Below are 144,179 nucleotides of genomic sequence, written 5' to 3' on the forward strand. Positions count from 1 at the left end.
GTCTTTGTTTCAACAGTTTATTACAACATATGTTACGCTTCCATTGCTACTCCACTTCTGACACCAACCCCTTTTTTCCCTTGTTTTTTCCCTGTTATGGGCTTGTTTACAGTAGCAATCCTAAACTGATTTGCCTTGATTTCTTGGTCCTATCCTACCCTAAATGCAAAAAAAAAATCACAACTCAAGTACAAGTACTGAAATGAATTAACCTACTTGCCTACTCATTAAAAACTCAAAATACTTACTTGCTTCAAAGATTAAACTCTCCAAATCTCTTACCTACATCAAACACCGGTTCAGGGATGAAACCCTACTTCGATGCTCAATTTGAAGCACGCAAGTGCTAAAGCTTGAATCTATTGGTCCTGGCAACGAAATCAAAATGAAGTGGGAGCTCATGCTCGACCACCAAGACCCACAGACCACTTATTACTTCAAGTATTTCAGGCGAGCAACTAATGGCTATCTCTCACCTAGCTATGTGCACTTTTGATCCTACAAGTGTAGTGAGCTTACCTTGATGCCCGATTGAGTAGCATCCTCCCTCTTGCACTCCGATAGCTCCACGATTTGAGATGTGAGCTCAAGCAAACTCAATCCTTTACCTTCAAGCTCCATCCTCCATATAGCCGTGCAGCCCAAGAGAAGAGAAGAGAAGAGAAGAAGAAAGGAGATGTAGAGCTTCTCCACCATAATCTTACACCCTCACACTCTCACACTCCCTCTCTCAAACACAAGCAAGGAGAAGATAAGAAGAGAAGAAGAGAGTCACTTTAGCCACACACACTTTAGCCAAACACCAAAAATGAGCTTCTCTATTCACTTATTGACTTTTATACATGCCCTCATCCCTTTGGGCACCCATTCTCTTTTTTACATGACCAGCTATTTTAGCCAAGTTTTTCTTTCCTCATGTCTTTCCTCTTTTCACGGTTCTATTTTCCGTGCCCTTCTACGTTTACAATTTGCACTGGAGGGAGCCTAGCACTCTTTTACAAAATGAATTACATAGCGCCCTATGCTTCCTTTGCTAGAATATTCGGTGCACTCATCATAGTGCACTTCTCGCTCGGGGCCATCTTCCATTTCCGATTTGGACTTCCTTGGTCTTCCTTTCCTTCCTTTTTGGGCTATATGGGTTGTAACACATAGACATGACTTATCCAAGAGTAGTAACATGAGATAACTTTTCCATACAAATTTCCTAGGGGTGTGTCACACGCACACGTGTGTGTGTGTGTGTGTGTGTGTGTGTGTGTGTGTGTGTGTGTGTGTGTCTCCCACTTCATTTCTCATGGACATCTCTCTCTCTCTCTCTCTCTCTCTCTCTCTCTCTCTCTCTCTCTCTCTCTCTCTCTCTCTCTCTCTCTCTCTCTCTCTCTCTCTCTCTCTATACATACATACATACATACATACATACATACATACATATATATATATATATATATATATATATATATATATATATATATATATATATGTATGTATGTATGTATGTATATATATATAAGTATGCTTAATGTCACTTTTGTCACTCATCCAATTATCTTACCATACTATAGATTGAGGTAGAGAGAGAGAGAGAGATTGGATCAATGCAAACCATATGAGCTATGACAATTTCATTTCTTACAAAATAAAATATTTGTTTTAATAAGTAGCACAAATCTTTTTTCTTGTTGAGTGTTTCTTCTTTTTCACATTGTGGGGGTGATGCTAAAAAGTTTTTCTACTTCCAAATATGAGGTCTAGGTTTTCTTCGGTGAGCATAGGTTGGTATATCAATATGTTTGCATAACAACCATATGCACAAACAATCCCATTATTTGTTATCAATACATACATTATAAAAGAATTGGGCCACAAATTAGACTTATAGCTTTGAATTTAAATTATAACTCTAAAAGTGGGATGTTGGATGCAAGGAGCTAGTTGACAAGGGAAAGACTTAGGTGACACTACTTATGCATAGAAAAGGATGAGCATATTGTTTTTCGAGCCTCATAGTATATTAAAGGTTTAATGCCTTATAGACTTGTTTCATACAATGTAATGGTTGTGACATTTTACTCTCATATGTAACGACATTTGCCATATTTTACTATTATATATTTACTATGGATCAATGCAATAGGATCATTGTCTCATTTACTTCTATAGATTAAAAAGCGTGTTTGAGCAAGCTCACAAAAAAAATACACCCCTCCATCTAGGCACGTCAAAGACCCATAGTTCAAGGCCTTTCTAGATATTCCGATTATATAATCCTCATATATGCACACTTCAAGCATTTTATAGAATAATTGAAAAGATAGTTCATCTTTATATAGGGTTTGTTTGGAAGCTTAAACCTTGTCATCTAGAAAGGATGTTAGAATAAAAATTGGGCAGCTTACATGGAGGAATTGTTGTTATTAAACCAAACACTCAGAAATCAAAGGATGGAAACCATGTCCCTCACAAACTATCTATTAGTGGTGTAAAGGCTAGAAGATTTTTAGGCTTCCATGGAAAACTTGGTAATATAAAATTTAAAGAAGGTGGCTTGACTATTAAGTACAATCAATGGAAATCCCTATTGAATACAATTAATGGGGAACATCAGACAAAATGCTTTTTTTATTGTGATACAACTATATGATATGATAGTGATCACGATGACTTCAAAGACTAATTAGGTATTTTTAAAAAGCCAATGATAGAAGGTTGGAGTAGTCAATACTTCCCTTGCCATATGGTAAGAAACTTGCATTGTTATGTATCTTTATTGGCTAGCTCATGCAAGATTTTTAATTAAGCTTTGTTGGTTTACTATGTATTATATTTTATACAACCATGCCCCATATTTCATCAAGTAATATGGAAGTTTCTCCATGTGACAACTCAAGGTTTCTTCATAGAAGAACAAAGTATTTGAGACATAGAAGATATGGAGGTGGATGAGACAAAGCAAGAAGCTTGTTGAAAGTCCTTCAATGGTGTTATAGACAAATGTGCCTTAAAATCAAGCTTAAAAGACAACCATACTATACAATACAATCTCTTTACTTCAAACTATATAAATAGCAACCCACAAAAGAAAGGAGAGATATGCAAACTTCTGTGCATGATAAAGATTTTTACAATGGCTCTTCCCAAGAAATAAGGTCTTCAATTTCAATCTATTTAGTGACTGAAATAGTCTCGTTTATCAATGGTTGAATTTCTTAAAATCTCTTACATATTAATCCTAAAAAAAATATCTTAGATCTCTTATATATTAAGCCTTTAAAAAATCTTAAAGTTGTTTACCTACCTTAGGGTTTTCATCTTCTTCAAGCAAATTGTCATCATAAACATCGATGGAATTCTTTAGGTTTTCTTCTAGCAAAGGCTTAACATTGTCTCCATATCCCATGTCTTCAATGTCAATTCCTTTTTGAATCTTTAAGACTCTTCTTCTATGGGTAAACCATTATTTTCATACTCCACAATTTGATCACAATATAGCAATAGAAATATGAAACTGTGTTGAAAATTTTATCCATGCATCAAAAGTTGCAAGTGAGCATGAGTCATAAGCAATGAAATCCTAGTCATTCTAACCCCACCATACAAGGATAGCCAAACAGTATTATTCTCTGACGGTGAATATCATTGACCAAGACATAGCTTTTTTTGTTCATAAGCTAATTTGGAATATTGGGACACATAAAAACAATGTATTTTCCAAGACTAACTTAAAGTTAGTGGTGGAAAAAGCAAGGTCTTGATGCTAGTGGGAGTAAAATAGTGAAAATGAGTAGATGATTGAAATCTCGAAGGGGATAGCATGAATATTGGTAGAAAGAAAGAAGACATGAAGTCAAGAAACTTATAATGAACAAGCAATGGAATCCATAAGGTGAAGCATGAGATGTGCAATACAATACCAATAGAGCCTTGGCACGATGACCACTAGCAATAGTGTCTTCAATCTCCCTCTCTCCAAGGATATAAGATGACGTGATACAACAACTCACATGATAAGTGAAGGAACTCTCAAAGTTGTGGGGTGGGATAGGAGACAATTGAAGAAACCTTAAAAATGGGTACTCCACCCGCCTCTATTTGGTGTCCAATTGAGGGTTAAAGGTTGTGTCTAAAGCCCACGACATGTATTGAACTAACATCCTTTCTTGGATTGTGGTAACCAATATAAAGAAAATGCAATGAGTGGAAACACAAACCCCTAGGGACTTCCACCATGTCCCATACCACAATAGTGATATGCTTGAAGCTATAACATAATGATAAGATGCTGTAACATAATAATATATATAAATGTAAACATTAACAAATAAGCTTTGAACCATGTATATCCAAGCAGTAGGTGAACAAAGTCACTACCAAGGTGGCTAGGAAATACGTTAGTGTTGAAGTTAGATTATACTTAATTCCTTTATCATAAAAAGTGGTAATAATCAAATCTTGATGCTTGTCATCTCTAATATCTTGTAGAAATATACGATTCATTATAACAAGATTAACAAGATATTGATGAGGTTGTCAATCCCCATCATTATCCTCTCATCATCCCTTTTTGGCTTGGCAAGTTGTGAGGAATGACAACATCCCTAGGGTTAAATAATGCATTTTTTAGTCACTAGACTCTTAGTTATGTGATTGGAATTTGGGTTGGAGTTAGAGGTTGATGAAGAGCATGAGTTGCCCTTTCTCTACTTCCCCTTCTTTTGAAAATGTGCTAGCTTCTTGCAATCTTTTTGAACATATCCCTTCTTGCCACAAAAGAAGCTTCTTTTTCTTGCTATCCATTTTTTAAGCTAATAAAAGCTTCAATGTCTAGAGCATTGGTTAGAGATAGCAATCTCCCTTGTAGCTTGAAGATAAACTCATGCTCCAACAACAGAATTGGAGTATGAAGCAATTAAAAAAGCCTTTCTTGACTAATTTTGAAAAAGTGGAACTTTATAAGGTCTTTGAAAAAAATTTGAGTTATGCCATAGAAAGAAAATCCAATATGTGTTGTTTACCCTTAACTTTGAAATTCTTCAAAATGGTTGCAAGACAAGGAACTCACTTATCACTTGAGTTTGAAGACCATTTAATTGGACAAATTAAAAAAATGAGATTTACAACATTTAGATATAGACTTTGGGGTAAGAAGGTGGATGACCTATTAGTCAAGGAGTGCAAGGAGAACTAACTAGGGGAAATGCTAGAGGTTTTTCTAGAAGACTTTCAAGTTTCTTTAACTATGGAGACGTTGGTTATATCAATTCTACTATCCACATTCTCGAAGGACATGAAAAGACATATATCCACTTTTAAATATTTCAACAAACAAGCAAAAACCAAAATGTCTATGGATTGAAATCCACGAGCCATTGACTTCTTGAGGTTTCTCTATGGAAGTGAAAGTGTAGAGTGTATAAAATTGCATATTAACTACCACCACAAAGGGGTTGATATAGCATCTACTACAAAGAAAAGGAAATGGAAAGGTATGAGCCCAAAACTAGTAAAGCTAGAGAGAGATGGAGGGAAAAGGCCAAAACTAGTAAGATGAGAGAGAGATGGAGAAAAAAGTCAAAGAAAGATGTTAAGGAACAAAAAGGAAAGATGGAGGAGGATGGAAAGCATGGTGAGACTAGGACGAGGGCTTTTAGAAGGAATGACCATGTAACTAATATACCTTTAAGACAAGGAGGGGAGGACTATCACATGCAAAAGGACTTGTCAGGAAGAAAGATTGATATCTCCTTTGCCTAGCTCACATAACCTTTTTTTTAGTAAGGAGAGAGTGGAAGAGGACGGTGAACCCAAAGGTTAAGGAAAACAAGGGAGGAGCATTGAGAATTTTGAGTGTGGAAGAATAACTTGTGAATGATGAATATAAGGATAAGGATATAGGGGATGCCTATATAGGTAGAGGAGCACAAGTTTTATCTTCAAATTGGTTTACATGGAGCGAAAGTTGTAATTAGACCAAACTCTTAGAAATCTAAGGATGGAAACTATGTCCCTAAAAGACCCCATATATTGGTGGTGTAAAGCCTAGAAGATTCTTAGGCTTTCATGGAAAACTTCGTAAGACAACCTCTAAAGAAGGTGGCCTAACTATTAAGTATAATGAATGAAAATCCCTACAGAAAATAAGTAAATAAACTTCTTGAAGTTTTCAATTGACACAACACATGAAACACAAAGTTGAGAAAAAAATTGTATTGTGCAAGTAATAAATCACGTTTCATACAACACACTATGAAAAATTTCAAAAAGAGGAATCTCTCATAGCAAATTTCATGTTGTGAATGATTTTACATCAAATTTTGAGGAAGCAACATTTATCAAGGATGCATTCAATACATCAAGAATGTTAAAGGAAAGAATGACAACTAACTTCATGAAAATTTGAATCTATCCACGTTTTCTGGCCTAGTAGTTTTCTCATGTGTAGTTGGTGGGTTTTTGCTATAGACATGAATGTGAGTTGGTGAATGATGATGTCTAGAAGATTTGATGAGAAGTGCATTTGAATTAGAATGAATCCTTTTATTAAAGCTCTCAAAGAGGTAATTTCAATAGCTCTTTTAAATTGAACGACTCTTTATGTTGCAATTTTCAAAGAGGGCACTCATAGCTCCCTTTTTTGTTGTTTTTTAAGGCATCTTTTATAAATCCCACTTTTCTTAATGATTTTCACCAAGCATCAAAGCACACAACCTACTACAAGATCTCAAGCACTTTGATATTTTGACAAGATCTACTTCTTAGCTCCTCCCAAATGTGCTAGTTTTCTCTTTTCAAATGTCATAAAGCGTAGGTTGTTGTTTTGCTACATAGTAACAGTATTGGATTGCATGTTGGTGTGCAAGGGAGTGTAATTTATTTCATGTTGGCTTATAATCCATGAAAATGGATTAGGATATCTTATCTCCAATATTTTTATAAGATACTTTACATTTGACAAATTTTTGATTGTTTATGGTACACATTTATTATGTGAGAGGAAAATCTTGCATAATATTATTTTGTGCCTCTTGCTACACAAGATCTACATTTGATACTTCTTTTTTTTTGCACTTGTCATATGGAACACAAGTTTAGTACTTCAAATTTGCTACATTAATCTATATGTCTTGCTTCATAAGGACATATAATTGAATACACCCATCATCTAGTACATGCTTAAGCCAACACACTCTCAAGTTTAATATCATTAAAAGATCACTCGGGGGTCAAAACCCCCAAATCCTATCTCAAATCAACTCGTTTCAATGCATCTACCTCCTGTAATTTCGCATCATCTCATATCCGCATACAATGCTCATATCAAAACTGGTCAAGGAGCTCAAAAGGGGACAGTGTAGAGGGTCATCTTGGATGCACAAGTGAACCAAGAAAACATACTCAATTGACTCAACTACTAACAAACTGTGAGCCAATTGTTTGTCGTATGAGGAGATAAGGGTATGGAAATAAATCTAATAATACAATCACTATCCATATATGACTTGATCATTTACAAGAGAATTGGAGGCATACATAAGGAAGGAATAATGAAAACTTTAACATTGGATGATTTTTAATCTTGAATAGTACAATACAATCACTTTTGTTATATGACTTGAGCACTTAGGAGAGAATCGAATGCATACATGAGGTAGAATGAAAACTTTAAAGGCATTGGTTGGCATTTAAATGCATATGGAAGATTAATGTGGCCTAGATATCATCAAATGTAAGTTGCTTTTGGAAGTGAATGAAAATGTTTAGTTGATATAATATTCTCAAAGGTAAAACTGATTAGAGGGGTAAAACTGTTTATTTGGTATAAAAGCATAGATACCACATGGGCCAACTGAAGAAGGTACATGAAAAAATCAGCAAGGACCAAGTGCTTTTTTAGTTTCCATACTGCCCACAGTGGCCAATAGTGCATTCATGCAAAAAGCCATCGCAGAGACCAAAACTGTTTCCGAAAATGCTGTTGTGGAACACAAGCTCATATCAGGACAAACTACATAGACAGAAAAACATGTGCCAAGATAGTTCACAGCAGGTAAGACATTTCTTGCAGAAATAGTGGAATTTGGACAAACTGGCTAGCACCATTTTCATTTTGCCATCTCTTTTGAATGAATGTACACATGCCCAACGTACAATTTATTGAGACTATTTTCAGACTCTCTAACGCTTGTAGGGTATGGCTTTTCACCAGCATGCTTGCGATTCGCACTTTGTGGAAAAAATGCTGCCGAATGTAAACCACACTGATTGCGGAAGGTTAAAACCCTACAGCCATTAAAAAACATGTGAGAGAACTGAGCAAATCCAATAAGAATGTGCCCAGATTCAGGGGGTTCAGAAATACTTACAGAAACGCATCATGTGCTCAAAAACGCTCAGAAAAACGTGAAAGAATCAACCACCTGTAGATAAGAATGGCTTGTCATGTCAACCCACAAGACTGGGAAGCGGACTAGGCCAAGCACTCACCAATCGAGACTAACCTTTTGTACAATTGGACCATACTTATCTTTATCATCTTCCCAATACTGTCAGCATAAAATTTACCTACGTGAGATGGCATTACAGCATGACAATCACAATAGCAGCTTATGTACAACCATACTAACCTGTCCTGTTACTGTATACAGACGATTATACCACCCATTAAAACGCATGCCAACTACAGAGAGCAGGCATCGTTTCTTCTCACCCGGCTGCTGTACTGTATATTCGAGATAATAGAAACCTGCATGTCATGAACACTTTGATAAAATTGCTGACGATGACTGATTATCAAATACTATTTTTTTAATGCCTTGCGTGCTTGTCTGGAAGTGCATTAGCACAACGTTATATATGGATATACGAACAATCGATTGAAGGACCAAGGAGCAAGTTCTCGTGTCAGTCTTCACCATTTTTGGAGCGAGAATTGACTAATGCTGCTGCTTGTCCTGGCGGTTTTTTCCAACTCCTGTCAAGACTATTTACCTGTAAATAAGAGTGAATTTGTTGAGACAGATACAGCAGGCGGTTGCAGAGAATCACGCAAATAGCAATCCTGCCACTCACCAGGTTCTCAGCAAAGGCATCTACGGTTCCAAATGAACCTAGACTAGTATAATCTGGACCCAGGCCTGTAATTATAACATTCACTGCCACAAACGAAGTCTGACACAATTTAGCTCATCTGCCATCGGAATTGCACTGACATAGCATAGTGTTAGATTACTACCATTCGCAGATGTGTCTTCTGCAGGAAAAAATGCTTTCACATTTCTCTGGCCTGTCGCCTTGCCTTGAGCCTGGACCCAATCTGAAATTAATGGAGCATGAATAAAAGGATCAATTAGAAAGTAAATGTGCATGGCACAATTTACAACAAGAGAATCCTCTCAAACAGTAGAGTGACCTCCCAAAATTTGCATCCATAACTTTAGACAATAACAGCTGCACAAAATTATCCAGAAGTCTGAAAAGGTACACAAAACTTGATACTGGTTCAATAGGAGAATTCAGGCACAGATGACTTTTGTGCTTGCACCGCTCTTCCCCAATCCACACAGTGGGATTCACTGTCTCTGCACTTCCATTTGGGTGGCTGCTGTTCATGCATATCGATCCTCCTCTTTGTTGTTGCAGGCACATCACACAACCATTCGTTCCCTTGTAGCCCACACCCATATCACACTTCACCGGTTTTCCCAACTTTAGACAGTATTGATCATTAAGGAGCTTACTACCCAGCCTGCAGCATCACTTCATGCCTCTGCCACAACTACTCTTCCAAACCTCTGCCACTAGTAGACCCTTTAGTGGCGCCTCATACGGGACCATGCCTCAAAACTGTTGGTATGATGACTGCCACAAAACAAAGGCACATCTGCAAAGAAAAGTAATCCTGGAGTTTACTAATCAGAGAGACACCTCCTTCCATCTCATCCACCACAAGAAGAGAGCTTTCTTTTACCAGATATTTACAGGGCAGGAGTCTTCAGAGTAATAAAGACCTGTTTGAGAGCACCGCCAGCCCACATCCAGTACTTCACCAGCCATACGAGCTAAGTGTGCCAAAAACTGACTCTGTTTGGTTTGTACATAGAGAAGGTCCCAAAGGCCTTATTAACAAGGGAGGTGGGAAAGGGGCCTCTTCATAGGTATCTAGAAACTACTGCTCATCTATATAGCAGACTCTCTTGATGGAATGCATAAGCAAAGACGCATAACAAGGCAAATGGTATGCTCCATGGTAGTGTGAACAGGCCTACCCGCTCTGACTCTGTTTGGCTTGCATAGAGGAGGTCTCAACAACCTTATTAACAAGGGATGTGGGAGAGGGCTCCCTTTGTAGGTACCTAGACACTCCTGCTCATCTATATTGCAGACTCTCTTGATTAAACAAGAAAAGACACATAACCAAGCATTGATCCTATTAGCAGGATTGTCAATTCATGTGTGAGTCTTTGCATGCTTGTTAGGGCTGGGCACACTTGCATCTATTTAAGGCATTTTATTTGTGAGTATTTTATGCTAGATTGGCATTTATGATGTGCCCGACCAGTATTTATGATAGGCACATTTATTGCCTATTTTTGGGGGCTCCTCCTCCCAGGTCATATACCTGCGCAACCAATGACTCACTATCATACGCAATTGTCTCATGTTTGGTACATGGATTCCATTTCCCGAGCATTCTTTTGAGATCTCTTCTTTGCAATGTTCTCTCTTTCATCCTCTTCTTTCTTAAGTTCAGCAGTTTATTTCAACACTTGTTTATGCTTCCGTTCCTGCATCCACTTCTAATAGGTCCTACACATGATCATACAAGTAAAGATCAATATTGCACCTCTAGTAACAAAGTGTCATTTCCATTAGCCTGTTTTATTTCATGTTGTTATCTCCTAGTTGTGAGCTCCACGGGAATATGACGGCAACGAAGGAGCTCGGACTGTTTCCAGCCTTGTATTTGAGGGCATATCAGTTTTGGACACAATTTTCATGCTCACCTCACTTGTATTTGCACTATGAACTACCTGTAATAAGTTTTGGCTTGGTGGCTACAGCCCATGTGCAGTCTCTTTTTGTGCGGACAACTAGCAAGGTTCAACCTCATGACTTCTCTATAGCCTCCTTGTGAAGGTATGCTAGGGTTTGCAAAGAAAACATTGAAGCGTGTATAAAGACAACTTACACACAATCAACTTAGACAAAAGCATACAAGAAAAAAATTTAGAATGAATGAGTGATTGAGGGATGAAATACAACTAAAGGAGCTTGAGGGGAGGCCATTCACACAGCCTATGCTTTGCAAGACACTTGTTTGCTCTATTACAAACCATCACCTCCTAAAGAAGCTTTGTCCTCAGCTTGCAAAATTTCAGAAATTTTTCAATGAATAGTTCGAGGATAGCTTGTTGGCATGTCAACCTGTGCTGAAGTATTAAGTCTATGCTGAAATAAAAGTCTCCAGGCCAAAGAAGATCCCTTCAATGAGTGAAACAAGTAAGAGAGTCCAGTCAGTTGTTATAGACTGTCAGAAACATGGCTGCCATAAAAAATTGCCCATAATTTGTGATAGAGAAATTTGATGGACGTGAATGAAATATTGTTGTGAAGTAGAGACCATAAAGAACCCATCCATCACATAAAATGGGATATTTGTTGTCAAGAAGACAATGTGATTCATGACAGAAAATTCACACAGCAAGCTGTCCACTATTCTATAATTGTATTAAGAGCACCATTTTGAAAGGTCTTTATCTTCTTTGGAGAGAGAGGTGAATACCTTTAGAACAAATATGAAAATCTGCATTATAAGCCTGGTAGAATGATTGTCACTCGAAGCAATTCACCCCAAGGTCAAATGGGTGACCATGAAAGAAATCATCACCTCCATAATATCCATGTATACCATCCATGAAAACATGCACTCCATCACTGGTACCTGGATCAAATGGAAAAGCTGTCCATTGGATCAAAGAATTCTTCAAAGTTGGCATTCTCCATTGTTCGGTTGGCTTCATTATAGGACAAAGTGGCTTCATGAGATTCTTGTTCATCCACATTTTCAATGACTAGCATACTAATCTTAGCATTCCGAGCTTTGCAACTTTTCTTATGATCTTGAGACCATTTTTTTCCGCATTTAGAACACAATCCCTTGGAATTCATCTCTCTAGCTTGTTACTAGCTGTTAGTACCATTTGTGGTCAATGTTTTATAATTTTCAGCCTTTGTATAGTTACCTTTGGCTTGAACTATAGGTCTGCACTTACATCCCTATTTTGATGAAGAAACTATGGCATAAGTGGATACTTTGTTGGGATTACTGTTGTAAGTACTTAAATCCCCTATTTCTTGTCTAGAACTCTTGTACTTTTGACACCACCTCTCTGCATATTGAATTGCAGCATACACTGAAGTGGACTGCATGGCTCCAACTTCTGATGAGAGGGCGGGATCAAGTCCAAAAATGTAATTACAGAGTTGAGTTCCATCCGAAATGCTATCCACATACATAGACAAGTTGAGAAATTGGTTAGAGTAATCCCAAACCGATTGGCCATGTTGTTGAAAAGAGTACCAACACCATTTGAATTTCTCTTTTTCCAAGGGTGAAATCAAAAACTCAATTATTGCTTTCTTCAAAGCTTCCCATGTTAAGAAAACTTGCCCAATATTTGCCATATATCTCCACCATGTATGTGCATATCCTTCCAAGTGAAGGGCTGCATAGCAAAATTTTGCCTCCTCCACACGTGGATACCAGGTGAAATACATCTCCAATTTATCAAACCATTCCTCTAATTCAGCTGGTGATGGATTATCACCCTTAAAATTAGTTATGTTGATCTTCTCCTTGTATTCTTTATCATAATGATGTTGCTGCCCATGCATGTCTAGTTGTGCATTATTGTACATCCCCATTGACAACGGTCTATGCACATCATTACTCCAAGATCCATGTGCAATAGGTGGCTACCATAATGAATTATTCATCCCACCATATACTTGAGGTTGTTCCAAGTAACTAGGTAGCATTGGTGGTTGTCCAAAGCCTCATCTCAATAATCACTCCTATGGTCTTCCTCAAGTTCAAGGAAACCCTCATAACCACTATAGACAACTTCTTGCTCAACCAAGAAATATATAAGTCACCAAGCATGAAACAATTACCACTAGTTAAAACTAGCCTTCCTCCTCGGACAGGGCGGTACTAACCCAATTTATCATTAATTACAACAAGAATAAATTCACATAAATTGAAAATGTAAAAGTTAGAACTTTAATCTTGGAGAATGGACAACCTATTGGCCCCAAAACTAGCACCCCTTGCAGTATTTCTTTAACTCTTATTGCAAATGGATGAAGTACAACTCAAATTTGGCAACCTTCTGATTGCATTTTTCAGCATTATCTTACTTATTATTTTGATTTTCATGATATTAATTCTAAAAATCAATTTGATAATTATTTTAGTGTCCAAAAAAATAATTCCACCCACCAACAGTAAAATTGGCTAGGCCAATTTGTCTTCCAAGTATCCCTAAGCAATTATTAGCCCTTAGACTCCCATGAATTAATTGATTAATGCCAAGTCTCTGATGTCATCGTTGATGTTGGTGGCCAATAAATTAGTCCAAGCCCAAATTCAACACCAGGTACAACCTAGTACCTATCATACATAACTTATTACAACTTTTGCCTTTGGCATCAACTCATATCTCGGGGTCTTGGGTCCCACACTTTGAAATAATTAGCTAATACCTCACATATACAAGTCACATAGTAGACATGCCCGTGGGTAGGGCACCAGTATATTTCCTACATTATCTAGGCATTTTACGTGGCATTTTATGATGTCTTTTTGGGCATTTTTATGATGGCTGACCAACATTAGATGCTAGCTGACCTATTGCCATTTATCGCATTATTTTTGCCTATGTATTTGAGCCACTTCTCCACAGTCATTATATTTATCATCTGACAGGTTCTGGTGGAAGGAGATGAGCAAGTTCGAGTGCCTTCACTCTCGGTGACTCACATTGATTCTGTATTGTCTCATATCTTGGTGTAAAGATTCCATTTTCCAAGCATCTCTTTGCTTCTAAGTTCTTTGCACAGTGTTCTTTTTTTTTTTTGCAATGTTTCTCTTTTCTTTGTCTCTTGCGTTCAGCGGTCTATTACAACAATTTTCCATGCTTCCATCACTACATCCACTTCTCACATGGTATCAGATTGCAGGATCATTGTTGTTGCTGCTGTTTTACATTGTTTCAGGTCTGAGTTTTGACTTTTGTCTGCTGTTTAGACCTATTTTTGCTGCTGCGATTAATTTGCAGCCAGGGTGACCTTCCACTGATATTTTTCAGCCTATTCTTCTACTATTTTCTCAACATTTTGCAGCCTCCCATCTACATTTACAGATTTCTGGGGCTGTTTCAAGACTAGGGACTTGTTACTGACCCTTCCAAATCTGCGTTTTGGAAACAACGGACTGAGATGACCTGTTTTCCTACAAGTGGATTGCATTTACTGCAGTTCCTCACTACATTTTGTTATTAGACTTTGCGTTTTGACTTTTTGTTTTTGTGCAAGGGTGGGCGACACGTTTCTAGCTATTTTCTGGTTGTGTTTGGTCTGTCTTTTCACTTTGTGATACACTACTCGGCTTTAGAGAGGACTTATGTGCATCTGGTTGTCATGTTCTCATTACCACCCTCTAGTTACTATTGCTCTTTTCTCTATGTGCTTTGTTAGGACTTGGATTCCGTCGTCTATTGAGTACTTTTATACCTTAGTACTTATATGCATGTAGGCTTTTAGGATTAGCATGTGTAAAGTAACTTTATATTTCATATCATGTTAACTTGAAGTTTAGGCACCTGTCTTAGGGGTCAAGAAATTGTATCTTTTCAAATTTTACGTGATCAAGAATGTGAAATCCTTCAAGACAGCACCAAAATATGGTCGTCGATGTTTGGTTCTATCTACCAATGTTGGTCTCCTAAATATTAATTATGTCTACTTCAAGTTATTCAATTAGGAATGATCATGATGACAATAAACTACGCGATACTTTTCAGGACAGTAGTTCTATATTCATGAACATAATATGTATTTCATGTATGCATATCGTTCCTGAATATTAAATGCCTAAAATGGGCGTGAATTGATTCAGGAAGTTATCTACAGCAATAGGGTAATTTCAAGCAGCATGGTGTTTTATATGTTTCTGTTGTGGTTGTGAGAGGCCATAACATGCTTTCTTTACTACAAAGAACTTGTGCAATCCTTTGTATAGGTCTTCTGACATGTGTAGACCTTCTTACCCATTGATCTGTGTTATCAGGTAATGGATCCACATCTAAAGGAATGTCAATGACCTCATTATTTGGCTGTTGAACTACATGTTCATAATGCTGTAATACATTTTCAAGCTGCTGTAATTTATTTTCAGCATGCTAATTTTGTTGCCCTAGCTGATTTTCAGCATTCCTTTGCTGCCCATATTCATCTAGCTCAATGATGATACGCTGATTATCATAACCAGCATCAAATGGAGCTGAATTTTCAGTATAGCTGATGGCCGTTCAAGGTGCTAATCATGCTGAAATTTCATTTTCTTTTTATCTAAGTCATTAGATGTGACATTTTTTAGCAGCTTTGACTCATTAAATACCACATCTCGGCTGTGTAGCACCTTTTTCATGCTTGGAATCCAAACTCTATATTCCATTTCACCTTTACCTCCATAACCCATGAAGATGCCTCTATGAGATTTCATGTCAAGTTTGGTCTTGCTATCAACAAGTACATGTACATAGCATTCGCAGCCAAAGACCCTTAAGTAGTCATATGAAGCACGTTTTCCAGACGAAACATCTTCAAGGATATCACTTTCAAGTGCACGATGCGGAGATCGGTTGCAAATATGCACTGCAATTTTGAGTCTCTCCCCAAAACCATTGCGGGAGATTAGCTGTGGACAGCATGCACCAAATCTTCTCACATAATGTGCGATTCATTCACTCAACCACACCATTAGATAACGGATAATAATGAGCTGTAAGTTCCCATTTAATTCCATTGGCATCACAAAACGTATTGAATTCTTTATATACATACTCTCCCCCGTTATTTGTTTTTATGCATTTTAATTTTAAACCCTTTTAAGTACTAGCAAATGCATAAAACCTTTTAAAAGCGTCCAATCCCTCACTTTTCTACTTGAGCAAGTAAACCCATAGCTTTCTAGAATGATCATCAATAAAAGACACAAAATAACAAAAACCATTGTGAGTTTTTATTGGCATGGTGCATACATCAGAATTGACTAAATCCAAGATACATGTCTTCCTATAGGCTCCATGAGAGTATGGACTCTTTATATATTTACCCAAAACACAATCATCACAAAAGTCAAGCTTTGAGTTTTCCACATGAACTCTTTCATGTGAAAAAAGAGCTTGCAAACCCTTTTGGCTCATGTGTCCAAGATACTTGTGCCATAGCTCCATGTGTGACTGCACTTCAGCAACTCCAACAAACTTTTCAAAAAGTGCCTTACAGTAGAGATAATATAGAGTTTCCTTTTTACCACCTCTAGTGACTAGGATAGACCCTTTCTGTATCTTCCACATTCTATGTAACCAGCCTTTCTCCTCAGATAGAATGGTAAATAACCTCATTCAGCACTATTTACAGCAATTAACAAATTTGCAAAACTGAAATGCACACTTTACCATATAATCTTGGACATTGGACACCCTGTTGGCCCCAAAACTGAAACCCCTTTCGGTATTTATTCAACTTAATTGAAGAAAAAGTTGATGTACAATTGGATTCTCCCAATCCCTTTCAGTATTCCAACTCCCCTTGCTATCCAAAATGACCTGCAAGTCTTCAATCTACTTTTGCCCATTGATTCAGGCAATCAATTAATCTTCACCTGCTTTGATGGAGATGGAAAATGCCCCAAAATTCAATTATTTATTAGTCCCTCCACCCTATTGAATCCAAGTCTTGGAGATTTCAATTTCAAGCACACTTCCCTAGGCTGCTACTAAACCCTAATTTTTACTGCAGATAAGGGTTTACTGCAGAGAAATCTGAAATTTCTCAGCCTCTGGTGATCTCAATGCTAGAATCTTCGAAGCAAGACTATAGAAAGGCTGGGAGATGAAAGAGAATGCTGAGGAGAGGAAAAATTCATACTTTCTTGGCAAAGAACTAAAGAAAATCTGTCATTTACTGCTCCTGCCCTATCTAAACAGCTTGTAGATGCAAAGAACTTTTAAAAATCAGTTATTTACTACTGCTGCCCTACCTCAACAACCTGTAGATGCTGACACCTATTGTTGATTAGTCTTCTCCTACCCCTGGCTACTTCAGAAGTTCCTCTAATGGCTACAAATTAGACCAACAGCATCTCCTCTCTCTCTCTTACAGGCTGAATACATTAAAAATGCCAGTAACTTGTTTACCTATATATACATAGAGTTAACCAAAGCTCACAATAATACAAGGTTATGAAAATTTTCAATCTCCAAAGACGTTTTTCAGTCTTGCATGGGCATTTTTGACAAGTGGCAACCTTCTTAAATAGTTTTTTCAGCATTATCCATAATTAAACATTAATTTTCAATCTTTTAAAACTCAAAATTAATCTAATAATTATTTTAGTACCCTAAAAAATAATCTAACTGGCCAATAATTAAATTGGCTAGACAACTTCCATTTCCAAGTGTCTCTACGTCATTTTTTACCATCAAATTGGTGCTAGGAGCCATTAAACGCTACTTTCCTAGTATCACTAACTGACACTTATGGCCAAACGAATGACCTAGGCCAACACCTGTCACTAGATACCACCAAGTACCTATACGGCATTACTTATAGCAACTTTTGCCTTTGACAGCCCTTGATTTTCTCGCGTCCCGAGCTCGCGAATTTACTCTAACACACCTCACATGTGCAACATATACTTAACCATGTGATTAAAAATTAATCCACATGTTAAGTGAGATTTCAAAAATATATCTCCTCATGATATTCCACTACCTAAAGCAAAGCACATACCTAACATCATGAATGATCAATTCTTGACCATTTTCAAGAGTCAGGTGTATGGTGTCCATTTCTTCAATATCATATGCATGGTTGTTGCCTAGGTAGACTTTTCCAAGATTACCTTTTGCATAAAAAGAAAAACACTCTAAATATGGAGTTGCATGAAATGAAGCACCATTGTCAACAATCCACAATTGTGACAAACCATCATGAGCTAACAACAAAGCATCTATTACATCCATTTTAGTGATATACAGGTACTTCACTGTCATAGCATATGGATCTAAAGATACAACTAGCAAATCAGCATCTTTATCCTCTTCTATCTCCTCAATAACAACACTAGATACCACATTTACTTTTTTATTTCTTTGGGGGTAGAGCTGCTATTCTTTTCATTCTTTTTGCCTTTTGCATTAGTCTGCTTGATGCATTTTTGTTCCCTTTTGAAGTACTTGCAATCGGGCTTTTTATGCCCTTTGCTTCCACACTGATAGCAAGTTACATCTTGCTGTTTTTCCTTGCTTTTGCTGCAATTTTTGTTTTTATTTGCAATATTTAATCTTTTTACACTTTTTCTCTTACATTGTAGGCTAATTCACTATTTTGCCCACTTGCCTTGCGTCTAATCTCTTCATTGAGAATAGAACCACGCACACTATAACCAAGCCTTCCTTCCGTGGATGGGTACTAAATCCATGATTACAACTTTAAATATAACAACAAACAATTAATATAAATCTGAAAATACAAAATTACCTACTAATCTTGAATAATGCACATCCGATCGGCCCCAAAATTGGCGTCCCTTTAGATATTTCTTTAGCTTTATTGAAGAAGAAGTTGATTTACAATGGGATTCTCCCGACCCCCTTTGCAATCCAAACTCACGTTGCTGTCCAAAGTGACCAGCAAGTCTTCAATCTAATTTGCCCCTTGATTCGGGCACTTAATTGGCCTTCAACCACTTTATAGACAATGGAAATGCCCCAAATTCAATGGTTGGCTAATTGTCCACCTGAATTAAGCTGCAATTCAGCTTCAACCTTGTTGAATCCAAGTCTTGGAGCTTCCAATTTCTCACACGCTTCTCGAGGCTACTGCTAAACCCTAATTCCTGTTGTAAATTAGGATTTACATCAGAGAAATTTGCAATTTCTCAACCTCCAAAGGTCCAAATGCTGAGATCTTCGAAGCAAGGCAGTAAAATGGCTGAGAGATGAGAGAGAAAGCTATAGAGAGAGGAAATTCAAAGTTTCTTCGCATAGAATTGAAAAAAATCTGTCATTTGCTACTACTGCCATGTCTCAACAGCTTGTAGATGCAAAGAACTGAAGAAAATCAGTCATTTACTATTGTTGCCCTATCTCAACAGCCTATAGATGCTGTCATCTACTATTGATCGGTCTTCTCCAACCCCTCACTGCCTCAGAAGGTCCTCCAATGGCTGCAAATCAAACCAACATCTTCTCCCTCTCTCTTGCAGGCTAAATACACTAAAAATGCCTCTCTCTAGACTCTAAAGACGTTTTTCAATCTTGAATGGGCTTTTTGAACAAGTGGCAGCCTTTCCAAATAGTTTTTCCAACATTAGCTATAATTAAATATTAACTTTTAGTCTTTAAATACAGAAAATTAATCTAGTAATTATTTTGGTGCCTTGAAAAATAATTTGACTGGACAATAGTTAAATTACATGTTTTTTGCTCTCCTCTCCCTCTCTCATTTCCTTTTCTCTCTTTCTCTTCCTCTCTCATTTCCTCTCCCTCCCTCACCCTCTTCCTCTCTTTCTCTCTTTTCCTGTCAGGTTTAATGTTTTTTCTCTCTTTTTCTCTCTCCTCTCCCTCCTCTCCCTCTCTCATTTCCTTTTCTCTCTTACTCTCTCTCTCTCACTTTCTCTCCCTCCCTCACTCTCTCCCTCTCTTTCTCTCTTTCCCTATTATGTTTAATGGTTTTTCTCTCTCCTCTCCCTCTCTCATTTCCTTTTCTCTCTTCCTCTCTCTCTCTCATTTCATGTCCCTCCCTCACCCTCTCCCTCTCTTTCTCTCTTTCCCTATTAGATTTAATGTTTTTTCTCTCTTTTTCTATCTCCTCTCTCTCTCTCATTTTTTTCTCTCTCCTCTCCCTTTCTTATTTCCTTTTCTCTCTTTCTCTCCCTCTCTCGTTTTCTCTCCCTCCCTCACCCTCTCCCTCTCTTTCTCTCTTTCCCTATTAGGTTTAATGTTTTTGCTCTCTTTTTCTGTTCTTTCTCTCTTTTTCTCTCTCCTCTCTCTTTCTCATTTTTTCTCTCTCCTCTCCCTCTCTCATTTCCTTTTCTCTCTCTCTCCCTCTCGTTTCGTCTCCCTCCCTCACTCTCTCCCTCTCTTTCTCTCTTTCCCTATCAGGTTTAATGTTTTTTCTCTTTTTCTCTCTCCTCTCCCTCTCTCACTTTTTTCTCTCTCCTTTCCTTTTCTCTCTTTATCTCCCTCTCTCATTTCCTCTCCCTCCCTCACCCTCTCCCTCTCTTTCCCTATTATGTTTAATGTTTTTTCTCTCTCCTCTCTCTCTCTCATTTCCTTTTCTCTCTTCCTCTCCCTCTCTCATTTCCTCTCTCCCTCACCCCCTCCCCACCTCAAATGTGCAACATTCACTTAACCATGTGATTTAAAATTAATCCACATGTTAAGTGAGGTTTTAAAAATACATGTTTTCATGGTAACCCCCCCTTGAAATCTTGGCAATCGTCCTCGATTGCACTACCAAATGCATCAAAAGCAAAGTACTACACTGGAATTTCCATAGGGGATCATAGTCAACACAACATTGCGCACTGTTGTTCAACCATTCCATATACCCAATATATGCTGAAAATTACCAACCAACATAGCATAACATAAGACTCACAAAGAATCTCAAAAACATTGCCACATTATCATGTGACATGTCTATTTCTCATGAGCTTAACTCATTTGGCAAAACCAAGCCATAGCATAGCATAACCAAGCATAAACCATAGCTAAAACATCAATGGCATCATAACATATAATGTTGTCCAGAGAACTAGATATAAACCATTAATCTGATCATAAACCTAATCACTTGTTGCTGATCTGAAATCTGATCACAAACTGCTACAAATGTAACCTCAAACTGATCACAAACTCATTGCAAAAACTAACCAGGAATCAATGCAAAAACTAATGCAAAATTGATCCAAAAAGAACCATAAACGGTTCTTAAGCTAATTAAAAAACTAAGTTGAAACTGATCAAAATTCTTGTCTCAAAATTGAGGCAAAATTCATGCTAAATTGATCATAAGCTGATGAAAAAGTATAGTTCCACTGCCCGAGTGAAACTCATACTCATTTGCATACATCTCACAATGACTAGTATACTAAGTAGTGACCTCATGGCAAACATACTGTCAGCGCAGTACCTTGGATGCATGTTGAATACATTCGAGATTAACTACATACAAGAGTTGTCCATAACTGGAGGAGGGAAAGTACTACCTCCCTATAGAGCATCAAACAATACTCCAGACCCTTGCTCTGCTGACCCTAACGTAGCCCGAACTAAAGTCGACTCTAACTGAAAGGCATCTAGGTAAAGCTGCAAGAAATGAGGATAATCTGCCAAGTCATCCTCTTCCATCCATTTGGCATCCATTGGTGAATAATTCTAAAACTTCACCAAGTACCTTCTAGAACCCTTTGTCAAAAGTGCAGCAGCAATGGAAGCATAAACATGTGCTGAAATAAATTGCTAAACACAAGACAAAAGAAAAGAAAGAGATAACACAATACAAATGAGAACTCAGATATATACTCGGGAAATGGAATCCATAGACCAAGACATGAGACAGTACAGATACAACGTGAGTCACCGGCTGTGAAGGTACTGGCATCTACCTCCTCTCTCCAAGGATTATTCAGTGATGAATGAATGAATGGAGGAGGGAGCCAGACAATATATATAGGCCAAATAAATGTCTAAAATATGACTGGTCGGCCAGCATTAAATGCTAGCAGACTGGCTGCAAATAATGTCTAAACCTCAATAAATAATGACAAATAAAATGCCTAAAAAATGTCTTTGTGCCCAGCCTGCTGTACCACAAGTACAGACTCAACCATGAACTGACTAATCTGCTAACACCCTCTCTCAGATCATGGGTGATCTAATACAATACAATATACAATGATAATGTTGCATCATAGTACATACAACAATCTCCACCAGAGTAGAACCATGGATACCCAAGTAGTGGGTGTGTAAGCCACCACCAAGGTGCCTTGGAGAGAACCTGATGTCGATGTTGATCGTACCAGCTCCTGAAGATAGAGAAGATCATAGCAACTCTCAATGTCTGTCAACAATGCCCCTAATGTAGCATATGTGACTATCCTATCACCAATGCCGCAGTGCAAAAATGACCATGGATTCCCCGTCTTGGCCAGATCGCCAAAGTGTCCCCTCATGTGAGCTCCAGACGAAAGCCACCTGCTCTCTGTGAAGAAACCAGCCCATCATGAATCTGAATGTTAATCCTAGCTCCAAGATTTATACCTGTCAAACTTTGGTCGATGCGTCAGGGATGTCTCTCTCTGGATCCTGTGCATCTGTATAGATATATAGATGAGGCGCAACTGCCCCATCTCACCACCCTCTCACTCTCCCTCTCTGGCACTGGAGAGTCGTAAGAGATAACCTCGTCACCACCACTAGAAAGCAGCTGACAAAGGGGCCACTAAGCCCTTCCCACGATCCGAAGAAGAGGATCTCGTTCGCGCCTTGGACTTTGCCTTGGCTAGAGGATCCAAATCAAAATCTAAGGTAGATGATGACTCATCGGAGGAGTCCACATCCTGCTTTGTCTTTTGCTCTTTTTTCTTCCTGAAAGCCGCTAACTCTTTGCAGTCCTTCCTTAAAGGACCTTTCTTGCCACAGTGATAACACTGGGCCTTCAACTTCTTCATCTTTGAACCCCTCTCTAAAGCTGCAAAAGCCTCACTAGAATCTCCATGTGGCATATCATTAGTGGATGTGCACGGAGGAGTCATTTGTAGAGGATTTAGAAGAGAAGGTATTTGGAGAGGGAACACTACCAAACCACGAGCAGTACCACCACCAAAGTATATTTGTTGTCCCATGCTTGCATGTGCATAATTGCCTTGTTGTTCATGTTCCCATGGATTAGCACTACCAAGTTGGCCACGCATTTGCACTTACTGCCCCACGAATACCAACTGTTTGTGCTCATCAAGGGTTTTGGAATCTTCTAAAGAAGGCTTAGGCATTTCCTTCGGTTCTTGTGGCTATCCCAAAGATGTAGAAGGTGTCTTTTTCTCTTTGCCTTTACTGTCCTTCTTTGGTGCATTCAAGAATCGAGTAAACTGGGGATCCTTTGCCAATTTAGCAAAAAGATTTGCTATTGTACGCATTCGATCTTGAAGCTATCATTAAATTCTTCAACTTCTTACTGTCATCAATCTCTTTTGTAAAGAAGCTAATTTCCACAGCAAGCTTTTAAACTGAAAATACAATAAATAGACACAAAATGCCAAGAAGCCATAGCCAAGGTGGCTTGGCATGAAATGGTATTACCAATGTTGGTTGAGAATCAAATGATGAGTGGCTGCAGCAAGGTATGCACCCCAAGCTATGGTGGCCAAGAGTATTCACCCTCTTAGATGGTGGGAGGTTGAGACCTCAAACAAGTAATGTTTGTAAAATGACAAAAAGATGATTCACATGTTACACCTCCACCTTTTATACTTACCCTAGACTAAGGCATTTATGCTTTATTACAAGCCATCCCGGCCTAAAAGAGCTTTTTTCTCAAAGCTGGAATTGGGACAATTTACAAGGAAAGATTACAAGGATAGCTTTGTAAATGTTGAATCCATGCTGTAATGAAACTCCAAGCTGAAGAAGATCTCATATGTCCATGAAGTATAAATTTTGAATATACTACTGGAAACTGTCCAAAACAAACTGCTGCACAAGATCAACCATAACTTGAAGAAGAAATGTCCAATCACCATGTATGAGCTATAGAAACGTAAAAGACAATCCCTAGTATCCAGCCATACCATAAAAATCCAATTCTGATGACCATAGAGCAATTATTTTTATGACAGAAATTTAATACAGCAAGCTGTCCTGTTCAAATATTACTATGTTTCCTGCAAAAGCCATGGAAAAGAATCAAGGTACGATGATGGTTTCCAAGTAGACTCCTCCATGGGTAAACCTCGCCATTTAATAAGGTATTCTAGCAGCGAACGGTTCCTTAAAACCTTTTCTCTTTTGCCAATAACCTTTTCAGGTTCATAAATAATAAGACCATCTTCATCCATGGGAGGTAACTCTTCTAAAACGTTTATGGCTAGACCCACATATTTCTTAAGTTGGGAAACATGGAAGGTAGAATGTATCCTTGTTGAAGAAGGCAAATCAAGCTTGTATGCAAGCTCACCAACTCGTTTGAGGATTTGATAAGGCCCATAGTAACAATGGGCCAACTTATTATGACCACCTTTGAGAGAAGCATATCTAGATTTAGGCACTTTGAGAAATACCCAATCTCCTTCTTCAAACTCCAAAGGTCTCCTCTTTTCATCAGCATAAGCCTTCATAACATCTTGTGCCTTCCTAGTATTTTCTTTGCATTGATGCAAAAGAGCTTCCATTTTCTCAACTTCAGCCTTGGCTTGTGGATTCACGTCTTCATGAAAAAGGACTGAAGGTATTTGCACTTTGTATCCATAAAGCACTTCAAATGGCGACATGCCAATGCCCATATGATGAGTATTATTATAACAAAATTCAACAAGATGTAACCAATGATCCCACAAAGCTCGAGTGTCATGGCAAAAAGGACGAAAATAGACTTCCAACCATTTATTGGCACGCTCTGTTTGGCCATTGGTTTGGGATAATATGCCGTACTAGAAGTCAAAATTGTTCCCATAGAAGAGAATAAACTCCTCCAAAAACTTCCCATGAACTTAGTATCACAATCGGATACTACCTTCAATGGCATACCATGAAACTTAAAAACACATTCCATAAACTGTTCAGCCACTTGCTTTGCTGTAAATTGAGCCTTGGTAGGGATAAAATGAGCCGATTCAGTCAACCGGTTCACCACCACATAAATGCTATTCTACTCATGCTTTGTTGTAGGTAATCCCACAATAAAATCCATTGTAATATAAGTCCACTTGCCTAAAGGAATAGGACATGGCTAAAGTAAACCACCGGGTAGAAGAGAGGAATCTTTATTTTGTTGACACGGAAGACATTGCATAACATAATCCTTAACATCCCTCCAAATGCCCTTCCAATAGGAACTCTTATGGATATTGTCAAATGTTTTGAACCACCCATGGTATCCCGCTAAAGGTGAAGAGTGCATCTTATACAAGATACGGTCTTTGAAATAAGATTGTGGTATCAAGAATACTCTACCACGATACTATAAAAGACCGTTGTGCCATTTGAAACTTGGATATTCTTCTCCTTTGCCTTGCTGAAATTCTTTCATCATCTTTGATGCTTACTCATCAAGCAAATACTCCTCTTGAACATCATGGATCCAATCCTTATGCATGGTTGAAATGGTAGAAATGGAACATACCCACATTCTTGATAAGGCATCCGCTACCACATTGTCTTTTCCAGTCATATAAGATATTTCAAAGTCATATCCTTGAAGAGTAGCTAACCATCTTCGTTGCTTGGGAAATCAATTTGATTGTGAAAAAAAGTATTTCAACACACGATGATATGATCACTTTTGACCTTGAAAAGGCTGCCATAGATATAATGATACCACTTTTTGATAGCATGCAATATTGCTAACATCTCTTGCTCATAAACATGTAGTTGACGCTCCTTGTCATCAAGCTTTCGGCTCTCATAAGCTATGACTCCATAATCTTGACATAAAAAAGCTCCAATTCCTCTTCCACTAGCATTTGCACATATGATAAACTCCTTAGAGAAATCCGGGCATACAATGATGGGTACTGAAATTAGAAGAGATTTCAGCTCATTGAAACTTTGATCGGAGATGAAGTTCCAAAAGAAAGGCTCCTTTTTTAGCCTATCCGTCAATGGAGCCACCACATGAGGATAATTCTTCATGAACCTTCTATAGAAGGATGATAACCCAAGGAATCCTCTCAAGAGGTTGCATTCGTAGGAGTAGGCCATTCTTTAACACATTTTACCTTATTGGGGTCCACTCTAATCCCTTCTTCTCCCACAACACGACCTAAGTATTCAACTTTATCTTCCATGAAAAAACACTTCGTCATCTTGGCAAAGAGTGTGTGTCTTTGTAATGTGTCAAAGACCTCTCTCATATGCTTCAAATGCTCATTCTTGGATTTGCTACAGATTAGGATATCATCAAAGAAAACAATGCCTGTTTTGAACAAGAAGGGCTGCAATATTTTATTCATGAGGACTTGAAAAGTAGCGGGTGCATTGGAAAGCCCAAATGGCATAACCAAGAAGTGGTATAACCCTCTTTCAGTTCTAAAGATTGTTTTGAACTCATCTCCTTCCTTCATTCGAATTTGATGATAACCCGATCGAATATCTATTTTGGTGAAGACCTTGGCATCTTTAAGTTCATCCAAAAGATCATCAATTTGGGAAACAGGATACATATTCTTGACCGTTGACTTGTTCAAATCTCGATAATCAATACATATGCGAAATGATCCATCCTTCTTTTTTACTAAGAGCATAGGAGAGACAAACGGTGATTGACTTTGTTGAATTAAACCCATTTGCAGCAATTCTTTGACTTGTCGCTCCACCTCTTTCCTTTCAAACTTAGACAAGCGATAGGGAGATTTGTTGATGGGCTTTGTCTTAGGTAACAAATCAATAGGATGATCAGCCTCTCGCTTTGAAGGTAAAGATGCTGGTTGCTGAAATAAATCCTTGTATTCCTCCAATAGCTCTTCTAATCTTGGATCCCATGTCTTTGAAGAAAAAAATGGCTAATTTGCTAATTGCCCTTCGCCTACTTTTGCAAGCAAAAGAGTGAAGAAGTATGACTTGGCATTGATTTCTTTTCGCAATTTTTTCATGGAAATGAGTTCTGTTTGTTTGTGGTCTATGCCTTTCAACTCTATGTGCTGTCCTTACCAATTAAATCCCATTTGAATTTGCTCCAAGTCCAAGGTAAATTTGCCAAGTGTTTTCAGTCAATTACATCCAATGACAATGTCAATAGGCCCTATATCCAAAGTGATCAAGTCTACTTTTATTGTGTAAGAGGGCGATAACTCAATTGAAGTATATGGACACACTTCTTTACTAGACTCATATGCACCATTAGCAACTTGTATCCGCAAGGAATAATCCATATCAATGGGTAGCAACTTCAGCCCATTCAAAGATTTGGTATTGACGAAACTATGAGTGCTGTCCGTATCCACTAGAATATGTGCAACCTTGCCATTAATCAAACCTTTGAGTCTAAGTGTATTTTCCTCTTTGCAACCGGTCCATGTATCATGTGAGATGGTACACAAGGAAGCATGAGAATCTGATTACCACCTGGATCAAAAGGAAATCCATCCATAGGATCATAGAATTCTTCGTTGGTGGCATTCTCTTCGTCATGAATCTCTTCAACCATTGGGTATGCATCAACATGCAGTAAATTTCTCTCTTGATCTTCTTCTTCTACAACTTCCACTTCTTCAGTGATCACCATGTTGATTTTTAAATTCTTAGCTTTACACTTCAGCTTATGATCTTGTGACCACTTCTCCCCACATTTGAAGCATAATTCTTTTACATGCATTTCCCTAAGCTTGTCGTAATGAAGGAAGTTGCTGTTAGAACTGTTTTGGGGCAGTTTAGGAGCATTTTCAGCTCTTGAAAAAATACCTCTTGGCTCAACCACATTTTTGAAAGTTTATCCCTATTTTTGTACAAGATTTCCACCCTGTTTAGAGGCATAAATAGTGGGAAATGTTGGCACTTTGCTGTTATAATTGTTTAGACTGTTATAGCCTCTGTTTTCTTGCCTAAAAGAGTGTCTCAATTGGCTGAAAACTTGCCCATACTTTGTAAGTTGATTGGAAATATTATTGCCCATACTTCTTTGCTGAAAATTTCATGTATCTCTTCTGTACCTCAAGGAGTATCTTTCAGCCAATTGTATGGTCTCATGTAATGTTTTTAGTTGTTGAGCTCCTACCTCCGATGATAGGGCAAGGTCAAGACTAAAAATATATTTATTCAGCTTAGCAAAATCTGAAATACCTTCAACATACATGGAAAGATTCAAGTAGGCATTGGAATAGTCTCTAACGGACATTCCTCTTTGAGCGCATGCATACCATCTTCTTTGAAGCCTTTCTTTTTCCAAAGGAGACACAAAGACATCAATCATTGCTTGCTTGAACTCCTCCCAAGAGTCAAAGTTTTGCCCAATCTTTTGCATGTAACGCCACCAAGTATGGGCGTAACCTTCAAGATGAAGAGCCGTGAAATAAATTTTGACCTCTTCACTTCTAGTGTAAAGGGTAAAGTACAATTCAAGCTGATTGATCCACTCCTCCCATTCCGAAGGTGAAGCATTATCTCCTTTGAAATTAGTGATATTGATCTTCTCCTTATATTCTTTTTCATTGTAAGATGGCTGCCCATGAGATTGTTGTCTCCATGAATCTTTATTCCATGGATTTTGTCTAAAAGTAGCTGGCCCAAAACCATGAGATGAAGGTTGTCCGTTTGAAACATGCTCTTGGTTTGGGATGTCATGAGTTGATCTTCGCTCATCATGCCTTCCACCTTCATGAACTTGGTTGTTGACTGCATTTCCTTTTTGTGCATTTGAGGGATGATGATGAAAATTCTTGTAGAAAGGATCACATCCATGATAATCATTATCCCATCAAGCGTTATCTTGTTCCCCTTCATTTCTATGATTATCCTTTGGACTGCTAAACTGAGGCCTTGGGGTATGAATGCCATGAATTTGTGAAGGATGATGATTGCCTCTCACTCTAGATGGTTCTCCCCTTTCAAAAGTGTGCATTACTGGCTGAGACTTCTCTTTGCTTGGATGGGAAAGATTACCGACAAGGGGAATTGCATGGGAGTCTTCAATAGTTTGAGGTTCTCTTTGTGGCTTGCTTCCAATTTTCTTTATGGTTGAGATAAGCTCTTGGAATAAGGATTTATTGCTTTGCTGCAAATCAAAGATTCCTTGGTTTACTTGTGCCATCCCTTGCAACAAACCTTGATTCATATGGGTTAAACCTTCATTCAAAGCCTTCAAATCCTTAGAAAGGCCTTCATTGACATGTCCCAACTCTTTTGACAGTAGGAGATAATCATTACCTACATGCTCTTCATGTATGTCATGTTGTCCTTGATGTGTGCTATAAGCAATCCCAATGCTTAATTCTTCATCTATTTGATCAACATTATAAGCTTCAATTGTGTAATTTTAATCCTCTTGGAAGTCTCTGACACCATCATTCAATGCCTCAGTAATAGGATCTTTCTTCTTATTCCTGGCCATTAGGAAACAGTGATGTAGTAGTAGACAGTTTGTCACTTAATCCCCTGTTTCTTTCATATTATAGCACCAATCCCAATACTTAATAGCTCTATGGGAAGCTTATTACATGGGGGTATACCAGATTTCAAAATATATGGACTTGGATTGGATGCTTTGGATAAAACAATGTCAAACAATGTCCCCCTGTATGTTATCTGGGTGCTGTCTCAACATACCTAGTGTCAGAAAATCAGCAATAACTTGAGCTCCCGATGTCGGATCACCAAACTTTTTTATTCAAATCAAAGCTTAGAATCCCCTCTTCGAATGGAGCTATCAAGTTCCTAATTTGAATCAGGACAGAATTTTCTGTAATTGAATCTTCAGGTCTGAACAGGAAATTCCTGCACCCTGTCCGCCACCTGTAAGTACCCTGTTTGACCCTGTAGGAATACCCTAAGTGAAGGAAACCCTTGTAAACCACTGTAGCAACCAAGAGAGGGTTATGGGGCGCCTGTAGGGCTCAAGAATAACATGTAGATTGGTATATAATTGCTGTTTTATCTGTAAAAACTCCGTCAAACACCTGTAGGTACCTTGAAAATAGGAGATGCCCTACACCTCTTCCAATGGTTCTTCAACCACTTATGGAACTCTGAATATTGCTGATCAATGCTGTACAAACTCTGATAATGGGGAATGTACCTGCACCTAAATTTGAGAATTGCATGGGCTCCGAGATAAGAGGGGTATGCAAAGTTCCACCTCAAGCCGGATTATGCACCCCTTCAAGGTCTTAATCGGGAAGGGAGGGTCACCTCTCTTTTGTCTTCCCGACTCGCCTGGCTTCCGCTTTTCCTCGCGGGAACCAATATGGCAGGTACATTCTAATGGCTAATCAAACAAGTATGCTATGCATTGACTGAAAAAGCCTTTGAATTCTTTAATGAAATGCAAGTGGATATTGGAAAATGACTGAATTGAAAGGGCTATGGATAGGGCATTACCCTTTTGCAATGACTCACTGCTTTTACAATGTTCCCACTTACCATTTTCATCATTGTTTCAGTTCTATAGCATCAATGCTCAATCATCTAACAAAAGTCCAAGTCAAGTAGGCAGTGAGTAGCATTTATGCAATCAATTGAGCTTCAACATTTGAATGGGCAAAAAAAAACTCATCAAGCAACCATAATCAGTCTTGGGCTGAATTCTACATGCCTTCAATAGGAATTCAGAGATTCTATTACACTCAATCTCTCTTATGAACAATAGGACTGGTTCAACAATTGGATAAAAAGAGAGATTAAGCTGAAAACAATAGAATTACCTCTTTAATGCTGATGGAAAGTAGTAGATGAATCCAATCAATCAACCTTCAGCATAAGCCACCATCAATAGACCAAGATTTAGATCAATAAGACCAACTTCAAGAAGGCTTTGTCCAATATGATTGCTCCCATGTAATCTTCAGCTCCCGATCAATAAGATTACTCCAATGCAATCAAAAGAAGTCAATGATTTGATAGAAGTCCACAATAGCTTGTTGGAGAAGATCCTTTGAGCTTTGATACGTGTAAATTCTCATTAGAATCATGGATTCCATGAATTTTCAGATATTGCTATGTTCAAGAGGCCGAAAATGGTTTCAAACTTCAAGAATTTCTTCAATGTAAGCCAAATCGTTGAAGAATACCTTCAATTGAACCTTCCCGGGGTTATAGACAACAAAAGCCCCATGACATTGAAGGAAATAATCCAAGAATTAGATTCTTAAAGCTTGCTGCCCTGTTTTGACTCCATAGCCACTATACTTTGAAGCTTCACGTCCAAGAATGCTTCAATGTCGGTCCCTTGAGTATTGAAGAAGCTCCAGGATACTTGTTAGAGCAAAAGCCCTTTGATCTTTGAAGAAATTTCAGTAAAAATCACTGCTGTCCTGAATCTGCCATAGCTAGGGTTTGAGAGATCAAGAATGTTCAAGAGAATGGGATATATTTTAGTATGCTTGTTTGAAGACTCAAAGAATGATTGTCATAGATTGCACAAGCCATAGCCAATGCCACTTGCTGCAGAATTCGCGGGGAAGAGGAGCTGGAAAATCAGCGCAAAATGCACAAATTCAGCTTGCTGTCCTTCTAAAGATAGTTGCCTTGATAAACGCATATAGCCACTCTATGGGAAGCTTGAAGCATGGAGAATGCTGTCCTTCTAAAGATAGTTGCCTTGATAAACGCATATAGCCACTCTATGGGAAACTTGAAGCATGGAGAATGAGGTCTTGGAGGTTACTTGAACCAATGAAGGGCCTGGGAGAAGAGCAAAGTCAAGATCCACCATGCAAGCTTGAGAAAGCTTGAGAGAAAGAAGAGAGAGAAGCTGGTCCCAAAAAGTAATCAAGGTTAAACCCCTGTAATGCTAGTTTGAACTCCAATTAGAGTCAAAAACCATCAAAATGGACCTCCATTTGACCACGTCTTTGCTATTTCGGCCAAGAACCTCCTTCTTCCACAAGATCTTCTTCAAAAAGTCTTCAAAATTAGTCCCGACTTGTTGCAGAGGACTCTGACTAGTCACGGTTTGAACTATATCAAACCTTGTGACTAAATCTTGGTGCTCCAATTAACTAGTTCCTGTCACTGTGACTAAATTATCCATGAAAATGACTCTTCCCATGGATCAAAGTCCATGCTCAGATACCAATGTAAAGAAGCTAATTTCCACAGCAAGCTTTTAAATTGAAAATACAAGAAATAGACACAAAACGCCAAGAAGCCATAGCCAAGGTGGCTTGGCATGAAATGGTATTACCAATGTTGGTTGAGAACAAATGATAAGTAGCTGCAGCAAGGTATGCACCCCAAGCTATGATGGCCAAGAGTATTCACCCTCTTAGATGGTGAGAGGTTCAGACCTCAAACAAGTAATGTTTGTAAAATAGCAAAAAGATAATTCACATGTTACACCTCCACCTTTTATACTTACCCTGGACTAAGGCATTTATGCTTTATTACATCTTCATACATTGAAGTGGTAATATTTGGGTTGTTTCCCATATTTTCAGCATGTTGTCCATGCTGAGAACCATGCCCAGCATCAATCATTGCATTTTCCCCTTCACCATGTGATTGACCAAGGAGTGATGCATCCTCTCCACTTGATCCCGTATCACCATTTAAAGACATGCTTGCTGTAACTCACTGCTGAGAACAATTTCAGCAATAATGCAATAGCCCCAAGTTGGAATCAAGTACCATGGGCCCACCAATTCAAAGGATTTGATGGTATCTCGGCAATGGAACCATGTAACCAGCCCTGCTTCGTGGATGGGTGGTAAATCCCTGATAACAACTTAATTACAGCAACAAACAATTAATGCAAATCTGAAAATACAAATTTACCTATTGATCTTGGACGATGCACACCCGACTGGCTCCAAATTAACACCCCTTTCAGTATTTCTTTAGCTTTATTGAAAAAGAAGTTGATTTACAATGGGATTCTCTCGATCCCCTTCGCAGTCCAAACTTCCCTTGTTGTCCAAAGTGACCAACAAGTCTTCAATCCATTTTGCCCCTTGATTCAAACACTTAATTGGCCTTCACCCACTTCATAGATGATGGAAATGCCCCAAATTCAATGGTTGACTAGTCCTCCACCTGAATTTAGCTGAAATATACCTTCAACCTTGTTGATTCCAAGTCTTGGGAGCTTCCAATTTTTGGCACGCTTTCCGAGCCTGCTGCTAAACCCTAATTTCTGCTCTAAATTAGGGTTTACAGTAGAGAAATTTGCAATTTCTCAACCTCCAAGGATCCAAATGCTAAGATCTTCAAAGCAAGGCTGTGAAATGGCTAGGAGATGAGAGAGAAAGCTGTAGAGAGAGAAAATTCAAAGTTTCTTCACGAAGAACTGAAGAAAATCTGTCATTTACTGCTATTGCTCTGTCTCAACAACTTGTAGATGCAAAGAACTGAAGAAAATCACTCATTTATTGTTGCTGCCCTATCTCAACAACCTGTAGATGTTGTCACCTGCTGTTGATTAGTCTTCTCTAGCCCTCGACTGTCTCAAAAGGTCCTCCAATCTAAAAACGTTTTTCAGTCTTGCATTGGCGTTTTTTACAAGTGGCAGCCTTCCCAAATGGTTTTTCCAGCATTAGCCATAATTAAATATTAATTTTCAGCCTTTAAATACTAAAAATTAATCTAATAAATATTTCGATCCTCCGAAAAATAATTTGATTGGCCAATAATTGAATTGGCTAGGCAACTTCCATTCTGGAGTGTCTCTACACCATCTTTGACCATCACATGGGCGTTACATACCATTAAATGTCACGTCTCTGGTGTCACCAAGCATCCTGTGATTTTCTTGGGTCCTGAGCTTGTAAATTTCCTCTAACCTCAGTTACACCTCACATGTGCAACATTTATTTAACCATGTGATTAAAAATTAATCCACATATTAAGTGAGGTTTCAAAAATACATGTCCTCATGACACACACCATCAAATGTCAAGTTGGGGTTGTTGCTCAATGACACAATCAATGCTTTCCATGAATCAAGTAAAGCCATGAGCAAGAAGATAGCCCTTAATTTAGGATCAAAAGCTAGCAAGCCTGCATCCTATAACTGACTCAAGGTACCAGTGAAAGCATTCAAGTACTCTAAGGTAGGCTTAGACTCATCAAGCTTCAAGTTGACCAACTTTCGCATGACATGTACCTAATTGACAGGAGTTTTATGCTCATACGTAGCATTGAGTTCCTCCCAAGCTGCATAGGCAGTAGCAAGTCCCTTGATATCAACCAAGATATCGTCTGTCACAACCAATTTTATGTAAGTAATGACCTTTTTATTCATTTTAGCCCAATTCTCATCTAACAAAGCAACAGGCTTACATTCTGCCAAGGCGTCATCACAATCCTTCAGAAAGAGTATACCCTGCATACGATCTTTCCAAAAATCAAAGCCATTGCTGTCAAATTTACGAATCTCAAAGAGATTCTTAGAGTCAGATGTAGATGCACTACCAATCATCTTCAACAATAAAAACTACAATAAAGTGATGAATACTTTTAGCCAATAGCAAGGTTACTGAATGTAACAGCAAGTACACACACTTACACTTCCAAGATGTCCAAGAAGCAGATGTTTTGCTGCAATTTCAGTCTCAAGTACTAATTACAGCATGCACACAAATCAAATCTGACACATTTGCATCAATGATAGCTCTCACTTTAGTATCACCATAACGCCCAAATGCAATAACCCAAGTGCTGTATATACTACTATTTCACTACATAATGAGCATTCAGCAATACATATACCAAGAGAAGCTGCCCTTTTACAACATTTGAAACATCCCGAGTTCAAATTTCTCCCACTCCGCAATGAATCTGCTGCAAATTTCATTGTCAAGACTCAAATCGACTCAAAATGCATCACCAATGAGGAAAGCCCCAAAATTTTTACAGTAAATCTGCCCAATTGCATCAATACATCTTCCCGAGCATCAAATGCGGGCAAATGTTGCAGAAAATTTAAGAATTCTACAAAAGCCCAATTTCAATGAAATTGGCTCAATTGAGCAAAATTTCACTTACGCGTGAAAATCCCCAAAATTATCGAGGCTTATGCACCCAATGTCTAAAATTTATGGGTCAACAATCACTGTTATATGTGTCCAGCACCAGATCTAGGAAAAGCCCCAAAGGGCATAAGAATACACTAGTCTAAAGACCATGCTTGCACACGCGGACCAAAGCTTAAAAATAAGCCACTTCACAAAAAAAAGAACACGATTTACTAGTCACCCGTTGACCTGCCGCATAACATCCGTCTGAACGCACTACTGTCTGCCTACGCCTGGCCCCATCGACAACGCCCAACACCGACGCCTATTGTGCAATCCGTTTGGGTCGTTGTTGTCCACCAGGTCGTGTGCAATTTGCTTGGTCGTTGCTAACTGCCTGGTCATTTGCAGTGCCTATTGATCACAAGGCCCACCATTGTGAAGCATCTATAGAAAACATTATTGCAACTACATGTCGCGACTACTTGCTTGCACCATCATGCTCTAATACCAGTTTGATGAGTGCGAGCTGAAGCAAAGAGAGAATACACGTCGATCTAGATGCACCAGGAGTTTAGTGAACAGTGAGTAAGTCTTAGAGTGAGGGTTAACAAATAGGTGTATATCAGTGTGATACACAAAGAATTTAAAAATGTATTTATACTTAAGAGTATGGTACACTTACACTCGCAAGGGTGAGTTCACATGTGTAAAGTAATATACACACGAGAGTAGCGTAAGGGCCTTTACACCTAATAACTCTGCCATTCATACCTCGTTCGCGAAGGATATTATGGTCAGAGCTTCCACCGGCCACCTCCTACCATCTGGCACTTGATTCTAGACTTCGCATATTTGCAGCTATCACTAGGTCCCAAGAGTTGTGGCCTACAGTTGAGTACTTTCGCCTATAGTTTAATGGCATCACCACTTGTTAGCAACAATCATCATTATCTTCTCTCTCCTTTGAATGCTGCATTTTGATTTTCTAACTACCACTCAAACATTCTCTCACCACTGTCTATTGCATTAGCACCTAACAGCTATTGTGCAGACTTTCTCTCTCCTTGAGTACCTACATTTTAGTCTTTCTCTCTCTTGCATTACCATCTGCATCAAATCCAAACTTCATTGGCTGTGTTTACTACTATTCGACCATTCCAAGGGTGACCGAAAATGAATAAATCCGCACAACTGCATGTTTACATGAACAAAATGCTAAAACATGGGGTAATGCAAAGGAGGATGCAAATATTCATGCTCATGCAAAATGCGAAGCAACAGTGCCACTTTAACAGTGTCCTCACTGGAGAATTATTCACTTGCCCAAGCACTCTTTTACAATCATATCATCTTGCTAGTGCGGATGAAGTTACAAATATCCATCATATACAATATATAAGAAATAAATGTCTGAAAGTAAAACGCTATAAACATCATCACTGTCACTATAAAGAGAAGGAAACCGCCCTCTCTCAAACTCGAAGGAGAAGTAAGAGGAAAGCATCCTATCCCTGTCAATCTGAAATCGAGGAGTGTGTACCTTAACCAATCTGTAGTACAAGAAATTGTAAATTTGAAAGGTTAATTGCCTTGGTTAAAATCTCTGCAAAGTTTATACTTAACGACACCAACTCTAGGCGAATGGTGCCTAGCTCAACCTGCTCTCTAAAGAAATGGAAGTGAACCGCCACACGTGTTGTGTCCAAGGGGAGATGACAAGATTGCCCACAAGGGCAATGACACTCTAGTTGTCACAATAGACAACTGTAGGCAACTCACAAGGGAACTAAAGTGCAACCAGCAAGTTCCTCACATGGATGGCCTTTGTAATGAAATCAAAGAGAGCGCAATACTCTATCTTAGTTGTCGAAGCCGCCACCGTCTCCCACCTACAGTTGGCCCAAGAGATAAGTGATGTGCTGAAGTTATAGAGAGAGCCGTCGTGAGAACACCAAGAATTAGGATCTCTCCCCAATCAAAATTAGTACACCCCTGTAAACATAAACCAAACCATAAGTTAGTCCAAAAGTATACCTTAAATATCTTAACACACGAAGACAAGCAACCCAATGAGACATTCTAGCTGCATTAAAATACTGACTAAGCAAACTGACTGAGAATGCAAGATCAAGCCTAGTATAAATCAACCAAAGAAATTTTCCTGCAAAAGAACGATAGGTATGAGCATCAAAAGCTAAACCCAATATATCCTTCTGCAGATGGACAATAGGATCTTGACACATGGCCACTCGACGTGTCTGATCAGTCTAATATTGTTCTATCAGCATAATTACATTCGTACTACGTACGAACTAGTTTATTCCGTACGGTTCGTACTGTACTATACGGTACGTATCCGTACCATTTTGTACCAAAAAAATGCTATTTTTGGCCTTTGAAGACTAGACCATACAATATCTTCCAACTCCTAAGCCTTATGTTTATTATCATAATTCCAAGTCTCTCTCTCTCACACACACACACACTCTCTCTCCCAACCTCCAAGATGGGTATGCAATTCCAAGAGCATCCCTTCCCCCCTCTCTCTCTCTCTCTCTCTCTCTCTCTCTCTCTCTCTCTCTCTCTCGTCTCACACACACACACACAAGAATGAAGAGTCTGTTCATCCACCTTAAACTTTGCTTTGTTCTTTGATGTATTACATATACACTCCCATCTGTCTTCTAGTAGCGCATTGCGCATGTTGTGCATGAGATTTTTCCTTGTTATCCTCATGTATTCATCCTATTAACTCAAGTGACATTGTGCATTGCGCATCTTGTGCATGAGGTTTTTCCTTGTTATCCTCATGTATTCATCCTATTAACTCAAGTGACATTGTTGTTTTAGCTCTAAACATGTATTCTATTATCTATAGTCCAAAATAACTAAGTTTTTGTTTTTTCTTTTCGTACTAATATCGTACCGTACCTAATAAAATCATAAGGTACCAATTAGTATTGTATTTTATCGTACCGTACCGTATCATACCTTTTGTACTTCACAACCCTGTCTATCAGTTATAGAACGTACTTCTGCTGTGACAGAAATGTATTTTCTTGGGATCTAATAATCTCTGTCTCCAAGAAATAAGACAACAATCCTAAGTTCTATCATCTCGAAGGTAGCGCAAAGCTCTACCTTATTTACTGCAAGAGCTGCACAATTTGAGCCAATGAGTAGGATATCATCAACATATAGCAGGATATAGCTAACCCCTGCACTAGTGGTGTGTACGTACAGATTCGGATCATAAAGAATAGAATGGTATCCATGAGTTCGTAAGAACTCATCCATCCTGTGATACCAAGACCTCAGCGCTTGCTTCAACCCATAAAAAGCTTTCCACAAGCAAAATACCTTGTCATTCTAGTTAGCGGAAGGTGGTTCTATATAGACTTCCACCTCCAAATAACCATTTCGAAATGTACTTTTAATGTCCACCTGATGGATTGACCAACCATGGTGAGTGGCGAGCACAATCAAAAGACCAAAAAATGTCAATCGAGCAACAGATACGATGGTTTCTTCATAGTCAAGATCATGCTTACACTTGAAATATTACAGTCTAAGCAAGCCTTGTATTTGTCTAAAGTATCATCAGCCTTTAGCTTAGTCCTAAAGATCCACTTCATCCCAATGACCTTCTTGTGAGTAGGATGATCCACCAAGGTCCAAGTCTCATTCTAGTCAATACTATCTAGTTATTTTTTCGTGGCCTCACACCATAGAGGATCTTAGAGTGCCTCCATGTATAACTCAAAATGTGCAATGTAATCAGCTGTAAACAATGATACATATGAAACATGAGGAGCAAGCCGAGCAGACCTTTTAGGGCCCTCCGAAGCGAGATTCGATGAAAGGATCCCGAAATCCCACACAATCAGCTGGTACCAGCAAGGTAACAGGTCACGCAAAGGAGACCAGGGAGTACAAGTATCTGCCAAAAAGGTCAGGAGCAAGCAATAGACCTACCTCAACACAACGATCTCAAATGATATGAGCAAAGGTGAGAACGAAGAGTCCAATGCAGAGAACTACACTATATCTCTCTCATCAACAAAGACAATATCCCTGCTAGCGATCACCTTGTTTATCCAAGGATCGAACAAACCATAAGCTTTCACTTCGGAAGAATAGCTCACAAAAATCAAGAGATCAGCTCTAGGGGTGAGATTTCCTATCATGTCATCAAGAATATACATATAACACGACTACCGAAAACTCTGAAGTAAAAATAACAGGCCAAGAGCCAAAAAGTGCCTCGTATGGAGTCTTTTTGGGAACCACCGCTATCAGGCATCGGTTGAGCATGTATACTAAATTAATAGCCTTGACCCAAAGGTGCTCAAGCAGCTCTACTGCGAACAGCATAAAATGTATCATATATAGAATAGTCTAGTTCCTTTACTCTACGACTCTATTCTGTCCGGGGGAACTGGTAGAGATGAGCTAGTGTGCAATGTCCTACCCATGTAGAAACTCAAAAAAACTCGTGGAAAGTAAGCCCGCCACCAGAATCACTCCTCATAGTACCCAAATGATGACCAATTTGGTTATCGACCAAGCAACACCTAAGCATTGAAATAAGTAAAGGCATCAAACTTATGCTTGAGAAAGTACACCCATATGTACTTGAAAAAATCATCCACAATCAAAAAGAAGTACAATGCACCATTTAAGGTAGCTGTGGATATGGGACCACAAAGATCTACATGAATGACCCTAAGGGGTTCCACAGCACGAGTGATAGACTATTGAAAAAAGGGTGTACAATGCTACTTACCGAGCTAACATGCTTTACAGACCTCTCGAGATAGTTTTAGACGTGGAAGGCCCTCAACCATCCCCTGACATAATAGCTCATAAATAGAGTCGTAGCCAAGATATCCTAAGTAAAAATGCCAAAGATGCTCAAAGTCCCTAGATTCCTATTGTGTAGTGACCAAAGGCCTAGAAGCGATGGAATTTAGAACCATTAGCAATTGGCTCGATAAAAAAGTGAGTCATGTGGTAAAGGCCATTAGGTTGTGCCTTGCCGCGAGCAATCACTAAACCAGTCTGAGAGTCTAGGGCCTCATTATATTGCGTCATGTATCGGCCACAGTGCAACGGGTCGACATTGCATTTTGGAACCAAACTTGTTGGCATCTACTCAACATGAGCTAACAAACATTAGGCATGAGCAATGTGAGGCAGACGAAGTGCGCAAGGGCAATTGGCTCGGTAAGAAAGTGGGTCATGTGGTAAAGGCCATTAGGTTGTGCCTTGCCGCCAGCAATCACTAAACCAATCTGAGAGTCTAGGACCTCATTACATTGCATCATGTGTCGGCCACAGTGCAATGGGTCGACATTACATTTTGGCACCAGACTTATTGGCACCTACTCAACATGAGCTGACAAACATTAGGCATGAGCAATGTGAGGCAGACGAAGTACGCAAGGCAGACGAAGCAGAGTAGACTTTCAGCAAGGGAAGTGGTGTTGATGACAAGCAGGCTAGAACAGCTTATGCAAGCTGCAGGCCTAAAGGGCAAGACAATTGGTGTAGTAAATGTGAAGACAAGCTCATCAACACACAGACTGCTGGCAAGGAGAAGAGCAACCAAGCGTGAGACTCAACGGGCACTTAGGCAATGATGCAGGCAGCTGAAAGGTGTGCTTTGATACCACTATTAGATTAGAGTTTAGCAACATGCCCACACACATATGCACTCACAATGAACAAGTGAATAGCAAGGGAGAAAAAAGTACTAGAATGTCATATCCACTAAATGAGAATGTTATGAAAGTACAATCCCTAAGGTACTAAGTACCACACTCACTAACAAGTGTTAACCCGCAGAAAAAGTTTTTTTTCAACAAGAAGGTAAAAAATGCACATGGATAAGGGAGTGTTCACACCACAACTTAAAAGAAACATGATAAGTGTAACAAGCAACAAAATTATCTACAAGGTTTCAAACTCATGACTTCTCCATAGCCTCCTTGTGAAGGTATATCAAGGTTTGCAAAGAAAACATTCACGCATGTACAAAGACAACTAACACATTGTAAACTTAGAAAAAAACTTTAGAATGAATGAGAGATTGAGGGATGAAATACAACTGAAGGAGCCTAAGGGGAGGCTATTCAACAAGCACTCACTCTCATAGGAGTGAGCTAATGAATGCAAAGGGTACATGACAACAAGGCAACAAGTTAAATAGCTATACACAATAGTCTCTAGGGTTGGAAGAACAAAACAAAATAGTATACAATCTCTTAAGTTTAAGTGACAACTATTGCATTATGCGTGATTTTTTTACCAAGTTCGTGAAAAGATATCACCTTTGTGAAATTTGAAGATGGCTCTTGTTTTCACTCAAAAGGGGAAGCAAGGGATAGAAAGAACAACAATAAAAAGAGCCAAAAGGCTAGTGAGAACAAACTAACTTCCAATCAAGATTAAAATAAACTATATCACAAGAAAAATAAATGTCATCGGTACAACCAAAAAGATCAGTCATTTTGAAGGGAGGTGAGCATTGAAGTGAAAGCACTAGTAGGAGCAAAAGCTATGGTGGAAGGAACAAGAGCAAGAGAGAAAGACACACAATGTGGGAACTCCAACAGTCACAATATGTGACTGGCCTTCCCTTTATTCAAATATCATTGAAAGAATAAAGAATCAAGTGACACTGATGGGTACCTGCCACCTGCAATGTGCAGGCGCGGATACTGTCAGTGTAGTAATACACGAGCGGCTAGGCAGAGACGCCTTTACCCCCAACAACCTCCCACTTCAAGGCGAATCTGCCTCAATGAGGAGTGAAAAGAAAAAAAAAAAAGACAATACAACATATGCATAGATACAACAAGATGAGGAAAGATGTCATCTCAACCAATGCCCATCAACCTCCTAAGGAAGGCAAAGCGCTCTATAGAGAGACTTTTCATAAGCAAGTCTGTAGAATTCTGGTCAATTGAGATCTTGACAAGGTAAACAGACCTGTCCTCAATGACCTCACAAATGAAGTGATACCTCACCTCAATGTGTTTCGTCTTCACATGGAAGACTGGATTTTTGCCTAACTAGATAGCACTCATAGAATCCGAATGCAGTGTAGGGATAGCATCTGCAATACCAAGGTCAGCCAACCAAACGACCCAACCAAATGGCCTCGTTGCAAGCCTCAATGGCTGCAATATACTCGGCCTTTGTAGTAGAAAGGGCCGTGCATTTCCGCACCCTAGACATCCATGAAACAGCACCTCCAGCAAAAGTGAATACATAGCCAAAAGTGAACTTCCTACTATTTGCTTGTCCTGCATAGTCAAAGTCACTGTATCCTACGACTCCTATATCCTAGCTACCATAACATATGCACATATCAACATTGCCCTTCAAATACCTCATGATACCCTTCACGGCATCCTAATGCCTCTTGCCAGGTGTAGCCATATAACATGCCATAACACCAACTGCAAATGCAATATCTGGACGAATGGCTATCATGGCATACATAAGACTACCCACTATGAATGCATAGGGAATCTTGGCCATCTCAACCCTCTACTCATCTATCTGTGGACAATTGGCCTATGATACCTTCACATGAGAAGGCAATGGACAATCAATAGGCTTTACATCCTGCATACGAAAGCGTTTAAGGACTTTATGGATATACTCTTGTAATAAATAGAGTATTTCCCGAGACCTATCACTCATAATGTGCATACCAAGTATATGAGAGGCATGTCCCATATCTTTCATCTCAAAGCTCTTCTTGAGCTGAGTCTTAAGAGCTTCTAGCTCATCATGAGCTTTTCCTACTAAAAGCATGTCATCCACATAGAGTACCAAAATCACTAATGAACCATCATGGGCTTTCTTCGTATACAAGCGCGGATCCATAGCACTACGACTATAGCCCTGTGACTATATGAATGCATCAAATTTATGGTACCATTCTCTAGGTGCCTACTTCAAGCCATAAAGACTCTTCCTCAATCTGCACACTAGGTGTTCCTTGTCAGGCTCTGCAAAACCCTTAGACTGATCCATGTATATCTCATCATGCAAGTCCCCATGTAAGAAAGCCGTCTTAACATCCAACTAATAAAGTCCAAGTCAAGCTGTGTAGCCAAAGCCAAGACTAAGCGTAGGGTAATCATCTTAACCACAGGAGAGAAAACCTCATCAAAGTCAACCCCATGCTTCTGCTTAAAACCCTTTGCTACCAATCTGGCCTTGTATGCCCACCTAGGGTGTCCAGGGGTACTTAACAACTTGTACACCCACTTGCAAGGCAAAGCCCGCTTGCCACTAGGCAAAGACAAAACAAAACCCACGTACGATTCTTATACAATGAGTCAATCTTAGAATGCATAGCCCTCTCCCAGAAATAACTGTCATCCCCTATATATGGCCTCATCATAGGTGAGAGGCTCTCTTGCATCTGTAACCAAGGCATAATTAATGGAGGGCTCATAGCGGTCAAGAGATCGTTTATCTCTAGTAAAACGCCTCAATGCAAGTTGTGCCGCCTATCCAACACCCTGTCTAACATCTTGGCCATGAGAATCGGCTACTAGTTCAGACAGTCTAGTTGGCTATGTGGGAGCACAGGGCTGCTCCTGAAAGATAACCTTACGTATCTCAACAACTTTCTTAGGCTGCACATGCATTTTATCCTCATGAAACACAACATCATGGTTGCGGATCACTTTTTGCGCCTGCGGATCCCAAAGACAACATCCCATCTCACCTGCATCTCCATAGCAAAGGAAAATATGTTTCACACTTTTAGGATCCAGATTATTGCGTTTGTCCTTAGGCACATAATAGAAGGCCCCACATCCAAAGACACGCAAATGAGCATATAAGGGAGACTTTCTTAACCATACCTCCTCTGCAACTTGAAACTCAATACCACTGCAAGGTGACCAGTTAATGAGATGCACGACAGTAGAGACTGCCTCAACCCAAAAAATGTTGTGGTAAGCCTGTCTAGCTAAGCATATTTCGGACCCTCTCCTTGACAGTCCTATTCATACGCTCAGTCATACCATTCTCGAGAGGGGTGTAAGGGGCGATCATCTAACCCTTAATACCCTGCTCGTCACAAAATTGCTTAAAGGCACATGAGAGATCCTCACCCCTGTTATCAGTCCTTAGGCATTTCAGTCTATGCCCATATTAATTCTCGGCAAGAGCAAGCCAACCTTACATGAATAATCATCAATAAGCCTAAACCTTACATGAATAATTGTCAATAAATGTGACAAAGTACTTCGCACCCCCTAATGACTAACGGGGCATGGGTCCACATACATCTGAATGCATAAGAGCCAAAGGCTCACCCATGCATGAAATACCAAACTTTTTATGCAAATTACTAGTCTGCTTGCCATATAAACAATTATCACACGACTCAAAATACGAGTAGTCAAAAGGCGGAAGATACTATAAAGTACTAAACATTTTCATTCTATTAAGCGACATATACCCAAGACAAACATGCCAGAGAGATACATGTGGGATAGAACCCACTGATAAAACATGAACAATAGTACGAAATACAACTAAGAGGTAGAGATTACCAGCCTTGACACCTCTTGCAAGAACAAGACTGCTACGAGTTATCTTTCATGCAAAATCACAAAAGCATGTATAATAACCTACATCATCAAGCTACCCAAGAAACATAAGGCTTTTAGTCAGTGCAGATACATGACGTATATTATGCAGAACAAAAGTGCTACCAAAGGAAAATTGTAAAGTCACATCACCAATGCCAACAATAGCAAGAGACAGGTCATTACCTAGGCGCACAGCACCAGATACACTACGATAGTTATGAAACCACTCACGATAGGGGGTCACATGAAAAGACGCACTCAAATCCAAGAGCCAACATTATGCATGCATAGATTGAGCCTCGGTCAGCTAAGAGGTATCACATGACGAGGCTGCTGAGATGTAGTCACCGTCAGACTCCTCAAGCTACATGACATTTATTTTCTCAATCTTTACGCTAGACTTTGCAGGTATAATTCTACGATCATTGGATTTCTCCTATACTTTTTCTTTCCCCTTTTCTTTACACTTATCATCGCGAATCTTATGGCACTACGGTCATATGTATCCTGCTTTCCCACAATAACGGCATGTAAGATAAGACTTGTGTCCAAGGGACTTGCTGCATCCACGGAACTTAGACCGGGACTTCTGAGAGTCCTTCCCATGATAATCATTATCCTTCTTCCCACCTCTAACGGGTGAACTACGGGAAGTATCATTGTTTTTTCTTTTAATTTCTTCAATCAAAAGAGCACTCTCTACATCTTTCAATTTCAGCCCATCAAGTTTGTTGATACAGATCGCAGTGCGAAATACATCCCAAGACTCAAGTAAAGTGCCAAGCAGAAACAAAGGATACAAATTATCTTGAAACTCAATACCCTATTAAAGTAGATTCTTCATGATAAAATGAAGCTAACTAAAGTGAGCAGACAATGGGGTCCTCTCCTCCATGCGAAGATCCATCAACTGTTTGAGCCAATACATCTGCGAAGCAAGGCTCTGCTTTGCATAAAGTTCCTGAATCTTTTCCCATAGATTCCATGCACTCTAATCTTCATCTTCAATAACATTATTGTGGACCTCTTCAAAGAGTGATAAAATAATAGTGGACTTGCATAGTGCATCTAAACCAGCCCAGTCATCATCATCCATGTTCTCAAGTTTAATACCTTTGTTTCTCAGTGGCTTAATTTGCAATTTCTCAACCAAAACCTGCCATATTTGAGAGTTCCAATAGCCATAGTTGGTGCCATCCAACTTGGCAATGTTAAATAAAGCTGTATCTTTGAGACGACCAGCCATAATGAGTCAAACAAAGCCAGACTATGCAAAAAATAGCATGTTTTAATTAGCAGTAAACAAGTCAAAACCAATGTCAAAACAAACTGAAAATAAGAGAAGCTACTAAAATAACCAGCAGTCCACCAAATAGTACCAAAAGTACATCAAAATGACATGATTAAGCTCAATATATACATCACAATCCGCATAAAACAGCTTGCTGTGATAAATCACAGCAATGAGAAAAAGAGAGCAAACAATGAGCTAACAGTGATCCAAAGTCAAGTATGACTACCAAGTCAGATCCTACATGAAGTGGGCATGTAACAAACACTGTAGCAGCCAAGAACCATGAGTCAAACACCCAAATGTATCAAAGCAATCGATGTTAGTAGAAGGATACAAGCCCTGGCATAAAGAACTCAAAGAGTAAGCCAAGCTAGGTGTATGCCTAACTGATAGAACCTGACAAAGGTTGGTGTATACTCAAAGAGAAGACGGTCGAATCAACCCAAAAGCATCCAATGCAGACAAGTATCTATCAAGAGCATAGACATGTAAAAGATCCAAGTCTCATCTACTCAAGAAGCTCAACTACATAAACCACAAGCTCTGCAATATCCAGAGATCGCATGAAACTCCCACTGGCAGAAAGATCGATGTCAATCGAGCAACCAAGCTCAAAGATAGCATGTGAATACATAAGGCATCATGGAGCCAAGACCGTATATCAACGGAGCATCCAAAACAAGGGATTAGTCAAGCATCACCTATAACATCCGATACATCATGTAATACTCAATGTCAAATCTCTAACAACCCAAATAACCATCCAAGAGCTCCAAAGTATACAAATGAACACCCAACTAAAGCTCCAAGTGACAATCAAACACAAACAATATAAGGAGTATACATTTCTGATATATGCGTCAAAGTACGTACCGAAGGGTCAAGCATAGACCAAATGACTATCACAAAGCATGCCATTGTAAACCAATGTCAATTGAATGCCAACCAAGACGGAGCTCGATCGAAGCTCAAAAGGCATTCCAGAGCAATACAAGACATGTGCCAACCTCTGTATACATCCGTGTAGTCATATGAGTCACCCAGGAAGCACCCACGACCAATAGGTAGAGCATACACTAACCAAATAGGCTTTAGCCCTAGTTATTACAGCAATAAATTCACTGTCAAAACTGAGTAATTCAATCCTCAAATCAAGCTCAAAGCCACCTCAAATCATGGGCATATGATATACCAATGTACTAGCATCACTGGTACACATCAGTAGTGCATATAGAACACCCGAATCATAGCCAAAAGCAATAGGCATATAAAATGCATGTTAAAAGAGGTTTAGCTATGATGTATACAACAATGAATACATTGTCAAACCAAGCTAATTTAGTATCAAAATCGGCTCCAAATCCAACCCATAATACGGTCACAGCATTCCCATACATGTAGACATCACACTAGCATAACCAGGCATCATAAGACGAACAAAGTTGGCCATAGAAGCATCAAATAGAGGATTGCCCTGTATTTCCAGCCAGCAAGCCTCAGCCAAAACAGAGTATATAAAGTGGTTAAATCATTCCAAAATCAACTCCAAACAATGACATAGCATCCCCGAATATATAAGCATTAGCCGGGCATCTTCTGTTAGCAGAGTATTTGTCAGCTCATGTGTGAGTCTGAGCTTGATCTGGGCTGGGCATTTTTTATTCGGTATTTTAGGTTTTTCCTGGTGTGGCATTTTATGCCAGTGGAGCATTTTTATGCACCAGTCGGCCAGCTTTAATGCTGTCCGACCAGCATTATTACTCCCCACTTTTTCAGCCTATTTATACTCACTGCTCCTCCTCAGTCAGTATCATCATCTTCACCATCTGCAAACTCTGTGGAGAGAGGAGCCAGTGCTAGTGCCCACGCAGCCAGTGCACTACTCACTGTTGTATGCAACTGTCTCGTGTTCAGATATATGGATTCCATTTCCCGTGCATACATCTGAGTTCTCATCTGTATCGTGTTATTTTCTTTTCTCTTTTTGTCTTGTGTTTCAGCAGTTTATTTCAGCACATGTTTATGCTTCCACCGCTGCTCCACTTCTGACATGGTATCAGTTTTCAGGATTTGTGTTTCTGCTGTGTTTTCTTGCTGATTTCAGGACTGTTTTGTACCCCTGCTGATCAGACGACTGCTGTCGCAGCCAGGCGACCTGTTTTGGGGCTGTTTTCAGCCTGCGTTTTTTGCAGTTTTGCCATCGCCTGCTGCCTCCGCACCCTCTGCTGCCTACGCACCCTTTGCTGCCTGCGTTTTTCATCTGCAACTGCTGGCAACAGTTTTCTACCTGTTTTTCTGCAGTTTACAGTCTGTGTTTTGCTGATTCAGCGTCTCTCGTGGCTGGGTGACTGTTACTTCAGGCCGTTTTCGCTGTTTTTGGCAGTTTTTGACTGATTTTTTAACTTTCTGCAGCAGATTTTGTCTTCTATTGATCAGATTTTGGGTTAAATTGCATGTGAACTCTCATTTTCTGCAGTCTGTGCTTGTGTTTTGGCTGTGTTTCCTCTCTAAATTCCATCTCTTCTCTACTTCTCTTCTTATCCTCTCCATATGGCTCCTCCGTGCACTTCCACTGATGATAAGTTACATGAACCTGATTATCTCACATGGAGTGCTGTCATGAAAGCTTGGTTTGTGCAGAAGCGGCTATGGTACATCGTCTGTGGAGCTATTGCTCGACCTCTCCGTCCTTTTTCTCTTCCTGAAGACTTTGATGAGGACAACCATGAGGAAGCGGTGCTCACATGGGACTCGGACGATGCTCGTGCTTACTCGGCGTTGCTTCGGTGTATTTCTAAAGCGGTCTTACCGGCGGTTACCTCCTGTAGGACATCTCCTGAAGTATGGCAGAAGTTGCAGCAAATGTACGAGGCACCTTCCACCATGCGGGCCGTCACCCTTTATAGCCAGCTCCAGCAGATGAAGTTTGAGCCGAAAGATACTATTCAGTCTTTTCTTCTTCGTGTTACGCAGGTACAGGACCAGCTTCGGCACATGCAATCTACTCTTCCCGAGGTACATCTTGTCGGGACGGTCCTCTACAAGCTCCCCCCGGAGTTTGATGGAGTGGCCAATGCTTTGCGGGCGCAGACATCATCGACTCCTGTCAGTTTTACACATATGACCTCGATGCTTCTTGAGCATGAGGCATCCTTGAGATTACAGGGACGGCTTCCGGCACATTATGGAGGTGAGGCTTATGTAGCTTCAGAGAGGGGTAACGGGAAGAAAAAGTCGAAGGCCCAGTGTTACCACTGTGGCAAGAAGGGACATTTGCGGAAGGACTGCAAGAAGTTCGCGGCTTCCAGGAAGAAGGAGCAGAAGACGAAGCGGGATGCTGACTCTACCGATGAGTCCTCTCCTTCATCAGACTCCGACTCCGATCCTCCGACCAAGGTGAAGTCCAAGGCGCAGAAGGGATCCTCTTCTTCGGATCGCGGGAAGGGCTTGGTGGCCCCTTCCTCGGCTGCTTTCTAGTGGTGGTGATGAGGTCATCCCTCACGACTCTCTTGTGCCAGAGAGGGAGTGTGAGCGGGTGTTCAGATGGGGCAGCCGCGCCTCATCTATATTTTTATACAGGTGCACAGGTTCCAGAGAGGAACGTCCCTGACGCATCGACTTCAGTCTGGCGGAATTAAATCCTGGAGCTGGGATTGACATCCAGGTTCATGATGAGCTGGTTATTTGACAGAGAGCAGGAGGCTTTCGTCTGGAGCTCACATGAGGGGACACTTTGGCGGTCTGGCCAAAGGCAGAGAATCCATGGTCACCTATGTTCAGGGGCATTTTTGACAGGATGGTCTTGTATGCTACTGCGAGACATTAGTGATGGACACAGAGACATGCTATGATCTTCTCTATTTTCTGGTGTTTGGTATGATCGACATCGACATCAGGTTCTCTCCGAGGCACCTTGGTGGTGGCTTGATCACCCACTGCTTGGGTATCCATGGTTCTACTTGGTGGTTCTATGTTGTATAGTTTCTGATCCCTTTTCATTGTACTATTGTATTGTATCAGATCACTCATGATCTGAGAGAGGGTGTTAGCAGAGTATTTGTCAGCTCATGTGTGAGTCTGAGCTTGATCTGGGCTGGGCATTTTTTATTCGGTATTTTAGGTTTTTTCTGGTGTGGCATTTTATGCCAGTGGAGCATTTTTATGCACCAGTCGGCCAGCTTTAATGCTGTCCGACCAGCATTATTGCTCCCCACTTTTTCAGCCTATTTATACTCACTGCTCCTCCTCAGTCAGTATCATCATCTTCACCATCTGCAGACTCTGTGGAGAGAGGAGCCAGTGCTAGTGCCCACGCAGCCAGTGACTCACTGTTGTATGCGACTGTCTCGTGTTCAGATATATGGATTCCATTTCCCGTGCATACATCTGAGTTCTCATCTGTATCGTGTTCTTTTCTTTTCTCTTTTTGTCTTGTGTTTCAGCAATTTATTTCAGCACATGTTTATGCTTCCACCGCTGCTCCACTTCTGACACTTCCAACCAATGGCAATGAGTGTAGACGTCAAAGATAAGTGCTGCCCTATTTTATGATAGTCTGACTGCTATAATAGTCCAAAACTGAAGCTTAGCACTCAAATTGAATGCCAAGAGTGAAAGGATCAATGCCAAGCATCAAAACCAAGTGTATAAGTGCTTGTATAGCTGCCCAATGAAGAAGATATAACGTAGAAGATGGAAAAACGTGAGTTGCTACTAAAAAAGGGCCTATTCCACACAACATGATGCTGCACCAACAGAGTGAGGGCTATGGGGGGGCTGCTTCATCTTGCTCGAGAAGGCTCAAAGAGTGCCCAAGAAGAATACAACCGACAGGAAGCTCGAACGGAGTGGCTATGGCTGCCAACAAAGAGATGAATACTATAGATATTTGAATGGAAGCTAAGAGTGTCCCAGACTAAGCTCGGTCTCACGAAGAGGAAGGCTCTGATACCAGTTGAAGGAAGGTGAGCCCTAAAGTGGAAGCACAAGTGGGAGCAAGAGCAAGAGAGAGACACACACAATATGGAAACTCTAACAGTCACAACGTGTGATCGGCCCTCCCTTTATTCAAATGTCATTGAAAGAATAAAGAATAAAGTGACAGTGATGGGCGCTCGCCGCCTGCAATATGCATGCACGAGTATTGTCAATGTAGTAATACACGGGAGGCTAGGCAAAGACGCCTTTATCCCCAACAATTTTGGGGATGACTATCATTCAAAGACCAAGGGCACACAACCAAAATCCCCCCAAACAAATCTCCACCCCAATTATTGCGCATAACCCTTCTCAGAGGAGGCAAAGTCGTGGTCAAAATCTCGTCCTTCGATATACAAACAATCATATAAACCCTTGGAAACCCCAAGGTCATGAAACTTCTAGTAATTCGAGTCTCCCTTGTCCGATTGGAAACTCCTCAGTATAAGAGATGTTACAAACTTGGTCACCTTCCATACAGGTGAAATGGTTCCCTAGAATCCGTCCTACATGTGAAACATGACACAAGCCATATCCACCCATAAAGGAACTAAACATGAGACTTATCTCCCAACCATAGAGCCAAGTCGGCTCTCCCCCGAGCCTGGGAGCTAGCAGTACTCCAAGTCACGACCGCATCCTAAGGATTGACATCCCATACCACCAACCCACACCATTCCAATGTATGGATGTGCGAGGAGTCCAAGAGTGGTGACCACACAATGAATGTGCACAATAGGGCTCGGAGTCTTATAATAGGACTTAACTGCCTAATCTTAAGTGCCCTTAGTGCATTTATACTAAGTCACTTCATGACCTCTGTTCTTTCCTAGGATCAAGAACTAATTCGAGTTCAAGTGGAACATAACGAGCAGTGTCCTCAAGCCATGGGACTTCTCAATTGAAACAATCAATTCACCATGTCACAATTGTTCTTTTAAATAACTAATGGTAAACACAAGGTGAAGTCAAATTTCCAAAAGAAATCAACATCATTTGGCTTAAAAGCATCACGCAATATCAAAAATATATGGAAGTATAGCAAGCCTCATTTCTAAAACTCAACTATAGTCACATGAACTGCAACTTTGCCAAACAAACTTTTCTTCACAAGTCTTTCCATCGTGTCCTTATGTTTTTAAAAGAAGGCTCTAGTGGTCAAGTCTGGCCTATCATGCACTATTTGACTAGGCAATAAAGCATCTTTACTCTCCACCCACCTTAAATTATAGGTAAAAGGAAGAGATCAAGTTTGCCCCTACTACAAACTATAGCCATGGCATCTTAATATAGTTGATACATGTACCAAGGGCCTCCTATAAATGAGAATGAAAGAATACTACACTTACCAACAGATCTCCTAGAAACAATATCTTGTCTATCTTTAGAAACAATCATAGGATACACTAGTTATATTCTTGGTAATTTGGAAAGGCCCATGATACCTCGAAGATAGTTTATAGCACTTACTCATAGTCATTAAATTAAGGTTAACCTTAAGCAAAGCTGGAAAATGGCTATAGAGAGAGAATGTTGTAGAGAGAGAAAGTGAAACCGGCCTGCTCACTGGAAAGGGCGGTAGTGTACAACCAAAATATAAAAATGCTTTTACCCAATTCACATTCGCCCACTTTACCTGAACTTAAAGACACAAAATCAAAAAGAAATACAGGAAGCTAGAATGCTCCTGTTGTAACATAGACACCCTGTTGGCCCCTAAGTCAAGCGCCCCTTGCGATATTTCTTTATTTTAAAATGAGAGAAAGTACAATGGGCTGTCTTTCACCTATTCTGGGTGAAATTTGACAACATAACAGTACAATTACTGACCCAAATCAAGTTGACCAGGAGGGGAAACTCTGCCCAAGTCTGAAACTTCTGGTTGGAGTGCAGATTTAACCATTTCAGACTGCTGTAATTACGGGTTCAGACCTGTTCTGAGACCTATTTTCAACTCCTACTGTTCCTTGTACTGTTCAGCCCACAGTAACTACTGGTTCAGACCTGTTCTGAAACCTGTTTTCAGCTCATATTGATCCCTATACTGTCCTGCATCATCAGTGCCAAGTGCCCCTTAATTTTGACATCAATTGGGCTCTGAAATAGGCCCTTGATTCTGCAGCATAACCATACTATCAGGGAGGGAGAGAGAGAGAGAGTAGGAAGCAAGTTCAGCCTTTTGTGCATCATAGACAAGGTAGGCCAGCTCTCAAGAGCTCTCCATCAGCAATTGTCCTTCTCAAATGAGCCCTTCTAAGCCCAAAAACTGCATGCCAGCCCTCTTTAAAGAGATAAGTGCACCAATTTGTGCCAAGTGGCAGCAGTAGAAGATATTTCCTGTTCCAACCTTCCGGTCTAAAATTCTCCATGCTCAGTGCAGAATTTGACCCCGGCACAGACCAAAGGATTGATCCTCGTGCAAAAACGAAGATAATGACGCGAACAAATTCTGAGGTCCAAAAATAGTAACTCCCTAAATTTTAGGAGTTGCTTCCATTGCATCCCAACTAGTCTTCTGACCATCTTTGCAAACTATGGCTACATCCAAATTTGTAACGTAGCTCAATTGAAAGTGAATTTCCACTGATGATCCCACATGGACTAATCTCTTCAAGATTTGTCCATCTTCACTTTGAGCTAGTCTCTTCCACGCTAGTTCTTCGACACACTTGTCCATATACACTTTCACAAGTCTCTTCCAGACTTGTCTTGGACCTTAACTGCCCAGTCTTGACTCACTAGACATTCCTATCCGTTTCACATACTGGCCATGCAACTCAGGCGTTTAGATTTCAAGAGGGATCCTTCCAAAAAGAAAAACCAAATAAAATATGTAATAAAGAAATCAACAAAAAGATAGTAGTTGTCACAGTCTTGTGACAGAAAGTTTAGAGATTTGTGACAAGAATTTGGTTAAATTGAGCTGCTAACTCAATTTTCCAATCCAAAATGGATTCACCAACAACAAAAGATGCGTTATTGAAGGTTTTTAAAAGAAGGCTCTAGTGGTCAAGTCTGGCCTATCATGCACTGTTTGACTAGGCAATAAAGCATCTTTACTCTCCACCCACCTTAAATTACAGGTAAAAGGAAGAGATCAAGTTTGCCCCTACTACAAACTATAGCCACGGTATCTTAATATAGTTGATACATGTACCAAGGGCCTCCTATAAATGAGAATGAAAGAATACTACACTTACCAACAGATCTCCTAGAAACAATATCGTCTATCTTTAGAAACAATCATAGGATACACTAGTTATATTCTTGGTAATTTGGAAAGACCCACGATACCTCGAAGATAGTTTATAGCACTTACTCATAGTCATTAAATTAAGGTTAACCTTAAGCAAAGCTGGAAAATGGCTATAGAGAGAGAATGTTGTAGAGAGAGAAAGTTTAGAGATTTGTGACAAGAATTTGGTTAAATTGAGCTGCTAACTCGGTTTTCCAATCCAAAATGCATTCACCAACAACAAAAGGTGTGTTATTGAAGGTTGAATCTTCAAGAGAAAATACATCTACCATGATCACCACCTTCCCTTGGTCAAAAATATGTAGTTGCCTTCACCAAAATAGTCTCCAATGGCTGAGAAATGACCCAAAGATAAGCAACAACAACCTAACCTCTCTTCCCAACAGCTCCAAAATGCAAAAATGAGATTTCCCTTCCTCTTTAGCCCCAATTTAGCTTTTCCAAACTTGCATGAGCAAATTTTGTCAAGTGGCAACCTTCTAAACTAAATTTCCAATATTATCAAGCCCATTAAATTAATTTTTAGAATATAAATTATTTTTGTGCCCAAAAGTAATCTAACCAACCAGCAATTTAATTGGCTAAGCGACAAGCCAATTTATCACCCAAGTGATCCTAAGCATTCATTAGCCTAAAATTGGCATTAATTAATTAATTAATGTCAATTTCCTAACATCACAACTGATACTAGTGGTTAATTAAAAAGTCTAGGCCAAGTTCTGACACCCAATACCACTTAGTATCTATCAAGCATAAATTATTACAACTTTTGCCTTTGGCATCAATTAATGTCTTGGGGCCTTGGATCCCACACACTGAAATAATTTACGTGCACCTCACATGTGCATATCACATATGCACATTTCATTAGATTTTAATCAAATGCTAAGCAAAGCAATAAAAGTTCACTTCCCCGTAACAAAGGGATTGATCAACCATCAGAAAAGTGTGAGGGCCAACTTGCAACAACAGAAATCAACACCAAGGTTCCAATCTGATAGCATGTTAAAAGTGGGTGCAACAATGGAAGCGCAAAAAACTATTACAATAGACTGTACAGCACAAGAGAGAAAAAAGAGGCTGCATAGAAAGAGAAGATTGCAAAAAAAGAACTCAAAGAATGCTCAGGAAATGGAATCTATATACCAAGACATGAGACAGTTGAAAGTGAGTCATCAAAGCTCAGTGGACACTAACACCAACTCCCTCTCTCCAACAATACCTATTGTGAAAATATGCAAAGTGAGAAATAATTGTGGAGCAGAGAGCCCAGCCTTTATATAGGCTACAACCATGGAAAAGTCAACCAGCCCAAAAATATTAAAATTAACAAGCTGGTCAGACAGCAATAAACGCCCACGAATCAAGCGCAAAAAATGCAGCCCTAATCACAACTAAGAGAAATGTGCCCAGCCCTATTGATCCACACACAAACTCATATATGAGCTAACTAATTTGCTAACATGGTGATCCAATACCTTACAAGGGAACACGCTTGCAAGAACTGATCGACCCAATGTGATATACGCAAATCTAACCACTCAAAGAAGATTTGGGATAGGATGCAACCACATCTACGAATCAGGTTGGTACTAGTGTCTCGTAATGCAAATACGACATCCACACATGGAAATATAGTTCAAACAAATGGACATGCAACTCAACCTAGATTTTTGCAATCGACTGTTTATGACAAGCTCACCCTGCAAGATGAAAGCTTAGCTTTCACCCACCATTTGACAAAGCTTATTCAAGAGAGAACTACATTGAATGGTTCAAGGTGCATAAAGCATCCACTTTCCTCAAAGGGAATGCGTGATAATGCTGGAAAAATCTTTTGGTCCAACGTAAAGCACCAAAGTTTGGGTATCCTTCAAGCAAGAGTTTTGCAATATATAGCTCCCTAGCATCTTTAAGGTGGAAGTGAAGACTGCATGGATCCAATGAGAGCATTGAATCACCAATTGCAAACGCTTGAAGAAGTACGACAAAATGTTTAGGGAGGCTTTGTAGTCCACTAGTCCCTACATGGAGGTTATTATGCAATAACAAAAACAGCAGAAGTATTGTTGCAGGCTTCCAAGATTACGAAGACCAAAGTGCATAGCATCTTTCGCTTGATAGAGAATGCTCTTGTGCCTGATGAATTGCTGCATGGTACAATTGTTGCTTATAAGACCAACAAATCAAAGCCTGAAAAGAAAACTTTTGAGCCTAATAACGGTGGAAAGAATTCAAAGTCAGCAGCAAATAAATAGTGCCAATGTCATAGCAGCAATTATCAAGTATGTTGAAATCACGAGTTCATACAAACTTTCTTTCTAATCCTTTGGTCTACTTAATCACAAATTCTCTACAACTTCCATTTAATCCTTTGATTGTACCTAACCACAAATTCTCTACAGACTTACTTTTTAATCCTTCTTAAGCATAACTGGTGGTTACTTAATGCTGAATCTCCAGAAAGTAATAACAATAAGAAATGTTAATTTAATGACAACCACAGCTGTATTAAAAAAACTTTTTTTTCAAAATAATCGCGTAAGCATAAAATCTAGTTCAATTGATGTGACAGAACTGAAATTAGAATGATAAGTGTGCCCATGATAGGTGGACATTATCAGACCTGGTGGGACCAGAAGAGAATACTTGTCCAGCTCGTTGCTGTATGGCTTGTACTCCATAGCTGATCCTAAAAAAGAATAATTCACATATACATTTGACTGTGGTAGACACTACAGCTCATAAAAAATGCACAGAATGCATGGTTCCTCGTGCACACGAATACTTGTGAAAGTGCCATGCTTCTACATAATCCCAAATTGCATGTGCAATGCTTCTGTATCAATCGATGAAAAATTCAACAAATAAAAGTTCTCGCAAAAGACGAAGGAATAAGAAAGAGAACCTAGGTTTTCTGATCCTTTGGCAGGTGCTGGAATGACTGCAAAAGTGAGCAAAGAGACAAGGTCACCGACGATATGCCTCCTCGTTATTGGGGCTTCAAGCCTTCCATTTCAAGGCCATCAAAAGCAAATGTCTGTCAATTTAGAAGGAAGTGGAGCAACACGCAATCAGTGCGAAAGGGAAGGACGATGAGCAGACAAAAACAGAGAAAAGCCGCGATAGGGAGGTAAACCTGGTAGAGGAAGAGGAAGTGGTTGGCCGTGTATGGGAAGCTGCGCTGCAAGATACGGACGGGTGGCGATGGGAAGCGTCCCTTTGAAAGTAAGGGAACCATTGCAGGCTCGAGAAGGAGCTGGTTGTCGCCATAGCCTCACCTTTCAAATTCTTTCTTATCTGCGAAGTTCGATAGCCACCACCACCTCATCGCTGCGGAAAACATTGTTTATATCCTTTGTTTTATATCTTTTTTTCGTAGAAATAATGTGCATCATATGGGTGACGCAAGGATAAAACCCACACCCCTAAACCCTCCCCCTTTCTCCTCTATGCCCTTCTCTCTCTCTCTATGTATATATACACTAGCGTTTTGTGCGCCCGCGCTTCGGGCGCACAAAACGCTAGGCCGCCTTCGCTTAACAATCTAGTTTTTATCTTTCTCTCTCTTCTTTTTCATCTCTCTCTCTCCCCCAAATTTTCTATGTCTAATTTTCTCTCTCTCTCTCTCTCTTTCTTTGCCTTTTATTTTAGTTTATTTTTTCTTCTTTCCTAGTTCTCTTTCTTTCTTTTTTTTCTCTCCCCGTTTTTCTTCTCTCTCTCTCTCTCTCGTTTTATTCTTCCCTCTCTCTTCTTACTTTCCTTCTCTCTCCCTCTCCTCTTTTTTTCTTTTTTTTCTTCTTTTCTCTCTCTTCATTCTTTTTTTAATTTTTTTCTTCTCTCTCTCTCTCTCTCCTCTATTTTTTATTCTCTCTCTCTCTTTAAATTTTATATTTTCTCTCTCTATAATTCTCTCTACATATTCTCTCTCTCTTCTTCTTCTTCTTTCACTTTCTTTCTCCCCCCCTCAATCTCTCCTAAAGCATGTAAATTTTATATTTTTACTATATATAATTCTATCTTTATATGTATATTCTCTCTCTTCTCCTCTCTCTCTCTCTCTCTCTCCGCCCCCTTTTCTTCTTCTACTCTTTCTCCTAATTTTCCTTTTTTTCTTCTCTTCCTCTCTCCCTTTTAAATTTTATCTTTTTTTCTTTCATTCTCTCTCTTTTAAATTTTATCTTCTCTCTCTCTCTCTCTCTCTCTCTCTCTCTCTCTCAAAACATATTTAAATTTTAAAAAGAATTTTCTCTTTTCTCTTTTTTTCCATCTCTCTTCCTCTTTTCCTCTTTCTTCTTCTTATTTTTCTTCTTTCTCACTCTCTCTCCCCTCTCCTCTAGATTTCTTCTCTTCTCTTTTTTTCTTTTTTTCTCTCTTTAAAAATTTTTCTTTTCTCTTTCTTTTAAAAATTATATTTTCTCTCTCTATAATTCTCTCTATGTTCAAATTCTCCCTCTTCTTCTTCTTCTTATTTTCTCTCATTTTCTTCTCTCTGTCTCTATCTTCCCTCCCTCCTCTCTTTTCTTTTTTTCTTTTTCTCTCTCTCTCTTAAATTTTATATTTTCTCTCTCTATAATTCTCTTTCTCTATGTTCTCCCTCTCCTCTTCTTTCTTTTTTGCTCTTTGCACATATGTGTGTGTGTGTGTGTGTGTGTGTGTGTGTGTCTGTCTCCTTATTTTAATTTTAAAAAAATCACTTTTTCTCTTTCTTTTAAATTTTATATTTCCTTTCTCTATAATTCTCTCTCTCATTTTCTTCTCTCTGTCTCTCTCCCCCCCTCTCTCCTCGCTTTTCCTTTTTTCTTTTCTTCTTTCTCTTCTTCTTCTTCTTATTTTCTCTCTCTCATTTTCTTCTCTCTGTCTCTCTCCCCCTCTCTCCTCTCTTTTTCTTTTTTCTTTTCCTCTCTCTCTCTCTCTCTTAAATGTTATATTTTCTCTCTCTATAATTCTCTTTCTCTCTGCTCCCCCTCTCCCTCCCTCCCTCCCTCCCTCTCCTCTTCTTTTTTTGCTCTCTCTCTCTCTCTCTCTCTCTCTCTCTCTCTCTCTCTCTCTCTCTCTCCTTATTTTAATTAAAGGGTTTTAATTTTAAAAGAAGGGGGGGGGGAAAGGGGAGGCTTTCTTGAAAAAAGGCAAGGGAAAGAGAAAATGAGATATTGCACGTAAGAAAGAGAGGAGGGGAGGGGGGTTTGATTGAAAAATGGAGGTTTGGAAAAGGGGGTAGGTTCGAGAAGCCCTCTGGAGGTTCAGGGCTTCCGAACATATAGCTAAAATAATATAGTAGTTCTTCTTATTTTCTCTCTCATTTTCTTCTCTTTGTCTCTCTCCTCCTTTCTCCTCTCTTTTCCTTTTTTCTTTTCCTCTCTCTCTCTCTCTCTCTCTCTCTCTCTCTCTCTTAAATTTTATAATTATCTTTCTCTGCGTTCCCTCTCTCCCTCCCTCCCTACCTCTCCTCTTCTTCTCTCTCTCTCTCTCTCTCTCTCTCTCTCTCTCTCTCTCTCTCTCTTTCTCTCTCTCTCTCCTTATTTTAATTCAAGGGTTTTAATTTTAAAAAGGGATGTGAGGGGGGGAAAAGGCTTTAATAAAAAAAGGCACAGGGAAGAGAAAATGAGATATTGCACGTGAGAAAGAGAGGAGGGAAGGGGATTTTGATTGAAAAATGAAGGTTTGGAAAAGGGGGTAGATTCGGGAAGCCCTTTGGAAGTTTGGGGCTTTTCGAACCTATAGCTAAAATAATATATTAGTAAGATATATATATATCGATACTACTTTATTATTTGAACTTCAAGTTTGGGAGGCACTAAAACATTAGAGAGCTTCCGAACCTACAACTCTCAAATCAAAGCAAATTTGAATTGGTGATAAGAAAGGTGAAAATATGAGACTGAAGGGTGGTGAAAATGAGGCAATTGTGAGCAATGATTGTAATCATGAGCCTCCTTAGCAGACTCCTCCTCCTCCTCCCTCCCTCCCTCCCTCCCTCCCTCCCTCTCTGTGTGGCTAGGCCAGTTAGCCAGGCCAAGAGGGGCCGCGTCCAGGCGCCGCCCCCTAGGAGAACTATCAGTTGGAGCAGCACAGCTGAATCTTGAGGAGAGGAGCTGTTGCAAGAGATGAGGGAGGCTATGGAGGAGAGGGTGTTGAGGGAGTTGGTGCGGTTGGCGTTGATGTCAAGGACGACGGAGGAGAGGGAAGCAAGCTTGCACACGCACTTCGGGTAGGCCCCCACCACCTTACCGAGTGACACGCAGCAATCCACCCCAATCACGCCATTATTGCCCTTTTGCACATACGCCACACATAGGGGCTTAGGCTCACCATGTACTTGCTACAAGGGTCATGCGCTTGTGCAGCCAATCATGCGCTTGCCACCACAATTATCACCGCACAAGCTGCAAATGCAATAGTCCCCATATGATTCACGCCATCTTGTGGATCTTAAGAAGCCCCTTTTCTTAAACAACATGTCAGACCCACAAGGAGAGAGAGTCTCTTTCCTCTCAAGAAGGCCCTCTTCCTCAATGCTCTGTGTCAGAGGTAACTAGCTCAAAGCCAACTCACACCAATCTAGGATTTGATATGTGCCCAATAAGCATTTGATTAATGGATCATCTACCATTTCTAGTTCAGTAGAGGATAAAGGAGCTCTCTCACTCTAAGGAGACTCAGGGTAAGCATCCACTATTACACGATTGGCACCTCTACCTAGAATCACTCGACCAGCAGGTATATTAACTTGATAGTCTGTTCACAAAATCCATGGCCTACCTAGCAAAACTCAATAGCTAGGACGTCCTGCAAACCTTATCACCCTAAAGTCCAGATAGCATTCAATGCTTGCAACGGTAATGTGGACTTGAGTGATGCAACCTTCTGGTTGCCTTAGACTATCATCGGCCATCCTAAGAAGTGTGAAACCATCTTTTTGGATTTCTAGACCTAGCCTCTTCATCAAGTTTGAACTCATGATATTGATGGAGGATCCAGTGTCCACGATAGCATGCTCTACTAATATTCCATCCACATATGCTGAAACTTTGGGACAATACTTTTCAGCATGATCGAACCAATCTTCTCCCACTCGTGCCATGCCCAAACGTTCTACAATATACCCAATATGTAGGATTTTCTTGAATTCCTTGCGTACTCCTGGAGACACTTTAATCAATTGCAGAAGATTCACGTCTGGTTTAACTTCTCAAAGAGAACTTGCTAGATCAAAGTCATGGTAGCTAGCCAAAGTTCTCTTCTCTCGCCAAACCATTCTCTCCTTTGGTCTTTGGATCGGCTTTGATACCTCTTTTTTAAGATTTACCTTCTTTCTTGGCAACTCTTTATCCTTCTCTTACTATCAACAGGCCTTAGAGGTCCACCTTCCATATCAGGATTCAAGACTTGCTTCCCCCTCGCATCTTGCTTAGGATTTTCCTTGACATGTTTTAGAATTCATTTTTCACCCTCTTTAGTCTTTTGACCTCCTGTTATGGCTTGTAGATTAGAAGTTTTAGTGTCATTGACACGTACAACCTCAATAAGACTGACTCCACTGCCATGAGGCAACTCCTCTACAATAGCCTTTCCTCGTTGCAGTATTTATCTTGGTCCCTTATCTTGATGAAGATTATTCCCTTGTGCATGATGATTAACTAGACCTGGTTGTTTACTTCCTTGTTAGAGAGAATTGATTTTACTCCAACATGTAGTAGCTAAGTGGCTAGACTTTCCACAAATATCGCATTTGACATTCAGACAATTCCTAGGGAAATGTTGGTCACCACACCACTTACAGCTGAATCTTGAGGAGGCACCCTGTTCAGGGCGTTGAAACATGCAAGCTTGCAGCCATCCTGTTCCTCTCCCTGCCCTGATCGAGAATCTCCCTCTCTCTCTCAAAACGAGTTTGAATCAGAGAGGCATCGAGCAAAAATGGGAGGCTCATTGATGCTTCCCTCTGTTTGATAAATTTTTCATTAGTTTCAAGGCTTTTATTAAGCGTAAGGTTTAAAATATTAAAATAAATGGTTCATCTTTTTGTGTTCACATTGTTTTGCAAGTAGATTTTTGAATTTTGAAGGCCCAAACGAACTCTGATTTGAAATCCGACTGGACAAGCAGCTTCATGGTGTCAAATTCCATCAACCTAGCCTCTCCCATGCACTTTACGGTTTCCCAATCCGATAGCTACTTTATAACGTCAAGCCTTGTGGGGATTAAATGGAGAATCAAACGACCTCCGATTAACGAACCGAGACTTGTGTTGGATTCCTGATGTCGAAATGCATCTAGGAAAACTCTAGCTTAACCATCCGCCATGGTTTTATTTTTTACGAAAATTGGCTCTTTAATGCCTCTCGGGCACTTTTCGACTCCAAAACGAGCTTCAACGCTAGAACGTGTCCAAATCAGGTCCTAAAATCCAGCTCTCATTGGCGACCATGGGATAGGGCAACTCAACCTGTCGAATCCCACAAACGAATCTGCAAATAAACACAACCACAAAGAGCATCAAGCTGATACAAAATAGATACACAACAAAACACATCACAGCTCTCACCCTACCCCTTGACAAAACCAAGGCATGTAATCCACAAGGAGTAGGACTAGCACAAACTGATAAGAGACTAGAGCTAGTCACTAACATGTTGCTCCAACACGGCCAAGCTAAAAAGAACTATCAAAGAGGTCATACTAAGTGGTGGCCTGAACTACCTACCTAACTAAGGACAACTCAACTAGAAGCTCCTACGAGGTGAGGACTCCTATAGCTTGATCAAGAAATATTTGCTTTTAGCGCATTGTCCTTTTAGGCCTTTATTTTCCATACTCGGGCTGCATGTAAAAAGGAGGGAGCTGAGCGTAGTGACCCAAGGAGAACAAGGCATCGGCCTTAGGTCCTATCTCAGTACCCAAGAACCTACCAAGCCCTCGCGAGGTGACACTTAATCCTTTTCCAACACTCACTTTTATTTTTGCTCCAACCTTCTCTTATTCTTAGTCCTTTGCTTTTCAGCTAGTTGCCACCCCTAGGAAGGCAAGGCATCGGCACCGGGTCTTGTCTCGTCCCCAGGAACCTACCAGGCCTTTGCAAAGCAAATGAACAATTGCTCAAAGATTTTTCTTTCTTTTCTATTGGATTGTTTTAGGGGTTAGAATTCCTTTTTACACACCTTCGTATATTCATATATTTTGTTTCAGATATTTAGGGTTTTTCCTTTTGGGTATTTTTAGTAGTCTTCTCTAACTGCCTCACACTAATAGGACCTCCTAGATCAGGCGCCTAGCAGGTCAGTAAAATAGGGTCACTAGAACTCGATCGAAAACAGATCTTTCAGTGCCTGACAATGCCTTTGCAGGAGGTAATGACTACTCAGACCTCCCATAGACATACAGACCTAAACTTGGGACTTCATGCCTTGATCGCCAGTCCCCAATCAAATAAGAAGAAATTACCCTCACATATGTATCGTTATTTGCTTAAGGCAAAAAAACTCGGAAAGGGGATGAAACCACTTGGAATGGCCACAAGAAGCTCCTCGGCAGCAGCAAAGGCTCCCTCTAACGACTTCATCAACGTGTATGGTGAAATCAATAAAACAACAAACCATTAAACATACCTGCACCAAACAAATATATGGCCCTCTTGGCCTAAAGAAATAGCACATTTCACTGCAAACTGACTGGCCCTCTTGGCCTAAAATGGATAGGTCATTCTAATCCATGGAATACATGGTCTTCTTGGCATATACACCACATCCTATCAAACTAGCCAAGATTCCAAAGATAACATAAAGGACTAGCCTCATGCTACTCATGCGAGTCAGCTAAAAGCTTGATCTATGCCCTTTGTAGATCCACTAGCCCAAGCCATTCTACTGATATCTCAGTAATAATGGTCATCTCTTCTTGGGTACTATGAGATGAATGAATGACCTCATTGGGCTTATATATCTCATCTCCTTGGTTGTCATTCAAATGGATCGGTCGTCCCAACTTTCTGGAAACTCCTCCTATAGGGAGAATCAAGGATTTATGATCTTTCAACCCTTCCCTATTTGGATCATTACATGTATCAATGGTACAACCCAAACTAGGTAGAGCTTCAAGCCTAGACCCATCACATAGATGCATCTCAGGGTGGTCCCTATTGCCAGATGTAGCATTATGGCCTTTTATCACACCTATGTGGAAATCCATCAAATCATGTCCACATGCAATTCCTGGCCTTGCATCTGACACACCAACCATACATTTAGAAAATTTGGGTCTCCAAACCTATCTCATATTCCTTTTCATATGCTTAGACTGCCCCATTTTGCCACATTGGTCTAATGGACTCAAAGCAGACTTATTACTATAGCCAGATGGCCTCACATCCTTATGACTTCCATTGAGCACAAGTGGACCTTGGGCATGCTGCATCTTCTTCATATGAGATGTCTTCCCTTTCCTTTGTCCACTCTGCAACTGCTTAGCCATAGGAACCATGCTTTTACTAAAAAGAATAGCATCTACTTGAAAGCATGATTCATCACTAAATTGAAAAGGCTTCTCGAGAGCCTTACTAGCAGCACAACTAGAACCACTCATAGCACACTTATCCATAATCATAGGCTCGATGGTCCTATCAATGTTGCCATCGCAACTACCTCTCATGGGAGCATTGCAAGCTTTGATGGGACTTACTGGGTTTGGAATCTTTTTATCTCCATGGGGTATATTATCCCTACTATTGCCACTTTTTGGTTGGAGATTTTGGCTACCAAGTTTCTCCTCATAGGTTGCCTTGGTATCACCAAGCAAGTTGTCTCTTGGTAGAAATGGTTGGAAGCTAGAATGCACTTGTACTGAGTGGGAAAAACTCCAAAAGTTTCCCCAACGTCTCTAAATATGTCCCTCATAATCAATGGCATGCATCTTTGCTTCCCTTAATGACTTAGGATTCTAGATTCCCACTTGGATTTGCATGTTAATCTCTAAGCCACTCAAAAAGAGCTCACATAGCACATCACCTAGCAATGCAGGAGCTCTTCTTGGCCAAAGCCTCGGAATATCATCAAAGGCTCTAGACATTCTTTAACAAAAGGATAGGACTCTTGCCTAATCTGTATCAGCTACCCTAAAACTTGGGTCATAGGCACCTTCTTCTCATATTCATCTAAAAATCGATCACTCAACTCCTCAAAGGATTTAATAGACCCCCTTAGGAGGCTCCAATACCATTTTCTAGCCTCTCCCTTTAGGGTACTTGTGAATATGAGCATCTGATGAATATCATCATACCCACTTGCAAGGGAAGTTAGGCTGTATTCTCATAAATGCACCATCGGATCCTCATTAACCAACCCATGAAACACTGGGAGATCCCTATAAGAAGGAGGGAATTTAGTCCTTTCCTTCGATATTAGCACTGGGCCATTAAAATCCTCGTATCCCTCTTGACCTAGTACTAGTGTATTAGGGTCTTTAATTTCATCCACTTCCACCTTCACTGGTGTTGAAAGGTCATTGCCTCTATGAACTTCCCTTTCCGCCAACTTAGGGAGACCAACACTATAAAATATTGGATCTATCCCATCATCTGCTAGTGGTGTTTTAGTGAGCCTATTCTCATTTGCCCCCACTTTGCTTGAACTTAGGATAGATCCTAAAAAAGTATTCCTTGCTAACAATGGTGTTCCACACACATAGACATTATCCAATGCTTTATGGATCTTAGCAATCACACTATGATACCCAACTGTGTCGGGCACTAGCATTGGATGTTTCTTGAGATCATAGTCAGCATGTCCTCCTATGTGCATATTGACCATTGTTGTCACAATCTTTTCTTCTATGACATTATCATCATGAATGATCATAGATGACTGTGCCATCTTAGCATTACTTTCACTTTCTTGTTTCTCTAATCCCCATGGACTGTTAATCTTAGAGGTAGCTCCATGGATATTTTCCCATAGTGACCCAAACTCAAGCATGGTGTCAGTTTCGGGGCAAAGGCTAAAATAGTCAATCACATGACGCGTCCATGATCCCACTACACCATTCAGGATAGACAAAGTATCTTTTGGGTTCTGGGGATTTCTTGTATTAATCGTCATGATCATGACCAAAGTTTTAACCAGTCTAACTTGACATCCATCGCTTCAAGGTGGCTCTCAATTAAAGCATAAGGCTAACAGGTCCTGTATATGACCAAGATTTGAAAACCGCCACTTCTAGCCAGCTCCCGGAATATGCACCACTGATGGGATCAAAAATGGGCTGGCACTGGCTATGGCACTAGCCAGACCTCATGCATACAATAGACGCCTCCACCACCACCCAGCCTCGTGGGCCAGGAGCGTTTATAATAACTAAATGCACACTAGATACATTTGATATCGCATTTTTAGCTGGATAAGAGCCCAATAGCACCTTCCCCAAAACCCCTCAAAGGGTTATCCCACACATATTGGCAATAAGTACCATGTATCACAGACATAGGAGGTACCCCACTGGCTGATTGCCGTGACCCCACTGCAGCTGTCCTACATCTTGGGGATTGGCCCCTCAATGCGCTACTTTTACATATAAATACATTCACACAAGACTCATCTCTTTGTCAGTGAGATCCAGGAGATACCATGTTTCCTCACTAATAATCTCCCCCAAGAAAGGAACAGCTAACCTACGGCAAGGGGAATCTCATCCTCTCAAGCATGGGTCAACTATAATTCAAACAATTGCTATGCATTTCCAGGAGTTGATAACACATGTATAATCAATGCAATAGTGGATGTCTCGTCGTGTACAAACAATTATGTTTCGAAATCAGCCTATGTGCTAGTATGCAAACAATCTTTCCATGAATTCCAACTAATACGTATATGCTTCGTTGCAAGAATCTAGCACCAAGGCAAACCTTGTGCTACTAGATCCTTGATTTCCAAATAGGCCATTTCCTAAATGCTATGCATAGAAAAAACAATCAGAATTTGTATTATTTCAGCCCTCAAACTGTTGCACAAAATCCTACTCCCCCTCACCATTTAAGTTTTGCTTCATTGCATATGTGTATAGAGGTTGCTTTGTCATGGTCTAGTGTATAAGAAGTAATAAATCACACACTGTGACAAAAAAATAGGAAAAACTGAGGCCAAACCTCATGCTTTGCCCTACCATACATCCATAAGTACTTATTATATTTTTTACATATTTTTCTAAGGCATATTCCTATTTTTTCTCTTATTTTCTCCCATTTTTCTCTATTTTCATCTATTTTTCCAATAAAAAATTGATATATTTTTAAATTTGTGGCTCTTGATTCTTAGAACAACAGAAATGTAGATTTTATTAGCATTTTATCCCATGTGTATTGGTTTATCCCACCCGAAAACGCCAAAAACCCTATTTTTCTCATAAAAACCATGTTTTAAGGGTTTCTAAAAATTATTTCCAGCATTTTGACTTTACGTTTTCAGATTATTTCATCATGCAAGCATAGAACAAATAGTAAACAACATGTCTACCAATTTTCACTCCCATAAGAACAACATTGGCTCAATCAAATATCACAAATAAGCAAATTTCCTTTGTAAAATAGAATTACTGATTTTTTTCCTCTTTGTAGGTTTTAAAATTTGATGCGGGACTGCAAATCAGCCCTCATTCAAGGCCCAGCCCACCTTCGAACTGCCAACTCTAGCCTTCCATCGATCCGGGAGTGATTCGGTACCATGCCGGACAAGCATCCTTCAATTGGTTCTCTTCTTCTTCATGGGTATGAACTGCCTCTTAAGGGGAGAGAGAGGGAGGAGAGAGAAAGACTAAAAAATTAGATTTTTAAATCCTCCATTAAAACGGGCAAGCTTGCAGCCATCCTGTTCCTCTCCTTGCCTTGATCGAGAATCTCCCTCCCTCTCTCCAAACGGGTTTGAATCGGAGAGGCATCGAGCAAAAATGAGGAGGCACATTGATGCTTCTCTCTGTTCAACAAATTTTTCATTAGTTTCAAGGCTTTTATTAAGCCTAAGGTTTAAAACATTAAAATAACCGATTCATCTTTTTGTGTTCACATTGTCTAGCAAGTGGATTTTTGAATTTTGAAGGCCCAAACAAACCTCGATTTGCAATCTCACTAGACATGCAGCTTCATGGCGTCAAACTCCATCAATTTGGCCTCTCCCATGCACTTTACGGCTTCCCGATCTGGTAGCTGCTTTATAATGCGAAACTTGCTGGGATTAAATGGAGGGTCAAACAACCTTCGATTAACGAACCGAGACTTATATTGGATTCCTAATGTCAAAATGCATCTAGGAAAACTCTAGCTCGGCCATCTACCACGGTTTGAATTTTCATGAAAATTGGCTCTTTAACGCCTCTCGGGCACTTTCCGGCTCCAAAACAAGCTTCAATGCTTCTAGAACGGGTCCAAATCGAGTCCTAAAATCCAGCTCTCATAGGGATATTATGCTCCATCTAGTCATGTTGAGGATGCTACTACTGATAGGCCGTTTGCTATGTCCTGTGTTCAATATAATGTCACTAAAGGTGATAAGTTAGATGATGTATGTCAACATTGTTTCAAGAGTTTCCAATCACATGACTTCGCATAGTAAATGGTTCACTGATATGGTTCCTGATAAGCATGGTTACATTTGTATAGGTGATGACACTCATCATAAGATTGAGCATAAGGGTATGGTTCCCTTGGTTATACATGATGGTTAGAAGAAGAATTTCTATAATGTCTTGCATGTGCCTTCTATCACTAAGAATCTTCTATTAGTTGGGTAGATGATTGAGTAGAATCTGGAAGTGTGGTTCAATAAACATGGCTATATTATTGAGGAGTTTAGAAATGGTTATAAGCTAATTGCTAAGGGCAAAAAACATGGTCAAATGTTTACTCTAGATGCTAGTCTCCCCCAGTTGAAATTGGCTATGTTTACACATGGACAAGGTGTAGTTAGAAATCTTGAGATCTGGCATAAGAGGATTGGCCATGTTAATGTTCAAAGGCTGCATAATATAGAAGAAGTAGCTAGTTAGATGCTTGCCAAAGTTTATCTACATTGAACAGAGTAGTAGAAAGGAAGAATATGGTTCTTATGGAAACTGCTTGTGTGATGCTTAATGAGAAGAATATGCCATTGTATTATTGGGCTGAAGCTATTATTACAACTATGTATACCTACCGAATCATAGTCATGTACCATGGATTCATGGCATGACACCATATCAAAAGTTGTATGCACATAAGCGTGACATTAGCCATTTGAAATTCTTTGGTTGCATTGCACATGTACACATTCTAGATAAAAAGAGAAGAAAGTTGGATCCTAAAACACATAAGTCTATGTTCATTGGCTATGCACAGGAGCAAAGAGCATATAAATGCTTTGATATGTCTACATAGGAAACAATAATCAATAGAGATGTTATCTTTGATGAGTTGGCATCGTAGTATGGATCAGCTATTGCTATTTCACATGATATACATTCAAATCATGTACCTACTAATATTTTGCAATATGTCCAATAGGTGATGTATATTCGAGTGTTTTGCCTTCGACTGGTAGGTTAGGCAGTCATGCATTACCACCCACTCACAACACTATGCTAGGGGGAGAAATGAAGTAAAAGGAAAAGTGTTTACTGTAAAGCGAAGTGGGAAACGAGGCATCAAGAGGAAAAGCGCAAGGCGAAAAAAAGGAAAAGGTGCCCTACAAGAGAGTGGGCCTGGAAGAAATCTAAAAGCATGGAAACAACCACCACGAGTCCAAGATGCAACCATGGAAGTTGCAAGAAGCCAAAAGTAAGAAGGCGCACCTTTAAATATAAATGTGTAGCCAAAACCTCTGTAAAAGAGCAACAGGCTCCCTCTTGTGCAATTTGTAACCATGAATGGGTGGGAGGACTAAGCTAGGAAGAGAGGAGGACAATGGGAAAAAGGGCCTAGCCGGCCATGTAAAAAAGGGGATAAGGGGATGACCGCCCAAAAGGGATTTAGGGTTTTGTATATAAAGTTCAAAAAGTGAATGAGAGCTCATTCTTTGGTGTGTGACAAAGTGGACTCTTCTTCTCTTCTTCTATTCTCTTGCTTGGTTGTGAGTGCTTGAGGGAGGGAGTGTGAGTGAGTGAGGGAGTGTGTGTGTCAAAGTGAGGGATCTTGGAGGTGAAGCCCTCCTCCATCTCTTCTCTTCTTCTTCTCTTCTCTTCTCTTGTCTCGTGCGTGGCTATGGAGGATGGAGCTTGTAGGAAGAGGCTTGCAGATGCTTGAGCTTGTATCATGAATCATGGAGCTATTAGAGTGCTTAAGAGAGGAAGCAACTCAATCAGGCATCAAGGTAAGCTCACTACACTCGTAGAGAGGGATAGCGTGTCGACTATTTGAGAGGTAGCCATTAGTGCTCGCTTGAAATACTTGAACAATAAGCGGTCTATGGGTCTTAGTAGTTGATCACCTCTACATTTTGGTTCTGTTGCCGGGACTAATGATTCAAGCTTGAGCACTTGCATGCTTTAAATCGAGCATCAAAGTAAGGGTTTCAGCTTGAGATAGATAGGAGGTTTTGGGTCTTTAATCCGTGCTACAAGTAAGTATTTTTGGTTTTGATGACTAGTTGAGTAGGAGAAATCAATTCAGTACTTTGCTTTTGATTTTTCTCGCATTTAGTGTAGGATAGGAGGGAGAAAGCAAAGGGGGAAGCTTAAGGTTCACTGCTATAAAATAGTCCTAAACAGGGCACTAATAGGGAAAAAATGGAAAAAAAAGAGTACTTATATGTGTAGGACTTGCAAGAGGAGTGATTGGGAAGGCTAAGGTGCTGGCCAGCAAGGGTTCAAGGTCATGGGTGACTAGGGAAAACCTCATTTGCAGTCTTGGCTTTGAGAGAGAGAGAGAGAGAGAGAGAGAGAGAGAGAGAGAGAGAGAGTTATAGAGAGCTTGTAGGTCACAAGTCTACATCGGATCGATCAAAGCTTTCTACAAGATTCAGGTATAGGATGCCCTTGGCCTGCACATCTGCTTGATTCCTGGAAGTTTTTGTAGGTGGTAGCAACATTAAAGTGGAGATTTTTGGCAAAATGTGATCGATGCATGCTTTCGCCGACGAAATCGAACACTTTTCATAGGGTATGATTCCCAAAATCAGACTCAGTCAAGGCCATCCAGTCCGATCGGATATACCCATCCAATTTTGAAAATCAAACCAACTCCAAATTGGACACACCACCTCCACCCTATCGGAGGCTTGGCCATCCAATCGCAACAATCAGACTACAGAATCAGATCTAGTGTCCTGTCCGATCGAACATATATCCGAATTGGACCAAGCATCCTTGTCGTATTTTGAGAATCGGACATATCCCGATCAAACCGTTTCAAGCCGTTCGATCGAACACACCTTGTCCGATTGTGACAATGGGACCTGATCCTATCTGATTTCTAGAATCGGACATTGGTAAATCAGATGTTCCATTTTCAAAATCGGACATTGGTAAATTGGACACAACCTAAGAGAGAAAATCTAGAAATTTGACAAACCCTGGCTAATGAGAAGCATGATCGACACTGGAAGAATCCATTGAATGCCTCACAGGTAGTTGCAGATCTAGAAATTGTGGTTGAATACTCTGGAATTGTGTATGGTGTTGTGGGCTGATTGTGAGACCCCAACTTGACCTTGAACGAGATGAATAGAATAGCACAATGAAAAACCCTAAAAGTCGGTGAGGACAACTAGAAATTGAACACATGACCCTATCAAGCCAACCCATAGACATGTCATTACAGACCCTTGCCATGCATTTACCATCAAACACCAATACTTAGAATAATCATCCAGTTCACATTCCAACAATCAATTTAATGCAAAAGCATTTAGGACGTTATTTGATCAATCAACAAAACAATGATATCCTTTTCCAAATATTGTAGGAATAGTTGTGATAACCTTTCCATCGCATATTTTCTCTCCCCCTTGGGATCTAAGCGATTCCATGCAAAATTTACTTAACACTTCCTCCATTCAGCTAGGAAATATGTTGAAGTTTCAACATTGCTCAAGACATGAGTTCTAATAATCCCTTACTTTGATTGATAATCGAACCTTCTTGAGTACAAAAGCATCGGTTCCTTTGACTTAGGGTTTTCTAACTTTTGAGCTCTTCATTTGCCTTTGAGGCCTAGAGTTTTTTGTATCCATTCCTGTCCTTGAATAGGATTGATAACATCATAGCGGACGGATCTCAAGGCATCTCAGTTTCAGCCCTTATGATCACCGTTTGTGTTAACTACACACAATATCAAGACTCCCAATCTATCAAACATGAGCTGTTAACGTGATCTTGGACCACAGTCTAGAGCTTCGATAACGATTCTTTTCTAGACAAAGCTATTTGTCATGCAAGCCTTCAGGCATGCAAGTTGCAACATATACCTTCAAAGTGAGAAAAATGCACGCAAGGACATGATTGAAGCCTTAAATGTTGTTTATGAACTCATCGCATGGTATCTAAATACAATTGACTTTTTTTTACATGCACATTTGGAAAATTCAATCCTTTGAACATTTGCGATGCAGTTTATCCTTTCTAATGTCCTATTCCCGTATGGCATAACATGGATCTAATGCATCTCATGCAGGAATCAAAGTAAGCATTTATCAATTTGGAAATACGTTACTTACGACCGGTACTGTGGTTGGATGGGTAGTGATGTCCTTGCCTAGGGCTTCATTGCTCGTCATGGGGTTTCCATCCACGCGCATCATTTTTTGCTTGGGGATCATCCTTGATCTTTGCGAGTCGCACAAGACTCCCACACCTTGTGCTCGATTAGTGGGGCCAATTGGGGAGAGAGTTGAGTTTGCGAGTGTGGGGGATAATCTTGCAAGACGAGTATAGGTTCGTGGCTACAAGGGCGAAAAGAGATGCGTGTGGCCACCCTCTTCGGAGGGGAAGGAAAAGAATCTCTCTCCCTCTCCCTCTCTCTCTCTTTCCCTCTTCTTCTTCTTTCTCTCTCTCTTTCTCTCCCTCTTCTTCTTCTTCTTCTTCTCTTCTTCTCTCCTCTCTCTCTCCCTCTCTTCTTCTTCTTTCTTCTCCTTCTCTTCTTCTCTTATTATTAGTGGAGGTGATGGGCCATGCCCTTGGCATCATTGTCGTTAACTCCCATCATCCTCACCTTCCTCTCCACTCCTCCCTTGCCATTATCGATGGCTCCCCTCAATGCCATTCTCGCCACGCCATCTTCCATGTTGACTTACCCCTCCCTCGTTGACATCATCCGTTTCTCCTGCCTCGGCTTTCTCGTCAACCGCCTTACCCTCGCCATCTGTTTGGTGGCGACTGAGGGGGTATTACAATACAAGATATTATTAGAACTTTCAAAGAATTTAATTTAAATTATGAATATTTGATTTTGAAATCCTAAGACAAAGATTTGAAAATTCTAAACCTTGAAAGATTCATTAGCCTAGAGAGAGAGGGGCATGAGGGGAGGTGGAAGGAGACAGAGAGAGGGAGGGATGGGGTGAGAGAGAGAGAGAGAGAGAGAGAGAGAGAGAGAGAGAGATTCATTTATGCTACAGTAAGTTTGAAAGTTCATTTATACTAAAGTTATTTTAAAGTTCATTTATACTACAGTAAGTTTAAAAGTTTCATATTTAAGTAAAGTCTCTGCTTTCATTTTTTCCCATTACTCTTCACTCTACCTCCACTTTTCTATCCTACATCATCATAACCATAGCATGTTCAAAGATTCCTATTAAGAAGACACATGCAAGAGTATGAGCTCATCACTCTTCTAAATTTAGTGAGTGTACTGTGAGTGATAATAGCCCCCTGGTGGCCAACAACGGTCGCCCTACTACAGCTTCTAATAAGGGTGGTGCTATTGTGACCAACAATGGTGGCCCTAGTGTGGTCAATAATGATGGCCCACCTATTGAGAATAATGGCCCACCATTGTCTAGAAATGGTGGTCCACATGCTCTAGTTGCTCCAGCTGGCAACACATGTCCTCCAACACATAAGAAGTGAAGATGGAGACCATGCACAACTGCTCTACATGAGATAAGGAAATTTTAGAAGACTCCAAACTTAATTATTCTTCCTAAGGCACCATTCTCTAGGTTGGTGCAAGGAATACTACAAGCTCTATAGTCAAGGCATTATCACAAGTTCTTTTCAAGTAACCACACAAGGAATGTGGGGCGATGGTCAAGCCAAGCATTGCTTGCTCTCCAAGAGGCAGTCGAAAGCTACTTGATTGATCTCATGAGTGATTGTCAACTTCTAAACATTCATGCCTGATGTATCACTATTAACCCCATAGATTTTATTCTTGTTTGTAGGATTTGTAACAACAAGGATGCATTTAATCTTAATGTCAACAACATGCTTTGAGAAGCTACCTTGTAAATGGATCTATGTTTAGCTCAAGTTTGGTTGTAGATTTTATGGAGCTTAGTTTTTGGTTATGCTTCTAGTAGACCTTCAAATATTTAATTGAAGTGGCCTTCAAAATGGAGCTAAATTTTTCCTAGCTCTAGTTGTACTTGGTATGATGTACTATCTATCATGTATTTTGTGGTTTCGTAATGCTATATCTGATATGTGATATTCTATTTTTCCCACGACTTGCATTGTGTGAATTTTTGAGTTTTCAATTTTGCTAGTTTTGTTGAGGATAAATTTTATGTGCAATTACGCACACGTGGGTGAACAGTTATACTTGGGCCAATGCACCATATCTTTATTGTATTTTATGGTTTATCAATACTATATTCGATATATGATTTCCCATTTTTTCCATGATTTTATTATGTGAATTTTTAAGTTTCCAATGTCCCACATAAAAGGTGAGAAGGATTGAAGCTTGCTTGAAAGAGCTATGGCGGGAGAGCAAGAGCAAGAAAGAGAGAGAGACCAAATGGGACCTCCAATAGTTACAATGTGTGATTAGTCCTTTCTTTATTCAAACTATCACTAAAAGAATAAAGAATAAAGTGACAATGACGAGTGCCCACCACCTGTAGTGTGTAGTGGTTGGTACTGTTAGTATAGTAATACATGCGCGGCTAGGCAGAGGCACCTTTACCCCCAACAACCTCCCACTTAAAGGCAAATGTGCCCAAATAAGGTGTGAAAAGAAAAAGAAGAGACAATACAATGTAACATGTACAAAAGGATGAGGAAAAATGTCATCTCATCCAACGCTCATCAATCTTTTGAGGAAGGAAAAGTGCTCAATAGTGAGGCTTTTCATGAGCAGCTATGTTGGATTTTTGTCAATGGATATCTTGACAAGATCAACAAACTTGTCCTCCATGACCCCACATATGAAGTGATACCTCACCTCAATGTGTTTTGTCTTTGCATGGAAGATCAAATTCTTGGCTAGCTTGATAGCACTCATAGAATTTGAATGCAGCGTAAGTATAGTATCAATCCCAAGGTAATGAACCAAACGACCCAACCATATGGCCTCCTTGCAAGCCTCAGTGGATACAACATACTCAGCCTCAGTGGTAGAGAGAGCCGTATACTTCTAAACCCTGGACATCCAAGAAACAACACCTTCAGCATATGTGAATACATAGCTGGAAGTGGACTTCCCACTATCTGCATGTCCTGTATAATCAGAGTATGTGTAGCCCACAACTCCTGTATCTTGGTTGCCATAGCAAATACACATATCTGTTGTGCCTTTCAGGTATTGCATGATACCCTTCACGGCATCCCAATTTTTCTTGCCGGGAGTATCCATATAGCATGCTACAATACCAATTGCAAAGGCAATATCTGGACAAGTGGCTATCATAGCATACATCAAACTATCCATGGTATATGCACAAGGGAACTTAACCATCTTAGCCTACTACTCATCTATCTGTGGACAATCAGCATGTGAAACCTTCACATAAGAAGGTAATGGACAACCAATAGGCTTCACATCCTACATGCAAAAATGCTTAAGGACTTTATGAATGTACTCCCTCAGTGAGAGCTAGAGTAGTCCCTGATGCCTATCGTGCTTATTGCGATACCAAGAATGTGAGAGGCCTGTCCCAGATCCTTCATCTCAAAGCTCTTCTTTAACTGAGATTTGAGAGCATCCAGCTCATCATGAGCTTTCTCCACTATCAACATATCATCCATATAAAGTACCAAAATAAGCAATGAGCCATCACGGGCTTTCTTCATGTAAAGACACGAATCCATAGCACTCCTATTTTAGCCCTGTGACTGCATGAAGGCATCAAACTTATGATGCTACTTTCTAGGTGCCTACTTCAAGCCATAAAGACTTTTCTTCAACTTGCACATTAGGTGCTCCTTGCCAGGTTCTGTAAAGCCCTTAGGATACTCCATGTATATCTCATCATGCAAATCCCCATGCAAGAATGCAATCTTGGCATCCATCTGATACATGTCCAAGTCAAGCTGCACGATTAAGGCCAAGACCAAGTGGAGGGTGGTCATCTTGAACACAAGAGAAAAGACTTCATCAAACTTAACTCCATGCTCATGTTTAAAACCCTTAGCAACAAGTATTACCTTACAAGCCGGCTTGGGGTTTGCAGGGGTACTTTTCAGCTTGTACACCCATTTGCATGGCAAAGCCTTCTTGCCTTGAGGCAATGCAACCAAATCCCAAGTCGTATTCTTATGTAGGAAGTCCATCTTAGACTACATAGCCCTCTCCCAGGAGTGATTGTCACCCTTGCGCATAGCATCATCATAGGTGAGAGACTCTCTTGCATCTGTAACCAAGACATAATGCATCTAAGGCTCAAATCTATCAGATGGACGTCTAGCTCTAGTAGACTGTAGGCTCCGCTGCATGTCTAGCATCCTATTCAACACCTTGGCCATGTGTACCAACTGCTATTGTAGGCTGTCCCACTGGCTGTGTAGGAGCACGTGGCTCCTCCTGGAATATAACCCTGTGTATCTTTACCACCTTCTCAGGCTGCCTATGCATCTTGTCTTCATGGAAGACTACATCATGGCTGCAGATGACTTTTCGTGCTTGCAGATCCCAGAGGCAGTAACCCATCTTGCCTACATCTCCATAGCCAAGGAAAATGCATTTGACACTCTTAAGATCTAGCTTAGTACACTTGTCCTTGGGCATGTGGCAGAATGCCTCACATCCAAAGACATGTAGATGCGCATAAGATGGAGGTTTTCCAGTCCATAGCTCCTCTACAACCTGGAAAACCAAACCACTGGAAGGTGATCTATTTATGACATGCACAGTTGTACTGACTACCTCAGCCCAAAAGCTCTATGGTAGGCATGCATGGCTAAGCATACTGCATACATGCTCCTGGATGGTTCTATTCATCCACTCAACCAAACCATTATGGGGTGGGATATAGGGGGCGGTCAACTAACGCTTAATATCCCTCTCGTCACATGTTTCTCAAAGACACATGACACATGACACATATTCTCCCCCATTGTCAGTCCTAAGGCATTTTAGTCTATGCCCATTATAGTTCTCAGCCAATGCAAGTCATTTCAGAAACATAGCCAAGATATCTGACTTAAGCTTAATGGGATAAGCCTAGAATTTATGTAAAAAATCATCAATGAATGTCACAAAATACTTTGCACCATCCACATAGACTGACAGGGCATGGGCCCATAGACATCCGAATATACCAATTCCAGGGGCTCACTCATGCGTGTCCTACCAGACTTCTTATGTGTATTCCTCAGTCTATCTGCCATAAAGACAATGCTCACATGAATCGAAATATGCATAGTCAAGGGGCAGTAAGTACTGCAAACCAAAAAGCATTTTCATTCCCTTCAAGGACATATGGCCCAAATGAGCATGCCAAAGAGATACATGTGGGATGAAACTGACTAGCAAAACATGGTCAACAAAGGACCCATCAACTACAAGAGGATAGAGGATGCCAGCTTTGGGACCTCTAGCGCCACGTGTGATCTTCTAGGTAAAATTCCCAAATGAAACATGAAAACTAGAATCATCAAGCTACTCTGCAGACATAAGACTTTGTGTAAGTGCATGTACATGATGTACATCCTGAATAGAAAAGTACTACCAATAGATAATTGCAGCCGTACATCCCTAATAGATAACTGCAGGCAAGTGACCTATCATCACCCAAGCGAACTAAACTAGAGATAGTGTGGTAGGAATGGAACCACTCATGGCATGGTGTAACATGAAATGAAGCACCAGAATCCAAAAGCCAACACTAGGCATACATTGAGTGAACCTCGGTCAACGGCATAGCATCACAAGAACTAGCTACAAGTATGTACTCCCCATTGGAGTCATCAATCTGCATGACATTTATCTCCTCGATTTTCACACTGGATTTCATAGGTACCATGCTGTGATCAGAGGAATTTTTGTATACTTTGTCTTTCCCCTTCTCTCTGCACTTCTCATTGCGCAACTCATGACATTGGGCATTTATGACCCTTCTTGCCACAATGATGACATGTTACATTAGCATTTTTCCCACGAGACTTGCTGCGCGACTTAGACCTAGACTTCTACGAGTCTTTGCCACGGCCATTCCCACGGTCATTCTTTCTAGTACCATCTTTGCCTCTAACAGTCAAAGCATGTGACACACGAGAGGCATCTAAGTTCTTATGGTTAATCTCTTCCTATAGAAGAGCACTCTCTACATCATGTAAGTTCAAAATAGTAGCATGAGTATATAAGGCAGTGCGGAATACATTCCATAACTCACTCAAAGTCCTAAGAAAAAACAATGAAGTAACCTCATCATTAAAGGTAATGCCCTACGAAGTCAAGTTCTTGAGAATACCATGGAGGCTCAAATGAGCTGACATCGTCATATTCTCCTTCATGCGCAAGTCTATAAGTCGCTTTAGCCCCAATACATTTGACTTGTTGGAGTTTTCTTGTCATAGAGGTTCTTGAACTTATCCCAAAGCTGCCAAGCACTTTGTGCTTCCTCAACCACATTGTAATGCACATGCTCAGTGAGAGACAATATGAGGGTGGACTCGCATAACTCATCAAGCTCATCCCATTCATCATCAGTCATAGTTATAGGCTGCTCGCCATGCATCCTTAGTGGCTTTATCTATGATTTTTGCATCAATACCTGCCAAAATTGGCTTTTCCAATAGGCATAATTCATACCATCAAGCTTAGTGATGTTGAAGATAGCATTGTAAGTGGAAGAATATTCCATATTGCAATCCAAAATGGTGCATGCAGTTCAAAATTGCTTGTTGTTTTCTGTTGTAAATAGCCAAAATACCACCAAAACCAAGGCAAAATGACCACAAACTTATAGCTAATTATGATGCCCACCAAGTACCATCGAAAGTACATAAAATCAAGATGATTCAGCATGAAAATTCCATGTCATTCCATGCATAACTGCTTGATGTAATAAATTACAACCAGGTAAAATGAGAGCAAATTGTAGGCAAAATGAATGTATGAAGTCAACCACTGATTGTTAAAGTACAACCAGCATCAAGCGGGCATAAATCAACATGTGACAGTCATACGAACATCGAGCAAACACCCAAGCATGTCAAATGAATCTGTCAGTAAGCTGGCACACCCCTTGTGTAATGGGGCAAAGTGTACACAACACTGGCAAGACCTAACACAAAGAGGAGTATGCTCAAGGAGTGCAAAGCCCAAATCAGCCCAAGTACATCTGTGAGGACCGTCGCATATCAACCATGCAACATGCAAGTGAAGATCCCAGTATCAAGTATCTGAATGCTCAAGTAGCATAAACTACCTGCTCAATGTCCATCAAGTGTGTCAAGATGCTCCCACTGGCACAAAAGCTATAAATATCAAGCAAAGAAGCTCAACAAGGGCATATGATAGAACCAGTGCCAAAAGATCCAAGAACAAGCATCAATAAGACCTCATGAGCATATAGACCGTGTAGCATCCGTACATAGTATCCATAGACATCAAGTACATCCAAACTATAACTCTGGCAAGCTAAGAAATAGCCAAAGTAAGCTTTGGGAAATCAAATGTCAAGCCAAGGCAAGGCTCAGGAGCATCCAACTCCAAACAATGCAATTGGCATGTAGTAGTGGCATAGGACAAGCATGTCAAGATCGATCAGACATAAGCAAAAGTACATGCCATAAGTACATCAAAGATGAAGATCCACATGGTATGCAAAGCAAGCTCAAGCTCAAACAATGATTCGAGAGCAAATCCAAGCTCTATGTCGATCTCGGAGAGTCACTACATCAATGTATACATCCAAGACATAGCCCAAATGCAATAGGCATATCCAAACATAAGTAAAAGAGCTTTAGCCTTGCATATTCTAGTAGCAAATAAATGTCCAAAACTGAGTAAACAGTGGCTCAATCCAAGCTCAAAACCATAGACAAACCATAGGCATACTTTCCCATATGTATAGGCACCAACCGGGCATAATCGAGCATCAAATGACTATGTAGCATGAGCATAAAGTGTAATGACAGAGGGCTGCCCTGTTTTGGGCTGTCTATGGACTATGTTAAAAAATCAATGACTAAGTAAATTCAGCCCCAAAAGCATCTCACATCATAGACATACATTCCCCTAGCATTGGGGGTGCATTCGAGACCAACCGAGCAACCAATGTCAATGCCAACCAAACATAAACATAAAGTGCTGATGTAACACTATTTGTGGCTTCTTATGGAATGTGGAAAATAGACTTGGACTGAGGTAAATTAGTCCACAAATCAATGCCAATGATAATCACCAATGTCGAGCATCAAGGGGGTGTTCCCAAGTGCCAAATGAAGTGTTTTCAAGCTACCAATGAGTGCCAAGGGAGGGCTGAAGTAAGAAATGAATTTTTTGCACATGGAAGGGCTAGGAAAGGTCAATGGGGGAGTAGTCAAGGACCCCCAGGAGCTTCCTCTTGAAGGGCAAAGTCACCGTAGAGAGTAGGCATCACAAGAAGTAAGAGGACATGGCTGCCCTACTTCACAAAACCTGTGGACTGAAGTAAAATAACAAAAGAGAGCTCCAATACCTCTGAATGAATGCCCTGAGGGTGCCCAAATGGGTTGGGTAGGTGCTTGGGGAGGCAGAGAGTGACAGGAGCTCGGGAGAGTCGGCTATGGCTGCCGGGAAGGAGACCCAATGAGTATAGGTAATCGATAGGAATCTGAGGGAGTCACGAACCAAGTCGGAATGCTCAAGCAACCATGCTCTAATACCAGTTGAAATGTGAGAAGGATTAAAGCTTGCTTGGAAGAGCTATGGCGGGAGAGCAAGAGTAAGAAAGAGATAGAGACCACATGGGAACTCCAACAGTCACAATGTGTGACCGGACCTTCTTTTATTCAAACTGTCACTAAAAGAATAAAGAATTAAGCTATGGTGATGGGCACCCACCACCTGCAGCGTGTAGTGGCGGGTATTGTCAGTGTAGTAATACACAGGTGGCTAGGCAGAGGCACCTTTATCCCCAACACTACGTAGTTTGGTCGAGAATACATTTAATATGCAATAATCACACTAGGTGAATTTTTTTGTTCTCAGTGAAGAATGATTCACTTAATGCATTTTCCAAAAAAAGATTCAATAGTCAATTTTTATAAATTGAAATCTGGTGAAACTTCACCCATGTGCTGAGCATCATAATAACTCATGAAAAATATATATTGGGCCCATTTGAAGCCTTTGCAATACCTAGGCAGAGGCTCGTATGCGGAGTCCGATTTCCCATATTTAGGGCTCCACACATGAGCCTTCGGCCAGGTGTCCCAGATGCTTCTGATGGGGCCAATTTGTTTCTGGGTGGTTGATGTGTCCTAGAAGAGTCCATAGGTAGAATTTCAAGTCAATCTGATCAGTGGTCATATTTTTTCTAAAATCTAGATAGATTAATTCAAGTTTATGGATTTTTAAAAAGTTTGGCTATAAGTTAAAAGTTTCATCTCATTTTACCCATTTGAGGTTTGTGTTTCAAGTTCTCACTCCTGGAAGACATGGCACGCACCAAGCAAGCAACTCAGAAATTCCCCCCAAGAATTCCCATGCAGAGGCAACCTCCCCCTGCTCCACCACCATGCCACATTTTCCAATGTCAATGGAAGCTAAGCACAATGGCTCTCCGATAGATCAGCCATTATCAAAAGACCATGCAACTCTTGATACCAAAGGTTGCATTCCAAAAGGTGGTGCAGGAGACAATGCAAAACATACTAATTAGAAATAGCAGGAGGCAGTTCCCCCATAGTTCAAGTGTGGATTGACTTGATCAATGGACTGCCCAAGTTCTCCTTGCACTACAAGAAGTTGCTAAAGCCTTTCTAATTGACTTGTTCAGAGCCTTGGTCTATGTAGCAATGGATGCAAGGAGGGTCACCGTCATTGACAAGGATCTTCGAATGGTGATATTCTTCCGGTGATGGAGGCATAGTCTTGGCAGAGAGTAGCAACAATAGGGGTCTACATCTATGGAAGCTAGCTTCTAAAACGATTTTGTAAAACCTTGCTTATATGAGATCCTTTGTAAATTGTTATGAATATGAATACCATTTTTTAGTGCATCTTATTTTTTTTAGTCGCTGTTTTTTTGTTTTATTTATTTATTTAAGTTGTCATTACGTGTCTTTGGATAAATAAATGTTATACATGAATTCGATAAAGTGATGTGTATTAAATTTAAATGACGAATCATGTTGCATATAAATCCGACAAATAAGTATTACATTCAAATACAAATAATAATAAATGATACGTATCACAAACTACATTGCATGCAAATCCAACAACATCGATTTTTATTAATACAAGAGAAGATTGCAAACCGTGCTACATTGCAAAAGAAGCATCATTAGGTAATAAGCACATCTAATCTATCTTAGGCTTCTTGGAGCTAGGCTCCCCATGGTTAGAGCTACTCTTTATCATTGGCAACAATACATTTTTCCCTAGAAGTTATTTCCAAATGACATTGGGGTCTTCAACTCCAACAACCATACCATGGGCCACCATAGAGAAAAGTGGGCTAGACCTAGTACTTGTGAACAAGTAAATCAACTTTGAACATCAAAGCAACACCACTTTCTCCAAGCTGGAGTTGGTTCGAATGGTCTTGAAGGAGCCAACCTTCATCAGTGCCCTCAACATCAAGAAGTTTTCAGCAAAAGTAGGAGAACATGTCGTATGAAATATTACTATGTCACTAAGCTAGCCAATGTACTCTTTCAATGCAGAGTCATGTATCCCTCCTTGGCCACCAAATCGACCACCTTGCTTAGATGAAAACTCTTCTATATAGATAATGTCATGCATCAAATAAATTCAGTATCAAACTCATTATTTATGGAGTATTGAAGATATATACTCAGTTTTGCATGCAACTTGACCCATAGGGCCTAAGGACCCACATCCTCAAATTTGATGAGCCCTATCCACAAGCTCGCATCTAAGGGCTTGAATCTACATTTGATTGGGATCAGACTCCTACAGGAGCCCTGTAGGGGTCCGCAGGCTCTCGTGGTCTAGGGGCTTGAACGCGAACCTTTAGGACAAGGCTCCTGCAGGGGTCGGTCAAATTTGAGGATGTGGGTCCTTGTGCCCTTGAGGCCCCATGGGTCAAGTTGCATTGAAAATTGAAAATATTACCTTCTCTACATCATCTATCTATTGACATAATGGAGCATTCAGGTTGAGAGTAGAGTTTTGATGCCAAGAAGTGCTTAAAAATAGCTAAAAATTACGAATATCAAGGGAAAAATATTCAACGTCGAAGGCGGCGGCTCGAGCTAGGATGATTTTAAGCGTCAAGTGCTTTAAAGGCGCCCGAGCAACACTTGTTGATTTTTGATAATTTTTCAAACTGTTGTGCGGGTTGTCAAGAATTACTGGCCAATGCGGGATATCAAGCCGGACGCCCAGGATTTTTCAGAGCTCGATTTGGAGTCCGGACGAGGAGATGGCCAACAAATGGGCAAGATTTGAAAAGGTGGACCAAACTTTGGTCAAGTGGTCATGACCTTTGGGGGGGGATGTAGCATTTTAGTGTGGCATCAAATCGTGGGAAAAAGAAGGAGAAAAAACGTGAGGAGGCGCCATCTCCCTGCACCCAAAAAATGCGCCATGGGAGATGATGATGGTGATCCCTGCCTGCACACAACCTACCCATTTGATCATGGGGGTTGCCTACGCTCTGCCTGCTGATCTTATCGCCGCCTCTCGCCTAGCCTGGTTGGAAATCTCTGATTCTAGTCTTTCTCTCTCCTCCCTCTCTCTCCCTTAAGGGGCTGTTCTTGTGTGGAAGAAGACAATGAAGAATGATGAAGGAAAGCTTGTCCGGATGAGACCGGATTGCTTCTGGATGGATGAAGACATGAAGAGTGCTGTTTTTGAAGATACTAGACATGGAATGAGGGCTGACACGCAGTCCCATAGCAAAACCGAGATCCCGAGACACAAAGCCTAAGCGGTAATTCGATTTTTATGAAGGAAAAATGAGTTTTTATGCTGTTTGGTTGATGAAATATTGTTCCCATGGGCTGATTATGCATTGTGTTGTTGTTTGCTATGATTTTGATTAGCTTATGCTCAGAAAATCAGAAAATCATAAGTGTTATGACTGAAATTAATGGTATAAAACCCGTAAAACACACGTTTAAGGGGCAAAATGGGGGTTTTTTGCAAAATAAAGGGGAAACATGAGATATAACATCAATAAAACCTGAAATTTTGCTGTCAAAGAGCCTAAGGGCCACAACCCATAATCAATCTTAATTTGTAGTCATTTTTATTGAAAAAAATAGATAAAAAATACCAAAAAATGGTGAAAAATGGGTTTTAAATGGGCGAAAATTAGGAAACGATAAAAGGAAAATTTCAGAAAATCACATAAGTGTTTGTGCACTGTATAATGAAGGTAGAGCATGAGGTTAGCCTCGGTTTACCCTCATTTCTATGTTTTTGTCCGTATTGATTGCTTTCTCTACAAAGAAATACACATAAAACGACTCTTACACCTATCAACGATTGCAAAACATTAAGCGGTAGGGTGAGAGGGGAGTTTGAGCGTCAAAGTACAATCTTAAATCTAATTTATGTGTTGCATCATGGCTATAGGCTGTTGTTTTAAAATAAAGGAAAAGGCAGCATGAGCGTAAGGCTCGGTGTCTCTCCTCGTTTCAATATATAAACGTTAGTATGGAAATCATGGAAAGATTGGTTTCGCACGATACACAATGCTAATTTTCTTTTGTTTGTGCACTAAACCATTCACGTTATGCACTATGCATGGTTCATGGTATCAAAGGAAAATCTCCTGGACTGCATAGCAATTGTTTGCTTAGGAATTTGACCCATGATTGAGAGTGTAAGGTTATCCCTTGCCGTAGGATAGAGGGTTGGTTTCTTAAGGGACTGTTAAGTGAGGAAGCATGGTATATCTCCTGGAAATACGAGAACTATAAAAGAGAGGAGTTTGTCTTCGTATGTGTTATATGTTTAGCAATGCATCAAAGGGCCAATCCTTGCGATGTAGGAGAGCTGCAGTGGGGCTCCGACTATTAGTCGGTGGAGTGCCTCTATATGTGTGTGACGAGGCGTTATGCCTATGTACTTTGGGATCTCCCTCCGAGGAGTTTAAGAGAAACGTTGGAATATAAACTATAAATGCATGAATTAAGCTTTAGGGTAGTTTGTCCTTCAGCATTAGATTGACGCTCCTGGTCCGCGAGGCCATAAGGGTGTTTGTGTGTCATGAGCATGAGGTCCGGCTAGTGCTATAGCCAGTGCCGGCCCATTTCAGGTCCCATCACAGGTCTAAGCCACCCTCATCTCTCTCTTGGAAATGTATCTTGTAGTTGGAACGAGGACCAAAAAGGCTTTTCTATAAGCGCTCGAAATCCTAGTCAAAGATGTCATACTCTAGCACTGCATCCTTAATTTTGTTTTGGATGCTTACAATGGCAAAGATGTCATCGACACTTATGCCATCATATCGAGCTACCTCACCCACATATGGTAATGCATCCTATACATCAAAATCTATAAAATCATATGGTGCATCACACACCATGTACAGTATAGTTTTTCTTCTCTTATCTCCAAAATCTCCAACACATCTTGCATGAATAGATATTCAACCCCCTCAATGATGATAGCATGGAGAGAAGTAAGGGGTGTCTCATTGCACAGCATCTTAGCAAGGCAGGGAGGTGGGTGTACAATAGCCAAGCTATGTGCTGCCTCCTCACTTAGATCAAGAGTGATTTCCTCAGGCTCCCTCTCGAAATATTGTAGTTGCAGTGGCTGAGAGGGTGTGTCGATATCTTCCTCACTGTCCTCTTATACATCAGTGCACAAAACATAGATGTCAAAGGCTACATCATGCTTGATGAGATCCATCATGATGTGGTCCTGGGATAAGGTGGGTACACCTCTAGTGTGGAGTTCTTGCCCGACATGCACCAAAGCTCAATTTATTACCTTTGCATGGCTCAATCTGGCATGTAAACTATACAAAAAATCTATCGGAATCTAGCTTAGAGAATAGCTTGGGATGGAGCAAGTGAGAGGGTTCACCTTATCACAAAATGATGCCAATATGCTAGAGCTAGGATCTACCATGGAAAGCGAGCTCTCTAGATTCAAGGTCATGGAAACCTCAAGTAAATATGGTCTCTTATAGGTGCGTAGCGTATGGAGCTAATCGATCCGATGAAGGTGAGAGTAGTAACCATGGCACAAAGAAAGAGAGAACAAAGGAGCACAAGTATAGAGACGCAGAGAATGAAAGTGAAAATGAGTTTGGAGATCTAACTTTTATGTATCAAGAGTTTTACTAGCAATGAAATACATGTAATTAAAGTAAAAAATATGGCAAGTAAAGTTACTAACACAACAATTCATCTAAGAGATACCTATATCAATTAAATCAAGGCATACAATTCAGTAAAAAAGATTTACCTGAATGTAAGATTTGATTAGTTGACCCTACACTCGATCGTCTCATCAAAATGTGTTCTTTTGACCTAACATGACTCGCCCAATAGCGGACTCATCCATTCCTCAGATGGACACTTGCATTGATAAGTAATCTTTGTTTTCTTCAAAACCTCACGTGATCCAAACAAATGTGCAAACAATGAAAATGGAATAAACCAACTAAGATGCACATGTTTGGAGCTATATGGTAGGTTTCACAACTAGATAATGGCGGCAATGGGACATGTTGTAATCTCTAACTTTCTACTACATACAATGAATTATAAAAAAATATATTTTGAGTTCAAACTTGACTTGTAGATTTATTATCATGTATCAAAGAACCTATGTCTTCATGCCAAACATGTATCTTGCCGCTCAAACATTCCACATTTTGCTATTCATGCAGAGTCAATGAATATAGATCTATCAGTAAAACACATTTGAATTAGAACACTGCAAAGTTTATACAAAACAACTCTAATGCAAAAGAATAAACAATGATAAAATTTAGAAATTTACTGTTTTGTTTATATTTTGCAATGTAGTTCTTGTCGTGCACACAAATTTGTTTATGTGTATAAACATGTTGAATCAACACTTCTGTTACTGTCCTTGTCCCATTAAAACTTTTTGTAACTCTAAAATTCTATCTTTCCAATGTTTGTTGGGGTCTGCAACATCCTTACGCTTGACCTTGAAACTTCCTCGAGTACTTGAATACATCAAAATCCAATCCAACTTATGGTATTTATCACAAATCCAATTACCACTACTATCTTTCATGTTGAAGACCTCCATTGCAAGTATGTTATTGATGTTTTTTCTCTGTGAAGACATCTATAACAACCAAATATAAAAGTTACCTATCATCAAGTTTTATGTGCTTTTATTATTACATATAAGTGAATTTGTCCATATATAGAATTATTAGTATAATAATATTTTCATGCACAAGCATCCCTTTCTCATTTCACATATACAATTCTAATATTATGCAATGCTATGAGACTGCAGCACTGATGCTATCTCATGCTATTCCATGGTTTTAGAATCTAAATAAAATTACCCTAACAATATCAAAAACTAACAAAATCTTTTCTTTTTTATAGCATTTTAATTGTGGACTTCTAAATATAAAAATTATTGATGTTGTAAACTTAATGTTCAAATCTATACTAGATATTTCTTCCCATCAATCCTAACTAGATGTCAATAACAATAATTCATAAAATAATACTTACAGTTGAACCAAAATTTTATATTTAATTACTGTAGAGAGCAACGCGCTTGAGAAACTTTGTAGCCCTCAATCCTAAGGCTGTTAAAAAAGAAGTTGACTTGTGGACAATAGGTGTATCTCGCTTAGATGTAGGCCTAGGATATACCTATTTTCCACAAAATTTGCAAATGCTTTCTCCAAATGCGATGATATTTAACCATGAATCTGTTTTTAAAAAAGGACATTGTGCCAGAGATGTTGAACAAAAAGTTGAGTTATTACAAGATCATCGTTTCTTCACTGTGAGATTCATGGAGTACAAAAACAAAAGAAATCTCATGTCAAAGCATGCATATAACTTACATAATCTTTGTCCAAATGAGTTGAAATTTAACCATGGAACAATAGAAAAAAATGACAATATAAGTGTGGCTCTCTTTGCAGGATGTTGAAAAAGTTGAGTTTTAAGAAAATCATTGTTCTTCACTGTGGGAGATTCTTGGAGTACAAAATCAAAGGAAAGCTTAGTATGCATATAACTTGCATAGATTTTGTCCAAATGAGATGAAATTTAACTATGGAGCAATAAAAAGACAAGAAAACATACCTATAACCTTGTTTACAAAGAAACCCAAAGATGCTAAAGAAGAAGTTGAGTATTTAAAATATCATTGTTCTTGACTGTGAGAGACTCCTAGAGTACTAAAACAAAAGAAAGTTCATGTCAAATCATGCACATAACTTACACATGTTTTTTCCAAACAAGATAAAACTTTACCATAGAACATCCATGGAAGAGAACAATATACCTGTAAATTTTGTTAAGAAAATCTAAGGGCGTTTATAGAATAAGCTCAGCTCTCATAAAACATGAGAAACACACTTTGTGTTTGTGTAGAGACAATGAAATTTCACAGGGCTATAGACAAAACAAGCAACAATGAGGCTCTAAAATTTCATTAGGAAAGAAGAAGTGGGAAAAAAGAAATGATAAATTTGAGTTCTACCTAAGAAAGAGGGGGAAACTAAAAATGGGAGGTACGAAAAGTCAAACGTAAAAAATGAGAGAAGAAAAATTTGTGTCACTAACATTCAGGGAGTAACAACCTTGTATTCCCCACATTTTCCCTTATTTTATTGTTGAGGGAAGATTTGGTCCAAGATATGGCTAAAAGATTCATGCTACATGAATCTGGAATCCTAGCTCTCTCAGTGGTTAGGCCTATTTAATAAAACTTAAAAATATAAACTTGTGCTATAAAAAGTCCACTCAATTTTTCTTTAAAAATTTCAATAAGGTTTACTACATTTTGAAATTCAAAAACTGATCATTTTAGGGTGAAAATAGGGGTTATTATTAGTGAAAATTTATGCATAATCATAAAAAAATCATGGTAATCTACAAAGAAATTAAGAGTTTTATTTACATGTGAACTTTATGTTTCCAATTGTATGCAAAATAAAAGTATATGTGTTATGATGATTCATGTCACATGAAAATAGAGGGGAATGCATGTCAATATCTCATTAGTATTCGTATTGATAGGTTTGTTTATTATCTACAAGAAAAGAAATAATATAGAACAGATTATAGTCGCTAAATTAAATATAATATTTTACAAACAAAAGCTGAGTTTACACTTAATTAATGTGATGGCATAAGGATAAGCATTAGCATCAATGCTGAAATTGTATATTTTATTTATTTATACATCATTTGGTTGTTCGAGTAAAGGTAAGAGAGGAGGGCCAATAGCATAGTTTATTAATTAAGGAAAAAATTCTAGGTTTTAAAAATAAAATTTGTGTGTGAATGTGCAAGAGTGAGAAAGGAAATTGTATTTCTTTTTTTGTTGTTTGGTTTAAAAAAAAGGAAAGAAGGATGTTTCCATCAAACCTCAAAATAAATTAATTATTTAAACATTTTAAGTGCAAAAAAAACTTTATTTTATGGAGAGAGATTGCATTTTGGAAAGGGATTAAGATTTATGGGTTTTGAGGAATGTAATGCTTATTTCTTTTGAATACTTTTCTATTAAATAAATAAAAATAAGTAGTTTATAAAATAAGTAATAATAATAATAATAATAGTAATAAAGAAATTCAAATGGAATACAATTCTAGATCATGAAGATCTACATTTTGATAAAAACTTCTTTTAAAGTCAAACAAAATACATTTCATGGAAAAACCGCCACAAATATGGTAGGAGCAAATTATGAGGAGTCGCCCCCTACAAGACGGAGGGGAAGCCATAATTAATCCAAGATTAAAATTATGGTATCTAATTTAAATACCTAGACGTGAGTCGTTATAAAAAGTGATGTAAATGAAATTAAGAAGGTTTTCTTAGTTTCTAGACATTGTGTAGTATTAGTTGGACTACAACAATAAATTGTAAAAAATAATTGGAAGGCTAGTTAAAGTCACAGAATTTAGTGATAAATATCACCTAAATAGTGCAATAACTCTTAAGAGGTGTCTTGTAAATTTGATTTAAAGTGGCTTTGCCCTTGGCTAGTCATTAGGATTTATAGGTGTTTGGATACACAGATGCAAATTGGGCTAGTGGCATGTCTGACAGAAGATCTACCAATGGATTCATGTTTTCCCTTGGTAGTGTAGTAGTTACATGGAGCACCAAAAAGTGACCCACAGTTGCTTTATCGAGTATAGAGATGCTACAATGGTAGCATATGAGGTGGTATGGCTATAAAAGTTATTGGGTGATTTGGATGTGCAGGGATTGTCAAAGTGAAGCAATGTAGAAGCAAATGACCATGACAAAGAGTGAACAGAGAGAGAAGAGAGAGAGAGAGAAAGAGACAGTGAAACACAACAAATTTGAAGTGAAGAATGTTGTATAAGGATGCAAAATTATACCCGGGTGTAGAGGAAATATCTGCGTACGTCTCCTCCATGAGGATCTCAATCTCCGTCAACCCCAAGTGCAGTCTCCATCACCAGCACACTGAAATCTATTAGAAAGAAGTGTCGAAGTCTATTGGAAACTCAACCTCAAAAAAGGATAAAAAGAATGCCTGAAAAAATACTTCAAATAGCTAGGTCGACTGCATTTAATACAGTCGACTGCAGTCCACGAACAGTCCCCGACTGCAACCACATGGCACTATTGACATGGCAGGAGATGACTCTCAACACACCCTCTCAGATCCTGGACAAGGCAGCAAATGTAGGGATCTAGAATGTCGATGAAGTAAAGCCTGGGGAAGTGCCTTAGTATGCCACATCAATGGTTGTATCTAGGCTTCTCCCTGATGAAGTGATACTGGATCTCTATGTGCTTCATCATCTGAGCATGGAATATGAGATTCCGTGCCAAAGTAGTGCAACTCTCATTGTCGCACCACAAGATAGTAGGACGAGTCTAGGGGCAGCCAAGCTCCTCCAACAACTGCCCGCCGAAGCCACATAGTCTCACGTGTGGTAGAAGACATAGCTCGATACTCTGCCTCAGTCAAAGATAGGGCTACTGTGAGCTACTTCTTGCTACTCCAAGATATAGCACTAGCACCCAAGGTAAAACAGTAACTTGTAGTAGACTGCCATTGATCCACATCCCCAACCCAATCTAAATCACTCCAACTTGCAAGAACAAGATCATAAGCACTTGTACCTACTAGATAGAAAAGCCCAAGGTCAGAGGTCCCCCTCAAAAACCGAAGTATCCTCTGAGCATCTTGCCAATGCACCTGTTGAGATGCACTTATGAACCTAGCCAAGAGACCTACAACAAAACATAGATCAACCCGTGTGTTGAGGAGCCAAATCAATTATCTAATTAGCTTATGATAGCAGATAGAATCCGCCAAAGGAGAATCTCCGTGTGAAGTGGCCTTCCAATTCAGATCCATAGGAGTAGAAATGGACTGACAATCCCCCATCTCACAAATCACCAAGAGCTCTTGTACATATCTCCACTGAGAGATGAAAATCCCCCTCCAAGACTGATAAATCTCATGACCCAAAAAGAAATGGAGAAGTCCTAAATCTGCCATCTCAAAATTCCGATGTAGGGCTACCTTTGTCTTTTCGACCTTTTGGGTATGATCACTTGCAACAATCTAGTCATCAACATACAAAACAAACAACACATGACATCCCTCAGAAGTGTGCACTTAAAGCTGCAGATCATCCCTAGAGTGCCAATATCCCAACTTGGCCTAGAGAAATGAATCAATCTTCTCATTCCAAGCACGCAAAGCCTGCTTCAAGCCATACAAGGCCTTCTTTAACCTATAAACATGCCCATCTGAGGAACCAAAGCCAGAGGCTTCTCTACATAGATTTCCTCCTTCAAATCACCATTCAAGAAGGTTGACTTCACATCTAACTAAAAAACATGCCGTCTCCTATGACCAGCCAAGCCAAGAACAGCATGAATAGTCGCCATGCGAGCTGTAGGGGAAAAAGTATCATGGAAGTCAACACCTGGGCACTGTGCAAAACCTTTAGCAACAAGGCAAGCCTTGTGCTTGTCCAATGAGCCATCACTATGATACTTAGTCTTAAAGACCCATTTGACACTAATTACCTTCTTATGAGAGGGACGAGGTGCAAGGAGCCAAGTGCCATTCCGCTCAATAGCCTCCGACTCGGCTTCCATCACCTTCCACCAATGATCAGACTGTAAAGCCTCTTTCACTGATGTAGGCTCTCTATCTTGCATAACATGGGCCATCAAATAGTACTTACAAAAAACAAGCTCTGTAGAATGTGCTTGGTGCCTCCATGACCTCCGCGGTCCATCCTATGATTCCCACTCCTCAAGGAACCCCTCGATCCCTGAATCATGGAGTTCGTCATGGGCCCAATGAGGAGGAGGCCGTCCTTAGCGCTCCCCATCTACTGATGACTCGGGTACATCAACCAGTGGGATCTCCACTAGGGTAGCCGATGGAAGAGAAGACTCGGAATCTAAAGAAGAATCTCCATCAAGAGGCTCTAGCTCCAAAGGAACTATCTCAGGAGCCCAACTATCCCCTGGATCTCTAAGTATGGGATGTTCCTCACCCCCTTGTGTGGCCGGAACATCCATGAACCACACATCTCGGCTCGTGTAGACATCCCACTTCACGTGATCATACAAGCAATATACTTGGGATTGGGAGCTATAGGCAGTAAATACCTATTGTTAGGAAGCCACCTCAAATTTGTCACACTACGTCTTCGAGATGTGCACATAGGCATCCCACCCAAAGATCTTGAAATAAGAGACATTAGGCTTAGTCCCAAAGTAAGCTTCAAAAGGTGTCATCCTATCAATGGCCGAAGTGGGGGATCGATTTAGGATGACTATCATAGCCACTGCATCGGCCCACAAAAACTAAGGTGTTTGTTGATGCTCCTTCATGGTGCATACCATATTCAATTATTCCACTCCAAAATGCCATTCTCTTGAGGAGTGTTGGTATTGGCTCCTGGGGTGAATGCCTCTATCTGCACAAAAACAAGAAAACTCATTAGAAACAAATTCATAACCCTTGTCTGATCATAAGGTCCTCAATCACAAGCATGCGATCGATTCTCCTCAAAGAGAAGCCAATCCTTTGTTGGAAGAGAGGGAGAGAGAGAGAGTGGAGTGGAAGATGAGCCTCAGCTCATTGTTGTTCTTCTTTCATTATTCTTCCATCATACTAATTGAAAGAGACTTACACACATAGGTATGACTATCCAAGAATAACTGTGGTTAAGTCACTGACTACACCGACTGATTGAATGTCACACACTTGTACAGCTGTATCCAACTAATGTCGGTCACACACATAAAGATAGACTGAATGAAGAGTAACAGGAGCTTGATATTCTAACACTCCCCCTCAAGCTCAAACCATCTGATAAACTCCAAGTAGCTATCTGAAATATATGAACTTTTCTTTACCAAGAGACTTGGTAAATATATCTGCTACCTGGTCTTCAGTCTTCACATGAATCAAGTCAATCTACCCTGTAAGAACCATTTCTTTGATGAAATGGTAGTGAACGTCAATATGTTTGGACCTAGCATGGTAGACAGGATTGCTAGCCAACATAACACTGCTGAGGTTATCACAATGTAATCTCACTCTGCTTTCCAGCTATATTCCCAAGTCTCTTAGCAGTTTCATTAACCAAATTGCTTCGCAAGCCACTAAGGTAGCTCCTTTGTACTCTACTTCTGTGCTGGACAATAAAAAAGTAGGCTATTTCTTACTCTACCAACTGATCATACTGCTGCCCAATCCAAATGCATAGCCACTGGTTGACCTCCTGTCATAGACACAACCAGCCCAATCAGCATCAGTAAACCCTGTCAAGTCAAGAGATTTTCCATATGCATAAAATAGCCCATAATCTGTAGTACCCTTTACATATCTCATGATCCTCCTGGCTGCATCTAAATGTGGTTTGCGAGGCTTTTGCATGAATTGACTAATTAGCCCCACTGCATAACATAAGTCAAGACGGATAATAGTCAAGTATATCAAAGCTACCCACCATCTGTCGATACATTGTCACATTTTCTATGCCATTGCCAACATCAATCTGCAGCTTGACATTCTGATCAAGCGGTGTCTCCATACACTTGGATTTAGCCATACCATACTTCTATAACATGTCATGAGCATACTGCTTCTGTAGCAGCCATATACCTTGAGCCGTAGAGACTATCTCAACCCCAAGAAAATACTTTAGTTTTGAGAGCAGATTTTTGAGCCCGGGATGTGCCTAAAATTTGCCAAAAAATCCAAAATTTAGGGGAAAAATATTTAACATCGAAGGCGGCGGCTCCAGCTAGGACGATTTTAAGCACCAAGTGAAAGATAACTTTTAAAAGGCATCCGAGCGACATTTGTGGATTTTTGATAATTTTTTAGACTACCTTGCGGGTTGTCAAGAGTTTCTAGTCAATGCGGAATGTCAAGCCGGACTCCCATGATTTTTCAGAGCTCGAATTGGATGCTGGACGAGGAAGGAGCCAACAAATGGTCAAGATATGAAAAGGTGGACATTTGAGAGGCCAAAAGGGGTAGTGCCTTTTGGAGTTTGAGCCCCCCTCCCCCCCCAGCCCCCCCCCTCCCCCCCCCACCCTCCCTATATGCTCTAAAAATCATAAAATCATAAGTGATATGGCTGAAATTAATGGTATAAAACCCGTAAAACACACATTTAAGGGGTAAAAATTGGGTTTTTTGCAAAATAAATGGAAAATATGAGACATAATGCCAACAAAACCTAAAATTTTACTATCAAGGAACCTAAGGGCCACAACCCACAATCAATCTTAATTTCTTGTTATTTTTTATTGAGGAAAATAGAGGGAAAATATCAAAAAATAGTGAAAATGAGTTTTAAATGGGAGAAATTTAGGAAACGGTAAAAGGAAAATTCCAAAAAATTACATGTGTGTTTGTGTAATGTATAATGAAGGTAGAGCATGAGGTTGGCCTCGGTTTACCCTCGTTTCTATGTTTTCGTGCGTGTTTATCGCTTTCTTTATAAAGAAATACACATAAAATGATCCTTTCACCTATCAACGAATGCAAAACATTAAATGGTAGGGTCTGAGGGGAGGTTGAGCGCCGTCAAAGTATAATCTTAAATCTATTTTATGTGTTGCATCATGCCTATAGGACGTTGTTTTAAAATGAAGGGAAAGGCAGCATAAGCGTAAGGCTCAGTGTCTCTCCTCATTACATAAATGCTAGCATGGAAATCATGAAAAGATTTGTTTCGCACGATACACAAGGCTGATTTTCTTCTGTTTGTGCACTAAACCATTCACATTATGCACTATGCATAGTTCATGGTATCAAAGGAAAAGCTCTTGGACTGCATAGCAATTGTTTTCTTAGGACTTTGACCCACGATTAAGAGTGTAAGGTTATTCCTTGCCGTAGGATAGAGGGTCGGTTTCCTAAGGGACTGTTAAGTGAGGAAACATGGTATATCTCCTGGAAATACGAGAAATATAAAAGAGTGGAGTTTGTGTTCGATTGTCTTATATGTTAAGCAGCACATCAAGGGGCCAATCCTTGCGATGTAGGAGAGCTGCAGTGGGACCACGGTGTTTCTACCGAGAGATTGCCTCCATGTATGTAATCGTGGCATTGCCAATATGTATGGGTTCTCCCTCTGAGGAGTTTATAGAAAGGGAAACGTTGGACTACAAAACGAAAAAAAACTATAAATGCATAGATTAGGCTTTAGGGCAGTTTGTCCTTTAGCAACAGATAGACTCTCCTGGTCCGCGAGGCCGTGAGGGTGTGTTTGTCTATCATGAGCATGAGGTCCGGCTAGTGCCATAGCCAGTGCTGGCCCATTTTAGGTCCCATCAGTGGTGCGTCTGCCGGGAGCTGCCAACAAGTGGTGATTCTCGAATCTAGGGTTTTTAGGGACCAAGAAAGTTGGTTTATGTCCTCTGACAAGGACCGTCAAGCCGAAATACAAAAAGCAGAACGTGTTGAGAGGGCTAGACGGCGGTTAGAGATTGTAAGTCGTTATTCTCCTCAAAGGAGTAGCCCGATATGCATAAGAGGCAGTGGTCTTAGTAACCCAACTGCTGCACATAGTCCTTTAGGTGCAGGAGGAAGCGTAAGTTCTTCCTCTCTTCCACCAAGTCTACCCACTTCAAGTGGGGGTGTGAATTTTGCCAGCTTTAGGAGTTCCCTTGCCCATTTTTAATGGGTTAGCTGAAGAAGATGTGGAGTTTCACATTTGTGAATTCCAGAGACTAATGTTGAATTATCGCATCCAAGATGAGGGACATCTTATGATGTTCTTTAATATGACATTAAAAGGAAGGGCTGCGGTATGGTACCATAGCATAGAGTCTGGAACCATAACCACAATCGATCAATTTTATGCAACTTTCCGAGGAGAATATGCCCCTGAAAGAGGTGGCCAATACTGGTTGCGTATTTTGAACGTAACATGCCAAGACCCCCATGAGAATGTGAAAGCCTATGCTAAGAAGCTTAAGGAAGTGTTTCGTAAGTTACAAACTTACATTCCTATTCCATCGGCTGCCCAATTGCAATACTTCTTGCATGGATTGGATTTCAATATTCAGGGATAATTGAGCAGTGTGGCTTTGGTTGATGTAGACATCGCCATTGCGCGGGCAGAAGGAGTAGAAGCACGATTACAAACGGCCTACTCCTTGCGAATAAATCTTAATGCAGGTTTAGTACCTGGAGGCAATTTACCATTGACGAATGGAAGTCAAGTGATGCCTATGAATAACCCTAATGGGAGAGGAAGCATGGTTCAAAATGTACCTTTATTGCTGGCTCCTCCCAGTGTGACTATGCCTATGGCTGTGAGTCAACAACCAATGTCCAATCAAATTGTTAGGCCAATGGAACGACGCGTCGACAATCGAGGCTACGAGTCGAGAGCATCTAATGTCCTTGGTGAAGTTAAGGATATGATGAAGCACTACACTGATATGATTTCTGAACAATATCGAAAAATAGCTGTTGACGTAAATTTCTTGAAGAAGCAGCATAATTTGATAGGGAGTCAACGCCCTGAAGAGGATGGACCCTCAAGATTCAGCTGTAAGTGGTGTGGCGAATAAAATTTCCCTAGAAATTGTCCAAATGTTAAATGTGATATTTGTGGGAATTCGGGCCGCTTAGCTGCTACTTCTTGGAGTAAGATTAGTTCCCTCCAACAAGGGAGTAAACAACCAGGTCCAGTTAATCATAGAGCGCAAGGTAATAACCTCCTGCAAAATGATGTACCAAGACAAATATTGCAAAGGGAAAAGACCACTATAGAAGAGTTGCCACAAGGCAATGGAGTCAGCCTTATTGAGGCTGTATGAGTCAATGACGCTGAAACCTCTAACCTATGAGTTGTGACAAGAGGCCAAAAGGCTAAAGAGGTTGACAAAGATAATGCAAAATCGGTCGAGGAAAATCCTAAGCAAGGGGATAAGGGGACGCAAGTCCTGAATCCTAGCATGGAAGCTGGACCTCTAAGGCCCGTTGACAAAAAAGTCGATCCTAAGAAGGATAAGGAAGTGCCAAGAAAGAAGTCAAGAGCTAAAAAAGAAGCACCAAAGCTGGTCCCGAGACCAAAAGAAAGAATGGTTTGGCGAGAAAACAGAGCTTTGGCTATCTATCATGATTTTGATTTAGCAAGTTCTCTTTGCGAAGTCAAACCAGATGTAAACCTCTTATAGTTGATTAAATTATCTCCAGGAGTAAGCAAGGAATTCAAGAAGATCTTGCATATTGGGTATATTGTAGAACCTTTGGGCATATCATGAGTAGGGGAAGATTGGTTTGATCATGCTGAAAAGAATTGCCCTAGGGTTCTAGCTTATGTGGATGGAATATTAGTGGAACATGCTATCATAGACATTGGATCCTTTGTCAATATCATGAGTTCAGAGTTGATGGAGAGGTTGGGTCTAGGCATCCAAAAAGATAGCTCCACCCTTCTTAGAATGGCTAATGATAGTCTAAGACAACCAGAAGGTTGTGTTACTAGAGTCCACGTTATAGTTGCAAGTGTAGAATGCTTCTTGGACTTTAGGGTGATAAGATTTGCAGGACGACCTAGCTATCGAGTCTTGCTAAGTAGGCCTTGGTGTCAAGATTGTGGGAGAGAAGGAAGGAATCTCACTTGTAGCTTTCTTGCTTGCACAATGGGGGAATACACACAAAGGTGGATGCTGAAAACAGTTTTCCTCTTCTTAGTTTTTGTAAGCCAAAAGAACTCTGGTACATAGAAATAGAAGAACCCTATATATGGGTCTCAAACTAAACTCAACTAACTAAGGTGGCATACTAACTGAGCCACGAACTAGAGTAGATAAGGATAGCTGTCATCTAGCTATTATTCATGGGCGGTGTACCAACCGCATCTGAGCTAACAAGTCGGTGACATAAATGCACAACGGTCACCCTGGCGTATCATGAGTGGAGCTCGATATCTCAACACTCCCTCTCAAGCTCAATCCCAATTCTTGCACACCAAGTAGGTCTCTGAACTTGCGCAGCTTCTCTGCGCCCAATGCCTTTGTAAATATGTCAGCTACCTGATCCTCTGTGCTGACATAAACTAGATCAATAAGACCTAGTAAAACCCTCTCCCGCACATAGTGATAATGCACCTCAATGTGCTTTGTTCTAGCATGATAGACTGGGTTATTTGCCAAGTTTATACTACTCATGTTGTCACAATAAATGACAACTGGCCCATCTGTAGGCTGATGCATATCATAAAGTAGCTTATGCAACCAAGCTACCTCACATGCAGCCATTGCTGCACCCCTGTACTCAGCCTCTGTGCTCGACAAGGCAACTGTAGGCTGTTTCTTGCTGCTCCAAGTGACTGCATCACTTCCAAAAGAGAACACATATCCACTGGTAGATCGTCTATTAGAAATACTACCAGCCCAATCAGCATCAGTGTATCCATGCAACTGTATCTGAACCCCAATCTCATAAAGTAGTCCATACTGCAATGTGGACTTCACATACCTGAGTATGCGTCTAGCTGCATCCAAATGCGGTTTCCTTGGAACCTGCATAAACTGACTTACCAATCCAACAGCATAGCTCAAATCTAGCCTGGTAATAGTTATATAAATCAAACTTCCTACTATGCGTCTGTACATAGTAGGGACTTCCAGAAGCTCACCTGCATCTGCGCTCAACTTCACATTCTGCTCCAAAGGAACTGAAATAAGCTTACAGCCTGTCATCCCATATTTGGACAGCATGTCCAATCCATACTGCCTTTGTAAGAGCCATATCCCACTTGGTGATCTAATCACCTCAATGCCCAAGAAATAACGCAACTTTCCCAAATCCTTCATCTCAAACTTCTGCTTCAATAGCATTTTCACATGAAAGATATCTTCATCACTGTCACTTGTGATAATCAAATCATCAACATAAATAACAAGCAGCATAATACATTTCTATGTTTTTCTCACATAAAGTGAGAAATCTGCCTTGGAAATTTGAAAGCCAATAGTGACAAGATACTGTCTTATCTTGTCAGACCATGCTCTAGGTGCTTGCTTCAAGCCATACAAGGCTTTCTTCAACCTGCAAACAAACTCAGGATGAACAGCATGCACATAACCTAGTGGCTGCTCCATATAGACCTCTTCTTGCAAATCACCATGCAAGAAAGCATTCTTTACATCCATCTGATGTAAAGACCATCCCTTTGATGTAGCCATAGCAATGATTGCTCTTACGGTTGCCATTCTTGCAACCGAACTGAATGTTTCTTCATAATCAATGCCATATGTTTGTGCATACCCCTTGACTACTAATCTTGCCTTGTATCTGTTCGTAGAACCATCTGCATTGTGTTTCACCTTATAAACCCACTTACAACCAATTGCATTCTTATCTTTAGGCAAAGGTACCAATTCCCATGTAGCATTTTCTTCCAAGGCATCCATTTCTTCATCCATGGCTCTCTCCCATTTTTCTTTTCCCATGGCTTGCTCAAAAGAAGTGGGTTCTGGTTCCTGTATCACTTTGACTATATATGCATAGTGAATGGCTGTAAATCCATCATATTTCAGCCTATCCACAGGATACCTAGCTCTGGTAGACCTGTGCAAAGTAGGTTCACTTCCAGGTGCTCTCAAATCATCCTTGGTCTTCCTTACTCCAGGTGTAACAACATAAGGAATATCCAACTCATCATCAATGCTCTGTTCAGAACCACAGGATTCACCATCCACATAAGAGTGACCTGCATTCACATCAAACATGGGCTGATCTACCTTCTCTTTTCCTTTTCGTGATACCTACATACCACTATCTGCATTGCTTTGAGAAGGTTCTCCTGATCTCAATCTGCCTGTCCATGGCAAAGAATGTGAACCACTGTTAGAGGATGCTCCAGGTCCACTAATATCTTGTGACCGCTGCTGTGAATCATGTGCAGTATTACCATTTTGTGCATCTACATTATCAATCACATTTACTGGTTTATACCAGCTACTCATCTAATCAAAAACAACATCTCTGCTCACTATAAACTTACGAGTAGAAGGGTTATAGCATCTATACCCTTTTTGCTGCAGAGAGTAACCAATAAAGATGCACTTCTCAGCTTTTGGATCCAACTTGGATCTCAACTCATCTGGCACATGAACATAGGCAATGCAACCAAAAAATTTTAAATGAGAAATATCCGGTTTCCTACCAGTATACCTCTCCTCTGGAGTCATACCATGTATTCCTACCAGTATACCTCTCCATTTTGTTGTGGAGTATGACTGCATGAATATTGCTGCTTTATGCCATGCTCCTGCAAGAACCTTCCAAACTCATTTGAGAGGTACTCTCCCCCTCCATCTGACTTTAGGCATTTTATTTGTAGGCATGTTTCTTTTTCAACCATAGCTTTAAGAGTTTTGAAATGCCCAAAATCTTCACTTTTATTTTTCATAAAATACACCCAAACTTTTCTGCTATAGTCATCAATAAAAGTGACAAAATAATGACAGCCTCCAAGAGATGCAGCTTTAGTAGTCCACAAATTAGAGTGGATTAATTTCAATGGCTTCTTACTCTCTTGAACATGTCTAGGAAATGGTTTCCTTGCCTGTTTTCCAAACTGAGAGGCTTCACATACCTTATGCATTTCTGCAACCTTGAATTTAGGCAATCCTGCAACAAGATTTTGGGCTTGCATTGATTTAAGTCGCTGTACATTAACATGACCAATGCGTTTATGCCAGATATCAATATCTGCAACTACACCGGTCCCATGTGCAAACATTGCTGCACTCAATTTAGGCATGTCTGCATCCAATGTAAACATTCTGCCCTTCTTCTTTCCTTTTGCTATCAAGCGACCTTTATTTTTCATATCCTCAACAAAGCATCCATGAGAATTAAATCTGACCTGCAAGCCCTGCTCAACCATTTGACCAATAGAAACCAGGTTCTTGGTGATATTCGGGACATGAAATACATCTGACAGGAATTTCTTTTTCCCATCCTGCATAGACAGGAATTTTTCCAATCTGCACAATAGGATGTGCAGTATCATCACCAGTCTCCACAAATCCTGGTTTTTCCATTTTCCTTGCGTCCTGCATCCATTCTGCAAGACCTATCATGTGGTTTGATGCACCTGAGTCAACATACCACACATCATTGCTTTCTTCTGCACTTGTCACAGAATTGGTCATGTGCTGTACCATAAACAAATGCTCATTTCTGTCATTACCCTGTCTACTAGAAGATGCATAATTCCCTTGTTGCAATTTTCCATTCATGATGTCATTCTGCTTTTTATAACAGTCTTTAGCCATATGACCCATTTTACCACAGTAGTAGCATTCAACATTGTTGTTTGCATTTTGGCCTCTTTGCCATCCACCACAACCTCTTTGGCTCCCCCTGCCTCTAGAGTTACCACGTCCTCCTCCATAGGACTGGTTTTCTTGAGTTTGCTATATATTCTGATTTCTACCACAGCCTCCAGACTGGCCTCCTCTACCTCTGCCTCTACCTCTTTCAGCGTTTGAGTAGAAGAGAGCTTCTTTTGAAGTTCCTCCTGAAGAAGATGCACCACCATTTCTCTGCTCCTCAGAAATTAGAAGAGCAATCAACTCCTCAAAATCAGGAAATCTTTCACGGACGGAAATCGATGTTCGGAACTGTGCATAATCCTTTCCTAGACCATTCAAGGTCACAGAAACTAAATCATCATCTTCCACTGGTGACCCAATGGAAGCAAGTGCATCTGCAATCTTCTTCACCTTCATGTGGTAGTCATTGATGCTCATACTTTCTCTTTGCACATTGTGCAACTCTTGCTTGAGCTGCATTTTCCTGGCTTGCGTATTTGCGCTATACATTTTTGACAAAGTATCCCATGGCTCCTTTGGCATACTTGCATCTTGAATATGTACAATCATAGAGTCTGAAATACTGATAGACAACCAGTATATAACTTTTCTGGCTCTCTCATGCCATGCTTTAAGTGCCTGCATTTGTTGTTGATTGGGAGCATCAGGAAGAACTGATTCTTCTTCATTTCCTGCAATGAATTCCTAATATCCTTTTTCCATAAGGAAATTCGTCATTCTAAACTTCCATGCTTGGAAGTTGTTATTGTCAAGCTTTTTAGTGACAATCTATGAAAGAGAATCAGACGCCATTATAGAACACTGCAAAAAATTCTGTCACTGCAAAAAACACAGCTTCAGCCTCACAAGGGCAAATCTGCAAAACTGATGAAAGTGGTATTTGACCACACAGTCACTTCCTAGTGACGATTTTGCATCAACAGGCAACAAGGATGATTCTGTAATTTCCAATGTCTCTGTGCATGCCGCATACGATGCAATTTCTACAGTAACTTTTCACCAACCTATAAAATAGTGGTCACAGAGCATAAAATAGGGCATTTTCCTGAGTGCGTGCAGAAAACTTCCGCCTTCAAAACAAGCCCCGAAATGGCCTCAAATAAAAAAAAACAGAGCAACCAAGGGCTATAGCCCTCTCCCGTAGCATATACTGCCCTCTTGCTACACTGCGAAGGACGTCTCAATCTGAGACAATGCACTCTTGCACTTTCCGGCTGTGCTACCTGCAGAGACTTGCTCCCAAAACAGAAAAACGAAAGCAACACTCGTCCTCTTACCAGAACACCGCGAACTTGGTTTGCTTTCTTGAGCTCCTTACCACGAACAAGGCTCTGATACCATGCCAAGATTGTGGGAGAGAAGGAAGGAATCTCACTTGTGGCTTTCTTGCTTGCACAATGGGGGAATACACACAAAGGTGGAGGCTGAAAACAGTTTTCCTCTTCTTAGTTTTTGTAAGCCAAAAGGACTCTGGTACATAGAAATAGAAGAACCCTATATATGGGTCTCAAACCAAACTCAACTAACTAAGGCGGCATACTAACTGAGCCACGAACTAGAGTAGATAAGGATAGCTGTCATCTAGCTATTATTCATGGACGGTGTACCAACTGCATCTGAGCTAACAAGTCGGTGACATAAATGCACAACGGTCACCCTGGCGTATCACGAGTGAAGCTCGATATCTCAACACTTGGATCTTACGAACAGACTGCCAAGCCGATATACCCATCGGTCGAGTGGTTCTAGGTAGAGGTGCTAATCGAGTAATAGTCGATGCTTACCCTAAGTCTCCTCAGAGTGAGAGAGCTCCTTTATCCTCTACTGAATTAGAAACAGCAGATGATCCATCTGGTAGTGAGACATCATCCAGTGATGAGTCTAAAGAGGGGTCCACTACAGAGGATATTTATCAGATAACTCTAAATGAGCCGATAGAGCCGCAAGATAGGATAAGAGATGCGGATGTGATTGAGTTGGACCTTGGTATGCCGAATGATTGGCGGCCAATTAAATTAGGTTCCATGGTCAGTTCAACAGAAAGGGAGGACTATGCGTCCTTGATTCAAGAATTTCACGATATCTTTGCTTGGAGTTATGATGAGCTGAGATGCATTCTTCCCAGCCTTGTTGTGCATACTATTCCTGTAAAAGAAGGCAGTCGTCCTGTGCATTAGAAAGTAAGGCGTATGCCTTTTGAATTGGGGGATGGGCTGTTTGAGGAGTTACAGAAGTTAAGGAAAGCTGGGTTGATCTTCCCTGTACAACACACAGAATGGTGGTCACCAGTTGTCATCAGGATGAAGAAAAACAACCAGATCCGACTATGTGTAGATTTTAGAGAGCTAAATAAGCGGACAGTTAAGAATTACTACCCGTTGCCATTTATTGACCAGATTTTGGATAAATTAGCGGGTAGGAAAATATATTTGTTTATGGATTGCTTTGTGGGTTATAACCAGATGGCCATTGCAGAAGAGGACAAGTTGAAAACAACTTTTATTACTGTCTTTGGTACTTTTGCGTACCATGTGATGGCCTTTGGTTTGTGCAATGCACCTGGATCATGGCAACGAACAGCAAACAAGACCTTTGGTGACATTTTCCCAGATGAGTTGAAAGTATTTATTGATGACCTGGGGGTAGCCACTGTGAGGGAAAGGATGTTGATTATTTTAAGAAAGTGCTTCGAGCGCTGCCAACAATTTTGTATCACTCTTAACCCATGGAAGTGTATTTTTGGAGTGTCTTATGGGCTATTGCTAGGCCATGTGGTCAGTTTAGTAGGGATAGCAACTGACCTTGAAAAGATCAAGGTCATAGTCCCCATGAGTCCACCACACACTCTGAAAGAGATTCATAGCTTTTTGTCATCGATAGGGTACTATCGGAGGTTCATAAATGCCTTGGCAGAAAGGACGTTGCCATTAATGAACTTATTATCCTTTAGTTGTCTATTTGAATGGAGCGATCCTTATAAGGTAGCTTTTGAGGACGTGAAACAGGAGCTAGTAAAATCACCCATTTTAAAAGCATCTAAAAGAGGCGAGGTATTTTATATATTTTCAGCAGCCACCATGCATAGTATCAGCTCTGCTGTTTAGCCCAAAATTGGGAGGAAAAGTGGTATCATCCGATATCATTTGCTAGTTGAAAATTGGGCATTTCAGAAATTAACTACACCTACATGGAGAAGTTGTGCCTTGCGACGGTCTTTGGGACTAAGAAATTCAAGCACTACATCCTCTATGAGAAGGTAGTATTCTATATGAAGGTGGAAGGGCTTAGATTGCTTATGAACAAGCTATAGCCGCCTAATCGTTTGGCAAAGTGGTTAATCACTTTGCAGGAGTTCGATTATGAAATTAAGAGTAAGCCACTAAGGTTGCAGGGTATTGTGGAATGCCTTGTGGATTTCGGGGAGCCGAAAGAAACTTTGGCTGAAGGAAGTGATATTGAAGAAATGTTCAAAATTGATACAGCTTCTATCCCGTCTTGGTATGCTGCTATCACGCATTATCTATCAACAGGAGAGACTGGAGCTGGTTTGTCAAAATTAGAAAAGAGGAAAATCAAACAACAGGCTTTGAAGTTTTCCTTGATCGCAAGAACACTATATCGGCAGGGTGTTGATGATATCTATCGCCGATGTGTGATGCTTGACGAGATTCCTTTCATCTTGGAAGAGTGCCATGACTCTGCATGTGGAGGGCACTTCGCTGGACGATTGACGGTGCAGAAAGCTTTAAGAGTTGGATATTGGTGGCCGTCCATCTTCCAGGATTCCTTTGAGTATGTTAAGAGATGTGATACTTGTCAAAGACATGACAACAGAGAGAATAGGAAACGCCCACTTACGTCTATTATGGCTATCCTTCCATTTGAGAAGTGGGGCATCGATTTTATGGGTCCTATCACCCCGTCGTCTACTACTCAGAAGAGGTACATTATAGTAGCCACTGATTACTTTACAAAATGGTCAGAAGCGCGGGCGACGAGGCATGACAATGCAAAAGAGACTGTAAGTTTTCTCTTAGAGCAGATTATCTACCGTTTCGGTCCACCGAAGGAATTAGTGTCGGACCGCGGAACTCATTTTCTGAATAAAGTGATCAAAAGCTTGACTGAAGCTTGGTAGATTAAGCATAATAAAATGACCCCTCATAATCCGCAAGCAAATGGGCAAGTCGAAAGTACTAATAAGCAACTTGTGGGTATCTTGTCTAAAATAGTCTCTGAGAAGAAACGAGACTGGGACAGGAAGTTGTATGTGGCAGTATGGGCGTATAATACAACGTTCAAACGAGCTACCGGCCATACTCCATTTAAATTGGTTTATGGGGAAGAGTGTGTGTTTCCCCTTGAAATCGAGTTGCCAACCATACGATTTGCAATTAACCACTCTTTGGGAGATGAGGATTCACTCTTTGAATATTTTACGACCATAGCCCATCTGGATGAACTGAAGTTGCAGAGCTTATTACACTAGGAGGTAGCTAAACGTCGGATGAAGCAGTTGCATGACCTTAAAGCGAAGAAGTATACCTTTGAAAAAGGGCAATTAGTTCTATACTACGATGCGCTCCGGGGAAGCTAGAACCTAGATGTGATGACCCCTACAAGATTGTCAAGATAGGGAAAAATAGATCTACGGCTCTCCTAGCTGATCTGTAGGAAGTAGAGTTTAAAAATAAGGTTAATCTTAACAAGATTAAACCTTATTATTTCTAAGTATGCTAATACAAAGAAAATGCATTGCAGGTCCGTGTTGGGGCTAATTTGAGACATGTAAAAGAGCTTAAAGCTGGTTGATGGGGCGTTAATTTCTTATTTGGAGCACCCATATCTGGAGCAGAGATACCATCAGGGAAAACTTATCTGGTGGAGCAAAGGATACAAAGTGATTGAGCAAGAAGACAGAACCTTTGTGTCGGAGATCAAAGTCTTCTGCCATCATTGCTTACGACTGTTGACAAGTATCCCTGTTGAGTTCAATGAAGAAGGTGGGATGGAGCCGTTAGTTCATCCTCTAAATATGCTAAACTTTGATTACCATAATTACAAATAGAGGGGTTCGTGATGGCCGGTTGTGTAAACCCATTGTGGACATATACATTATATTTTGATGGAGTGTCCAGGGGCCCTAATAAAAAAAGGAGTGTTGGAGTAGTAATCCGAGATCCTCGGTGTGGAGTTACCATGAAGTTAGCTGCTTATCTCGGGGTAGGATTCGCTAACAATATGGCGGAGTATAAAGCCTTGATTATGGGACTGCATATTGCCAAGCAAGGTGGTATTCGGCGGTTGTTAGTAAAAGGGGATTCCCAGTTGATCCTGAATCAGCTAGATGAGACATACATAGTGCGGAATCCCATTCTTTGTATGTATCATCGAACTGCCATGACCCTACTTGAGGAGTTTGAGAGAGTGTCTTTTCAGCTGATTCCACGTTACTGGAATCAGTTTGCAGATTCAATGGCAAATCTTGCTTATGAAGAATACATTTTCTTCAACTGTGGTCCTAGTTTGGATATTGCTATCAATAATGAGACAGGACCCAGTCGCTTGTGGGGAATGTTATCAGAGCATGCAATATATGGCAGACGATGGTTGATATGGGTGATGCAAAGAGTAGCCGAGACCAATATACCATTGTTATCCTGGACCCATAGGTTGATTAGACAACATGTTATGCGTATGCCTCTTGCTATATATGCAGGAGAGATGGGTCATAACCTTATGCATTTAGCTTAGGGCTGCGAGCCTGTTTTTCCTCCTTGGAAAGGAGCCTCTTATTGTATATCTGTACTATTTCGGGGAGGGATGTGTAAGTGCTATCCTGTTTGATCTCATTAGGCCAAGAGGGCCAGTTTTGCGAGGTTTTAAGTGTTTTACTTCATTAGGCCAAGAGGGCCGCTCACTTTCTTTAGAGAAATGCTTTATTTCATTAGGCCAAGAGGGCCAGTCGTCTGTTTAGTGTAGGTGTGGTTAATGGTTTCTTGTTTTAGTTTTGTGCTTAGACAAGATCGAAGAAGAGCTTGGAAGGAGCCTTTTGTTCCGTGGGAGCTTCTCGTGGCCCTATCCAGGTGATATATCTCCTTTATGAGTATTGTGTTTTTATGCTATATGTGTCTGTGTACTTGTTGGGGGATTTTTCTTTTCTTGTTGGGGACCGGCGTCTAAGGCATGAAGTCCCAAGGTTAGGTTAGGTATGTCTGAGGGAGGTCTGAGTAGTTGTTGCCTCCTGTAAAGACATTGCCAGGCATCGAAAGACTTGTTTTAGAAAGTAATCCTAGTGACCCTGTTTTGCTAGCCTGTTAGGCAGCCGTTCTAGGAGTTCTTGTTAGTTGTGAGGCAGTTAGAGAAGCCTGCCGAAGAAAAATGATGATAGAGAAAAAGAAACCCTGTATATCTCAAAGGAAATAAATATATACATAGGTGTGTAAAAAGGGGTTCTAATCCCTATAAAAATAGAAAAAAAAAGAAAATGACAAATTATAAGCAGTTGATCATCTCCTAGCGGAGGCCTAGCAGGTTCCTGTGGACGAGTCAGACCCGGGGCTGATGCCTTGTCTTCCTAGGGGTGGCGTCTTGTTGGAAAAGAAGAAAGCAAGGAAGGTTGGAGCGAAAATAAAAGTGAGCGTCAAAAAAGGATTAAGTGTCGCCTTGCGAGGGCTTGGTAGGTTTTGGGTACTGAGATAGGACCTGAGGCCGATGCCCTGTTCTCCTTGGGTCACTATGCTCAGCTCCCCCCTTTTTACATGCCCGAGTATGGAAACATAAAAACCTAAAAGAGGAAATGCGCTAAACGAAAATACTTCTTGATCAGGCTATAGGAGTCCTCGCCTAGTAGGAGCTCCTAATTTTGTTGTCCTTAGTTAGGTAGGTAGTTCATGTCAAGATTGTGGGAGAGATGGAAGGAGTCTCACTTGTAGCTTTCTTGCTTGCACAATGGGGGAATACACACAAGGGTGGAGGCTGAAAACAGTTTTCCTCTTCTTAGTTGTGGAAGCCAAAAGAACTCAAGTACAAAGAAATAGAAGAACCCAAGATATGGGTCTCAAACCAAACTTAACTAACTAAGGTGGCATACTAACTGAGCCACGAACTAGAGTAGATAAGGATAGCTATCATGTAGCTATTATTCAGGGGCGGTGTACCAACCGCATCTGCAACTGACAAGTCGGTGACATAAATACACAACGGTCACCCTGGCGTATCACGAGTGGAGCTCGATATCTCAACACTCCCCCTCGAGCTCAATCCCAATTCCTGCACACCAAGCAGGTCTCTGAACTTGCGCAGCTTCTCTGCGCCCAATGCCTTCGTGAATATGTCAGCTACCTAATCCTCTGTGCTGACATAAACTAGATCAATAAGACCTAGTAAAACCCTCTCTCGCACATAGTGATAATGCACCTCAATGTGCTTTGTTCTAGCATGATAGACTGGGTTATTTGCCAAGTGTATACTACTCATGTTGTCACAATAAATGACAACTGGCCCATCTGTAGACTGATGCATATCATAAAGTAGCTTATGCAACCAAGCTACCTCACATGCAGCCATTGCTGCACCCCTGTACTCAACCTCTGTGCTCGACAAGGCAACTGTAGGCTGTTTCTTGCTGCTCCAAGTGACTGCAGCACTCCCAAAAGAGAACACATATCCACTGGTAGATCGTCTATCAGAAATACTACCAGCCCAATCAGCATCAGTGTATCCATGCAACTGTATCTAAACCCCAGTCTCATAAAATAGTCCATACTGCAATGTGGACTTCACATACCTGAGTATGCGTCTAGCCGCATCCAAATGTGGTTTCCTTGGAGCCTGCATAAACTGACTTACCAATCTAACAGCATAGCTCAAATCTGGCCTGGTAATAGTCATATAAATCAAACTTCCTACTATGCGTCTGTACATAGTAGGGTCTTCTAGAAGCTCACCTGCATCTGTGCTCAGCTTCACATTCTGCCCCAAAGGAACTGAAATAGGCTTACAGCCTGTCATCCCATATTTGGATAGCATGTCCAATCCATACTGCCTCTGCAAGAGCTGTATCCCACTTGGTGATCTAATCACCTCAATGCCCAAGAAATAACGCAGCTCTCCCAAATCCTTCATCTCAAACTTCTGCTTCAATAGCATTTTCACATGAAGGATATCTTCATCACTGTCACTTGTCATAATCAAATCATCAACAAAAATGACAAGTAGCATAATACCTTTCTCTATTTTTCTCACATAAAGTGAGAAATCTGCCTTGGAAATCTGAAAGCCAATAGTGACAAGGTACTGTCCTATCTTGTCAGACCATGCTCTAGGTGCTTGCTTCAAGCCATACAAGGCTTTCTTCAACCTGCAAACAAACTCAGGATGAACAACATGCACATAACCTGGTGGCTGCTCCATATAGACCTCTTCTTGCAAATCACCATGCAAGAAGGCATTCTTTACATCCATCTGATGTAAAGACCATCCCTTTGATGCAGCCATAGCAATGACTGCTCTTACAGTTGCCATCCTTGCAACTGGACTGAATGTTTCTTCATAGTCAATGCCATATGTTTGTGCATATCCCTTGACTACTAATCTTGCCTTGTATCTGTTCACAGAACCATCTGCATTGTGCTTCACCTTATAAACCCACTTACAGCCAATTACATTCTTACCTTTAGGCAAAGGTACTAACTCCCATGTAGCATTTTCTTCCAAGGCATCCATTTCTTCATCCATGGCTTTCTCCCATTTTTCTTTTCCCATGGCTTGCTCAAAAGATGTGGGTTCTGATTCCTGTATCACTTTGACCATATATGCATAGTGAATGGCTGTAAATCCATCATATTTCAGCCTATCCACAGGATACCTAGCTCTCGTAGACCTGCGCAAAGTAGGTTCACTCCCAGGTGCTCTCAAAACATCCCTGGTCTTCCTTACTCCAGGTGTAACAATAGAAGGAATACCCAAGCCACTGGATTCACCATCCACATAAGAGTGACTTGCATTCATATCAAACATGGGCTGATCAACATTCTCTTTTCCTTTTTGTGATACCTGCATACCACTATCTGCATTGCTTTGAGAAGATTCTCCTGATCTCAATCTGCCTGTCCATGGCGAAGAATGTGAACCACTACTAGAGGACGCTCCAGGTTCACTAATATTTTGTGACTGCTGCTGTGAATTCTGTGCAGCATTTACCATTTTGTGCATCTACATCATCAATCACATTTACTGGTTTATACCAGCTACTCATCTCATCAAAAACAACATCTCTGCTCATTGTAAACTTACGAGTAGAAGGGTTATAACATCTATATCCTTTTTGCTGCAGAGAGTAACCAATAAAGATGCACTTCTCAGCTTTTGGATCCAACTTGGATCTCAGCTCATCTGGCACATGTACATAGGCAATGTAACAAAAAATTTTCAAATGAGAAATATTTGGTTTCCTACCAGTATACCTCTCCTCTGGAGTCATTCCATGTATTGCTGCAGTGGGAGTCCTGTTCATTATGTAGACTGCTGTAGCAACTGCTTCAGTCCAATAAAAATCTGACAAGTCTTTTTCATTGAGCATGGCATGAGATACCTCTCCAATATGCCTGTTTTTCCTTTCTGCAATTCCATTTTGTTGTGGGGTATAACTGCATGAATATTGCTGCTTTATGCCATGCTCCTGCAAGAACTTTGCAAACTCATTTGAGAGGTACTCTCCCCCTCCATCTGACCTTAGGCATTTTATTTGCAGACCTGTTTCTTTTTCAGCCATAGCTTTAAGGGTTTTGAAATGCCCAAAAACTTCACTTTTCTTTTTCATAAAATATACCCAAACTTTTCTGCTATAGTCATCAATAAAAGTGACAAAATAATGACAGCCTCCAAGAGATGCAGCTTTAGTAGTCCACACATCAGAGTGGATTAATTCCAATGGCTTCTCACTCTCTTGAACATGTCTAGGAAATGGTTTCCTTGCCTGTTTTCCAAACTGACAGGCTTCACATACCTTATGCATTTCTGCAACCTTGAATTTTGGCAATCCTGCAACAATATTTTGGGCTTGCATTGATTTAAGTCGCTGTACATTAACATGACCAATGCGTTTATGCCAGATATCAATATCTGCAACTACACCGGTCCCATGTGCAAACATTGCTGCACTCAATTCAGACATGTCTGCATCCAACGTAAACATTCTGCACTTCTTCCTTCCTTTTGCTATCAAGCGACCTTTATTTTTCATATCCTCAACAAAGCATCCATGAGGATTAAATCTGACCTGCAAGCCCTGCTCAACCATTTGACCGACAGAAACCAGATTCTTGGTGATATTCGAGACATGAAATACATCGGACAGGTATTTCTTTTTCCCATCCTGCATAGACAAGGAAATTTTTCCAATCTGCACAATAGGATGTGCAGTATCATCACCAGTCTCCACAAATCCTGGTTTTTCCATTTTCCTCGCATCCTCCATCCATTCTGCATGACCTGTCATGTGGTTTGATGCACCTGAGTCAACATACCATACATCATTGCGTTCTTCTGCACTTGTCACAGAATTGTTCATGTGCTGTACCATGAACAAATGCTCATTTCTGTCATCACCCTGTCTGCTAGAAGATGCATAATTCCCTAGTTGCAGTTTTCCATTCATGATGCCATTCTGCTTTTTATAGCAGTCTTTAGCCATATGACCCATTTTACCACAGTAGTAGCATTCAATATTACTGTTTGCATTTTGACCTCTTTGCCATCCACCACGACCTCTTTGGCTCCCCCTGCCTCTAGAGTTACCACGTCCTCCTCCATAGGACTGGTTTTCTTGAGTTTGCTGCATATTCTGATTTCTACCACGGCCTCCAAATCAGCCTCCTCTACCTCTGCCTCTACCTCTTCCAGCATTTGAGTAGAAGACAGCTTCTTTTGAAGTTCCTCCTGAAGAAGATGCACCACCATTTCTCTGTTCCTCAGAAATTAGAAGAGCAATCAACTCCTCAAAATCAGGAAATCTTTCACGAACTGAAATGGATGTCCGAAACTGTGCATAATCCTTTCCTAGACCATTCAAGGTCACAGAAACTAAATCATCATCTTCCACTGGTGACCCAATGGAAGCAAGTGCATCTGCAATCTTCTTCACCTTCATGTGGTAGTCGTTGATGCTCATATTTTCTCTTTGCACATTGTGCAACTCTTGCTTGAGCTGCATTTTCCTGGCTTGCGTATTTGTGCTATACATTTTTGACAAAGTATCCCATGTCTCCTTTGGCGTACTTGCATCCTGAATATGCACAATCATAGAGTCCGAAATGTTGATAGACAGCCAATGCATAACTTTCCTGGCTCTCTCATGCCATGCTTTAAATGCCTGCATTTGCTGTTGATTGGGAACATCAGGAAGAACTGGTTCTTCTTCATTTCCTGCAACAAATTCCCAATATCCTTTTCCCATAAGGAAATTCGTCATTCTAAACTTCCATGCTTGGAAGTTGTTCTTGTCAAGCTTTTCAGTGACAATCTGTGAAAGAGAATCAGATGCCATTACAGAAGACTGCAAAAAATTCTGTCACTGCAAAAACGACAGCTTCACGCTCACAAGGGAAAATCTGCAAAACTGGCGAAAGTGGTATTTGACCACACAGTCACTTCCTAGTGACGATTTTGCATCAACAGGCAACAGGGATGATTCTGTAACTCCCAATGTCTCTGCGCACAAGCATATAATGCAATTTTTACAGTAACTATTCACTGACCTGTAGAACAGTGGCTGCACAGCATAAAACTGGGCCTTTTCCTGAGTGCGTGCAGAAAACTTCCGCCTCCAAAACAGGCCCCGAAATGGCCTCAAATAAAAAAAACAAGGTCGCCAAAGTCTAAAGCCCTCTCCCACAGCATATACTACCCTCTTGCTTCATCGCGAAGGGCGTCTCAACCTGAGAAAATGCACTCCTGCACTTTCCGGCTGTGCTACCTGTAGAGATTTGCTCCCAAAACAGAAAATGAAAGCAACACTGCTCCTCTTACCAGAACACCGCGAGCTTGGCTTGCTTTCTTGAGCTCCTTACCACGAACAAGGCTCTGATACCATGTCAAGATTGTGGGAGAGATGGAAGGAGTCTCACTTGTAGCTTTCTTGCTTACACAATGGGGGAATACACACAAGAGTGGAGGCTGAAAATAGTTTTCCTCTTCTTAGTTGTGGAAGCCAAAAGAACTCAAGTACAAAGAAATAGAAGAACCCAAGATATGGGTCTCAAACCAAACTCAACTAACTAAGGTGGCATACTAACTGAGCCACGAACTAGAGTAGATAAGGATAGCTATCATGTAGCTATTATTCAGGGGCGGTGTACCAACCGCATCTGCAACTGACAAGTCGGTGACATAAATACACAACGGTCACCCTGGCGTATCACGAGTGGAGCTCGATATCTCAACAGTTCAGACCACCACTTAGGGCGACTTCTTTGATAGTTCTTTTTAGTTTGGCCGTGTTAGAGCAGTTGGTTAGTGACTAGCTTCAGACCTTTTATCCTTTCATGCCTTGGTTTTGTCAGGGGGTAGGGTGAGCATTGTGCTGTGTTTTAGTGTGTATCTATTTTGTATAAGCTTGATGCTTCCTTTGGTTGTTTTGTGCAGATCTGTTGTGGGATTCGACGAGCTGAGTCGCCCTATCTCATGGTCGCCAATGAGAGCGGAGTTTTGAGCCCAGGATGTGCCTATAATTTGTCAAAAAATCCGAAATTTAGGGGAAAAATATTTAACATCAAAGGCGGCGGCTCCAGCTAGGACGATTTTCAGCACCAAGTGAAATACGACTTTTAAAAGGCGCCCGAGCAACACTTGTGGATTTTTGATAATTTTTCAGACTACCGTGCGGGTTGTCAGGAGTTGCCAGTCAATGTGGGATGTCAAGGCGGACGCCTAGGATTTTTCAGAGCTCGAATCGGATGCTGGACGAGGAAGGAGCCAACAAATGGTCAAGATATGAAAAGATGGACATTTGAGAGGCCAAAAGGGATAGTGTCTTTTGGAGTTTGACACCCTCCCCCCCCCCCCCCCCCCCCCCCCCAAAAAAAATTTCATGCATTTCTTGATAAAAAACGTGGAGAGAGAAGGAAGAACATGGCATGCAAACAAACGGCGCATTTTTCGCTTGATGATCATGGAGATGGAGATGGCAGGCTGTGAGTATCCCATACAACCGATCTTCTCCTTCTTGGCCGATCTTATCGCCTGTCTTCGCCCGTCCAATGGTAGCCTAAATGTAGAGATGGAAATCTAGTCTTTCTCTCTCCTCCCTTTCTCTCCCCTAAGGGGATGTTCTTGTATGCAAGAGGAAGATGAAGAATGGTAAAGGAAAGCTTGTTCGGTTGGGACCGGGTTGCTTCCGAATTGATGTAGACATGAAGATTGTGATTGTGAAGATGCTGGACATTGAATGAGGGCTGACCCACAGTCCCACACCAAAACCGAGATCCCAAGACATGAAGCCTAAGCGGTAATTCAATGTTTATGAAGAAAAAATGAATTTTTATGCTATTTGATTGATGAAACATTGTTCCCATGGGCTGATTATGCATTATAATGTTGTTTGCTATGAGTTCCAATAGTTTATGCTCTGAAAATCAGAAAATCATAAGTGATATGGCTGAAATTAATGGTATAAAACCCGTAAAACACGCATTTAAGGGGTAAAAATGGGGTTTTTTGCAAAATAAATGAAAAATATGAGACATAATGCCAACAAAACCTGAAATTTTACTGTTAAGGAACCTAAGGGCCACAACCCACAATCAATCTTAATTTCTTGTTATTTTTTATTGAATAAAATAGAGAAAAATTACCAAAAAATGGTGAAAATGGGTTTTAAATGGGAGAAAATTAGGAAACTGTAAAAGGAAAATTCTAAAAAATTACATGTGTGTTTGTGCAATGTATAATGAAGGTAGAGCATGAGGTTGGCCTCGGTTTACCCTCGTTTCTATGTTTTCGTGCATGTTTATCACTTTCTTTATAAAGAAATACACATAAAATGACCCTTTTACCTATCAACGAATGCAAAACATTAAACGGTAGGGTTTGAGGGGAGGTTGAGCGTCAAAGTATAATCATAAATCTGTTTTATGTGTTGCATCATGCCTATAGGATGTTGTTTTAAAATGAAGGGAAAGGTAGCATGAGCGTAAGGCTCAGTGTCTCTCCTCATTACATAAACGCTAGCATGGAAATCATGAAAAGATTTGTTTCGCAGGATACATAAGGCTGATTTTCTTCTGTTTGTGCACTAAACCATTCACATTATGCACTATGCATAGTTCATGGTATTAAAGGAAAAGCTCCTGGACTGCATAGCAATTGTTTTCTTAGGACTTTGACCCATGATTGACAGTGTAAGGTTATCCCTTGCCGTAGGATAGAGGGTCAGTTTCCTAAGGGACTGTTAAGTGAGGAAACATAGTATATCTCCTAGAAATACGAGAAATATAAAAGAGTGGAGTTTGTGTTCGATTTTCTTATATGTTGAGCAGCGCATCAAGGGGCCAATTCCTGCGATGTTTCTACCGAGAGGTTGCCTCCATGTATGTGATCGTGGTATTGCCAATATGTATGGGTTCTCCCTTTGAGGAGTTTATAGAAAGGGAAACATTGGACTACAAAATGAAAAAAACTATAAACGCATAGATTAGGCTTTAGGGCAGTTTGTCCTTTAGCAGCAGATAGATGCTCCTGGTCCGCGAGGCCGTGAGGATGTGTTTGTCTGTCATGAGCATGAGGTCCGGCTAGTGCCATAGCCAGTGCCAGCCCATTTCAGGTCGCATCAAGTTCACAAAGGTCTTTGACTCTAAATTCAGCCTATAAACATGATTTAATTTCAGCAATGCCCTCTTCATAATCTCCAATGATGATAAGATCATCTACATAAACCACTAGAAACACATATCCATGATCTATCTTCTTCATGAATAGACTGTGATCTGCATCACCCAATCTAAATCCATGTTGCTATAAATAACTGCTAATCCGAGCATTCCATGCTCTAGGTGCCTGTTTCAGCCTATATAAAGCATTTTTCAACTTATATGCATGTGTAGGAAAGTCCAGGTGAACATAGCCTTCAAGCTGCTCCATATATACTTCCTCAACTAAATCACCATTTAAGAAAGCATTCTTGACGTCCATTTGCTATAATTTCCAACCTTCACATGCTGCCAAAGCAATGACAGTTCTAACTATTGCCATTTAGCCATCGGACTGAAAGTCTCCTCACAGTCAAGGCCATATTGTTGCGCATACCCTTTTGCAACCAACCTGGCCTTATAGCGTTCTAACAAACCATCTGACTTGCACTTAAACTTGTACAACCATTTGCAACCAATGGGGACTTTGCCTTCAGGCAACTCAATTAATTCCCATGTCTCTCACACTAGCCATATATGCATAATGGCGGGCTGAATAACCAATGTATGTAAACCTGTCACAACTGATTTTCTGACTCTCTTATATCTCCATAATCGTGGCTCACTCTAAGCTTTCCTCTCATGAGGCGGTACATAACGACTTTGCCTTACTCCAAGTATCATAATAGATGGAATGCCCAACTCACTATCCAAGATATCACTGCTGGACGACTCATAACCTGCTATAAGTGGACCTATCACATACCCTCAAGCATATTTTCTTTTCCCTAAGCCACAAGGCCTCATAATAGATGGATTTCCCAACTCACTATCCAATATATCACTGTTGGATGACTCATAACCTGTTCTAAGTGGACCTGTCACATCCTCAAGCATCTTTTCTTTTCCCTTAGCCAATCTCCCCCTCACTGACATATCCATGTCAGTGGACATAGGAGTACAACTCTGCAAGCGTCTTGACCAAGGACTTATTGTAGGTGACCCCTCACCTGTAGGACCACTCATAGATGTACTCACTGTAGGTGTATTTTCAGCATTACTAGTGTTGGCTGATCCATCAGTAGCCACTGCAATAGGATTACCATACCATAATGCCAACTCATAAAAACAACATCTCTACTAATCAATTTCTCATGTGTAGATGGTACATAACACTTGTAAGCTTTCCAATCTTGTGCATAGCCAAGGAACACACTCTTGACAACTTTAGGATCCAATTTCTTCCTCTTTTCACTAGGAACATGAACATATGCAATGCTGCCAAATACCTTCAAGTGTGAAATGTCAGGCTTATGACCATACAACCTCTCATATGGAGTTACTCATGAATCCCTACTGCAGGGGTTCTATTCAACACATAGACAACAGTCACTACTGCTTCAACCCAATAACCATTTGGCAAAATCTTCTCATTCGGCATAGCTCTTGCTGATTCCATTAGTACCCTATTTTTCCTTTCTGCTACACCATTTTGCTGTGGTGTATAGTTGCAAGTTAACTGTCTTCTGATCCCATGTTTAGCAAGGTACCTGTCTTCTGCAAGTTAACTGTCTTCTGATCCCATAATTAGCAAGGTACCTGTCAATGTAATTAGAGACATATTCTCCACCTCCATCTGATCTAAGACATGAAATTTTACAGCTCAACTCATTTTCAGCATGCTTCTTGAAGTCCTTGAATGCATCAAACACATCATCCTTATGTTTCAGTATGTAAAGCCAAGTATACGTGCTGAAATCATCAATGAAGGATACATAGTAACGAGCACCAACAAAAGAAGCATTATGAGACAGATCCCATACATCTGAATGTACCAACTGCAAGGGTCATGAGCTATTCTATACATGTTTCATAAATGGAAACTGTGCTTACTTTCCAAACTGACATGCATCACATACATGTTCAAAGTCATGATACTTGAACTTAGGCAGTCCAAGCACAATCTCCTTCTGTTGCATAGATTTCAGCTTTTGTGCATTCACATGACCAATCCACTTATGCCATATCTCAACATCCTGTATAGCACCATCATCATACGCAAACATGGCTGATTTCAATTTTGTAATTGGCGCATCAAGAGTAAACATTTTGCCATCTCTTCTCGGCCTCTAGCAACCAATTTGTAGCCATTACCATATTCTTTAACAAAGCATCCATCTCTATTAAATATCACATGCAGATTCTGTTATGCCATCTGTCCAATTAACAAAAGATTCTTGGTTATTGTAGGTACATGTAGTACATCATGCAGACTCTTTTTCTTGCCATCAGGCATCAACAACGAAACAACTCATGTGTGCTAAATATCATGTTGGGTGTCATCCCCAGTACACGCATAACCATGTGAACCTGCAACCATCTCATCAAACCATTCTCCATGGGGTGTCATATGATTTGAAACCCCTGAATCAATATACCATCTCTCATATCTGTTTTTCCTAGATGCATTCTTAGACACATGATGCATGGCAAACAATTTGTCATCCTGCTCATCATGAGCACCGCTAGAAGATGCGTAGTGCCCATGCTGTTTGCCCTTTGCTTTCATATCTCCCTGCTTCTTGTAACAATCCTTTGCAATGTGTCCATATATGCTGCAGTAATGATAGTCATTATCTCTATTTGACTGATCATTTGACTGCCATGGACCAAATCCACCACCTCTACCATGGGGTGATCTCCCCCTTCCTCTAAATCCGCCAGATCCATGCTGGCCCTATGTATTTGTGCCATGCCATGCATTCTGTTGATGTTGTCCATAAGCATTTCAAGTGTCTCCTCGACCTCAAAAAGAGCCACAGCCTCTGCCACCTCTACCACGCAGGCTAGAGAAAAGAACAGTGTCTCTACTTTGAGACATACTAGAACCTGTATTCAGCCCAAGCTTAACTTCCTCATGCAGCAGCAAATCAATCAGCTCATCCCAATCAGGGGATTCATCTCTCACAAAAATAGACCTATCAAATCCTTTATACTCTTTGCCAAGTCTATTCAATGTCACTATAATCATATCATCCTCAAACATTGAAGATCCAATGGTGGCAAGCTGATCCGCTATGTTCTCGATCTCTATAGTGTAGGCTTGAATGCTTCTGCCATTCCTAGACATGTTATTGACCTGTTGCTTTAGCTGAATCTTTCTTGCATGTGTTACATTTCCATAATTCTTCATGAGTATGTCCCATGCATCCTTTGGGGAGCTGCATCCAGTAATCTGTATAACCATAGCATCTGATATACATAAGGAAAACCAATGTAACACCTTGCATGCTCTCTCAGTCCATAGCTTATGAGCCCTTTTCTGATCTTTTGTCGGATTCCTTTCATGCATTTCAGGCTCAGCCTCATCACTTGTACATAAGTCCCAATAACCTCTGCCAACCAAAAAATTCTTCATACGAAACTTCCATAAAGCAAAATTTTTGTTGTCCAACTTTTCTCCCACAATTTGAGTGATATTCTTAGTACCTTGAGCATTTTCCATAGTTGCAGCTTAGGTATTTAGTGATATATACAACCTGCAAGTATCAGAGTCCTTTTCCTACAATTCAGGACCAGTTTCCTGCTATTCAGGATAGTTTTCTGCAATTCAGGACAATTTTCCTGACAACCTGCTTACTGTAAACTGTATTCCAACAATGAAAAAACACAGTCAAATGAACATAAACCAAGCTCAAATCAATTCAAAACATTCTATGATAGTGGCAAAACATCCCAGCAACAACAAACTATATCCATATAAGTATCAATGTTTGTATTGTATGCAAGTAGCAATACCAAATACACCCAACCCACTGCTATAATCAGTAGTATTTTCTATGTTAAAACAAGAGTATTCAGACCTCAAAACATCCCCAAAACATCTCATTCAGTTGCCACTCTATGCAGGAGTTGATACATGTCCAATCGGTTAGAATATATTGCATGTATGTCAAGTGAAGATGATAGGTATTCTTCCTGCATACAATAACCAGTCAATACCTTAGTATAACTAGTAACAAATTAGTCCAAACTTTGGACTTTCAGCACTCACAATATCCCAAAAAGCATCTACCACTCAAGTGGTATGATCCAAGCATTTGTCAGTAGCAAATAAGCATCATAGATACTTCAACCCTGTAGGTATATTGTTTCCAAATTCAGGACAACAATCAGTTCACTGTTTCCAGCCTACAAATAAGCTCCAAAACTGAGCATCTAACACTCCAATATCATGCTCAAATGCATGATAATAAGGGAATATACATTTTTAGGAAGAAAGACACCAGTGCCCTCGAATCACTTGCCGTTTACTGCAGTAAACACGCAATCTACACAGGTCTATGCTGAATATCTCAAAATCTGTGAGGAATTTGAAAAAACTTTATTTTGCAAAGTTGTAGATCACGTCAAAACGGTCAAGATTTACGGGCCGTTTCTCCAAAAATCATTTCTATAGCAAGATATAGCTTCTGCAAAAAAACGGTTGCATGCACAATCTCCTTTAATGACATTTTCTTCAGATCTAATGTCTTAACATCAAATGGCCACTGCCAAGCCTTCAGGCTTCTTGCGTTCAAGCTTTGATACCATATTGGAAGAGAGAGAGAGAGAGACAAAGTGGAGTGGAACCAAGACTAACTGTGGTGAAGTCACTAACTACACCGACTTATTGAATGTCACACACGTGTACAGCTATATCCAGCTAATGTCGGTCACACACATAAAGATAGACTGATTGAAAAGTAATGGGAGCTTGATATTCTAACATCCTTGAAGTGGGAGAAAGCCTCTGACTTCAATGTCAAGAATTAGGTACATGTCATCCTATTGTAGTCATCTACGATTGACATGAAGTGCAAGCTCCCCTTCAAGGACTCATTCCTCATCGGGCCACAAAGATTCGTAGATATAAGCTCCATAGGTGAAGTAGACTGCCTTGAAGCTTTGTGGGGAATCACATCCCTATGCTACTTCCCTTGAATGCAAGAGACACATGGCTGCTAGCTAACCACTATGTTTGAGAAACCTCAAACAAGTGATCCTTGCAATGCCTTCCAAATATACTCATAGTTCAAGTGGTCAAACTGAGCATGCCATAGCTCGGACTATGTCTGAGAGGTAAGAAGAAGAGAGGTAAGAGCGGAAGAAGACTTCAATTTGTAGATGCCATTCTCTCATATCCTGAAGAGAGAACCTTCCTTGATCCATGATCAAGAACTCAAATAGCATCACTGTCAAACTCCACCAAAAGACCAAGAAAACAAATCTTATATACCAAAAGCAAATGATACCCTAAACTTGGCACATGCAACACCTCTCAAAAGTATGGGTACCACCACATCCATCTGGAATCAAATGCATCTTAGCCCGTGTAGCAATAGACACAAAAGAGTTGTCTCCTATGAGAATCTACCCATGTGAAGGCCACAAATGGACAACACCAACTGTCAAAGGAGTCATGTGCCCTAAGGCACCACTGTCCACGATCCACTCTTGAGCCTAGGGAGCTATCATCATAGCATCAAAAGTCTTCGATGTAGAGTCCTCAATGACTGCTAAGTGTAGAAAAGTAGTTGATGAGGGTGTAGCCACTACTCTAGAATCCTTCATGTCCTTCTTCTTGGTGACCTTCTTGTCCTTGTCGGGGCAGTCCTTCGTCCAATGGCCAGTCTTACCACAAATATGGCATGTCAATTGTTTTTCTTTGTCCTTCTTGGATTTTTTTTCCTCCTTCTTCTTCTCTTGGTCCTTCCCTTTCTTGCCAAAGGCTTGACCAATCAATGCCTCTGATTTGGAAGCATTCTATCCCTTCAACTATTCCTCTTGGTCAAAGACCATAGGAACTAACTCTTCCCAATGAAGAGTCGACTCCCACCCTGAAGCAATAAGAGCTGCTGAAAAGAATGCCTTAAAAAATACCCAAAATAGCCAAGTTGGTTGCATTTAATGCAACCGATTGCAGTTAGACAATCTGATTGTAGCCACATGGCAAAACTGCACATGGCACTACTGATATGGTAGGAGGTGACTCTCAACAGGGAGATGGTCCAGTTGTCATTCACTGCGACAACATAAGTAGCATACAATTACATATGAACATAGTGTTCCATGCTAGGACAAAACACATTGAAGTGCATTACCACTTTGTGAGAGAGAATGTACTTGCAGGAGAGATTGACTCGGTATATGTCAATACACATGATCAGATAGCTGACATTTTTACAAAGATATCGAGTGGAGAGAAGCTTCAAAAATTTCAAAGCTTACTTAGAGTTGTAGAGATACAATTGAGCTTAAGAGGGATCACTGAGATGGCATGCTCAACACATGTGGACATTGATGATGGATTGCCTCGCTAGATGGGTCTACACATCTACACTTAGCACGTCAGTGATCATTATGATCCTCACATGGCCACTAACTTATCACTTATTATATTTAGTTTGTTGTACCTACCTACAACTAGCATAGTTATAGCGCCAATCAATTAGTATAGTCAGTTATGCAATGTTTGACTTGTAGGCCACTTTTCTTTATGTTGTATCATTTCTATACTTAGTGTACATTGTATTGTGTGTGAGAGAAGAATAAGAAACTCGCAAGAAAATGTTTTGGCCTCCACCTCTCATCTTATGTTCTCGAGTAGCTTCCTCTTGCGTATATGGTGTGTGTTTAGTACAGTAACTCAAGAAAGTCCCTCCACCACACGATCCTTGACATAGGTCACCTCAAACTACTAGATGCAAAAATTGAGATCTTCTAAGCAAGACCTATTGAATGTCAAGAAAATAAGACAAGCAAGCGTGGCTTGAGTTTCCATCCAATTGGTAACTAAAAAACCTTGAGGTGGGATAGGCAAGACCACAATGAGTGTTGTGGAAGATAATAATTCCTTGCTAATTTGAGCAAAGTAGATAGAGCGATTGGAGGGGAGCTTCAAGCTCTACCCCAGGACTTGCGGACCACTTATTGCTCAAGTGTTTCGAACCGAGCGGCCATGGCTACCTCTCACATAGCCGACGCGCAATGCCTACCTTACGGGTGTAGTGAGCTTACCTTGATGCTCGATCGAGTACCCTCCTCTTTCTTGCACACCGGTAGCTCCACGTTCCTTAAGGCAAGCTCAAGCAATCTCAATCCCTCTCCTATGAGCTTCATCCTCCATAGCCACACACGAGACAAGAGAAGAGAAGAGAGGAGGAGAAGATGAAGAGAGAAGATGGAGAGCTTCTTCTCCAAGATCCCTCACTCTCACATAATCACTCCCTCACACTCTCTCAATCCCTCTCTCAAGCACAAGCAAGAAGGCAAGAAACAAGAGAAGAAGAAGAAGAAGCTTTGGCCACACACAAGAATGAGCTTCCCATTCACTTTTCAACTTTATATACATGCCCTATTTTTCATGGGCGGTCATCCCCTTTTTTTACATGGTCGGCCATTGGCCTAGGCCCATTTTCTCATTTCCCACTGTTCTAGTCTATCCTATCCCCAACTAATGCATACAATTTTCACAGGAGTGAGCCCGGCGCTCTCTTACAAGGTTTTGGAAGTGTTTTCGCACTTAATGGTGCGCTTTTTATTCTTTTACTCTCCTTGGGCGACTCTAAGACTTCTTGAGGATCGTGCCCGTGCATTTAATTTTTTCTAAGGTCTAGTTGCCAGTTAAGACGCCTTTTCCTTCTTTTCTCTTTTTTCCATTTCCCGCTCCTCTGTGCTGCGGTAAACAACGATCGGCTAAGAAGAAGAGAAAGCATGATCCAATCTAGCCAAAATCAATCACAACTTGGTTGAACAAGACTATGCAAGGGTAACCACTACATCATGTTCCTCATCATTGAAGAATGTAGGAAGCTCGAGAACTTCAAGAGGTGCTTCCCATCACTACTGCCTCTACTAGAATGTCATCCTCAACACATAGGGATAGTAGGAGGCCACAATGGCCCGTGACAACACATGTGCATATAGACTCACACTTGAAGGAATGATTATTGTGGTTGCCAAGTGTAATCAAGTACAAACAACACCATATAGAACACTAACCACAGATGTTTTGGACCCAACATTGAGAAATGTGGACATGGATATAGTAGAAAAAAAAACAAAACATAAATCTAGAATACACTTCCACTGCTCAGAGCATATGAATCGGAATACGAAATATATATTGCATATTTATAATTGAGTATAATGAATAAGATACATCTATATAATAGTGTAGCTGCATGAAATCCAATCAACATATATGAATAGGCACAATTGTATGCCTCTTGACCTTTCAACACTTTAGCATTTGGAACATCCAACCACTACCATGTCTATAACCCACAACATTTAGCTTCAGTGGTCTTGAAGAGAATCACCAATGGAAGTTGAGACAATGGATACAATGCAACTTAGGGGGATTCCTTTGTCGAGTATGAAAAGAGGGGGAAGGTATTTGGACTTTGATAGAGGAGAGGGGTCCTTCAATGGGAGCTTGGTAGTCTTTGCATTCTCCTTTTCTCCTTCAATCCCCCCCTCTCTCTCTCTCTATATATATATATATCTACCTCTCTCTCTTTATGGTGGTCCTTCAATGGGAACTTGAAAGCCTTTGCATTCTCTCTCTCTCTCTCTCTCTCTCTCTCTCTCTACACACACACCCCTCTCTCTCTCTCTATCTTTCTTTCTCCCTCTCTTTCTCTCTATATTAGTAGCATCTCAACCTTCAAAAAAACCATGCCAAAGGTCTAATGCTAAAAGCATTGTATAAGCCTTAGAGGGGGGGAGAGAGGGGGTTCCCTTCCCCTCTCTCTCATTATTGAGATGACGTCTCTCTCTCCCACATGTTATTCACAAGATATCATGCATGACGGGGTTACCAGTTTGTGATTATTTGGGAAGGGGGAGGGAACATGTATGATGGTGATGCTAGAGGGGAGCCAGTCATGGTGCGCAATGGTAGTTATAGCAATGAGTCTAAATATGGTAGTGAGACAACGGAGAGTTTGACAATATTGACCAATCGAGTAGGTAACTTAAAGGTTAGTAATGTAAACTAAAGTTTTTAAAAGATTCCTTTTACTAATCCCCCCAGGCCCCATTTCACCCATGGTGAGGTGAAGGGAGGGGAGTAAATGGAACATTACATCTTCTTCTCCTTAGAGGAATCTAGATATTCTCATCTTGAAAGAAACTAGGAATATTTCTTATCTAGCACTTCCTCATCAACCCAAGCGGCATCCTCTTCGAGATAATCCCAATGGATGAGGTACTCTTTAAGGGTCCTACTTCTCAATATTCTCTTTTTCACATAAGTTATCCTATCAAGCTAAAGCTCAAGGACTCCTTTTCTTGGCATTACAAGTGATTAATAATTAAGAATATGATTAGGATTGGAGACATAACCTTTCAATAGGCTAACATGAAACATATTGTAAACTTTCAAGTGTTTTGGGAGTTGTAACTTGTATGCATTAGGTCTGAGACACTTGATAATCTTGTATGGCCTGCAATATCTTGGGGTCAACTTCTTGAATTTTCCCAAGGACAAGGAACTCTTCTTAAAGCGAAAAAGGACAACAATTATATCTTAAGATCCACTCTTACCTTCTTAGATCAGAATATGCTTTTTGTCGATCCTTAGTAGCTCGGATATCTTGTTTAGTGGCCTTAACTTGCTCATCCATTTCTTCTATTAGAAGCTTCTAACTTTAGGATAGGATTCAAACTATTGAGCGGTGTCATGTGGCTACAAGTTCAATGAAGAAAAAACAAGGAAAAGACATCCATATAAATATTCCAAATATGTGCTTATGGGATACTTACTCATGATCCTAACAGGTTTTTCTAAGATCAAGACTCATCCGTTAAAATAGTCTAAGTTTTTATTATTAAGTTCTATTAACTTAATGAGAACTTTGGGTGGATCAAAATACATTCAAGGAATTATCTTGCTATAAGGTGTCCAAGCCTAAAAATACAAAAAATCAAAGAGTTTTTCAAAAAGCTGCATTTTCAACTATTCTAGGAGAATTTTTACAATTTGGCCTACATAGACCAGTAGATCAAGTTTCTTCTATTCAATTTGAGTACCTAGACAACCGTATTTTGAGTTCAAATGAAAAATCAAGAGAGAAAAAAGTTGTAGCAAGCTTAGGATGGGACTGTTGTTCTTAGGATTTTGATCATTTTCCATTGCTTACAGGGTTTTCTTTCTTAAGGCATCTATTTGCATGCTTTTTGGGCTATCAAAGGCACATTGTTTCTTATCATACTACTATAGTAAATTTCTTTTGGGTTGCATAGAGTATCTAAGCTATCATATTGGAAGAGTTTAGTCTAAACAATCATCTTAGACATAGTGTTTGTAACCTAAGGGTGTAGTTATAGTTATAGAGATTCATTCAAGAGCAATACACAAAGTCTATTGGAATCTTTTTGTGTTCCATCTGTCTTGTTTCTTTTATTAAACCCCTATAGTTTTTTACTTAACATATTACCCCTCGATAGTGGTGTAAGACAATATTGCACATACAATGCTTGAAATAAAGTCATCATAATGCTTTGATAATAGGATGCATTGTAAACAAATTCCACCAAGGGTAGATACTATATCCATTGCTTAGGCTGTTGGCAATAATATGCTCTAAGTATTTCTTTGATGACTTGATTTATGCGCTCTATTTGGCCATCAATTTGGGGAAGATAAGCTATACTAAAATAAATCTATGTTCTAATGGTCTCAAACACACTCTTCTAGAAATGGAAAGTGTTTTTGGTAATCCGTGAAGCCTACAAATCTCTCCCTTAACAAAAAGAGCCTTCCGATATCTGAAGCATTGTAGTTGGTCTTGATTAGCATAAGGTGCACAATCTTTATCAGCATATCCATAATAAAATTGAGTTGTATCCTCCTTTAACTAAGGGTAACCCAACTACAAAAACCATATTGATAAATTTCAATTTTATTTGGGGGATATCAAGTGGTTGGAGTTTTCTTAGCATCTTGATACATTTAGCTTTTAATCACTTGTTGGTAGCTTAAGCACTCACTCTCTCAATAACATACTTAAGTACATCGCCCTTAAGTTTTTCCTATCATTGGGAGTTTTTGCATAGCCAAGGTGTCCTAAGAATGAAGATTTGTGGGCTTCCCAAAATATATTCTTCTTGATTTCTTAAGTTAAAGGAATGCACAACCTCATCTTGAAGCATACAAGTCCCCCGTCAACAACAGAGAAGTTTTAATACTTGACTTTGAGCTTAGGATTTTGTTCTTTTGGCTTGGACCTCCCTTAGCATTTGTTGATAGCTTGGATCTTTAATAGCTTCTTCTTTGGTCACTCAATGATAGGATTACTAGGCATTGACAGCATGGTAGTTAGAGATTTTTCTTTAAAGGGTTCCTCTAAGATGAGAGCATTGAGAAATGCTTTATAGATTAGGGCATATGCTACTACATTCTCTTTTCCTGGCTTGTACTTGATTTAAAAGTCATATTCTTGGAAAACTTCAATCCATCGATGTTGCCTAATGTTTGGATTTAGTTGTGTAATGATCCATTTGAGACTCTTATGGTCAATGACTAGAGAAAACTTATTCCCAATTAAATAATGTTTCCATAGCTTGAGAGAATGAATTATTGCTAGTAGTTTCACATCATGTGTAGCATAATTCTTCTCATGAGTCTTCAATTTTCTTGAAGAGTAAGCCACTGGATGATCTTCCTACATAAGTACACATCCCAATGCAAGAGAGCTTGCATTTGCTACAACTTCAAACTTGAGAGCGGAATTTAGGTGACGGGAAGTGATGCCAGGAGGCATATTCCACGGTGGATTCCGTGAGGTTTTACGGTGGATTCCGTAAACTTAGATGACCGGGGCTCATACACAAAGAGGATTCTTTGTGCGAGAAGTTGATGGGGACGCCTATCCTTTTCGGGCGTTTCATTAATTTAGTGTGTACATGGGTGATTCCATAGCGGGTGATTCCGCAAAATGCATATTAAATTAATAAACGTTTATGAGTTTAGAGTGCGCACTCGTAATAAATTAAGGTTAGGATTTATTTCTAACCAGTTGATTTATTTATGTAGCTGAAGACTGCTAGGTATTCACTTTTGTCGGTTTAATTGTGTTATTTTACTAACGATTGTGAATGCTTCAGTTGATGTGTAGAGATAGCAGCAGTGGCGGAGGAAAGCATTGGAGTCTAGCGGGTTTTCGACCTTTCGACTATATTTTGATAGGCGCCACGCCTATATTTTGATTATGTCTATAGAGACATCGATTATTTATTATTATTTTGTATGCGCTTATGCGCCTGGATATGTTATTTTTATTTGGACATTGAGATTGGGCGTGCCAGACTCTTTGGGCACCGTCCATTAGCTTTATTTTCCTATTTTTGGTAGAAAGCAAACTCAAAAGCTAAAAGCTTGTCATATTTTTGTAATTGGGCTATTTTTGAGCAAAAAGATTGGAAATATATATTAAATACATGCTTTGTGAAGCGCACACACAAGGCATGGGGGAGATTCAATCCAATTTGTCTCTTGTCTCATGTCGTGCTTGTTTTTACATTGGTTTTTGTGCTAAAAAGTAGAGTGCTTTGTTCTTGGGGACCTTTGGGAATTCACTACGTGAGCTACCTGCGTCCGATCTGCGCACCAGTGGTATCAGAGCGGAGCAGAGATCAAGGGCTTCCAATCGCTACCAATCTCGGGCGAAGGCGGAGCTCCAGGAACAAACGGTCTCTACAGTCAATCTCGTCGCGAACCGTCGATACAGGCAGACTTCTGGCGATCAAGAACCCCTGTTTCCACTCTCAGATCGCGAAGGACCACTCTCTGTCGGCGGAGGACCACTCCCTCAACTCCATGAACAAGTCGTGAAAGAACAGTGAGAAAGCTCTAATCTTTTTCATTAAAAGTTTAATACAAAGCTTAAGAAGCTTATAAGCTTCATAATCGTCAAATCGGTGGCAAGAGGAGGACCCCCGAAAAATCCGCGTGAAGGAAAACGGCCCCCCCCCCCCCACGATCAGAAAAAAAACGGCGCCTTCTTAAGCTTATTAAGCTTTAAGCTTAACTAATTAAGCTTAAGCCATACTATACTCTGCAAGTTCTACTGGGTAGACAAGTCTGTAAACTCCGGGTCACGCACTCCAGAAGACAAGTTTCGCAAGTCGACACTAATCAAGTACTGCAAGTCCTGCAAATCAGCTAAGTCCAGCAAGTCAACAACCCTGCAAGTCTGTTAAGTCTGCAACTCTGCAAGTCAGACTAAATCAGAACTAACTAACGCTCGAAACTCCTAGAAGACTTGTTCGTTTGCAAAAACTCAGAACTGGAAAGTTGTTCGCAGCAAGCTGTTCTACCTATCTACAAGTTCGTTGAAGTACTTTCAGCAAACAGAGACAGAAATATTTCAGAATTTCTGAAAATTGAAGAAGAAAATACCCAAAAATACATAGCCTTGTAACCCCAAATTTGAGCTACGCTCATCCCGCTAACTGATTTTGAGTGAGAAAGGTTTGTTGAGTTTTACAGGATGACTACCCCACATATGGATGATCCTATGGTTGAAGACGACCTACCCGAGCCTACCATGGAGCAAAAGCTGGATCTTATCATGTTACAATTGGACGAAGAGCGAAGAGCTAGGCAAGCCTTGCAAGCACAATTGACAAAGCTACAAGGAGCGTCCACTGATAAAGAAGAACCTCAAGCTGAAGATTTGATACGCCGTACCATCGACGCCACTCTTGAAGCACAAACCATTCGCAAGGAATCCAAGATAAGTAAACGAAGTTTCAAGTTTCGCACTTTCAATGGCATAAGAGAAGGAAAGACTGTTTTATCATTCATTAGCCAGTTTGATGACTATTTCCATGAGGAAACTTATCCTGAGAAAGATAAAATCAAGTGTGTTACTAATCATCTGATAGATAGAGCATCACTTTGGTGGACTGTCGTCCGCAAGAGCATAGAATGTCCTGCTACATGGGAAGATTTCAAGAAGAAGTTCATGCAAAATTTCCTACCACCGCAATTTCATGAGAAGGCTATCAAGCAATGGGATTTACTTCAACAACGCGACCGTGAGCCTATTCCACAGTATACAGAGCGTTTTTGGAATGCACTCCTACAGCTACGCATGCTTGAAGACGTACCAGAGACGACCCATAAGCGGAAGTACATGTCTGGACTTCTTGGACATTACTACGCTGAGGTGAATATGTTCAAGCCTACTACCCTTGAAGATGCCATCTCCTTAGCTCACGACACTGAAGATAAGTTACGTGGAAGAGATCGACGACCACAGCCATTCCAAGCAAACGGTAATTATGGATCTAAACAATTCAATTCAAATTTCAGAAGGTTTAATCCAGGTCGTTTTTCATCACCATCTTTCCGCAAGAATTGGCCTAAACCACCTGCATTACCATCCACTGTCAATCCAAATCCTAAGCCTATCCAACAAGCAAATCCAAATATACCCAGACTCCCAGCCATTGCAAATAATGTGACCAAAGCCAAGCCCATCATATGCTACAAGTGTCACCAGCTAGGCCATCTCGCAGCAAATTGTCATTCAAAGAAGCCATCAGCACATATCAACTACCTTGGAGCTATGGACGAAGACGAGCATGAGGATATGCCGGACTTCACTGAAGAAGAAGATGATCCTACTACTACTTCCGACACTTTACCAGGTATGCCTACTTTACATTCATTGTTGACTATGAAATGTATGGTGCATGGAAAAGAAAGAACTGTATTGCATGATGACGGTAGTACGCATGACTTTATTTCAGCAAAATTGGTAAATGAATTGAAATTGCATACAGTACCTACGCACTATCGCATAAAAGCTGCATTTTTAGGCACTAGGTACAATGGCACACAAGAAGTTCAAGATTTAGAAATTCAAATTGGTCCATATATTGAAAGAAGAAATTTCTTAGTTGTCCCATTACAGTCTAGCGACATTATTCTAGGAATGCCATGGAGACACCAACATAATCCCAATATAGATTATTCCACACACACAATGAATATAAATTTTCAAGGAAAATCTATTACATTATTTGGTATGCATGCATCTCATATGTTTCCACTGCTTTCGCATACTCAAGCAAAACGTGCACTACGCAAGAATACTAAATCATATCTCATTTGGGTGAATGAATTGCACGCAAAAGAAACTCATATGCACCCTAGGCATAAGGAATTTCTTGCATATTTTAAGGACTGTTTTGCAGAAGACCTACCACCAGGTTTACCTCCATCACGTCCAGAAGACCGTAAGATTGACCTAATACCTGGCACACAACCACCCTGCAAAGCCCCATATAGGCACAATCAAATAGAGCAAAAAGAAATCCAGACTCAAGTAGAAGAATTACTAAATAGAGGTTTAATTCGACCTAGCAGTTCTCCATTCGGTGCACCTGTGCTCTTAGTCAAGAAAAAGAATAATACTTATCGGATGTGTATTGACTACCGAGCATTAAACAAGATCACTGTAAAGAATAGGTATCCTATACCTAGAGTTGATGACCTTATGGACAAACTGCAAGGATCTTCTATATTTAGTAAAATTGACCTTAAATTTGGATATCATCAGGTGAGGTTAGATAGATCTGACATATTTAAGACTGCATTCAGTACACAGTTTGGCCATTACGAATTCTTAGTTATGCCATTCGGATTAACTAATGCACCTGCCACTTTCAGTAGAATGATGAATCGTATTTTTCTAAAATATCAATATTGTGTGATTGTTTTCTTTGATGATATTTTAGTGTTCAGTCAAAGTGAAAAAGAGCATTATGAGCATTTATCATTAGTTTTTCAATTACTGAAAGAAAATCAATTGTTTGCAAATCCTGACAAGAGTGAATTCTTTAAGACAGAAATAGAATATCTAGGTCATATTGTATCAGAAGAAGGAATAAAAGTTGATCCTAAGAAAATTGACGCAATATTGCATTGGCCTATTCCTAAAAATGTACATGAATTACGCTCATTCCTTGGTCTTGCTAGTTTCTATAGGAAGTTTGTACGTAATTTCTCATTATTTGCTTTACCATTGACCAAACTTCTTAAGAAAGGCATTGTTTATCAATGGACTGAAAACCAGCAGAAATCCTTTGATTTACTTAAACGTGCATTGACCAATGCCCCTGTCCTACAATTGCCTGACTTTAACAGACCATTCTTTTTAGTTGTGACCGATGCTAGCGGATCAGGAATAGGAGCCGTGCTAATGCAAGATAACCATCCAATAGCATATTCTAGTTCTAAGCTGAAACCCTCTGAGCTTAAATATTCCACTTATGACAAGGAACTCTTAGCAGTTGTACAAGCATTGAAACAATGGAAGCATTATTTAATGGGTTCAGAATTCATGATAAAGACCGATCAGCAAAGCATTAGACATCTACTTAGCCAACCCCAAATTTCTGACCGCCATATCAAATGGGCTTCATTCATTCAAAGTTTTCATCCTATCATTCAATACCAACCTGGAAAAGAAAATGTAGTTGCCGATGCATTAAGTAGAAGACCTGCAATTTATAACATTTCTATCATATCTTTTGATTCTTTAATTGCTATGAAAGACACATATCACGAGGATATTACTTTTCATTCTGATTGGCAAAAATTAGTTCAAAATAATTTCATTCCTGTTGATTCATTGTCATATAATGATGGATTTATGTTCTTTGAAAAGAGACTGTGTGTTACTATTCCATTCCGATCTTTTGTTTTGAATGAAATTCATTGTCCCCCATATCAAGGTCATAGAGGTATCATTTCTACATTACGCATGTTAACTGAAGATTTTTATTGGCCGCATATGGATGCAGATGTGTCTAATTTTGTTTCCGAATGTCTGATTTGTCAAAGAATAAAAAGACATCATGGTAAACAGTATGGGTTATTAATGCCTTTATCTATTCCATCTAAACCTTGGGAACATATATCTATGGATTTCATTACTGGCTTACCAAATACTAAATCTAACCATGACATGATTTGGACAATTGTAGATAGATTTAGTAAGCAAGCATATTTCATTGCATGTAAGAAAACTTTAACAGCATCACAAGCAGCACAGTTATTTTTGAAAACTGTTTTTACTAACCATGGATTGCCGAAAGTGATTATTTCAGATAGAGATTCTAGATTTTGTAATAATTTTTGGATTACACTGTTTGCAAATCTAGGCACAAAGATTGATTTCTCATCTGCATTTCATCCAGAAACAAATGGACAAACAGAAGCCACAAATAGCACCATTCTAGATCTTTTACGTGCATACACTATCTCTAAACCTCAGACATGGGATACTCATTTGCATTTATTACAGTTTGCATATAATAATACACCGCACACATCTACAAAGAAAGCACCTTTTAAAGTTATTTATGGACATAGATTATCTACACCTGTTGCATCTTTGTCTAATAGAATACAAAGTGCCGATGATATTGCTGTTATGCATAACACTATTTTTGATGAGGTAAAGGATATGATTGCTAAAGCCCAACAATCATATACCAAACAAGCCAACAAGAAAAGACAAGCCATGAATTTCAAAGTTGATGATTATGTTTGGCTTAGAATAGAAAAGCGTAGACTGCAAAGTGTAGATAGACATCCAGTTGTTAAATTAGCCCCTAGATTCTACGGACCATTTAGAATCATTCATAAGATTAATGACAATGCATTCAAGCTAGAACTGCCATCACATTGGAAAATTCATAATACCTTCCATATTAGTTTATTGAGACCATTTAGAGGACAATTACCTATCCACCCCGTCTATGAAAACCCACCTTTACTAGAGGAAGAGACTGAAATACTTGAACCAGAAGCCATCATAGATACTGACTACATGACCACTAGAACTGGCCGAAGGTATTCTAGATATCTAGTGAAATTTAAGAACCATCCTGTAGAAGAAGCACAATGGATGCACGCTAGAGACCTAAATGCTTTCCCCACTCTGTTAGCTCCACATTGAGCTAATAGCAATTGAGGTCAATTGCTATCCCACCCCGGGGGTATGATGCCAGGAGGCATATTCCACGGTGGATTCCGTGAGGTTTTACGGTGGATTCCGTAAACTTAGATGACCGGGGCTCATACACAAAGAGGATTCTTTGTGCGAGAAGTTGATGGGGACGCCTATCCTTTTCGGGCGTTTCATTAATTTAGTGTGTACATGGGTGATTCCATAGCGGGTGATTCCGCAAAATGCATATTAAATTAATAAACGTTTATGAGTTTAGAGTGCGCACTCGTAATAAATTAAGGTTAGGATTTATTTCTAACCAGTTGATTTATTTATGTAGCTGAAGACTGCTAGGTATTCACTTTTGTCGGTTTAATTGTGTTATTTTACTAACGATTGTGAATGCTTCAGTTGATGTGTAGAGATAGCAGCAGTGGCGGAGGAAAGCATTGGAGTCTAGCGGGTTTTCGACCTTTCGACTATATTTTGATAGGCGCCACGCCTATATTTTGATTATGTCTATAGAGACATCGATTATTTATTATTATTTTGTATGCGCTTATGCGCCTGGATATGTTATTTTTATTTGGACATTGAGATTGGGCGTGCCAGACTCTTTGGGCACCGTCCATTAGCTTTATTTTCCTATTTTTGGTAGAAAGTAAACTCAAAAGCTAAAAGCTTGTCATATTTTTGTAATTGGGCTATTTTTGAGCAAAAAGATTGGAAATATATATTAAATACATGCTTTGTGAAGCGCACACACAAGGCATGGGGGAGATTCAACCCAATTTGTCTCTTGTCTCATGTCGTGCTTGTTTTTACATTGGTTTTTGTGCTAAAAAGTAGAGTGCTTTGTTCTTGGGGACCTTTGGGAATTCACTACGTGAGCTACCTGCGTCCGATCTGCGCACCAAGAAGTGCTTAAAAATAGCTAAAAATTATGAATATCAAGGGAAAAATATTCAATGTCAAAGGCGGCGGCTCGATCTAGGACGATTTTAAGCGTCAAAGTGCTTTAAAGGCACCCGAGCGACACTTGTTGATTTTTCATAATTTTTCAGACAGTTGTGTGGGTTGACACGAGCTATTGGCCAATGTGGGATGCTAAGCCGGACGCCCAGGATTTTTCAAAGCTCAATTCCGAGTCCGGACGGGGAAATGGCCAAGGAAGTGGGCAAGATTTGAAAAGGTGGACCAAAGTTTGGCCAAAGTGGGCATGACCTTTGGGAGCCCAAGAAATTTAAATGTCACATGAAAAGTTTGATGCAAGAGATGAAAAAAACGTGGAGAGAGGAGGTGCCAGGATGCGCCCGAAAAATGCGCCTCCTCCTCCTTCATCATGGCATGGAGGTTGCATACAACCTATCAGGCAGATCATTGGCCCTCATTTCCCTCTGTATGCTGGTCATTTCGCCGCCCTTCGCCCGTCAAATGATGCTCTCTTTGAAGATCTCTGATTTCAGTCTTTCTCTCTCCTCCCTCTCTCTCCTCTAAAGGCAAGTTCATGTGGGAAGAAGGAAGAAGAAAGAATGATGGAGGCTTGTCCGGTATGGATCGGATTGCTCCACGGGCTGGAAATGGTGATTGGTGATTGTGCTGGACATGAAGTGCTGCTGATTTCCAAATTTGCAGCCATGGACATGAAACCCGAAACACGCAAATAAGCGGTAATTTAAAATTTTCAAAGGAAATTTAAGATTCTATAGCTTTTGATTGATGAAATGTTGTTCATGTGGGATAAAAATTGTTCATGTTGCTGTTTTCCATGAGTTCTTGCTGGTCCTAATCAAAAAATCAGAAAAATATGCATCTTGTGGTTCAAAATAATACATTAAAACACGTAAAACATGAAAAATCAAGGGAAAATGGTGATTTTTGACATAAAAATGGGGAAGTAAATAGGAACACCAACTAAACTTTCATTTTTCTGCAAGAAGGAACTAAGGGCCACAGCCCATAACCTATCTTGAATTTTCAGTAATTAAATGATGCAGGAAAATAAGGGAAAATACAAGAAAAGGGTGGAAAAACCCTAAAAAATAGGGGAAAAATGCATTTTGGGTTTCGAAAAATAAGGATAAATAAGAACAATGTTTGTGAATGTTTGTGGGTACTGAAGCATGAGGATTTGCCTCAGTTCAACCCCACCTTCTTGTTCTAGTGTGTTTTTTTCGGTTTTTTCACATAAAATGATGTCAAAATACCCTATAAACCTATGCAATGGCGCAATATTTAAACGGGGAAGGGTAGAGGAGTTGAAATATGTCTAAATGTCATGTGAAATGATGGGAAAGTTGCTGATTTCTATGCATAGCATTTAGGACGGATAATAATTAAAATTAAAAGCTTAGTAGCACGAGGATCACCTCGGTGCTAGGCCCATGCAACGAAGCACGAACGGTAGTTGGAAACCATTAAAAGAATGTTTTTGCACTTGTGCACGATACTGGTTTGCTAAATGCTTGAGAACTAGGCATCCACCAAATGCATAGAGCATGAAAAAGAATTTAAAAGTATTAGTGACTAGCTCCTGGACATGCATTGCAATTGGTTTATTAGAACATGACCTACGATGAGAGGCAATGAGGTACCCATGCTGTAGGTAGACGCGGGTCCTAAAGGGAAAAGGAAGTAAGGACAATGGTACATTCCTGGACACGCTTATTTGGTACCTTGAGCAACTTTTGTGCGATGTGTCTATATGTTGAGCGATGCACTGAGGGGCCAATCCCCAAGGTGTAGGAGAGTCGCAGAGGGTTGACGGCATTCAGCCGTAGGAGGAACCCCATGTGTATGTGATTCGAGTCTTTTGGCTATGTGAAAGGGACTCCCTCTGAGGAGTAATATTGGGTTAGGATCAGTTGGACTACGACGTATTACAAACACAATGTTTAGGAAGGCAGAGATTTTGATAGACGCTCTTGGCCGCAAGGCCGAGGGGTTGTCTTGTGCGTAGTGACGAGGCCCAGCTAGTGTATGAGCCAGTGCCGGCCCGTTTTTAGGTCCATCAGTGGTGCGTCTGCCGGGAGCCGCTTAAAAGTGGCGGTTCTCGAATCCTGGTTGTTTAGGGACCAACTAACAGTTTATGCCAAAGGATACTGAGATTGATCCGTTATTTATTGATAAGCATCGTCTAGCAGAAATCCAAAAGCAAGAAAGAGACGAAAGAGCTAGGCGACGTGCTGAAATTTTTAGGAGATATTCCCCTAAGCGTAGCGGTGCTGAACCCTTACGAGGGTATGGATCTAGTGGTCTTAGTACCACAAGCAGTAAGTTAGGAGAAGGTGGAAGCTCTAGTGCTCCCCTTCCTTCTATAAGCCAGTCCACGTCAAGTACGGGAGGTGTAACCCCACCGTCCCCTATTCCTAGTGCAAATCCAATCCTTGTCATGGCGCAGCCTATTGCAATTCCAGCAGGAACGACGGATTTGCCGGCTCTAGGTTACCCGCTACCCATTTTTAATGGGTTAGTTGAGGAAGATGCGGAACTCCACATTAGGGAGTTTCAAAAGCTGATGTTTAACTGTCGCATCCAAGAAGAAGGACATTTAATGATGTTCTTCAATATGACTCTCAAAGGAAGAGCCGCTATATGGTATCACGGTTTAGAAGCCGGAATCATATTGAACATTGATGCATTTTATGGAGCTTTTCGAAGGGAGTTTGCCCCTGAAAGGGGTGGGCAATATTGGTTGCGTGTACTCAACATGACTCGCCAAGAACCACACGAGGATATTCGTGCTTATGCGAAGAAGATAAAAGAGGTTTTCCGTAAGTTGGACACCTCTATTCCTATCCCCGCAGCTGCCCAATTGCAATATTTCCTACATGGTTTGGACTTTAATATCCAATTGCAGTTGAGTAGTGTTCCCTTGGGGGATATAGATACTGCCATTACACGAGCACAAGAGGTGGAATCCCGACTACAAGCAGCCTATGCTTCTCGAGGCAATTCGAATATAGGTTTAGTATTGGGAAATAATGTGGCAATGGCCAATGGCAGTGGTGGTCAAGGGATAACGATGGCTAACCCTAATGGGAGAGGGAACATGATGCAGAATGTGCCTTTATTACCAGCTCCCCCTAGCACGTCGATGCCTACGGGCAGTCAAATGGCTCCAAGTAGTGGAGGCCAGGCGGTCAATTCTAACACCATGCCTGTGGCTCAACAGCCAGTGCCTAATCGAATTGTTAGGCCGATGGAACGACATGGTAATGACCAAGGCTATGAGTCGAGTTCTTCCAATGTTCTTGGCGAGGTTAAGGACATGATGAAGCATTATACCGACATGATTACGGAGCAGTATCGGCAAATAGCCGTTGATGTCAACTTCCTTAAAAAATAACAAAATTTGATAGGAAGTAGATACCCAGAGGAGGGTGCACCGTCGAGGTTTAGTTGCAAATGGTGTGGTGGGCAGCACTATCCAAGAAATTTCCCGAATGTTAAGTGCGACATCTGTGGAAAATCCGGCCATTTAGCAGCTACTTGCTGGAGTAAGATCAGTTCTCTCCAACGAGATAGTCGGCAACCAGGGCCTGTTAATCATCGTGCCCAGGGAAATGATTCCCAGCGAGAAGACGGGCCTAAACAAATACTTCAACGACCAAAGACTACAGTGGAGGAGCTACCAAGTGGTAGTGGGGTTAGTTTGATTGAGGCTGTACGCGTTAACGATGCTGAAACCTCTAATCTGCGAGCTGTTCTTACAAGAGGTCAAAAGGGTAGAGAAGCCGACAAGGATAAGCCTGTCGACGGAAACCCTAAACAAGGCGACAAAGGAACGCAAGTTTTGGATCCTGCCATGGAAGGGGGACCTTTGAAGCCCGTAGAAAGTAAAGCCGATAAGGAACCACCAAAGAAGAAGGTGAAAGTTAAGAGGCAATAAAGGCAGTTCAGCGACCTAAAGAGCGGATGGTTTGGCGTGAAAAGCGAGCTCTATCGAACTATCATGAATTTGATTTGGCGAGCTCTCTTTGCGAAGTCAAGCCGGATGTGAATCTTTTACAGCTTATTAAGCTTTCCCCAGGAGTACGTAAGGAATTTAGAAAGATTCTACGTACTAGGTATATTGTAGAACCTTTGGGTATTGCGCGAGTTGGTGATGACTGGTTTGAGCATGCTGAGAAGCATTGCCCAAGGGTTGCAGCCTATGTCGATGGGATATTAGTAGATTATGCCATTGTTGACACGAGATCATCTGTTAGCATTATGAGTTCTGAACTGATGGAAAGGTTGGGTCTTGCGATCCAGAAAGATACCTCCACAATTCTCAGAATGGCAGATGATAGTTTGAGACAGCCAGAAGGCTGCATTACTAAGGTCCATGTCACTGTTGCAAATGTAGAATGCCTGTTGGACTTTAGGGTGATTCGTTTTGTAGGCCGTCCAAGTTACCAAGTATTACTCGGACGACCTTGGATCTTGCAAGCGGACTGCCAAGTAGATATACCTACCGGTCGATTGATATTCGGCAGAGGTGCCCAGCGTGTGGTGGTTGATGCTTATCCTGAGTCCCCGCAGAGTGAGAGAGCTCCTCTATCTTCTACAGAATTGGAGACACTAGAAGATTTATCTGCCAGTGAGATATCATCGAGTGATGAGTCCAAAGAGGGATCCACCACGGAAGACGTCTATCAAATCACTTTGAATGAGCCGATAGAGGGCCAAGATCGTATAAGAAATGCAGATGTTATCGAGCTAGACCTTGGTATGCCTGATGATTCGCGGCCAATCAAATTAGGTTCTATGCTCAGTACAGCAGAAAGGGAGGACTATGTGGCCTTGATCCAGGAATTCCGTGATATCTTTGCCTGGAGTTATGATGAGTTGAGAGGCATTCCTCCTAGTCTTGCTGTTCATACAATTCCGTTGAAAGAGGGCAGTCGTCCTGTACGGCAGAAAGTAAGGCGTATGCCTTTCGAATGGAGGCACGGCCTGTTTGAAGAGTTACAGAAGCTTCGAAAAGTGGGTTTGATTTTTCCTGTGCAACACACGGAATGGTGTTCGCCAGTTGTGATTAGAAAGAAGAAGAATAATCAAATCCATTTATGTGTAGATTTTAGGGAGCTAAATAAGCAGACAGTTAAGGACTACTACCCGTTGCCATTTATTGACCAGATTTTGGATCAATTAGCGGGTAGGGAGATATATTCGTTTATGGATTGCTTTGCAGGATACAACCAAATGGCAATTGCAGAAGAGGACAAATTGAAAACAACTTTTATCACTGTATTTGGAACTTTTGCGTACCATGTGATGGCCTTTGGTTTATGCAATGCACCTGGTTCATGGCAACGAATAGCAGATAAGACGTTCGGTGACATATCCCCTGAAGAGTTGAAGGTGTTTATTGATGACTTAGGGGCTGCCACCGTGAGAGAAAGGCAGTTGATCATTCTAAGAAAATGCTTTGAGCGCTGTAGACAATTTTGCATCGCCCTAAACCCACGAAAGTGTGTTTTTGGAGTACCTTATGGACTATTGCTGGGTCATGTGGTCAGTTCGGTAGGAATTGCAACAGACCCCGAGAAGCTCAAAGTTATAGTTGCCATGGGTCCACCACGCACTCCGAAGGAAGTTCATAGCTTTCTGTCTTCGGTTGGTTACTACCGTAGATTCATCAACGCCTTAGCAGAAAGAACGTTGCCGCTTACAAATTTATTGTCCTTTAGCTGTTCGTTTGTATGGGGTGACCCTTGTAAGGTAGCATTCGAGGATGTGAAACAAGAGCTAGCAAGAGCACCCGTTTTAAAAGCACCTAAAAGAGGTGAGGTGTTTTATATATTTTCAGCAGCCACGATGTATAGTATCAGCTGCTGTTTAGCCCAAATTTGGGAAGAGAAGTGGTACCACCCGATTGCTTTTGCTAGTCGGAAGCTAGGGGTATCCGAAATCAATTATACTTACATGGAGAAATTGTGTCTAGCAATGGTCTTTGGGACCAAGAAATTCAGGCATTATATTCTCTATGAGAAAGTCGTGCTTTATACGAAGGCGGAGGGGCTTTGACTATTGATGAATAAGCTACAGCCGCCTGATCGTCTAGTAAAGTCGTTAATCACTTTGCAGGAATTTGATTATGAAATCAAGAGTAAGCCACCAAGGTTGCAAGGCATCGTGGAATGTCTAGTGGACTTTGGGGAACCGAAAGAATCTGTAGCTGAAGGTAGTGACATGGAGTTGTTATTTAAAATAGATACGGTATCTATTCCCTCTTGGTATGCTGCAATAACACATTATTTATCAACAGGAGAGGCGGGATCCGAATTATCTAAGGCTGAGAAAAGGAAAATTAAGCAGCAAGCGTTAAAGTTTGCTTTGATTGCAGGTACATTATATCGGCAAGGGGTTGATGACATCTATCGCCGATGCGTGATGCCTGACGAGGTGCCATTCATTTTGGAAGAGTGCCATGATTCTGCTTGCGATGGCCATTTTGCTGGACGACTTACAGCACAAAAAGCTTTAAGAGCAGGTTATTGGTGGCCTGCCATCTTCCAGGATGCGTTTGCGTATGTTAAGCAATGCGATATTTGCCAACGACATGATAGTCGAGAGAATAGGAAACGACCACTCACCCCTATTATGGTGATACTTCCATTTGAGAAGTGGGGAATAGACTTTGTGGGTCCTATTACTCCGTCGTCGACTACGCAAAAGAGGTACATCATTGTCGCAACTGACTACTTCACAAAGTGGTCAGAAGCACGTGCAACAAGGAAAGATGATGCTAAAGAAATTGCTAGTTTCCTTTTAGAGCAGATAATATGCCGTTTTGGTCCGCCGAAAGAATTAGTGTCGGACCACGGAACCCATTTCCTGAATAAGGTGATCAAAGGTTTGACAGAGATGTGGCAAATCAAGCATAACAAGACAACCCCCTATAACCCGCAAGCCAATGGGCAAGTTGAAAGCACCAACAAGCAGCTTGTGGGCATCCTATCCAAAATTGTGTCGGAAAAGAAACGAGATTGGGATAAAAAGTTATACGTGGCAGTATGGGCTTATAATACGACTTTCAAGCGAGCCACTGACCATACCCCGTTCAAGTTAGTATATGGGGAGGAGTGTGTCTTGCCTTTAGAGATTGAGCTGCCGACTATTCGGTTTGCCATCAATCATTCTTTGAGCGATGAAGACGCATTTTTGAGCGTTTGACGACACTGGCACATTTAGACGAGCTTAAGTTGCAGAGCTTATTGCACCAAGAAGTGGCGAAGCGCCGAATGAAGCAGCTACACGACCTCAAAGCCAATAAATACACCTTCAAGAAAGGACAGCTTGTTCTGTATTATGACGCACGACGTGAATTATTTCCAGGCAAGCTAGAGCCCAAATGGGATGGGCCCTATAGGATCGTTAGAATAGGAAAGAATAAATCC

At 40.4% G+C, this 144,179-nt stretch overlaps 1 protein-coding gene across 5 annotated transcripts; it reads right to left on the reverse strand.

Annotated features, from left to right (window-relative positions):
* Nucleotides 1-8,076: 8,076 nt before the first annotated feature.
* On the reverse strand, nucleotides 8,077-57,681 carry LOC148026243 (Photosystem II reaction center PsbP family protein). 5 transcript variants are annotated; one of them, XM_087693547.1, is made up of 10 exons: nucleotides 57,469-57,681; nucleotides 57,238-57,338; nucleotides 56,956-57,015; nucleotides 9,233-9,313; nucleotides 9,070-9,152; nucleotides 8,913-8,988; nucleotides 8,625-8,743; nucleotides 8,485-8,543; nucleotides 8,364-8,417; nucleotides 8,077-8,280 (listed from the first exon to the last, which is right to left on the reverse strand). In XM_087693547.1, the coding sequence occupies exons 1-9, from the start codon at nucleotides 57,600-57,602 to the stop codon at nucleotides 8,381-8,383; spliced, it is 750 nt and encodes a 249-aa protein (XP_087549673.1). In that variant the 5' UTR covers nucleotides 57,603-57,681; the 3' UTR covers nucleotides 8,077-8,280; nucleotides 8,364-8,380. The 5 variants fall into 5 exon arrangements, with proteins under 5 accessions (XP_087549673.1, XP_087549674.1, XP_087549672.1 ...); XM_087693548.1 differs by having other exon boundaries at nucleotides 8,499-8,543; nucleotides 56,956-57,021; nucleotides 57,469-57,680; XM_087693546.1 differs by having other exon boundaries at nucleotides 56,956-57,021; nucleotides 57,469-57,680.
* Between the last annotated feature and the right edge of the window lie 86,498 nt (nucleotides 57,682-144,179).

Source organism: Lygodium microphyllum, chromosome 14 (genome assembly GCF_053477565.2).
Source record: "Lygodium microphyllum isolate KBCC chromosome 14, Lygodium_microphyllum_v1.1.10, whole genome shotgun sequence".
Taxonomy (NCBI): domain Eukaryota; kingdom Viridiplantae; phylum Streptophyta; class Polypodiopsida; order Schizaeales; family Lygodiaceae; genus Lygodium; species Lygodium microphyllum.

Excerpts from the sequence above, each read along its gene's own strand:
- LOC148026243 (XM_087693546.1), bottom strand. The coding sequence starts at position 57,602 with ATGGCGACAACCAGCTCCTTCTCGAGCCTGCAATGGTTCCCTTACTTT. Across the intron at positions 57,339-57,468 it reads ACTTCCTCTTCCTCTACCAG|GCTTGAAGCCCCAATAACGA; the intron begins GTTTACCTCCCT and ends TTGAAATGGAAG. Across the intron at positions 8,418-8,484 it reads CAAAAGGTTAGTCTCGATTG|GTGGTTGATTCTTTCACGTT; the intron begins GTGAGTGCTTGG and ends TCTTATCTACAG.